This window comes from Peromyscus californicus, unplaced genomic scaffold (assembly GCF_007827085.1).
Source record: "Peromyscus californicus insignis strain IS unplaced genomic scaffold, ASM782708v3 Scaffold_8__1_contigs__length_139910024, whole genome shotgun sequence".
NCBI classification, from domain to species: Eukaryota; Metazoa; Chordata; class Mammalia; order Rodentia; family Cricetidae; genus Peromyscus; species Peromyscus californicus.
The window spans coordinates 41,049,662-41,192,238 of NW_026294606.1; the positions used below are offsets into that span (position 1 = coordinate 41,049,662).

The 142,577-nt window shown below is 43.5% G+C and overlaps 2 protein-coding genes, 19 non-coding genes and 1 pseudogene across 24 annotated transcripts; 12 read left to right on the forward strand and 10 right to left on the reverse strand.

Annotated features, from left to right (window-relative positions):
- The first annotated feature begins 8,880 nt into the window (after positions 1–8,880).
- On the forward strand, positions 8,881–8,952 carry Trnaq-cug (transfer RNA glutamine (anticodon CUG)). Its single transcript has one exon. It is a non-coding gene; the product is annotated as a tRNA-Gln (tRNA).
- Positions 8,953–11,340: 2,388 nt separating this feature from the next.
- Positions 11,341–11,422, forward strand: Trnas-gcu (transfer RNA serine (anticodon GCU)). The gene has a single exon. It is a non-coding gene; the product is annotated as a tRNA-Ser (tRNA).
- Positions 11,423–20,581: 9,159 nt separating this feature from the next.
- Pom121l2 (POM121 transmembrane nucleoporin like 2) lies at positions 20,582–23,948 on the reverse strand. The gene is given in 3 exon segments (XM_052727341.1): positions 20,582–20,752; positions 20,755–22,408; positions 22,410–23,948. Coding segments are annotated over 3 exon segments (2,763 nt in total). The 5' UTR covers positions 23,466–23,948; the 3' UTR covers positions 20,582–20,699.
- Positions 23,949–30,265: 6,317 nt separating this feature from the next.
- Trnam-cau (transfer RNA methionine (anticodon CAU)) lies at positions 30,266–30,337 on the reverse strand. The gene has a single exon. It is a non-coding gene; the product is annotated as a tRNA-Met (tRNA).
- A 4,576-nt stretch (positions 30,338–34,913) lies between these two features.
- On the reverse strand, positions 34,914–34,986 carry Trnak-uuu (transfer RNA lysine (anticodon UUU)). The gene has a single exon. It is a non-coding gene; the product is annotated as a tRNA-Lys (tRNA).
- A 9,667-nt stretch (positions 34,987–44,653) lies between these two features.
- On the reverse strand, positions 44,654–70,371 carry Znf184 (zinc finger protein 184). 4 transcript variants are annotated; one of them, XM_052727343.1, is made up of 6 exons: positions 70,267–70,371; positions 69,616–69,820; positions 68,372–68,439; positions 64,983–65,109; positions 64,383–64,478; positions 44,654–53,843 (listed from the first exon to the last, which is right to left on the reverse strand). In XM_052727343.1, exons 2-6 carry the CDS (start codon positions 69,620–69,622, stop codon positions 51,892–51,894), a joined length of 2,250 nt encoding a protein of 749 aa, XP_052583303.1. In that variant the 5' UTR covers positions 69,623–69,820; positions 70,267–70,371; the 3' UTR covers positions 44,654–51,891. The 4 variants fall into 4 exon arrangements, with proteins under 4 accessions (XP_052583303.1, XP_052583302.1, XP_052583304.1 ...); XM_052727342.1 differs by lacking the exon at positions 70,267–70,371 and adding an exon at positions 70,162–70,265; XM_052727344.1 differs by lacking the exon at positions 70,267–70,371 and adding an exon at positions 69,963–70,143.
- On the forward strand, positions 54,047–57,349 carry LOC128103654 (elongation factor Tu, mitochondrial-like; annotated as a pseudogene).
- Positions 70,372–75,357: 4,986 nt separating the features above from the next.
- Positions 75,358–75,439, forward strand: Trnas-aga (transfer RNA serine (anticodon AGA)). Its single transcript has one exon. It is a non-coding gene; the product is annotated as a tRNA-Ser (tRNA).
- A 501-nt stretch (positions 75,440–75,940) lies between these two features.
- Trnad-guc (transfer RNA aspartic acid (anticodon GUC)) lies at positions 75,941–76,012 on the forward strand. Its single transcript has one exon. It is a non-coding gene; the product is annotated as a tRNA-Asp (tRNA).
- Positions 76,013–80,438: 4,426 nt separating this feature from the next.
- Positions 80,439–80,520, forward strand: Trnas-aga (transfer RNA serine (anticodon AGA)). Its single transcript has one exon. It is a non-coding gene; the product is annotated as a tRNA-Ser (tRNA).
- A 1,727-nt stretch (positions 80,521–82,247) lies between these two features.
- Trnad-guc (transfer RNA aspartic acid (anticodon GUC)) lies at positions 82,248–82,319 on the forward strand. Its single transcript has one exon. It is a non-coding gene; the product is annotated as a tRNA-Asp (tRNA).
- Positions 82,320–83,774: 1,455 nt separating this feature from the next.
- Trnaq-cug (transfer RNA glutamine (anticodon CUG)) lies at positions 83,775–83,846 on the forward strand. Its single transcript has one exon. It is a non-coding gene; the product is annotated as a tRNA-Gln (tRNA).
- Positions 83,847–85,839: 1,993 nt separating this feature from the next.
- Positions 85,840–85,911, forward strand: Trnam-cau (transfer RNA methionine (anticodon CAU)). Its single transcript has one exon. It is a non-coding gene; the product is annotated as a tRNA-Met (tRNA).
- A 4,615-nt stretch (positions 85,912–90,526) lies between these two features.
- On the reverse strand, positions 90,527–90,608 carry Trnas-aga (transfer RNA serine (anticodon AGA)). The gene has a single exon. It is a non-coding gene; the product is annotated as a tRNA-Ser (tRNA).
- Positions 90,609–92,908: 2,300 nt separating this feature from the next.
- On the forward strand, positions 92,909–92,990 carry Trnas-uga (transfer RNA serine (anticodon UGA)). The gene has a single exon. It is a non-coding gene; the product is annotated as a tRNA-Ser (tRNA).
- Positions 92,991–98,208: 5,218 nt separating this feature from the next.
- On the reverse strand, positions 98,209–98,280 carry Trnaq-cug (transfer RNA glutamine (anticodon CUG)). Its single transcript has one exon. It is a non-coding gene; the product is annotated as a tRNA-Gln (tRNA).
- Positions 98,281–98,950: 670 nt separating this feature from the next.
- On the reverse strand, positions 98,951–99,032 carry Trnas-aga (transfer RNA serine (anticodon AGA)). Its single transcript has one exon. It is a non-coding gene; the product is annotated as a tRNA-Ser (tRNA).
- A 1,821-nt stretch (positions 99,033–100,853) lies between these two features.
- On the forward strand, positions 100,854–100,939 carry Trnar-ucu (transfer RNA arginine (anticodon UCU)). Its single transcript is given in 2 exon segments — positions 100,854–100,890; positions 100,904–100,939. It is a non-coding gene; the product is annotated as a tRNA-Arg (tRNA).
- A 10,461-nt stretch (positions 100,940–111,400) lies between these two features.
- Positions 111,401–111,506, reverse strand: Trnal-caa (transfer RNA leucine (anticodon CAA)). The gene is made up of 2 exons: positions 111,469–111,506; positions 111,401–111,446 (listed from the first exon to the last, which is right to left on the reverse strand). It is a non-coding gene; the product is annotated as a tRNA-Leu (tRNA).
- Positions 111,507–116,002: 4,496 nt separating this feature from the next.
- On the reverse strand, positions 116,003–116,074 carry Trnad-guc (transfer RNA aspartic acid (anticodon GUC)). The gene has a single exon. It is a non-coding gene; the product is annotated as a tRNA-Asp (tRNA).
- Positions 116,075–119,118: 3,044 nt separating this feature from the next.
- Positions 119,119–119,191, reverse strand: Trnak-uuu (transfer RNA lysine (anticodon UUU)). Its single transcript has one exon. It is a non-coding gene; the product is annotated as a tRNA-Lys (tRNA).
- Positions 119,192–131,888: 12,697 nt separating this feature from the next.
- Trnai-uau (transfer RNA isoleucine (anticodon UAU)) lies at positions 131,889–131,982 on the forward strand. Its single transcript has 2 exons — positions 131,889–131,926; positions 131,947–131,982. It is a non-coding gene; the product is annotated as a tRNA-Ile (tRNA).
- The last annotated feature ends 10,595 nt before the right edge of the window (positions 131,983–142,577 follow it).

Sequence of the window (142,577 nt, forward strand, 5' to 3'; positions counted from 1 at the left end):
GGTTTGGGGGTTAGTCCCAAAGCTAACCTCTTAGGCTGTGCCACAGCTCACTCCACTAAGCAGCGGCCACCAAGTAGGAAGGAGCAAGTCCAGGAGAGTGACAACCGCTAAGGAGCAGGTCGAGAAAGGAGGGAGGGCTAGACAGAAAAGTGTAACCAGAGGACAAGTGCTGTCACTTAGGGCTAACCTTAGTTCTGCTCACAGGAGCTACCCTGGATCCTGCATTGGCCCCTAACCACAGTTCCTCACCAGATCCAACCACCACACGTCCATTTAGATACTTAGCGTGTGTGCTGGCCTTGCACATGGTGGTCTGCTCAGGGAATCATGCCCTTCCTACAGAGTCCGAATGCTTGGGTTGTCCCTCCTGCTCTGCTAGATGAGCCCTGGGATATCTTCTGCAGTCTTCCTTTCAGTTTGACACCTGGATGGCTTTGGTGTTGGTCTGTCCTCTCCCCTCAAGCGTTCGCAGAGATTCTGGAGAGAACTCACCCTGGAGGGTGTTAAAGGAGCAGTCTCTTAGCAGTGATGTCATGGATAGCATCAAAAGCTTAAAGAAAAAAAAAAAACAAAAACAAAACTCAAGCATGTCCTCTCCTCCTTTCCCGACTTGCTCCATAGAGGCTGTCGCTCTCCCAGATTTGCAAAGATAAAAATTAAATGAAACCACATCAACTAAAAAAAGTCTGCATAGTGAAGGGAACAGCAAAATGAGAAGGCTGCCCAGGGCTTGGGAGAAAGCATACACTAGTCCTGAGTCAAATAGGGGGCTAATATAAAAACATCAGGACTCCCACAGCTCAATAACAAAAATAACCGTTTAAGAAAGGCCAAGCTGGGTGTGTGTGGTGATGCACGTCTGTAATTCCAGCACTCAGGAAGCTGAGGCAGAAGAACGGCGAGTTGACCACCAGCCTGGGCTGTACAGTGGTGGTCTCCATTGATTGCCAGCTGGTTTGGGAGGAGGAAGTTGTTATTATTCTCAAAATTCCTTAATTTTTCTCCTTGTTATTCTAAAAAAAAAAAAATAATTTGCAATCATAAACAGAAACCCGACTAAACAGGTACATGAGGCCATTCTCACTGTCATTAGTCAGAAAAGGCAAAGCAAAACTAGAGGGGGCAGCACTCCCAGCCGTTGGGGGGCCATTGTGACCAAAGGTACAAGAGCAAGCAAGCGTTGGTGAGGCTGTGGAGAAGAGGGAGCCTTACTCCCTGCTGTGGGGATTGTGAAGTACTACAGATGTAACAGGAAACACTGCGGACAAGCCCCCCAAATCACACGATCGGCAACCCCTTTATTGTGTATATTTACAAAGGAGATGAAATTCAAAATTTAAAAGCTGGCAGAAGAAGCGATCCCAACAGGCATCCTTCCTCCCTCCTCGGCTGTGGGACTTAGCTCCTCCCAGTGTCTGGGACAAGAACCTCCCACCCCACCCACACCCACAAGGTCTTCTAGCTCATGGGACAGCGATGGGAGAGGCTGTACTCCTCAGAAGGCCACCAACTATTGACCTCTTTTATCTCAGTGGTGGGGAGGGTAAAACAGGGAGAGTTTTATCGCTTAGACTTTATGGATTTTCCTAGAGAAATTTGGAAGGATGCCATTTGTTAATGGTGTCCTGGTGTGTACTTTCTGTAGACTAGGGTAACTGGGGTAACTCAGCCAGAATACAATGGCAATGCTGTGGATCCTAACAGATAACTATATTGGTGAATGTTGCCAATTTGCCTAGCCAAAGACAAAATGTAGATGCCCAAGTCATAGCTTAATCATCAAAAAGCTTCTAATGAAGAGCTGGCGTAAGGCTGGGGATGGAGCCCCTTGCCACAATGCCAGCTTAGTCTTTGAGAGATCCTGGGTCCTATCACCAGCACCACAAAAAAAGAACATGGTAGAGTTGAGGAGAAGGGTGTGTGGTATGGACTGCATGGGGACCATTGATGCTTGACCATGTTCCAGCATTTTGAAATCTCAGACTGCAATTCTCCAGCACCCTTTTAGTTTCATTTCTTAGTGATTCTTACTATGTATTATGGGACTTCCTTATGCCTTTTCCTTTGGGGAATTTTGTGCAGGCTTTAAAGGATGAAAATGTATAAAACGGCAGCCTCTTTAAACAAAATAATTCTTTGGGAAAATCCGTATAGCGCGATGACTCTACACACAAGAATCCCATTGTGCTGTCCTACTTAGACCAAGAATGGGAAAATTAGAGATTTACTAACTGGCACACTTGACCCCAAGGATGAAAAGTGTACAATCCAGATCCAGAGCCTGAGGCCATTAGGGACAAGAGTTCAGTTAATAAGTATAGAGTAATCAGAATGGTACCGTATAATGGGAAAGAGTAAGACACCAGGACATTCTCTTTGGGGAGTGTATGAGGGGAACAGGCCCATAGAGAAGACACAAAGGAACACAATTAGGGAACAGCTCAGTGGTATGCTGTATCATGCCCCTTGAGGAATGAAAATTGCTCTTAGATTGTAGTGGAGAGTCTGGACCCCAGACGTCCTTTTCCCAAGGTCAGGCATTTGGATAAGGGCCTCCATTCCCTCAGGGCCTTGTGGAAAGTTCCTGCTTGCTAAAAGTAGCCATTCTCCTTATCTCTGGCAGGAGGAACTGTGGTCCTTCCATTGATATAAGAGGGCTCCTGGTAGTTACTGAACCTTTGAGAACAATAGGCACTCAAAATCCTCCTGAGTCCACACAGACTCCCATGTTTGGCTGTTAAAAATTTTAATATAATGTGTTTTCTTTTCTCATAAAAAGTTATTTGGGGTGGGCAAGGTGGCTCAGAGGTTAAGGGCATTTTCTGCCAGGCCTGAAAACCTGAGTTTGATCCCTAGGACACATGTGGTAGAAAGAGAGCCCACCCCTAGCTTTCCTCTGACCCTGATTTGTGCGCCATAGCATGTACACACACATAGGCAAACACAGACACATACAATAAACAGATGCATGTACTTCCTGACAAGACAATGCCCATGCACCCATGAGCTTACTGCAGGTATGGTTATCCATCCACACAAAGTCACCTCAGTGAGATGGTCAGTCAGCATCCCAATAGGCAGCGATAACTGGATTATGTTACTAACACACACACACACACACACACACACACACACACACACACACAAGAACAGGAGGGAATTTGAAAGGGGAGATTACATGTTCCAGGTGCTTGGGAAGAGTGCGAGAGGGAAGTTAAGATAGTTAAGATTTGTTGTTTACATGTATGAAATTGTTAACAACAAATAAAACTATTTTATTAAAATAATTGAATTTAGGATTCTTTCTTGCTATTTAGGAAGGTTTTGATTGTGAGATTCCCCCATTTCTAATTCACTTGTACATAATATGGGATCCTTATATTTTCAGTGGTGACCCCAGACTTAGTTATATCTACAATACAGCCCACTAATCTGTTTCAATCCTTCCCCTTCTTTCCAGTTACATGTCTTTATTTTTTATCAGAATAAAAATGTTTTGTTATTCTTTTAGCTTTGTCTTTATGTTTTAGTCTCAGATATACAATTAATTTAAAACATTAAATGCCCACTAAAGGGCTTTTGATGAAGGCTCATCTCTGGGTTGGATGGAGCCCATATTATTGGAAGTGCTCTATTTGCATTAAATATACAGGACTGGCGGAGATAACACAAAAAGACCAGAAGGAGCACCGTTGGCCTTTTGAATTAGACACAAATGCACTGTTCATGTCTCTATTAATCACTAAGATCCATACCTGACTCCTGTTAGGAAGAAAAAACAGTGTTTGCTGTGAGTGGGTGGCACCAGTTTCCCCACAGTGAATAAGATCAGACAGCCTCCAGCTCCTCAGAGAAATCCACGGAACAAAGGCTCACGAAGAAATGTGTTTTCTTGACCTTGCAGGTCTGTACAACTTGAGAAGGGAGGTTGGTTTCAGGACTGATTTGGAAAGATTTAAGATCAATGAGCCTTCCTAATCCCCTTCCCCGGGTTTTTCATTAGGTGGGGAATGCTCCCTCCACTTGGGGATCTCTGCCTTGCAGAGCTGTCCCTCACCAGCTCTTGTTCCAGAAGGAGGAACATTACCTGAGAGAACAGTTGAACTCTGGGGACTCTGAAACACAGTTGGGTTGAGGGGGCAAAGAAAAATAGGAAAAACAAATCTGGAATTCTGTGGCACTATATCCTAACAATCACAAGAGGTGTTCACATTGCACAGGACTATTGACCCACAGAGGGAGCCCATCCTGAACTTGGCACTGTTAGCACCAATTGAGCTAACAGACCAGTGAGTGGTCTTTCATCTCTCCCTGTGGTGTACATGGAGACAAAACTCCCATTCATATAAAAATGCTACATTTAGCAACATAATGACAGGGAAGGAAGAGAGTGGGGGACCTTCCCCCACTTTTTCCTGGGTACTCTTGAGGAGAGAAGGATAAGAAAATATCAGGTAGAAAAAGAGACCAAGTTGACGAGAGGAAAGACAGAAACAGAAGATAGCTTCCGGAGGACCGGGACCAAAACCCACCCGCCCAGAACTTTATTCAAAAGGGCTTTTTATAGCAATGCCAAGCGGTGAGGGTCTGCCAGATGCAGACCCTTCCAAACACCTGGCAACCACGCCCACCGTGGTCAAATCATCCTTTTATGCAACCCTACTGAGTAAAGCAAGCTCACATCGAGTAATCTGGGCCTCTACATTAGAGGTTTTAGATACTTAAGAAAAAGAATGGTCTTATTATTTCCTCAGTATATCTTTGAAGAGTCTTAAGCAAAAGCTTAGGATGGTCACATTTTAAGTGGTTTTAGCATGAGGAATTACATAAAATGTTACCCCATTTGGCTCCTTAAGTCTTAACCAGTTTTCGACAGCCCTTCACTCTCAGGTCAGGGATGGTGCAAAACGTGAAGATGTGAAGGAACGATGATTTTGAGGGGTAGTTGGTTAGCACTCCTCACCTAACTCAGGTTTTAATCGTTTGATTTTGTGTTTCCCCACGCCTGTTTTATCTTGCTTAGTCCTGGCCAGAGGATCCCAAAGGTAAAATACAATGAAAGGCTGAGCTTCTGTGTAGAGGCACCATCCCGTGCCTCGTGCCTCGCTCTTCTTCCCAGTCTTTGGCTCACCAGAACAGCAATTCCGACCTCTTCAGAGATTGCCACTGGGGGCGGGAAGTGGGAGGCTGTCCTGGTCGGACCGCAGAGCACAGAAACTGGGGAAGGGGAGGCGGCGGGGGGGGGGGGGAGGTTAGGGGGGACAGGGACCTCCAACCACCCCTCAGCTCTCATTTCCTCACTTCCCAATAAGAATCACACACAGGATCTTCGCCTATGAAGAAAGCGTTTTAGACACCCACAGAGCCACATTATTTCCTTTCCCCTTTTTATTTTCTTCAAAACACCTTTTGTTTAAAACTAAAATCATCTATGGGTATAAAATCCTCTTCCTAGATGTCTTAGATTGCCTTTAAAGTCTCATCCAGTTAAGTGACAACATATTTGTCGGGGGGAGGGGAGAAGGGAGCTACGTAGAGGGTCCGTTTCATAGTAACTGAAAGACCTCAGAATTCTCATCGGTATCCATTAAAGCAAGGGTCAAATTCGAGCGAAGATGTTCTGGTGGCTGGGTTAAAAACACACCTGAGGCAGCCAGGAGCTAACCTAGAACCTTCTGATCCATAGTCAGATATGTTCCCATTGTACCACTGACGATGTCTACAAGTCTCTTTACTGAGCTATTTTAAAATAAGACTTTAGAATCGTTGCTTCTTTTAAAGCTACTAGATAACCATCCACTCTGACTCCCTTTCTCAACTCCCACAGCTTACCCTGCCTGGCAGATAGCCTCCCAGACTCCCAGTTTTTACCAAGCACTGCCAGTCACAGAGTAGACCATTTATTGGAGTTCCTAAGGCCAGGGCCAGAGCCTGAGTCGTGGAAGCCCTAACAAGTCAGCCCGGATCAATTAAACAAGAATGGTGAAAAGTAAAAAGGAGATTTATTCAGCTTGACCATGTTTATAAGAGTAAAAGTTTCAGTGAACCGATCCCCTCCTCTCCCAGCCCCAGGTCCATATTGCAGGTGCTGATGTGAGGTTCAGGTTCATTTATTTTTTTTAGTTCCATTCATTTATGTATTAAAGGTGTTAGAGGACAGCTTTCATCAGTCAGTTCTCTTCCACCTTGTGGGGACCCAGGGTTTGAGCTAAGCACGTTTAACCCTGAGCCACAGTCTCCTGGTCCTGATAGATATTCAGAACTGTGTGAAATCTCTTTCTGGGAAGATAAGTTTCCTACCTGGATGGTACCAGGCACCCAACATTTCTTTCCCTGCTCAACAAGAGATTCACGTGCATCATCTCAGTTGTCTGATAAGCAAAGAGAGAGGCACAGCATCTGTTTAGTAGAGTCATTCCTGCAGAGGTGGCTACTGATAGTTTCTGTTTCTAAAGTCCAGCTTACCCATCATTTCCTGCTTCCTACAAGATGGAGACATCCAGAATGTCCTATGATCAGATAACTAGAACAGGAAAAGATAGAGGAAATGTTTAATACCTCCTGGAAAGCAGACCCAAAGTTCTGGACAGCTGTTGGGAAAGACAATCTCTCCCAGATGTGTCCTCTAATCTCACCTACAGACTTCCCTGTTGCTGGTCTTAGTGAGCAAAAAGGTCTCAGTCATTTTCATCATTTTCTAGTTAAAAAAACAAATAGTGCTGGAGAATCTGGGACATACAGAACATTTTCTCTTTGTGAGCAAAGAAAGAACAGGCAGGGTGTGCTGTTTCTATGGCATAGCAGTTATCATGTTCCCCTGACTCAATTCAAAAGCAGGCAGACAATGGCATCTTTTCCACAAATATGTCCCGTCTGGAAGTTTTTAATTTGAGCAAAATAATGGTGTACCCTATGAGCCTTGGGAACGAAACATAAAAACACTTTGTTTCATTTTAAGGGGGATTTTCTTGTCTCTCCCCAAGAGGAATGAGAATATGACGACTCTAAACTTTTTAAAACAACTCTGAAATTTTCCTTTTTTGCAGCAAGGAAGCCAGCTGCCTACTCCCCCAAGACATTCTCAGGGACTCTCTAGCAGAGGGCTGGTGGTTGCTGAGAGCCCTGGTCCAGTGTGAATCGTTTAAAACTCTCCTGCTTTTTCCCTTCGTTAAAATTATTACTGTTTTCCTATTATTTATTTGTTATTTTGAGACTCATTCTGCAGCCTTAAACTGACCTGGAACTCCTGTTTCACCTCCTCAGTCCTGGGATTATGGACGTGTACCATCATGCCTGAAGTAATAGTGAAATTTAAAAAACAAGTTTTATTTATCTGTATGTGTAGGTGTGAGTGTATGCCCTGTGTGTTTGGAGAAACCAGAGTAGGACATCATATCCCCTGGAAATGCAGTTACTGAGCTGACCTTAACTGCTGAGCCATCTCCCAATCCCAGCAATGACATTTTTGACAGGATCTAAAACATGCTCACTTCTCTGAGCTTACACTTAGAAGTATTTATTTCCAACAGCATATCCTACAGCAGAATGAGGGAGACGTTTCTAGCATGATGTTCCTAGTCCTCTCAAAACCAGACAGCCCAGGTGCCCTCCCTCTGTAGTTTATTATCGCTGGCAAATGTTCCGTCATCTGTAGTATCTGTACGATGATGCCATGCCCTGTAGTATCTGTACGATGATGCCATGCCCTTTACTACATAGGGTTTAGAATTCACAGTATTGCTCTCAGAAAGGTATCTGGGAGTGTTTGCGCTTCACCGGCGATACTCCGTGGCGTGCCCTTCTAGAATTTCTCTTTAACTCTCTTGTGAGGCACTTAAAATCAGGTCTTGGCTCGCTGGCGGATTCTCACGGAGGAAAATCGAGCCCAGGTGAACCATTCGGAGAGTATCTTTGGACTCCAGTGAACAACAAAATTGCTCAAGATTATTTATTAAAATTGTGTGTGTGTGTGTGTGTGTGTGTGTGTGTGTGTGTGTTTTCACTCAGGATGTTTAACGTTGACAGGAGCATACAAAGAGAAAGGGGGCGTGATACACACTGCAACCCATCAGAGAAACCTAGTGTGTGTGAATGCATGATCACGTTCAGAGCATGGAGTCCTGGGTGAGCCTGCGAGGATTCCCGAGGCAGGAGCGGTCTCTGGGCGAGTCTGGGGTCTCCCCGGTTCAGTTCCCTTGTGCAGGACCGCGCTCGGTCCCCTCTTAAGCCTGTCCTTCACAGGGCTACATGGATCCTTCTGGAGCCTGGTAATTTCAGCACGTCTGTTTCAACGTTTGTAGACTCCAACGCCTGGGTCCATCCTGAGAACCTGACAAAACAGTCTCCCCCATAATGTGTCCTTAAGTATGTCAGATCTGGCCACGAAACTGAGAGATGGACCTTAGGCTCACCACGCTCCTCCTCTGTGATAGAGACACTCACGCCCATTTCACCCGGTGGCTGAGTCTTGGGTGAGTCAACCACTGAGGAAATCACCAAACTCCACACGCCAGGAGAGCTCTGTCTTGTTTAATAACTTCGCCTCTTTTCCTGGCGCTCTGCTTCCTGAACCACCTGGTAGGAACCTTGGGTATGGGTGGGTGTAGGGGAGGGTTCCTGGCCTTTGAGTTCAGTGTGTTCTGTTGAAATAGGAGGTGTTGGGTGCAGGCATGAGATGAGAAGCCCCACACACATGGCTGAGGCAGGAGGATTATCTCGAGTTTGAAGCTACCCTAGGGTACAGACCTGGATCCTGTCTGAATAAAGAGATAAAAGAAAAAAACATAAGAGTAAATAAGAAAAAGGAAGTTTATTTTATTTTTATTTTTCTGTTCAAATAGAACCCCTGGAGGGAACTGAACAGCATCGTGTTTTGTGTGTGGTTCCATGGTGTAATGGTTAGCACTCTGGACTCTGAATCCAGCGATCCGAGTTCAAATCTCGGTGGGACCTACACTTTTATTCAATTTTCTTCTCACTTAAATGGATACTCTTAATTCCCGATAATCACACCTTAATAGAGTTAAATACCTTTATTCACCAACTAAGTGACTCAATTCTTGCTTACAGTTTGTTTTCTGGAGGGAGGGGAAAAAAAGGAAGAAACCTCAGGAAGGAATTGCAGTGGGAAGCGAGAACTCTGCTCACACCTGGCGGGGGTGGGGTGGGGAGGAAGGACTAGTAAAGACCCAGAGGAAACAGTCCCAAGCTGTAAGAGAAACCAGAAATAAAATTTATCTAGTCTGCAGAGCAATAGTCGCTATTTTGGTGTGTGTCGGGGGGAGGGTGCTTTGTTTTTGTTTTTTGAATCAAAGTCTCACTCTATCCCTGAGTACCTCAAACTCGAGACAATCCTGCTTCTGTCTCCTGAAAGCTGGAACTTCAACTTTTTCGTTTGGTTTGGAGTTTTTTTGTGTGCTTTATTTTTCCTTTTTAACATTTTCTTTTCGGGAGGGTCTCATGTAGCCGAGGATGGCCTGGAATTTCTAATGCTCCTGTCTCCGCCTCTTGAGAGCAGGAATTACAGATGACTCAGGCAGACGCGCTTGGCCACAGTCTCCAGTGAGTAGGGAGAAATCCAGGCTTGACCAGTTGGCACGAGCCCACGTCACGGGAACCGAGACTGGGAACGACTCCACACCAAGGGTGGTGACGTCGTGTGAGCGGGGGTTGGGTGGGGGACTGGTGTATCTTCTGGCACTGTCAGCTGGGTGAAAGTGTCGGCGTGAGCAAGTGCCCAAGGGGCTGGCAAGGGAAGGGAGGCTGGAGCCAGGGAACCGCAACCAGAGTCTGCCCCCGCGGCCTCCAAAGTCACGCTCGCTCTTCCTGCCACATCTTTCTCTAAAGTTTTTTGTTTTTCCCATGCCGTACTTGTACACAGTGTGCTGTGAGCGGATTCCCTTCCCATCGCCCCTCTTTGTCCCTTCTGCTCCTGCTGACCTCCTTCACAACCGGTCCACCCGGGTGTGAGCTCACAAGCAGGTCTCACTCAGGGAGCCACACACAGATGCTGTGTGTTCGTGACTGCAAGGTCACTTCATGTCAGTTTCCCAGCGCACAGGCCACACCTTTTTGAAACAGAAAATAACAGCGGGGAAGAGTGCGTCTGCAGTCTCCAGTGTCACAGGCTGTTTGACAAGATTTCGCCGTGGAGGAAGGAGGCTGATTTATTTTCAATAAAGAACATCCCACATTCAACGACAGGGAGCGCACATATATATATATATATATATATATATATATATATATATATATATATATATATATATATATTTATTTATTTATTTATTTATTTATTTATTTTTTTTTTCTTTCTTTTTTAAGGAATTTGGCGTCTTGATTTTTCACTTACTTAGATTTGTAAGAAGTTTGATTTTTGTTTAAAATATTGGTTATCTCTATCTTGTTTTATATAACCGCAAATCTGCCTGAGATCGTTTACTAAATTTAGGGGACCGTCATAATAAATTCACCTCTTGTAAAATCGGGATTTACTCATAACCACATATGACCACACCGTTTGCTGTTAGTTCCCATAGAGTTTTCAATACATTTTCATACATATACACATGAGTTGGTGATGAAAAAAATTACCCTCAATCCTTCTAGTAAAGGATGTGTTTTGAATGCAAGTTTCCTTTTCATACATAATAAATTACTTATCAAATTCTCTAGTTATGTCTTTTAGTGTCCGCTCTCCTTAAAATATAAAGACAATTCAAGCCAGAAGAAGCAGGCCTAAAACACGGTTTTATAATTACTGGAAATACTTTTAAAAATCAGAACAGTTTACAGAAGTATCTTCTAGTGCAATAGGTCATGGCAGGGTCTTTGAGCATTCAAAAATACAAAGAGTTTGGCATAAAACTTTTCGGCAGATGTAGACTGCGTTGTGCAAGAAGAAAAGGGTTGGTGGAAAATAAATCAATGTTTATCCTCCGCAAAACATAGCTATGAGGCCTCCGGAGATCCCAGTAGTCAGTCGAGAACTAAGGCAGAAAGTAGAGCCCTAGGGGAAGGCTAGCACATATATTGCGGGTCGAGGGAAGAGAACACGGAGTTTGAGGATGGCGGGACCATTTTCACTGTAGGGTGGAAAGCAAGTGTGGGACGGAGAAACGAAGACAATTAAGGATGGAGATGTGCAGGTGCTACGAAGGGATCATCAAAATGTGAAAGGGTCCTTTTAGGAAGAAGGAAATTGGTTACATATGAGAATTCCTTAAGGAGTCTTGCAGGTTGAAGGCTGTTATCACCATATAGAGATCACAAAATCAAAGTTTAGGACCGACACCAAAGTCAGACTTAAAGATAGAGGCAAAGTGCCATCTTTACGTAGGGGACGAGGTGGCCGAGTGGTTAAGGCGATGGACTGCTAATCCATTGTGCTCTGCACGCGTGGGTTCGAATCCCACCCTCGTCGTCGGTCTTGAACAGGCCTCAACTTTATGCTTTTCCAAATCTTAAACTCTCCCAGTGCTTGAGTAATTCCACTAGAGTGTGTACTCTTGCTCTCAGCACACAAACTGCAAGAATTTCCTGCCGTAGTAGTGTGTATACCTCAGCACTCCTTCAAGTCGCAGCTCACATCTTCTTCTGGAGTGCTTTGGTTTGTGATTTGTACCTCAGAAGACCACCTCCACACAGTTGCCTTTCATCTCCTTAGCCTCGATGTCACAGTGAGGCGTTTTTGGAATCACCCGGTTTTTTCCTTGTTTTCTTCCCAATGCCCGATGACTGGGTATTAACCACAGAAACGACACAGATGAAACATTGCAGCTTCTTTAAAAGTACTTCACAGGAGCTTCAATATCCCTTATTTTCAAAGTCCTACTAAACGTTTCTTTTTAAACTTTATGCTCAGAAGTAATTTCAAATTTATGGAAGATGTAAAAATAAGAATGGTAAGAAAGCCACACATACTTTTACTAGAATTTACTTACTCCCTCTCTCTCCCCTGTCCCCACAGGCCCTTGCTTTCTGGCCTTTCTCGCCCTCCGTCTCTCTTTGAACCACTCCCACCACTGCAGCCAAAAAGCAAACAAACAACAACAAAACAATTAAGAGGCAAGTTATATATATCAGCACGGTCCTTGCTCTTGAGGGCATTTTTTTCTTTTGTTTTTGTTTGTTTGTTTAGTTTGGTTTGGTTTTTTTTGTTTCTTTGTTTGTTTCTGTTTCTGTTTTTTGAGACAGGGTTTCCGGGTTTCCTGTATAACAGCCCTGGCTCTTGTGGAACTCACCCTGTAGACCAGGCAGTCCAGGAACTCAGAGATCTGCCTACCTCTGCCTCATGAGTGCTGGGATTAAAGGTGTGCCTCACCACTGCCCGGTGAAGACATATTTTCTAAAAGACATTTTGTTTATAACCATGGTATAATTAGCACTTTAATATATTTCCTTTTATATGATGGGGTTGTCTGTTTTAATCTTTCACAAGTCTGTCGGTTGGTGCAGGTGCGGCATTTATAGTATTTCTCTCTTCAGCCCAGGATGCAGGATACAGGATTTCGGCTTGAATAGGAGCTGTGTGTGTAGTGCTTTAGCAGCCTTCAATCTGCAGCGTTTCCAAAGCATCCCTTTGCATATCTCATGAAAGTCATAGTTTGAAGGTCAGAGTTATTGCTCACTTAAGAAAATGGAAGGTCTGGGAATTTGGCTCAGTGGTTAAGAGCACTGGCTGCTCTTCTAGAAGCCCGGGTTAGTCATCTGCACCTCCAGATCCAGGGGAGCCAATGCCACCCACGTAATCATACACATAGTGCACACACATGAAGGCAAAAACATTCATTCACATAAAAACAAAATGTGTTGGTGCCTTTGAATCCACGGGGAGAAACCAGAGACTTAGACTCAACTCAAATTTAGATTAAATATATTTATTCTTTCTGCTAGCAGGACAGCAGCCTTAGAGCCAAAGAGCACGCCAAACAGACGTGGGGTTAAGGTAAGGCTTTAAAGAGGACATCGGAAAGGTGTGCATTACAACTCTCCATGGACTCCAGAGCTGGTCGGGAAAACTGTTTTACTTCCCTCAATTGTTTCTTACTTTCCTGCTATATAGTCATAAAAAGAGCATTTCATCCCTTTCCCACAGCTATGAGCAAGTTTTACAGACGCAAAGGTATTAACAGTTGTTAATACCTCCCAGCCCATTATCCTATTCTTCTCTCACCGGCAGGCCACTGGGATCTCCAGGCATTCCAGAGTGAAAGGTCAACGGTCCTTAAGGGATGCCTGGCTCCATATTAAGTTTCTTTAGTCATCACAGGGGACCTGTGTAAATTATTACTCAGGTCTGAGCCCGCTAATGGCAGGGGTAGAGCAGCTCATTTCTGTGCAGGCAAAAACACAGTGCTATCAGGTTAGGGCTGGCTGTCACGTCCCTACAAATAACACAAATTTAAAAGACAAGGAAATGGACCAATACTAATTTGGGCTTTGTGTGATTTTTTCCCCCTTCAAAATTAGGTTCATATTCTTCATCTTCTGAAGAACACCATGTAAAACATATTCTTCTTTAGCACAAACTTCATTATTATCATACATCAGCAAAATGGTTGTAATGATATATCACAACCATGATGGAATGAATTTATGAAGCCAGTCTGCACTTGGCCTCCCATTGGAAGCAAGAGGCGTGCTTTTTTTTTTTTGTTTTTTTTTTTTTGTTTCTTTTCAACACAGGGTTTCTCTGTGTAGTTTTGGTGCCTGTCCTGGATGTTGCTCTGTACACCAGGCTGGCCTCTGCCTCCCGAGTGCTGGGATTAAAGGCGTGCGCCACCACCACCCCGCCAAAGAGGCATCTTTCTTAATTTATGTAGTTGTGCATTATCAAAAAAAAAAAAAAAGCTCAGAAAATCCTATTTTTTTTTTTTCAGTTTTACATACAATTCATTACGTCCTTTAATGACTTTGGTACTCAGATGAACTGACCTGGGCAGTGAAAGCCTCTTCAGGCTGACAAATAAGTCCTAGTGATATTCTGACATTACATCATTTGATGATATGAATTTTACCATAAGTTCTTCCAGGCTCAGCTGGCATCTTGTTGCTCCTTGAACGGATGGCTAGCATCTCTTCTGACTCGACCCTTCATCTCGTCTTCAGTTTGAATGTACCGCCTAACCTTATTCTGTCTCGCCATTGGCCAAACAGCTTTATTTATCAACCAATGAGAGCAACACATACAGCGTACAGAAAGATATCCCCCAGCACATACGTCTGTGTACCATGTACATGCCTGGTGCCTCTGTAGGCCAGAAGAAGGCAGCCAATCCTCTCGAAGTGGACTCCATGGACGTTTCTGAAACATTATGTGGGTGCTGAGAATCAAATCTGGGTCCTCTGGAAGAGCAGCCAGTGCTCTTAAATGCTGAGCCATCTCTCCAGACCCCAAATTTCCCTTTTTAAAGCGGGTTATCAGTCAGGCTGCCTAAATTAGGAAAGCTATGTTATAATTTACCACATGCAGTCTTGGATTAAGTACCTGTAATCTAAGGAATACTGAACACAGAAAATAATAAAACTCAAATGAACCTGGAAAGGGATGGCATCCCATGTTCTTTTCCTTAGCCGGTCTAAGTCCCTGTAACTGGAAAGCAAACAAAGCAGGTCTTCGTGGCGGCAGAAAGAAAAACAGACGTGGAGACGGGATAGGCAGAAGAAGCAGGCACTGAGACCCAGCACAGCCTGCACCTCCTCTAGCTCCGCCCCCCGCCCCGCCCCCAAGCAGGCTGAATCCTCTTTGCCCCCAGTTGTTAGGAATGCCTATGGCAGCAGTGTGTCTAGCACCCCCCCCCACCCCCACCCCCCCACCCCCCTTTGAAAAGACACCTGAATTGTTAGCTTGTGGGCCCCAAATAGTAAAGAAACATGATGGAATTCCACGGTCTCAACACCAGAAGGACGAGTCCCTATGTCTTACCGCACACATATTGTACTGTGGATGCCAAGAGATGTCATCTGGAGCTAGATTTGACTTGCTCCAGCTCCTACGCACGGGTTGTTGCTAGAAAAGGAGTCCACTATGCTATTTTGTCTCACTTGAGCATAACCTAGGCTTCTGCTGTTTCTTGCTGAGTTTAATAAACTCACTCATTCAAAACCAAAAGTACTGCTATCATGGATCATTCCTGGCTCTGTACAAGAGCAGGAGCCCGTGATTTTCATGGATAATTCATGCTCCAGGGGTGGAAGTTACTCCAGCTCTCCTTTTCTCCTCAATAGTGGGTGCTTCGTAAATTAGGCCAAAGACCAGAAACAGATTTTTCAAAAGTAAAATTAGTGCTATATTACTCAGTGGCATTAGCAGTGAACTCATTGATAAAATGTATACTAAACAAGATGGGATTTGACACAACCATGCATATTTCAACAAAATATTACATAAGCCACAAATATGTGCTGTGAGCTATGTGTAATGTCAAATAGTGTAAAGACATATTAATGAGTAAAAGCAAACAGAAACTTGTTTTTAATAATATTTTTAATCCAACATATCCAAAATATTAGCATTTCAACATTAATTAACTCGTCATATTTCCTGGGCTCAACAATCAGTACAATTAATGGACACACTGATGGTGTAAGTCTAAAATGTTCCAGTTACTTCCTGCTGCTGCTTCCACACACCCCAAAACAGTAAAGTTCATAGTCTGCTCCCTTCACTGTACACCAGGTTCAGTCTCCAAAAAGTCTGTGTGCAGCAATTGTGTTAGAAGTATTCTTCTAATATCCATTATAACAGAACAAACTAATTTCCTTGGAATGTTTCTCTCTACATTAAAATGAGCCTTTCACCTTGTGACTAGATCTTCTAAAAGAAAGAAAAGTGCTAAACTATAATGGTTTTTTTTTGTTTGGTTGTTTTATTTTTGAAATAGGGTCTTTCTATGTAGTTCTGGATGTCCTGGAACTCTCTATGAAGATCCAGGTTGGCCTTGAACTCACAGATATCTATTTGCCTCTGTCTACAGAGTGCTAGGATGAAAGCTGTGTAACACCACACCCAGCTCAAAAATATCGAATTTTAATGAAAGTTAAAGAATAAAGTAACTATAAAGCACTTACTATCATTCTTAAGTTTTGAGTTTAATACTTAGCAACACACACACACACACACACACACACACAGAGAGAGAGAGAGAGAGAGAGAGAGAGAGAGAGAGAGAGAGAGAGAGAGATTGTTTGATGCCTTTTTATGTTTCTTCATATTTGTGTATTTAGACATCATTTACCTTGAATATGTTAAGAGCCTTCACTACCCTCCCTATCGAATTAACACCCCAGAAACCGTCTGGCTCTTTTTATTCATCATCCAGGGACTCCGGGATGTTGTCTCTGCTCCACTCCTGGACTCTGTTAGTGCTGGACTTGTCCACCTACTCCAGATAATACATAAGAGGAAGTTGAATAGATCGATAATAGAAAGGCGTGTTCTGCTGAAGTCACTGCAGAGTCACAGAAGAGACTTGTCCCCACTCAGGACATCTTTCTTGGCCTCTGAAGTCCAGCTCCATCTTCCAAAAAGACACTTTTTCCTAAATGGATTAAGACCTCAGTTAAACAACAACATTTCTTAGTTTTCTGGAGCTCAATTTAATTTCTACTTTTAGAAATTAGGAAAGTCAAATCACATATTCTTCAAGGGCAATGTTAGTAATCAAGAAACTGAACTTTACCCTTTAGGACTACAAGTAGTGTTTAATAGATCTCTGAAGACACTGCACTGGGTGTCAGAATTTCTCAGGGGCTGGTTCGGGTCCCTCACACCCTGATTTCTGTCTTAAGGGCTTGCTGATTCCTTGGGGTCCATTTCCTTTTCTTTCTTCTTTTGAAAAAAATATTTTAAACTTTTTATTGCATTTCATTTATCTTATAAGTGCTAATGTGGGCCTGTGGAGGACAATTATTGGGAGGAAGGTGTTTTGTTTTGAGACAGGGTCTGATTAGTAGTTCTGAATGTCCTGGAACTCACTATGTAGATCAGGCTGGCCTCAAGCTTGCAGAGATCAGCCCACCTCTCTGTGTGCTAGGATTAAAGGCATACGACACTATACTCAGTAGTTTTCTCCTTTTAACATGTGGGCCTTGTGGACTGGATTCTTGGCAGCAAGTGCCTTTACCCACTGAGTCATTTTGCCAGCCCCTGCGCTCTTCTTCCAGAAGAATCTTTCTAGTTTTCTAGTGATCTCATTATCTCCAAATGCTATGCCTTTCTGAAACTCAATTGAAGCCTTTGGGAAATCAAGTCCAGAAGATTCAAGAGCCAATTCTTTTTCGTCTCCCACCACCTTTGGTTCGTCCCCCCGCCCCCAGACAGGGTTTCTTTGTGCAGCAGCTCCAGCTGTCCTGGAAGGAACTCGCTTTGTAGATCAGGCTGGAGATCTGCCTGTCTCTGCCTCCCAAGTGCTGGGATTAAAGGCGTGCGCCACCACAGCCCAGCTGAGCCAATTCTTTTTACCTTATTCTATGTTTTCCTGAGGGAACCCAGTATGCTCCAGCTGAATGAAAGAAATGAAGAAATAATGTATGATATATGGTATCAGTCTGTACTTCTAACTCATGGCTACAGGCATTGTCATGTAAGAGGGTGGGTTGGACTCTGAGAGATGGGAATGAGCTTGGAGCCTAGTATCAGAGTGTTTCCAGCTGCTGGAGGTTCATGCTTTGCCCTGGAGGCATCTAAAAAGCCCAAGCACTCGAAAGAAAACAATCAGTACTCTAAAGGACCAAGGAGGAAATCCCAATTAGAGCCTTTCCCCAAATTCTGCTCCATAACCTTTCCTCAAAGTGGACTTTTTCTTTCTTTCTTTTTTCTTTTTTTTTTTCTTTTTTTTCTTGAGACAGGGTTTCAAATATCCCAGGCCCAGGAGGATGACCTTGAACTTCTGATCCACTAGGCAGTGCTGGGGATAAAACCCAGGGCTTCACACATGCTGGGAAAACACTCTACTGACTCTTACACCCCCAGTCCTCCATCTCACATTGTTAATGTGTTTCTGTTACTCGGAAAGTCTCTTACACAACCCCAGGTCCCCAGTCTTTTCCTATTTTAGTCTCTCTTCACATGACAGCCAGAGTAATCTAAACGCCAAGTCTAGACCTGCTTCTATGCTGCTCAGTCTAGTCACAACGACCCGGTGTATTCAAGATGCTATCCACATTGTGTTGCGTGGCTTGCAGTCGTGTCCACCACCTGCTTCTGCTCACCATAGTTATACCTGACTTTTTGGAAGTGACACCAGTACGTCTTGGTGACCTTCCTTTCATGCCTGAACATGTGGTTTGAGGTTGGCCTGCAATAAGATTGTCCATTTGATGACAACATGCACTGTCAGGCAGAATTCAAGTCTGAAATTCTGGTCAAAGTATTCCTCTGTTCACTCCCATTTCTAGGCTCTTGTCGCTGTGTTAGGATCATTGGCTAGTTAACAAGTCCCCACTAAATGGTGATTTTCTTAAATAGGAATTGTTCTTGACCACTGAATGACCAGTAAAAATGACAACTATCCCTAGACACTGCAAAGAACAGTAGCTCGTCTAATGCTTTCCTTCTGTCGCCATTCAATTAGATAGCCATCTTGGGAATTGTCTTTGAAAGTTGAAACTGGGCCATTGAGATGATTCAGTGGATCAAGGTACTTGTAGCACAGCCTGGTAATGGGAGCTCAGTCCCTGAAACCTGGAACCCCTGTGGTGGAGGGAGGGAAGAAGCTCCCCTGACCTTGACACACATGCCGTGGCACACATGCCCAGGCACACATCATGCAGTAATAATATTAAAAAAACCTATTAAAGTTGAAACAGGACTGAGGATGTAACTAAATGGCAGGGCACTAGCCTAACATTTGTAAAGTCCTGGTTCAAACCCCAATCTCACATATACATAAATAAGTAAACAAACAAACAAATAAATAAATGCCAACCAGCACAGATATTTAGAGCCAGGTGTTTCTAACTTGGGTGATTGGAGGGTGAGAAATAAGCACACTCTACAGTCACGAGGGCTTAAATCTAGTCTTTGCTGAGGGACTTCAGGCAAATTTGCTAACGGTTTTCTGTTCTGGGAGCTTACACGAGTTTGACAGTAATTCCTGTGTCATAGACTTTTTTTCAACAATGTATTTTTATTTTATCGTTCAATTTAAGATTATTTTTTTCCAATTAGACTTTCTCCGAGGTATCTGTAAAATAGGAAATATGTAATGAATGTACCCAAAGAGTCATGTATGCCTCAGTGTGTGAGGTTGCTGTTGTTAAGAGGCACTAAGGAAGACGCCCAGCTCCTGCACACCCTTGCTGCTGTTTGCGGCTGGAGTCGGTGTGGGTACCTACTGTTCTCCCTTCCGGATGCCTTGTTGTTTGGCCTAAGGGCTTCATGTCCTGATGGTCCCCTCTGACAAAGATGTGAATACAGAAAGGGTTGATTTGATGAGGCACAAATAAAAAGAAATAGAAATGAAATGTAAGCTTTGGTTTCCCTACTTGGGCATTTTGCAGTTCCTATCATGGTCTATGATGTAGAGACAAGAAAAGGGCTTCAGCATCCTGGCCATCTCCTCTGCCTTTCCACTTCCGGAGATACCATCCTTCAAGGTCAAACAGATGCTGTGCATTTAGGGTGAGTCTGCCCTTGTAGCCCTGAAGCAGTGCTGCTTGACTGGTCGCATCAGCCAAGCTGCGATGGATCTATGCAATTGAAATTTGGTTTTGCCAACTTCCCACCACTCATACAGAAACCAACAGAGTAAGAAGAGCAAGTCTCCATGAACCCCAAGTGGAGGCAGCAGGTGGAGAAGCTGGTAGATAGGAAAGAGGAATGGCCTACTTTGATCCTGGAGGGAACCAGCCAAGAACCTCCCTGAGGATGACCTTTCAGGTCTGATAGGCTGAATCTTCACTAGTTAGTCTTGTACATTACATTGACCAAAAGAAGGATGAGGCTAAGCCATTGCCAATTTGGGGGAGGACTGGGGCAACTTTAAAAAGAAAGTGGTGCAAATAGCACCACACAAGAGGATCTTCAGAGATGACCTTCACTCCCAAGAGTAGACTGAACGCAGATCAGATTACACACAAACACCCCCAAGAAACCAGAGAAACAAGCAGTAAGAACTGAAAACTTACTGTCTCTATGGGATTAGACAGCCAAGCTCTTCTTAGAGCCCTAATAAAGGAAGGCTGAGGTGTAAGATCAACCTATCTCCTCCGGAAGATGCTTGTTACCTTCCTGCCATGGCCATTCCCAGAATGGGAGGCTGTGCCCTTGTGGAGCTCACAGTTATACAGGGAGGTGTGGGTGGGAAACGGAATCAGAGTTTCTACTCTGTTCCAGGAGCTGTAGTCCCATGCAGCCCCGTTCCCTACCAACACTAGACGACACATTAGTGGCCTACCTTCTTGGAAGATTTAGATGAGGACACACAGAGGGGACACCTACAGCTTTCACTTTTGATCTGGGATATGTTTGGTATAGAGAATTGGAAGAGATTGAGGCTCTTCATTGCAATCGGACAGGGAGCGTGGACTATTTCTTGTAAGTGTGATATCTTCGGGGGCGCCCTGGCTCCCGATTCCTTGGAGTTTTTGATTTTGTACCAATACAGAATGAAGGTGCCCATGGTCTGACAGGATCTCTCCCCACAGAACCCTGCACAGTTGGAGAGGACATCCCAAAGCCAAGACCACTACCTGCCTTAGTGGCTCCAAGTATAGGGGTACTCTGAGCGAAGGGGACCAGAGAGGGGGCCCCAGCCACAGTCTTTCTTGCAGTGACACTGACCAGAGGTGTGGTCTGGCTAGGAAGGCTCTGCATGCTCTGGTTCCAGCACTGTACAAAGGGAGCTAGGGTGCTTGGGGTCTCACTCTGTCTTACACAAGACGTGCTCCCTTGTGGGGCAGCCGTAATGACATCAGGCTCCCCACAGTCCATCGGGGTCACCAGTCCTCCAAAAGCAAAAGGTCTCGGGGCTGTGCTACCAAATACTGAGCTGTAGGCCCCGCTCTGGTGGTTCTGTCTGACAACCCCAAGGGTGGTTGAGCTAGCTTCACTGAATGGCAAACCAGCTAGAGTGCTGCCCAAACCTGGCTGGATGCTGGCGGAAGTGTGGATAACGGAGGCTGAAGACGTCAACCCCCCAGAAGCTGGCAGTGTAGGCTTACTGAGGGCCATCTGAGCAGGAGGCAGCGTCTGGGTTGGGGACACAACCGAGTTCCCTGGAAGGAAAGAGGTACTGAAGCTTGGGACGGGAGCTAGTGGAGGAGAACGTTGCTTCTGCCTCTCTGTGGCCCCGGGTGAAGCCTGGGAAGGACTTCCTTGGGATGGTGGCAAAGGTGACTTTGGGCTTGACCCTAAAGATGTTGTGAGTGCTGAAGTCACACTGGAGACGCTCGAGGTCACGGTACGCTTGTTTGCGGACGGTAAGCCTGAAGCTGGCGGAGGTCTGCTCGCCCCCTTCAGTTTAGCAGTGCTTCTGAGAGGGGCTATCTGGATGGCACTAGTGAGGACCTGGCTGAAGATGGTGACTGTGTGTACAGTGGGGGCTGTAGGGTGCTGGCATGGGAAAACTAAATCGGTGGCTGAGGAAAAACCCTGGGAAGTGCTAAGCAGCAAAGTGTGGCAAGAAGGGACAGAGTAAGAGTTGCCCACGGTGCTAGTCACTATGTTCAAGTCCACACCAGGATCTTTGGATGTGCTGGCTGAAATGGCAGATGTAACCATACAGGGGGCTGTGGCTAGGCCATGGAAGAGATGGGTAGAAGCAGAAATCAGTGGAGGAGGAGAGGCCTGCTGGGTGGACACAGGAGCTGTCACGGGCATAGTTTTAAGTGGTTCTATACTGCCAAAGATAGGCTTGCAGGTGGGCCTTAAGATGCTCGGGGTTGTGGAAAGAGAAGAGCTTGATGATGCTCCAGCAGCCATGACAGAAATTCTGGAATATGAGGAGTCTCTCACCTCACTATTGTGTACAGGCCCCAGAACAGGTCTTAATGCTGGGTGAGCAGACGTCTCCACAGGAAGTACAGACACAGGAAGATGGAGAATTGGGCTACTCACCACCCTAAGCAGAGTGTTTTGTGTGGTAGGTGCGGTGGGGATAATGACAGACGAGTGTGGGGGTGCTGCAGACCTGTGAGGCTGAGGGACTGAAGACAGCCCGTTGGAATCAGTGACTGGCGATGTGGGAGAACTTGGAGACACCTGGATGGAAGCAGTTGAGGGTTTTGAGTCTGAGGAGATGCCTTGAAGGTGCTCTAACTGTGAGCACCCATGTGGAACAGGCATGTTCTCTGAGCTTCTCAGCTGAGGACTCATGTGCGTACTGACTACTGTCTCAGAAGAAGGCGGACTGAGAGACAAGGGAGGCTGGACACTAGCCCTGGTCTCAGGAATGGAGTCTGTGGCGGGTCCCAGTTGTAGCGTCTGTGGTTTGGTTGCACGGCCCAGTTTGGCTCTCTAAGGTCAGGTCCTCTTCAGTGACAACACAGCCTTGCTGGCAAGGTGTGGTCAGCAGGTCCCTAGGAGCAGATTGCAGTGGGGGAATCACCCAGTTCGGCTGCCCGGAGCTGCTGGGAGTGACTAAGGGGTGAGGATTAGGACTTTCCCCTGACTTCTTCAGTGGCCATTCTGGAGTCTGGACTGATGTCCTGGAAAAATGTCTCTTCCAAGACTCTGAGAGATATCTGGAAGAACTGTAAGAGCTGGTAATAGCGTTTCTTGTAGTGCTGGGGGGGCCGCGTGTGCATATGCTAGCCAAGAGGGCCACGGAGGAACAACTGGGCCTCTTGCGTTTGTGATCTGAGCTCTGGGCGTGGAGGCTCCGTTTCAGAGACCCGGGCCTGGCCACAAACGAAACGGTGGCTCCGCTTTTCAACAGGGGCTTAAAGGCGGACCACGGGCTGGCCGAATTCCTTTTGCTGTCCGAGCCGTCGGGGGACAGCGGCTCTTGCCACCTGGCTCTGCCCTTCCTGCACTCGAGGAGGGCCTGCAGCACCGGGTCCCTTCCACACCCGCCTGGTGGCTCCTCCGAGGGCCCCGCAGAGTTCACCACCTTCGAGGAGGCCGAGAACGAGGGCCGCGGCCTCCGCTCCGGCGGCGAGATCTTGACCGTCACCGGACTCCAGGTGGCCCTCGGGTGCCGAAGGGACCAAATATTCCGCTGGAGGTAGCTTTCCCACCAGTCCGAAGGAAGCGAGCCCATGATGGGGTTCTGCGGCCTCTTCATGGGAAAGCGCCTCCAGGCCTCGCTGACGAAGGCGGCGGGATTGGCGGGGTCCCAGTCGGGCGGCTTCCGGGCGGGCCTGTGCCGCCGGGCGGGCTGGGCGCGGTGGATGTGCTGCACCCGGTGGACCTGGTAGAGGGGCCTGGCCGGGCGGCGGGTGGCGGGCTTCTCCCGGGCGTCTGCGCGCCCCTGGGCCGGGGACCGCGGCGACGACCCCGCTTTGCCCAGGTAGCTGCCCATGCGGAGAGGCGCGGGTGGGCCGTCGCTTCCAGGCCGCTTTCGGCTTCTGGGGTTTCGGAGGTCGGCGGAGACGGCCGAATCCAAGCATCCGCGGCTCGAGTGACGGTTGGGCCACGGGTGCAAGAAAAGCGCGAGGGTGCCAGGGAGCTGGCGACACGCGAGCCTCGGCAACCGTGTCAGCCCGCCCTGGCATCTGCGGTCTGAGCGCGGTACCGGCTTTTTCCAGGGCGACGCGGGCAGAGCTCAACCGGGCTCGGCGTCCAGCATCCAGCCAGGACCCGGCCCTGGACCTGGAAGCGCATCCGTCCGCGTGCCAGTTCCCCACACTCGGAGCTGGCAGCGACTCTGCGCGATTTGAATCCTCCAGAGTGTTTGGGGAGGGCAGGGGCGGGTGGGCTCGAGAGTGCACACGACACAATAGCACGGATGGAACTGTGCAGGCAGGCCACAGGGCATTGTGAGCTGTCAGTGGGAAAGGCAGCAGCCGACCTTGCAGACCGAGGTGATATCTCTCGGTTCCATCAGTGCCTCCGGGCGGCCAAACCCAGGTTTGTAACCTTGATGTTAAGCTGAATCCTGGCAGGAAAGGGACTGTTAGAAGACACTTAGTGCTCCTCTTCACTATCAAACCTTTTTATCACTTTCAGAATTAGTGTGTTGAACAGGGAAAAGCTAGAGAATGTTTCACTCTACACTCCAATACTAGTCAATGGCATGGATTTGCCATCAAAGAACTCTGCCAGGCCAGGTATGAGCTGGAACCTTACTTTTCACCAAATACAAAACAAGTAAACACGCCAAAAACCCAGCTAACCAACCCCCCCCACCTACACACACACACACAAAACAAACAAACAAACAAAAAAACAGTACGACAAGCAAGATGTCCAAGCCTGAGGATCACTTGGTGGAAGGCACAAGCTGACTCCCACAAGTTGTCCTCTGACCTCCAAATACACAATAGCATGCTCCCACACAGACCCCAAACAAAACGTAATTTTAAAATATAGTTGTAATTTTTGTTTGTTTGTTTTGGTTTTTCAAGACAGAGTTTCTCCGTGTAACAGCCCTGGCTGTCCTGGAACTCGCTTTGTAGACCAGGCCGGCCTAGAACTCGGAGATCTGCCTGCCTCTGCCTCTCGAGTGCTGGAATTAAAGGTGTGCACCACCACTGCCAGGCAATATAATTGTAATTTTTAAAATTTTAACTGAAGTGGAGAGACTCTACATGTACACACATGTGTGCACACACATTCAATCATACAGTGCACTACACACACAAAGTTACTAGAGGATATTCAGAAAATATAGAAATTATAAACATCTGTATACCTAACAATAGAGCATCGACAAATATTACACAGTTCTAGATCACACTGAGATGCCACTAGTCATGTAAACAGGGCAAGAATAAAGAGGGGTGAGTCCAACCATGACGTGTCTCCAAGAAGAGGTTTCGTAGAGGAACTGGGTGAGGGTAACTGAGGCGCAGGTTGTATTTACGATGAATCCTGGCTACGCACAATTGTCAGAGCTCGCTACAACCACAATTGTGGGATTCTGTTTCTATGAAAGAGAGTGGGTAAATCCACAGAAATGATTGCTGGTTGCTTAAGGCTAGGGCAAAACCAAAGTGAATTAATAGAAAGGCCAGAGATGTATCAGCTAACTGGGGTGGGTTTTGTGGTGGTGGTGTTTTTGTTGTTATTTTTTAAGTAGTAAAATTTGACTGATGGGATTTTTGTTTTTCTTTCGAAACATGACATTGCTATGTAGCTCAGACTGGCCTGGAACTTGTGATGATCTTGCCTCAAGCTCACAAATGGTGGGATAATAAGTGTGCACCATTACACTCAGCTGCACCAAAACTTCTTTAACCCCTTATAATGGGAGTTAGAATTACATTGTTTAACTTGAAAATGTGGGAATTTTATGGTTTTCATTTTGTTATCAATTTCTAATCCCGTTCTGGTTAAAAATCAGTAACTAAGAGAATGTGCAGCGTGAATAAAAATATATATAAGAAAAATCAACCAGTGTAATCAAACTGAGTGCCCAAAAAAAGAATCAAATATTTGTGGGAAAAGATGGTACCAGGCAGTAGTGGGAACCCAGGCGATCTTTCCAATAAATACTATTGTATCCTTTGAACACTTCCCAGGGGAAAAATAAAGCAAGTAGGTCCTTTATTTTACATAAACAAAAATTAGTGTGTAAAAGATGAAACAAATCTTGCAGAAATTAACACGAAAGAATATCTTCCTGTCACAGAGCAGGCAACAGTTCCTTAAACAGGATACTGAATATGCTAACCAAAAAGGAAAATACTGAGACTTTGAAAACAGTTCTATGTTAGGTTATATTTAAAAATAATATTCTGTTTCACAAGACATTAAAGAAGGTTGAAAGTGAAACTAGAGAGCGGGTGAGTTTTAGCTGAAACCAGTTTCTTGTTAACGATCTATGCAGGGCACTTAGAAATGGTCCTCAGTAGAGGGGAACCTATAGGAAAAGCACAGCACTTGGGAGAAAACTGTCCAGACCATCAGCACAAGCAAAGACCCTCAGCTTCGCTGTTAATCAAGGACATGCATATTAAACACACTGCATCACCACCATATACCTGGGAAAACGGCCAAATTAAAACAAGTGTAAGTTAAACTAGGCTTAGTGGCACATGCCTGTAATCTTAGAACAGGCAGAAAGGTCAGACATTTAAGACCATCCTCCTGGCTTATCGTCTAGAAATCCAATGTTAACAAATATTTATAACTCCAGTTTCCAGGGGATCTGATATCCTCTTCTGGCTTCTGCAGGCCCATCTGAGGTGGTAGACACACAGACACAAAATCATCCAGGCAAGATACCCATACACAGAATAGTAAATTTTTTGAAAGATCATTCTTGGTGCACTAGCCTGGGCTACATGAGACCTGTCTTAAAAGAACCGAAAGCAAAGTAACAATACAACGAAAAAGTTGAAGTTGTGAGAGACACTTGGAAATCTGTGTAGTATCTCTTAATGCTGAGCCTATTTCCAGCAGTGGCAGAGGCAGAGAGACACAACCAAGTCCACAGTTCCCTCTCAGAGGCCTCCATTAGGGCAAAGCTGGATCTGTGGCTTTACCATAGAAAAGAATTTCAGAATAGGCCAGTATGAAGCAGAATTAGAGCTGAAAGGTCTTGGAAGTAGGGACACTGAGGCAGATTGTTGGGGCTAAAAAGTTTAATGGAAGAGCTATTAATTCTATGGACAGAGAACAGCATAGCAGGGGTTCTGGGGAGAAGCAATCCCATTGGGGAGAGTCAGGGTCCCTTATAAACTAAAAGGCTAGTAATGTAATGTTAGGTCAGACTGCTGCTCAAGCTTCAATGTCTGTATGAGTTCTCCTCTTACAGATACCAATAGGCACCCCATTGACAGGTAGATCTCTATGAGTCACAACCCAGCCTGGTCTCCATAGTGAGTCACAACCCAGCCTGGTCTCCATAGTGAGTCACAACCCAGCCTGGTCTCCATAGTGAGTCACAACCCAGCCTGCTCTCCATAGTGAGTCACAACCCAGCCTGCTCTCCATAGTGAGTCACAACCCAGCCTGGTCTCCATAGTGAGTTACAACCCAGCCTGGTCTACATAATGAGTTCCAGGCCACTGTCTGTTAGATGTTGTCTTTGAATCTCTAGCTAACAGACCTCTAGGTACCTGGAAGGGGTGTTAGTTGCAACACATTCTTGCTCCCCTTCTCCTTCCCTGCCTCCGACTGGGGAATCCAGTCTGGCTGCACACTCCCTGGAGAGCTGTAAGATCCAACCCCAGGCTCAGCCGCTGGAGTCTGATTCTCTTCAGAGCCTTGCCATGCTGTCTTTGTGATGCTCAGGCCTGAACTCCCCCAGAGCCCCCTCTATGCTGTGGTCTGTCTGTCTGTCCATGGAGTTAATAACTCCTGAACTCCCCCAGAGCCCCCTCTATGCTGTGGTCTGTCTGTCTGTCCATGGAGTTAATAACTCCTGAACTCCTTCAGAGTCCACACTATGCTGTGGTCTGTCTGTCTGTCCATGGAGTTAATAACTCCTGAACTCCCCCAGAGTCCACACTATGCTGTGGTCTGTCTGTCTGTCCATGGAGTTAATAACTCCTGAACTACTTCAGAGTCCACACTATGCTGTGGTCTGTCTGTCTGTCCATGGAGTTAATAACTCCTGAACTCCTTCAGAGTCCACACTATGCTGTGGTCTGTCTGTCTGTCCATGGAGTTAATAACTCCTGAACTCCCCCAGAGCCCACTCTATGCTGTGGTCTGTCTGTCTGTCCACAGTATTAATAACTCCTGAATTTCTTACCAACAATCCATCTCAGTGTCTCTTTGAACCCTACATATGAGACCCGTCAGGAGTTTATTGAAAAACAATTTTAGCATTGATTTTTAGACAAAGGGATTAGATAGTGAGAGATGCTGGGGGTGTGGTGGGGGCTAGAGCTCAGACTGGGAGTGTGGTGGGGGGTTAGAGCTCAGACTGGGGGTGTGGTGGGGGCCTAGAGCTCAGACTGGAGGTGTGGTGGGGGGTTAGAGCTCAGACTGGGGGTGTGGTGGGGCCTAGAGCTCAGACTGGGGGTGTGGTGGGGGCCTAGAGCTCAGGCTGGGGATGTGGTGGGGGCTGGCAAGACAGCTGAGAACTATGAGCTCAAAAGCGGCACCTCATTGTCTTTATGAACAGCCATATACATGATTCAGGTGAGTTATGAAATTATTATCTTTAACCATTTATTTAAATGGTTGCTAAGGAATTTAAATGAAATCACAAGGTAGTTCCTGGGTGGCAACTAACAGGATTACCATTGAGAAGGAACAACTACAGACCACAGGAATCCAGGAAATTAGGTTATCACTTCTGTAGACTTAATGGTTTTATTTGTAAAATTCCCAGAAACTGTCTGGGAGAGGGAGGAGCCCCTACCCAAGTCACATATATTCAAGCCTTAACTCTGTTTATTGCTATTTAAATTTTTATTTTTTTGTTGTTTTTTGTTTGTTTGTTTTGTTTCGTGGGGGGGGTTGTTGTGTTATTTTTTGTTTTTGTTTTTGTTTTTTTTTGAGACAGAGTGTCACTGTGCAATCCTGGCTGGGCTGGAACTTGCTGTGGAGACCAGTCTTGCCTCAAGTCAGAGGAGATCCACCTGCCTCCATCTCCCAATAGCTAGGATAAATGGCTTATGCTAGGCAGCATGCTTGGCTATTTCCACATTTTTATTTGAAAATATTTCTGTATAAAAGTAATTGTGTGGTGGTGGCACACGCCTTTAACCCCAGCACTCAAAAGGCAGATGCAGGCAGATCTCTGAATTCAAGGCCAGCCTGATCTACAGGGTGAGTTCTAGGACAGCCAGGGCTACAAAGAAAAACCCTGTCTCAGAACAAAAACAAAAAGACAAAGAACAACAACAGCAGGAAATAAGGAAGAGAGGGAGGGAGGGAGGGAGGGAGGGAGGGAGGAAGGAAGGAAGGAAGGAAGGAAGGAAGGAAGGAAGGAAGGAAGGAGGGAAGGAAGGAAGGAAGGAAAGTAATTCTATCTCTGTGTTGGCAACCTTCACAGCAAATGTTCCTTTTGCTGGAAAGCATGATTCTCAGCTGGTAGAGGCTTCAGACTCCAGAGAGGGACTCCTTTGTCACCCCACCTCATCATTTTCCCTTAAGTTATTAGAGAGCTCAGCTTCCCCACGGGAAGTAGGAAAGTATACAAGGGCAGGAACACCAGCAGGTACCAATCGTCATTCCACTTTGCTTTAAAGGGTATCTTCCAGATCTGGCCCCTGGCCACCAATGTTCCACGTGTCTTTCATACACAAAACACACCATCTTCCAGGAATGCTAAAGGTTTCAGAAACAACCTTTTAAATCACATTCAGGTGTTCACAGGGCACTTAAATGTACAATTCCTTCAATATTCGTTGTCAGAAGTAGAAACATTGCATAAGGAAGGAATCCAGGACACCTGGGCATGAGTTTGAACCTCTGAATACCAAAGTCAGTTTGCAGCCCTACCAAGGAAACCACATGGTTCCTATAAGGGACCTGGAAATATGTGCAGCAAATACCATGATGGCTGGGTAATACAGCAAATGCATTCTTGGATTCAGGAAAAACAGCTAAGGAGGTAACTGAAATTCCACAGGATTTGGTATTCATTTTGTGGGCTATTACTCTGTTTACTGGAAGCCCAAGAAACCATGTTCACAAGAACTGTAAATGTCATCAAAATGCTTTGTATTTACCTACAGTTTTGTAAGTGGTCATGTTCACAAGAAGGAGCCATGTGATTGTCTTCAGTATATCCTTATAAGATCCTCAATATGTGCCTGTCCACGGAGCACCCAAAAAGGACATTTTTGATGACAACAAAAAACAACGATGAAAAATGGAAAGCATCTAGTTGAGAACAATAAAGATGTTTTTGTTTGTTGTTTTCAGATACAATTTAAAAAAAAAAAGCAAGCCGTTAAAAAGAAAGGTATCACAAAAATACATGGAATGTGCTATCTCTTTCTGGGTGAACATTGGTTGAGTGAATGTTTGGGATTTATTTTGCTGGACACTAGAAAGGAAAGAAACTACACACACAGTATGTGGGAGCAGCTCAGATGACTTCTGAAACTTTCCTGTGGAACGTTGCTGTTGCCAAGAGACAGGGAGGAACGACACCATGAAACCGGAAGGGCTAAAAAAAGGGATTTTTAGGGCTGGTTGGTTACAAGTCTGACTTTCCCTGGTCCTTCTGTAAGAGGGCTTTGTGCTAAAAGGTCATAGCAGAGGATGGTTTCGATCCATCGACCTCTGGGTTATGGGCCCAGCACGCTTCCGCTGCGCCACTCTGCTGACACGCTGTGAAGGGTTCTATTTCACTCTCTAATGGCCAACATCACTTTTCTCGTTTTCTGGCGTTCTAGTTTCTTTTCTTTTGTTGTGATGGTTTCTTCCGAGTCTCCACCGCACAGATTCGAAACCCACCGTTGCTAACTCGGCCCCAGACGGAGCCACGCGGCCTTCTCACTAGTTTCTGCTCACGTCTTATAGGCGATCGTTGTGCTAAAAAAGTTTACATTTGGTTTCACGGGCACAGGGCTTCCAAAACAAACAAACAAACAAACAAACAAACAAACAAACAAACGGATTCCCGATTCAAATGCGAACGTGGCTAGGGCAATTTCAATCGTATTCCGGGTGGGGTAGTTTCGACACAGACAAAGAAATAAGGTAACCAGCTTCCTCTTGCTTTGGCTTCTGTCGGGGTCCAGGGCTTTCAGGAAGGCTGTGATCACAGGTCTTTCTTGGATCCAGTCACGCGTTTCCAGAGCCGTGCAAACCTTGGTCTCTAGCGATGGGAGGCAGCCTGTTGCCATTAAGCTGTTTTATCTTTTATTTCATTTTATTTTTTATGTATTGTTTTAGTTTATTCTGCGGTGCTTCTCCAGGCTCACAATAAAATCGGCATCTGCTCCGCCGGTAGTGGAAGCCCCAGGAACTCCGACTCCGCCCCGTCCGGCCGCCCCACTGCGGTGAGCGAGCGCCCCCTGGCGGACCCACATAAACGCACTGGTCTGTTTGTAGCCCCTGGAGGTTCTCTTTCACGGGCAGTCAGTCTCTCCTGGAAGTCTGGGCCTTCTTGTTAGGATGTCTCATCTTCCTCTCCGGGGAGATTTCCTCAAGCCAACACTAGACAGCATGAGCTTGAATTCTGACATGTCTGTCAAACTTGGGAGGGAGAGGCCAGAGACAGGGACTCAGGCAGACAGGAAGGCAGTCTGGGTCTCTGGAGTTGTTCTGAACACCAGGACAGACGTTATCCTCTTCCATCCTCTCATCTCTGACATCTTAAGAGAATTCTTCAAATTTAGTCACACAGAGGCAAATCTCGGGATTGGAGAGATGGTTCAGTGGGTAACAGCACTAGTTCCTCTGCTCTTCTAGAGGTCAAGGTTCAGTTTCCAGCAACCACGTGGTGGCTTACAACCATTTGTAATGGGTCTGATGCCCTCTTGAGGTGTGCAGGTGCGCAGGCGGTCCAAGGACTCAAATACATAAACGGACCTATTGTCAAACTTTCCTGACTGCAACCTGGAGTCAGAAAGACGTTAAATCACACCAAACAAATATTTATCTCCATGTATATTTGTGAGACCGAGATGCCAAACCCAGCAAGTAATATTTGCCTTTAAATAGTTACGATTTCTTTATGTGTATGAGTGCTGCCCTGCATGTGGGTATGTGCCTGGTGCCAGGAAGGACCGAAGAGAGCTTTTGATCTCCTGGAGTTTCAGGCGGTTGTGAGCCACCATGTGGGTGCTGGGAACCAAAAGCTATTGTGGCCAATGAGCCGTGTTCCCAGTCTTCCAAGTAATATCTTACCTGTGGAGTTTACTCTCGTCCCTGTTATTATTCTGTTCCGTTTCAGTCATTTCATCAGCACACCAGTCCTGAAGGGGGGAGAGAGAGCCCTGTAATTAAGGCTGCTCTTGCAGGAAACCCTGCTTGGGTTCCCAGCGCCAATATCCACACAGGCTCACAGTCACTTTGCAGTTCCATACTCTGGACTCCACGGTTATCCACACATGTGTAGACACAAACACATACACATAATTTTAAATTATTTTTCAAAAACTGAGATAGGATCTCACCATGTAATTTCAGGTAGTCTAGAACTCACTATATACACTGAGCTGGTCTCCAATTCACAGAGATTCACATGCCTCTGCCTTCTCAGTGCTGGGATTAAAGGTGTGTACCATCACTGCCCCGCAAAAAAAAAAAAAAAAAAAAAAAAAAAAAAAAAGAGAGAGAGAGAGAAAAGAAAAAGTGGGCTTTTTGTTTTTGTTTTTTTAAAGATACCAGTTATGACCATTTTAATATTGGTTTTATGTCATTCGCTTTGGAGCTACAAGCTGGTTAGATGATTCGTGAAACATGCTAACTTCCCCCAAATGGAAGGGCCAGTCATTAGGGTTAGGGGTGTGTTCATACCAACAAGCTTTGTTAGTTCCCTCAGAGACTTATAAGATGTTTTTAACTTTTAAAAAATATTTTTATTACTTTCTATTTTGTGTGTATGGATGTTTCGCCTGCATGTATGGATGTGAACCTTGTGTAAGCCTGCTGCCCTCAGAGCTCAGAAGATGGCGTCAGATCTCCTAAAACAGGAGCTTCCTATGGTTCTGAGCCATGGTATAGGTAGCTCCAGTTCCATGGGAACTGACATTCTTTTATAGATTCCATGGCACCAGGCAAACATGTGGTAGACAGGCAAACACTCATACACACAAAATTAAAATAAATACCTTTTTAAAAAAGAAACGATCAATATTTTTCAAAATGCCTATACCACTTTATGTTTTTATCAGAACATATGAGAGATCTGAGTAGTCTCTGCATTTTTGCCAGCCCAGCATTTATTATTTTATTCTTACCTGATTAGTGTGTAAAGACAAAACCCCAAGATCTTATGGACATTTCCCAAACTGTTCATGATGCTGGGCCTCTTCTGATTTCCCCGGGTATATCCTCATCAATGGGTCTTTTGCCCATTTTCTAACGGATCATTGTTGTTTCAACAGTGAGAGTTCTTGGTGTGCGCTCAGTTTGAGGATATTGTCACATATGTGGCTGGCCATTCTTTCTAAGTCTGTGGCCTGTCTTTTGAACTACCTAACAGAGTCTTTCTAGAACAAGTTTTTAATTTTGATGAACTACAATCAATCATTTTTTCATTTATGGGTTGTGCTTTTGATGCCAAGCCTAAGAATTCTTTACATTGTAGAACTACTCTGTTTTTGTTTTTGTTTTCCTAAAATTTTTATCATTTTGTGTTTTGCTTTAAACCTATGATCCATTTTGAGTTTGTTATTACACAACAGTCTAAAATTTAGGTAAATAGTCACTTTCTTACCTATGGTGATTTAAGTTTTTCAGTATCATTATTTTTTAAATTTCTTTTTCCTTTAAATTAACTAAGTTACCACACAAAGTAATGAGTTTCATTATGGTATTTTCTCGTGTGTGTGTGTGTGTGTGTGTGTGTGTGTGTGTGTGTACACTTTCCTATCCACTGTGAAGAAACACCATAATTAAGGCAACTTATAAAGAAAGCATTTGATTGGGGGCTTGCTTACAGTTTCAGAAGGAGAGTCCATGAGCATCCCGGCAAAGAGCAGGCAGGCAGCGGCAGGCAGGCAGGTAGGCAGGCAGGCAGGCACTGGAGTCCTGTCTAACAGCTTACATCCTGATCCTCAAGTTGAAGGAAACAGAGAGAGTCAGGGCCTGGTGTGGGCTTTCGGAAACCTCACCGCCCACCCCTAGTGACACACCTCATCTAAACAAGGGCCACATTTTCTAATCCTTCCCAAAATAGCTACGCCAACTAGGGACCAAATAAATGAACCTATGGAGGCCATTCATATCCAAACCACCACACTATGTGTCATTGTATTTTTTTTTAACTCATTCCTCACCCCATTTCCACACGCTGCCTTTGAAATGTCCCGGAACTACTCTTGTGCAGCATCATTTAAACAAACGAAGACACCAACAAACAAGGGCTGGAGAAGTGGCCCAGTAGTGAAGAGCACTTGTTGCTCTCACAGAGCATCCAAGCTTGGTTTCCTTGGACCCACATGGTGACTCACAACCATCCATAACTACAGGGAATCCAATATCCTCTTCTGACCTCTGTAGGCACCAGGCATACATGCAGTACACATACATACATGTAGACAAAGACATACACATAAATAAATTTTAAAAATTTAAAAAACAAGACAAAATTTGTCCTTGATCCTTGATTTGGCTGAACATATTCATCCTATGAGGTTGTTTTTGTTTTATTTGCTCCTTAGAATTGTTCACAGAGACTTTATTACCTTCAAGTTACAGTCCTCTAGTAGGTAGAGAAAATACATATTTTTTTTAATCAAAAACAGACAAAAAAAAAAAAAAAAAAACCCACAATCTATTCTTCTGTCAGCCACACTGTTAACACTCAGTTGACCTAAACTACAAAGGTAAATAGTAAAGAGGCACACTATTGCTAGGAGGTTGGGTATTTTTGTCACACCACAGGGCTTGCTAATAACCTCCTGATGCTTGTGCTTATCATTACAATACAACATGACCATAATTTAGCAGAGAGCTCCCCATCTACCAAGGATCTCAGCTGCGAGAGGGAAGAACGAAAATCCAAGCCTTGTATTTTAACATAGCAGGTATGTAAATGTTTTTCAAAACAGCTTACTCTAGAAGTGAAGCTCTTCCACGATCTGTAAGCTTTCCATACTGTGTGCGTGTTCCTCATGAAGGGCGCATAATTTAAAAACTGATATTATACTTATCTCCTTGGCAGAGAATGAAATGCTCACTATTTTGGTTATTGATTGCCTTTTCTTAGAAAGAGAAGAGTTGTAAGTGCCTGAACAGGGACTTGAACCCTGAACCCTCAGATTAAAAGTCTGATGCTCTACCAATTGAGCTATCCAGGCCCTTATAGAAGAAGCTTCTTCACATATAGAAATGGAATCAACAACTACCATCTTCATTGGTAGAATAATTCTTATACTGGAAAAACGATGGAGTCAATCTGTAACTGTGAGGGGTGGTTCGCTAAGCATTTGTTCACAGGTTCTGTAGGTAAGCCTGCGGAGCAGGAATGAGGGCGCCACGAAAAAACTAACCCTTCATTGTAAACCATTTGTGGAAGAGGGAAAGAAACAGAAGAAAACAATGGACTGCTTCGATAAGTATCTGTAGTTAAATCTGCCACCATTGAACCTGATTACTGGACACCAAGAAGCAAACAGAATGACACAAAGGAAAGCAAGAAAAAACTAAGAGAAGCAAGAAGCAACCAGGGACAACATGGAGTCTGAGGGGCCTGAGAAAGACTCTTGAACAAGAATGTTACAGTGAGTGTGCGGGGCCCTACCTGCCCTCTCCACTGCTCTGGGTGCCCCTCTCCTGAATGAACGTGGGCACACACACACACACACACACACACACACACACACACACAGCTAAATAAATAAACAAATAAATAAAAATATGCTAGTCCAAACTGAGTGGTACAATGTGAAACATAACCAGATTTTGAATATTTTGAAAAACATATGAAGTATCTAACTAACAAATACTGCTTATCCATGGAAATGGTATTTTGAGTATGTGAGGTTAAATAAATGATACCAAGATTATTTCCTTCTATTTTCATTAATTTTTAATTTTTATAACCTGTTTACTGGAAAACTGAAAGTTACAGAAGTGTTTGCTTTATACTTTTATTGCTCAGGACTGGTGTGAAAAAGAAAATTATTGAAGGCTACAGGGCAGGGATTAGCAGACTGGAAGCAGTCAGCTGGGTCCCAAACTACCTTCCTCAGCACGGCCCCTACTGCCCCCACTCCCCACTGCCCCAATGTCCCCACTGCCCCACTGCCCCACTGCCCCACTGCCCCCACTCCCCACTGCCCCACTGTCCCCACTGCCCCCACTCCCCACTGCCCCACTGTCCCCACTGCCCCACTGCCCCACTGCCCCACTGCCCCCACTCCCCACTGCCCCACTGTACCCACTGCCCCCACTCCCCACTGCCCCCACTGTCCCCACTGCCCCACTGCCCCACTGCCCCACTGCCCCCACTCCCCACTGCCCCACTGTCCCCACTGCCCCACTGTCCCCACTGCCCCACTGTCCCACTGTCCCCACTGTCCCACTGTCCCCACTGCCCCACTGTCCCACTGCCCCCACTCCCCACTGCCCTACTGCCCCCACTGCCCCACTGTCCCCACTGCCCACTGCCCCCACTGTCCCCACTGTCCCCACTGCCCCACTGCCCCACTGTCCCCACTGCCCTACTACCCAACTGTCCCCAGTGCCCCCACTGTCCCACTGCCCCACTGCCCAACTGTCCCACTGCCCCCACTGTCCCACTGTCCCCACTGTCCCACTGCCCCCACTCCCCACTGCCCTACTGCCCCCACTGCCCCACTGTCTCCACTGCCCCCACTGCCCCCACTGTCCCCACTGCCCCACTGTCCCCACTGCCCCACTGTCCCCACTGCCCCCACTGCCCCTACTGTCCCACTGTCCCCACTGTCCCCACTGCCCCCACTCCCCACTCCCCACTGCCCCACTGTCCCACTATCCCACTGCCCCCACTGCCCCCACTGCCCCCACTGTCCCCACTGTCCCCACTGCCCCACTGCCCAACTGTCCCCACTGCCCCACTACCCCACTGCCCCACTACCCCACTGCCCCACTGTCCCCACTGTCCCAACTGCCCCCACTGTCCCCACTGCCCCACTGCCCCACTACCCCACTGCCCCCACTGCCCCCACTGCCCCACTGTCCCACTGCCCCCACTGTCCCACTGTCCCCACTGCCCCACTGTCCCCACTGCCCCACTGCCCAACTGTCCCCACTGCCCCACTACCCCACTGCCCCACTGTCCCCACTGTCCCAACTGCCCCCACTGTCCCCACTGCCCCACTGCCCCACTACCCCACTGCCCCCACTGCCCCCACTGCCCCACTGTCCCACTGCCCCCACTGCCCCCACTGTCGCACTGCCCCCACTGTCCCCACTATCCCCACTGCCCCACTGCCCCCACTGTCCCACTGCCCCCCTGCTCCACTGTCCCACTGCCCCCACTGCCCCACTGCCCCACTGTACCCACTGCCCCCACTGCCCCACTGTCCCCACTGTCCCACTGCCCCACTGTCCCCACTGCCCCCACTGTCCCACTGCCCCACTGTCCCACTGCCCCCACTGTCCCACTGCCCCACTGTCCCACTGCCCCACTGCCCCCACTGCCCCCTGCCCCACTGTCCCCACTGCCCCACTGCCCCCACTGTCCCACTGCCCCACTGCCCCACTGCCCCCACTGTCCCACTGCCCCACTACCCCACTGCCCCACTGCCCCCACTGTCCCACTCTCCCCACTGTCCCACTGTCCCACTGTACCCACTGCCCCCACTGCCCCACTGCCCCACTGCCCCACTGTCCCCACTGCCCCACTCCCCCCACTATCCCACTGCCCCACTGCCCCCACTGTCCCACTGCCCACTGCCCCCACTGTCCCCACTGTCCCCACTGTCCCCACTTCCCCCACTGTCCCCACTGCCCCCACTATCCCACTGCCCCCACTACCCCACTGTCCCACTGCCCCACTGCCCCCACTGTCCCCACTGCCCCCACTGTCCCACTGCCCCCACTGTCCCACTGCCCCCACTGTCCCCACTGCCCTACTACCCAACTGTCCCCAGTGTCCCCACTGTCCCACTGCCCCACTGTCCCCACTGCCCCACTCCCCCCACTATCCCACTGCCCCACTGCCCCCACTGTCCCCACTGTCCCACTGCCCCACTGCCCCCACTGTCCCCACTGTCCCACTGTCCCCATTGCCCCACTGCCCCCACTGTCCCACTGCCCCACTGCCCCCACTGTCCCACTGCCCCACTGCCCCCACTGTCCCATCATGCCACTGGTCAGTTTTCTATGCTACCCCACGAAGTCTGGGAGAGCATAGCCCTTAGTATTTGACATGATATCGGGCACACTCATCAAGTGATGAAGGGCAAACCAGGGCAGGCTTCTCTACGGAAATCCTGTAATGACATACCTTCCTGACTACATGCTTTCTCTGCTCTCAAGGTATGTCTGAAGATAAAAATACAAGTATGATCAGGAGCTGAAAAGTGGTTGTTAAAGCAGAGTCATTTTATTAGGGAGTCACCTGTATATTACAATGATATTTCTGTAGACTTTTCCAAATTTAAGGTTAGTGGGGACAGACTATCCTCCCAGGAACAGTCTAAAGAAAAAAATGAGGTGGAGAAAGAGAAAAGGAAGGACCAGGAGAAGGCAAGCTGGTGCACAGTGTTCCTATAATCCTGTTACTGGGAAGGTGAAGGTAGGAGCACTGTCAGTCTGAGACTGTCCTCTACATAACTGGTTCCAGGACAGCCTGGGCTACATGGTGGGAGCCTGTGACAGAAACTGAAAGAGAAGGGCTGGATGAGGTAATGCATGTCTTTAATCCCAGCACTCAGGAAGCAGAAGCAAGCGGATCTCTGAGTTTGAGGCCAGTCTGGTCTACACAGCAAGTTCCAGGCCAGCCAAGTTACATAGTGAGGTAGGAGTTATTAGCCTAAATTTCCTGGCCTACATGTAATTGAAGGCCCAATTTTGTGTGCATATGCAATTTGTACAAAGAGTGTGACCACCGCCACAATGGGTTGAGAACCAGGGTTATAAGAGAAGCACCTATTTGCTAAGTTGTAACAGCCGAACATAATTTTAGTAAATTAAAGAGAGGGAACGAATAGCCGCTGTTAAATCCGGAAACTTGGATGTTTGGATAATAGTCGAGTTAACTCCTGGAGAGAAGGAAGAGGAATTTCACCTGTTCACACTTTCTTTAGTTAGCTGTTGCATGTGTGTGTGCATCTGTTAGCATCGCTAGTACTGTGAATGCCTTGAGTATTTGCTAAATAACTTTGCTGTGGAATAATCCATCTGTACACTGTGAATATGTATTACTCTCATTGGTTAATAAAGGAGTTGATTGGCCTATAGCAAGGTAGGATATAGTTAGGTGGGACAATCAAACTGAGGCTACTGGGATGAAGAGCGGTAGAAAGAGACACACACCAGGCAGCCGCCGAGGGAGCAAGATGTGTAAAAATGAGGTAACAAGCCATGAGCCACATGAGATTGATAGAAATGGGCTAATTTAAGTTTTAATAGCTAGCTAGAGACAAGCCTAAGCTATTGGCCGAGGATTTATAATTCATATTCAGCATCTGAGTCAGCTATTTGGGAACTGTCAGGCGGGAAAGAAACATCCGCCCACATGTGGTGTTCCCACGTGGCACAACTACGTCCACATAACACCTGAGAGAGCTTGGGAAAGGATTCTAAACACACAAAAAAGGAGTCAGACGTAGCTTCTTGGTAACCACTTTTTCTTCAGTGGGCTCTGTTTGCTGGTGGTGAGCAGCGGCACTGTTGCTTTAAGAGATGGCTTCCTGGCTCCATGCTAGCAACAGAAATGGTCAGCTCTTTTGAGAGGCCCAGCTGCCAAACACTTGCATGGTGTTCATGATCGCAGGAAACGTGCTGCTCGGGACGCTGCTAAGTGACAGTTTAGGCACAGAAACTTCTTGGAGATGGGGTAGTAAACATGGCTCCCAGAGCAGGCAGTGAACATTCCTCTGCACCTCCACCAAGAAACTAGACTCTCAGGGAGCCAAGAGGGAGGAGCCAGCACCAGCATGCCGTGATCTAAGTTACACAGCAGTTTTTTGTGTTTTTGTTTTTGTTTTTTGGTTTTTTTTTTTTTGTTGTTGTTGTTGTTTTTGCTCATGCAGATAGAAAAGGCTACAGATGCTCAGTAAAGAGATTCAGATGGAAAAAAAAAACCCTCAAAATGGGTTACAATGTGATTAAAAATGTACAAAGGCTTGGGAGAGAAAAGAAAAAGAGAATAGAGCCATAGAAAAAGAAAAATATAGTTTTAAGATAAAGCCCTTAAAATGAGAGTAAAGTAATATAAAAGAAAATAGCCACGTAAAGATGAGAAATACACAGTCTGGATACTGTATGTTACTCTGTTGTCTTTGAATTGTTCGCCTGCTGGGGAAGGAGCAACAGCTGCCAAGAGACATTTGATTATAGATGCTGCTGGATTAAATCAACCTACGTATTTTAAAAATACCTTGACTTCAAAATGGAAGTCAAACGGTATGTTACATTGGGAAAGAGATTCTGCTTTTATTTCCCCAGAAAATAAAAGGCTATGGACTCATTCCAGGTTAAAGATGATCAGGTTTGATTGATTAAGAGCCCCTGAAATCTTGACTATAGACATAAAAAATAAACCTAAAAGAACTACAAGACAGAGCTGGAGAGATGGCTCAGTGGTTAAGAGCACTGACTGCTCTTCCAGATGGACCTGAGTTCAGTTCCCAGCACCCACATGGCAGCTTAAAAAACTGTCTGTAATGTCAGTTCCAGGGAACCTAAAACCCATGGCAAAACACTAATGCACATTAAAAAAATATAAAAATTTAAAAAAAAAACTACAAGACACATGATGTATATTTTACCTGCTCAAACATATAACAAAAAATCATCTTTGGCTGACTTGTGTACAATGAAGAGTCTGTACTTTTATTAATACAGATATGAATGTTACCTTTAAATGTTACATATTTTCAGAGCAAGGGGACCAGACACCAATAAAAATGGCTCAGGTGATCCAGCATCCAAAACAGCTTCAAGGCTGCTGACTGAGATGATCCAGCCACACAGAATACTCTAATCAGGACTTGACCATAAACCTAAATTTTCTCAGAGTCCCCCAAAGATCAGCACCCCCAACCAACAGGAAGTAGTCTAGAGAACTACACCCACATTCCCCCCCCCAAAAAAAATGGGTTATGGATGTATATTATCATTTAAGGGGGATTGCTTACAAGTTGTTACTGGTAATGGTGAGGAAAAGAGCTGAACAAAGGAGATTAGATTCTGTGATCTTTCTGAAAAGAAAAGAGGGGAGATAGAAATGATACGATAAATGATAAAAGGGTAGAATACTGAATCTACTTTAATGCAAAAAACAATTATTAATCTTAAGTGTTTTACATTGGTATGGATTTTGGTTTCTTGATACAAATATAAAGTTAATTTTGTTATACCGTATGTATATTTCTACTCTTGTTTAAGATATTGTGTTTATGCAGCTCATTTAAAATGTAATGTATAATTTAAAATACAGATTAATAGTCATCCATAATAGTCAAACTTATAGTCACGTTAGGTATATTTTCAAAGTCATACACAGATATATTTAGATAGATAAATGGTCCTCAAACACGTCAAAGATTTATAGAATATAGAATTTAATATGTTTAATGACCTAAGGCTTTTCATGACAGTGAGACATGTCTGCTCCTGGCAGCACCAATCTACTTCAGAGAAGATGGTGGGAATTGAAGAAACTCTGTATGGAGTTTATTTTCTTTATGGCAAAAGCTATCAATGTGGGCAAAGAAACTGCCCTTGCCTCAATTGCTGACAGTTAATGTTTAAACTGGACCAGCAGGATACAAGAAAGGTGACTGCTGAACTTTGCCAAGACAAGGTAAGACAGTCCTTCAAAATTCCCTCTTCACAGAAAGTTTGTCAGATATGCTAGGCCTGTAGGCCAGAGTTGGATGCTCCAACATTACAGAGAAACTTTGGGTGACTATCTAGGAAGTCTGATGTGCCTATCATTTGGTAACATTTTACCCTTCTGGGGTCTTTGATGGAGTTGAAGACTAAACAGTTATAATTATAGTTTTTCTTAGTTATGATGAAAAGGTAAATTAGATATAAAACTTTAGATTCACTAAGGTAAGATAAATAATTATTTTCTCTAATTTTTCCAAATAAAAATGGACTGGATATTATAATTTTAATTCTTACTTGATAACTATTTTTGTTATATACAGTTTTACTATGTTAAGGTTAAAACCTTCCTTTTTAATTAGACAAAAGGGGGGGAAAGGTGTGGGATGATCCTTCTGTACACTGTGAACATGTATAACTGTCATTGGTTAATAAAGAAGCTATTGCTGTCTGGGGGCCAGGCTCCAACAGCACAGTGCTCAAAGGGAAATCCACAGTGTTGGCGGGTACTAGGCTTTCCTATCTGAGGGAGTTAGGGAAAAAGACACTCACACTCTCTTGATGGTGAATTTCCTTCAGACCTTTTCTTAATTCTTCTTTTGCATTTTCTATTCTTTATTTTCCTAGTGATTTCCTTTTCTCATTCTTGATGTTTTCCTTCTTTTTTTAAAAAATTTTCTCTCTTTCTGACATGTTTTTCTTTTCTTTTCTTTTTTTTTTTTTTTTTTTTTTTTTTTTTTTGCTTTTTTTTTTTTTTTTTTTTTTTTTTTTTGGTTTTTCGAGACAGGGTTTCTCTGTGTAGCTTTGCGCCTTTCCTGGAATTCACTTGGTAGCCCAGGCTGGCCTCGAACTCACAGAGATCCGCCTGGCTCTGCCTCCCGAGTGCTGGGATTAAAGGCGTGCGCCACCACCGCCCGGCTTTTTTTTTTTTGCTTTTTGAGACAGGGTTTCTCTGTGTAGTTTTGGTGCCTGTCCTGGATCTTGCTCTGTAGACCAGGCTGGCCTCAAACTCACAGAGATCCTCCTGGCTCTGCCTCCTGAGTGCTGGGATTAAAGGCATCCGCCACCACAGCCCAGCTGATGTTTTCCTTCTAATTCTCATTCTTGATGTTTTCCTTCTATCCCATTTTACCTCTATTCTTTTCTTAAAATTTATATACCCCAGCAAAATCTTTCTGGCAATATAAAAATTACAATGTGGTTACATTCTGTTTTTCAAGTGAATGATTACAATGAATACAAAACAAACAGTAAAAACAGCATATTTTCCATATTCCTTACCTGATTAAACATTTTACATATTACAGGTGAAAAACAAATTATCCCAAGAACCCACATACATTCATACCCAAGCAACTTGTTATAGATTAACTGTGTGAGCAAGCAAAGTATTCTTCTCAGTCAGGTCTTTTACTGTCAGGCTGCATTTTGCAGTTACAAAGTCAATTACTTTATTACTTATCTTGGAAGATAATCTTATAAGGAATTTTAAAGGAATCACAAACCTAGACTTTTATATATGAAAAAGAATCAGTCAGCTCTACTTTAAATCTTTAGGTTGCATACCCACTCATCAATGGTTTCTTATATCAGGAGGTTGAGGGCGGAAATGAGTATAAGGAATTAATCATCACCTTTGGTCATCAACCAATCCTAGCAAGAAATGTGCATTAGCTAGTAATAATTAGGCCACTTTGTTCTTGTTCCCTGACCTCAATGAGTTCCGCATTCAACTATGGGCCTTTCTAAAACTTTAGATTATCTTCTTGGGTTTTTTTACCTCAAAGCTATTTGACAAAAACATCTTAGTTTAGCTTAAGTTATTTTCAAAGCTTTGTTTCAGCTATGATGCACTCTGAAACACCTCCCAACATTAAAGTTAAAAGAATTTAAGTTAGCTGTGCTAACTGGGACTCAATTGTTTTTCTTAATCATTAACCTAAGCCACAGTCTATATGGCTCCTCAACAGAAACTCATGTGTTCTAGCTGTGTGACACACTTCCTTGTATTTATTTTTATTCATCAAGACTCTGTACAAACTAACATTATTATTACTATCAATTAGGCAGTACAGCTTAGGAAGAAATTATCTTCATAATAATCCACAGGTAAAATGCCCAGCAGAACAGGATGTTTCCATGAGATAAACACACTACATTATAAGCAGTGATGATCTCCCCACACCCATTCACACCATGCCAAAAGTGCCAGAGGACAATGGCAGGGGCAAACATGTAAAGGCACAGCAGAAGCAAAAGACACTCTGAGGTCTGTGGTCTCGGGGCCTTGCCTAATCTGAGAGTCACCACCCATCAAGGAGTTACCTCCTGGTGAGCTTTCACCCTGAAGTCAACTGCCACCTGCTGCTCCTCTGACATGGCCACCAACACTGCTGCCATGCTGATGTCTGACTGGGACTTTTAATAATCTCTTATCCAAATGACAGTCTTCCACTCTGTTTTCAGCTTGTCTGATGTAGTATTTGTGTCTGACAGATCCATTGCACAGTAAATGTTTATGGAGCCCGTGTCCATGTCGACATAGCATTCAGCCTTTTATCTGGAACCTTGGGATCTGGGGGCAGGAATTCCCACACCTGTGGATGATGCAGCATCTGGTGCCTGGGTTTATCCTATTTGGAAAAGCTCATCCATCCATTTTAAATTCTTGTTCCAAAAGTTCTCTCCCTCCTCTTCCTGTGAAATATGCTACCATCTGCTCTCCATCTACAATCTTCTGTCCTTCACACTTTCACACCCACTAGTAATGCCTATGAATCCCACATATGCAGAGATGCCCTATCTTTCTGTCTCCTGACTAACTCTATTCCTTTTGGGATTTTGTTCTGTTTCTTCTTCTTCTTCTTCTTCTTCTTCTTCTTCTTCTTCTTCTTCTTCTTCTTCTTCTTCTTCTTCTTCTTCTTTTCTTTTTTTTTTTTTTTTTTTTTTTTTTGAGATAAGGTTTCTGTGTAGCCCTGATTATCCTGGAACTCACTCTGTAGACCAAGATCTCAGCTTCTAACGCTGAGATCCACCTGTCTCTGCCTCCTTGGTGCTGGGGGATTAAAGGCGTGCACCTGGCTTCCTTTTGGTTTTTAGTTTCCTAGTGATGTATTTTATTGCTTAAATGAGTGTAGCTAATTATTTACTATGAAGAGGGAAACAAACAAACAAACATATTCATGGGCTGGAGAGATGGCTCAGTGGTTAAGAACATTTTTTGCCCCTACAGAGGACCTGAGTTCAGTTCCCAGAACCCACATGGTGGCTCACAATACTCTGCAACTCCAGTTTCATGGGATCCAACATCTTCAAATTTCTGTTCATATCAAGCAGACACAGGTGCACATACATACATGCAGAAGTGCTGTGGAATAATGCTTTTGTACACTGGTTTAATAAAATGCTGATTGGCCAGTAGCTAGGCAGGAAGTATAGGCAGGATAAGCAGACAAGGAGAATTCTGGGAAGAGGAAGGCTGAGTCAGGAGACGCCAGCCTGCTGTCCAGGGAGCAGCATGTAATGGTACACAGGTAAAGCCACAGAAAATGTGGTGACATATAGAGTAACAAAAATGGGCTGAGTTTAAGGGTAAGAGCTAGTCAGTAGGAAGCCTGAGCTAATGGCTGAGCAATTTTAGTTAATATAAGCCTCTGTGTGTTTACTTGGGTCTGAGCGGCTGTGGACCAGGTGGGACACAGGAAAACTTCTGGCTACACAGACAAAATACTCATACACATAAAATGAATCTTTTGAGCTGGGTGTGGTGGTACACATATTTAACCCCAGCACTCAAGAGTCAGAGGCAAGAATGGAGTTTGAGGCCAGTCTTGTCTACAGAGTAAGTCCCAGGACAACCAGGGCTACATAGAGAGAATCTGTCTCGAAAAAAAAAAAATTATAAATCTTAAACAAAAAGCACTTCATTAAATGCACATGCTGCCTTTGTCACCAGGCTAGGTTCCTCTAACATTTTGACCCCTTTAGACTATTTTCTCTGTTCTTTTTCCTGCCATCTTCACTCTGAGCCCCTTAAACTTAACCTGTCTCCCTAAAACCCAGTTATATAGTCTGTGAAAGGGAAAACAAAGCTATACAGCATCTTTGTCACTTAGTGTGGTGGAATGAATGTCCCCCGTAGCCTTAGGCATTTCAATATTTGGTTCCCAGTTGGGGGTTCTGTTTGGATAGTTTAGAAGGTGTGGCCTTGTTGGAGGAAGTATCTCACTGGGGGTGGGCTTTGAGGTTTCAAATCCATGTGCCATTCTCAGTTCACCCTCCCTGCTTCCTGCTTGAGATTGAAGATGCGAGCTCTGAGCTGCTGTTCCAGTGGCTAGGCCTGCCGCATCCCTGCCATGACGGCCTCTTATGCTCTGGAACCAAGAGCCCAAATAACCCCTTTCAAATTTGCCTTGATCATGGTGTTTTATCACTTTAAAAAAAAAGTAATACAATCAGGGGGAAAAAATTCCAACCCTGACAGCATAGGGGTCACCAAAAGCACACTTAAAATATAGTGAAAGACTTGTCACTCCCATACATGTGTTCCATCTGTCTAGAAGCCCCAGTCATCACCATCTTTGATATGAATTTTTCTAGAGTTTCATACACACACACACACACACACACAGACTGTTACACCTTTCATTTTTCTTAAACAGGGTCTTGCTATGTAACTCAGGCTGGTTAACAGCAGTCTTCCTACTTCATCCCAGGCCCCACTCCAAGTGCTGATATCACAGGAGTAGGCCACCATAGCTGGTGGCCTCTCTCCTCCTCCTTCCTCTCTCTCTCTCTCTCTCTCTCTCTCTCTCTCTCTGTCTCTGTCTCTCTGTCTCTCTCTGTCTCTCTCTCTCTCTCTGGCTGTATTAGTAACTTTTTCACTCAGTAGATTCTGGACCTCTTTCCACATCATTCTTAATTCTTCTCCATAATTGTATACTATAGATCTCTAGGAAAAAACATGTACTTTTTGTGACTTTCAACCACGTGACTATACCTATTTAAAAACTTCAATGTTCTGAGAACTTGTGGAACAATCTTTATATACAGTATTGTATTGCTCTCATTGTTAATAAAAAGGTGATTGGCCAACGGCTAGTCGGGATTTTCTGGGCAGAGAAAATCCTGAGAAGCAGCAGCACAGAGTCAGAGAGTCTCCAGCCAGACAGAAAGGAAGCAGGACATGCAGGAGAGATAAAAGATACGAGCCTTGAGGCAGCACATAGATGAATAGAAATGGGTTAATTTAAGTTGTATGAGTTAGTTAGTAATAAACCTGAGCTATTGGCCAAGCATTTATAATTAATAAGTCTCTGAGTGGTTATTTGGGAAGTGGCTGGTGGAACAGAGCTGATCATGGTCTGGATGAAAGACTCCACCTACAAGGACTCTATTGGCAGATTATATCTATCCTTCCTGGAGCAAATGCCCAGTCAGTGCAGGCTGAATACATCCCAGACCTTCCTTGGGATTTCTTCACTCAACTCACAGCTGTAGTCTCCTATTTTCTGACTTACCTCTTCTTTGACTCTTCTCTGTGGTTCTTGAATTCCCCAAAAGTTCTGTCTCCAACACCTCTCCTCCTGCTCTCTAGACTCTCCTGCTGAGACTTAAACCCTTGCCTCTGTGTAGTCCCACATCTCCACATAGACCTTTCTCAGTCAGTTAATGTTCCTTCCTAGGGGTCCCGATCCAGTGCAATATTCTGTTGGCACCACTACCAACATGCTTAAAAGGGAACTCATCTTTAATCCAGCCTTTTCTACTGACTGCAGTGATACAGTTACCACCTATGGAGCTTGATCAGGTTCCTCTTCTCAGCCAGTTAAAGAATTAAAAGGCAGGGAAAAAAATCTGTAGCCCAACAGGCAGCAGAGGGGTAGATCCCAGACACAGCAGACATAATCTGCTGGTAAAGAAAGGCTTTTATTAGGGTTGGAGAAACACATGCAGTAAGCATGAACAAAGACCCTCTGCAAAGCCAAGGGGTGACGTGATGCAGGAACTGGAATTCTGGTCTCTCCTTGAGGGCTGGGCATGTTAAGGGTCTTTTAGATGGTCTTCCTACCCCTAATTTAGGGTTGGTCAATTTGAATAAACACAGGGAGGCTGATTGGTCCACAAGTTTGGGCTAAACTCATCCTGGTCTGACCTTAAACTTGTCCAGGACACAGGCAGAGGGGCCCTATTGGCTGGGGGGAAACATTCTCGAAGTCTGTTTTAAACTGTCAGGCTTTTGTCTTAGGTCCAGAGGGTGAGGAAGAAGCCAGCCACTTTGGAATTTTACCATTTTTATTATCTGGTCATGGCCCTTCTCTCTGTCTATCAGGGGATCTAACACAGTATCGCTTACACTAGACTGTATGTTACTAGTCACAGTGACTGGTGCATTAGCTACTTTTCTTATTGTGACAAAGTACTTGACTGAAACAGCCTGGGAGGGTTCATTAGGCCCCACACAGCAATGAAGGCATGGCAGTGTCAGCTGAGGTAAGGCATTAGGCAGCTTTGTCTGAGGTCAGGAAACAGACAGAGAGGAATGCTGGCTGATCTATCTAGGTCACTTCTGTTGCTGTGAAGAGACACCATGACCATGGCAACTCTTATAAAGGAAAGCATTTACCTGGGGCCTACTCACAGTTCAGAGGTTTGGTCCATTATAAGAATGACAGGAAGCAGGCATGGTACTGGAGGAACTGAGAGTTCTCCTTCTGAATCCATAGGGAGCAGGAAGAGAGAGACATTGGGCCTGGCTTGGGCTTCTCAAACCCCAAAGCTCACCCACAGTGACACAGTTTCTTCAACAAAGACACACCTACTCCTATTCTCCCTATGAGCCTATGGGAGCCATTGTCATTCAAGCCACCACACTCTGCTCATACTGTGCACCAGACCCTAGCCCCTGTGATGTTGCCACACAGAGTGGTCTTCCTTCCTCAGTTAATCCTCTCTGGAAACCTTCACAGGCAACACCTAGAGGTTTGGTTCCTGGTGGTTTTAAATCCAACCAAGGTGGCAGTAAATATTAACCATCCCAACTGGGAAGTGCTATTCAAATTCAGGGGCACAGTCAGCAATGATAAACGCTCAAGCATCTGGTGAAGTCTGGCATAGCAGGAACCTGCCTGCCCGAAATCCAAGGGGGCAAGGAGCAAACCACACATACCTTTATCCCAGTGGAATCTGATGTTATTTGCAGCAACTCATTTCCTTGCCACACAGATGGCTATCAAGCACTGCTGGTCCCACTTCTGAAATGTCCTTTTTTCCTCAGTGACTGTCACTGGCTTGGTTCATATATGAGCTTTTAGCTATATCAGCAAAGCCATAATATGGCTTTTGCTGTTTCCTGTTCCTCACATCTCTATGGGAACATTGGAGAGCGACTACTTTTCAGTAAATAACACAAGCCACACCTGCTATGGAATAATCCTGTACACTGTAAAGATCTGTCACTCAAATTGGTTTAATAAAAAGCTGACAGGCCGGTAGTTGGGCAGGAAGTTAGGCAGGAAAGCCAAACTGAGAATGCTGGGAAGAGGAAGGGCAGAGTCGGGAATCATCAGCCAGATGCAGATGAGAATGCTGTACTGAGAAAAGGTACCAAGCCACGTGGCTAAACACAGATAAGGATTATGGCTTAATTTAAGTATAAGAGCTAGTTAGCAATAAGCCTGAGCTACCAGCTGAGCATTTATAAGTAATATTAAGCCTCTGGCTACTGGGTATTTGGGAATTGGTGGGGCAGAAACAAATATTCTTAACCACTAAGAAACCCCTAATTACAGTTTAAAAAGGGGACAGTTAATGGACCTTCTTTAAACATTAACTTGTTCTGCCATATTTCTTAAATAATTATTGACTGCCAACATCTTCCAGCACTAACAGACTAGAGGACAGAATAGGAACTATGTGCGGGTTTAATAGTGAGTATTCATCTACACCAGCAGGTATCCATGCTCATTTATAGTAGGCTTTGTAGCAAAGCCAGAATTTCCATAAGAAAACAATCTGTACAACACACTGGCCTCCAACTCAGTTATCCACCTGCCTCTGCCTCCCAAGTGCTGGGACTAAAGATGTGTAACCATCACCACCCAGCTAACAATCTTGGTTTCTAATAGCTACACATGATTTCCAATTGAAAACCTGAGCTGGGCTCATAAAATAACTCAGACTGGTTGGTGGATGGTCACAGCAGAGGATGTCCTTACCCAATCATCTTAAGTGTAGTCCAGGGCTGGAGATGGCTCAGTGGTTAGGAGTGCTTACTGCTCCTGAAGAGGGCAGGAATTCAGCACTCAGCATTCACTGTGGGCAGCTCACAGCTGCCTGTCCCAGGCCCTTTTCTTACCTTCTAGGTAACCCACACACATACGCCATTCACTCACACAGATACACACATATATACATAAGTAAAAATAAATCTTAAAAAAAAAACTTCACTTTGGTGACAAATAGACTAAATTTGGAACAATACACAGAGGACTGTTGTGGTCCCTTGTACACCTTTTGCTTGCTGTGTACTTCATGAAGTCACTCATTCAAAACTGAAAGCACGGTTAATGTAGATCATGCTCTAGGATGTATAAAATATTGTTCTGATTCTGATACAAGGAAACCAAGTGTAAATGAATAACTTTACACTGTAGCTTAGTTTTTGTACTTTGGGGAAGAAGCAAGTCAACCTGCCTCCCAGAGCTTGAGAAAAATCTATATAAACCAGATGACACTCAACAGCTACATCATGTGGGCTGAATAAACTAAGCTGTGAACAGCCAAGGGGAAGAACAACTGGCCGGTGGTGGTGGCGCACGCCTTTAATCCCAGCCCTCGGGAGGCAGAGGTAGGTGGATCTCTGTGAGTTCAAGGACAACCTAGTCTACAGAGTGTGTTCCAGGGCAGCCAGGGATGTTACACAGAGAAACCCTGTCTTGAAAATCTGCCCCCCTCCAAAAAAAGAGAGAGAGAAAGAGAAGAGCAACTAACTAAAGGAGCTTAGGTCAATTGTTCTTTCCAGGGCTCAAATTAGAAGTTTAATAGCTAGACACGGTAGCACATGCTGTTAATCCCAGCACTCAAGAGGCAAAGATAGGCAGATGTGAGTTCAAGGCCAGCCTGGTCTACACTATAAGTTCTAGGACAGCCAGGGCTACACAACAGAGATTATGTCTCAAAAAGTGAGCACTAGGGCTGCAGATTTTCTGAAGCCTTGGTTCCATACCCTGGGCCAACTGACATGAGTCTTAAGGGCAGCCTTGGCACTAAATCTTGTTCTCAGTTGTTAGGACTAAATTATCTCCAAATTCATAAACTGAAAACTTACTCCCCAATATGGTGTTATTACGAATGAGTGTCTGGAAGGTTCAACCATAGAACACTCAAGAACAGGATTTCTGTTTTCTGCCATGTAAGCACCTAAGGACATAGCAGACTATACCAGACAGTGGACCTTTCCAGACTCCAACCTTCAGAACTGTGAGAAATAAAATTCTCTTGTTTAAACCATAACTATTTGTTATTGCAACCCCAACCAAGACACCATGGGCAACCAGGTGCACCACACATTGTAGGAGCAGACCTCTCTAGCTGTGACTCCTAGTACAAATTATTTTAAAGCTGAAAGAGGAAATATTGGTTTTTGTGATGAGAATTCATTGTACTGTCCAGTCTACTTTAGACTCCAGGGCCTGTGACCCTCCACTTCAGCCTAAGCAGCTGGAAATACAGGTACACACCAATGAACCTGCTGACAAATTTTAATAGTCACAGGCAATTGAGTTTGATTGTATTTTGTAATTATTTTTATTTAAGGACCAGTTACCTGAATAACGTAAGTGCATTAGAACAGGAGCAAAACAAATTCTTAGTTACTGAAATACAAATTTCTCCTAGTAAAACATGCAAAAACCCACACACATTGTAGATTCAAGACAAAATGTGGATGAATAGTGCAACTATTTAAGAATATATTGTAAATATACAAAACTGAGTATAAAACTCCAAACTACCTTTCAAATCATCTTTCAATCTTTTGTTTCACCTCATTCACAAAAGAAACTTAAAGTAGCTTGTCACAATGCTAATAACATATTTGGCCTAGTTCAGCCCAATGGACTATCTCATCATGAGATAGGAAAAATTTAAAATACCTTAAGGAGTTCCTCACCCCGCTCTGATTCATCACTAAAAAACGAAGAATACAGCAGCTATATTTATGATGTTCCCAGAGCAGCTGTGCCAGGGTGCAGTCTCTGGTGTTTGGTGAGAGCAGAGCGATACCTGAAGGCTTTTCCACAGTCACCACACCCAAAGAGCTTCTCTCCTGAGTGACTCTTCTGATGCTGAATAAGGTATGTGTCCTGGCTAAAAGTCTTTGGGCATTCATTACAGTTGTAACGTTTCTCTCCAGTGTGAGTACTCTGATGTTCACTTAGGTGCATGCTCTGGGTAAAGGATTTGTCACATTCACTGTACTTATAGGGCTTCTCTCCCGAGTGAATTCGCTGATGCTGAGTCAGATGGGAGTTCTGGCTAAAGGATTTTTCACATTTGTTACACTGGTAGGGTTTTTCTTCTGTGTGAGTTTTTTGATGTTGTGCAAGAGATGAACAGTGTCGAAAGGTCTTACCACACTTGGGACATGCATACGGCTTTGCTCCTGTATGAATTCTTTTGTGTTGTGTAAGGTGTATTTTCTGGCTAAAGGCTCTCCCACATTCATTACACTTGTAAGGTCTTTCACCAGTATGGATTTTCTTATGCTGAATAAGTGATGAGCCATAGCTGAAGGTTTTCCCACATTCATGACATTGATAAGGCTTCTCTCCAGTATGAATTCTTTCATGCTTAGCAAGAGATGAACTTCGAATAAAGGCTTTCCCACATTCCTTACATTCATAGGCTTTCTCCTGGGTGTGAGTTTTCTGATGCTGATTAAGGTTTGACAGATAACTGAAAGCCTTTCCACACTCACTGCACTCAAAGGGTTTTTCTCGAGTGTGAATTCTCCGATGCTGAGTAAGGGATGAGCAGTAAATGAAGGCCTTTCCACAATCACCACATTTGTAGGGCTTTTCTCCTGTATGAATTTTCAGATGTTGAGCAAGGGATGACCAGTAACTAAAGGATTTTCCACATTCGGCACAATCATAGGGTTTTTCACCGGTGTGTGTTTTTTGATGTTGAGTCAGGTTTGAGTGCTGACTGAAGGCTTTTCCACATTCATTGCATTCATAAGGCTTTTCTCCTGTATGAATCATATGGTGACGGATAAATGTTGAAGGCCCATTGAAGGCCTTCCCACACTCATTACACTTATAGGTTTTCTCTCCAGTATGAATTTTTTGATGTTGAGTAAGGTGTGTACTCCTGGTGAAGGTTTTTTCACATTCTTCACATTTGAAAGGTTTTTCTCCTGTATGAATTTTCTGGTGTTCCATAAAGTGACCTCTCTGGCTAAAGGATTTTCCACAGTCATTACAAGTATATGGTTTCTCACCAGTGTGAATTCTCTGATGCTGAACAAGATGGGTCCTCTGACTAAAGGCTTTCCCACATTCATCACATTTATAGGGCTTTTCTCCAGTATGAATTCTTTGATGTTGAGTGAGAGATGGACCCTCAATGAAACCCTTTCCACACTGGTCACATTTGTATGGTTTATCTCCTGTATGAATTCTCTGATGATTTATAAGGTTTTCACTTCGACTGAAAGCTTTGTTACATTCATTACATTTATAGGGTTTTTCTCCAGTATGTGTTCTTTGATGACGAATGAGAGCGGAACAGTAAGTAAAAGCTTTTCCACATTCATTGCACTTACACAGCTTCTCTTTTTTGACGGGGTGTGAATTCTGCTTGGCTCTTGTTTTGAGTGAAGTTTGTTCTAGAACTACTTCTGTTTGTGTTACAAGGCTTGAACTCACACCAAGACTGTTCTCACAAGTGAGTGCTGTTTTCTCAGTTACTTTTACTTTCCTTGACCGAGTTTGTTGGTTTGCCTGAAGGTTCTTTAAACTCCTATCAGATTTCCACGTTTCTAAGACACTGGAGCTGTAAGAATCATCCCTTTTGCAGCTGTTTACTACTGCCTCTGAAGACAGATGTTCTTTAGAGATGTCAAGTTCTAGGAGTGAAACACTATTCTCAGGTCTTATCTTCCAGTCTGAAAGAAAATAAAATGCCAGTATTTTCCGGACAGAGCAAAAGGAAACTGTCCTTGTTGGAGATTATCTAATCTTTTCAGGGTTCTCAAATATATAACCTTATTATTTGGTGAGAAAGTGGAAAGAGCTAAGGAAAATAAACCGAAATTGGAAAAAGATTGTTTACTTCAATTTTATAGATGATCTCTAAGGACCAATAAAAATGACATTTAAGGTGATAGTTAAATTTAAGAGGTGAGCTGGTTGTGGTGTTACACACTTTTAATCTCAGTACCTGGAAGATTGATGCAGTACTACCACACTGGTGGCCCCCTCCTTCTTGCAAGTGACACCCTGCTCCAGTGGCCTAAGTGTCAGCCTGACCCCACTGCTACAAGGTTGGCTGCAGTCACTGAAGGCTCTGAAGACCTTCATGCATGACAAACCCCATGTGAATGTGAGTAGCACTGGCCACATGGAATCCCAGGTAAGACTACCCTGACCACAATCATCACAAAAATTCCAGCTGAAGGAGGTAGAGCTAAGTTCAAGAAGATGAGGACACAGACAGTGTCTCAGAGGAGAGTTTCAGGTATCACTATCAGTGCAGCCCATGTGGAGTCCAGCAGTCCTGCCTGCTCCTCTGCCCACAAAGACTTCCCCAAGCATGGAGGATCACTTAAAGCATATGACTCTGGTGGTGACGGCAGATGATGGTCCCATACCCCAGATGCAAGAGCACAATGGCTAAACAGATTGGGGCCAAGCATGCCGTGGTGTATATGAACAAGGCAGACACTATGCAGAACTCAGAGATGCTGGGAGATAACATAGGTGGAGATCCAGAAGCTGTTCACCTAGTTTGGCTATGAAGGAGCAGGGACTCCAGTCATTACAGGCTCTGTGCTCTCTGTGCCCTTGTGGAATGTGATTCTGAGCTAGGTGTGAAGTCAGTGTAAAAGTTGCTGGATGCTGTGGATGCTTACATCCTGGTGCTCACCTGGGACCTGGAGAAACACTTTCTGCTACCCACAGAGTCAGTCTACTCTATTCCTGGCTGGGATACAGTGGTGACAGGTACATTAGAGCATGGTATTTTGAAGAAGGGAGATGTGTGTGAGTTGTTGGGATATAACAAGGACATTCGCACTGTGATGATGGGTATTGAGACATTCCACAAGAGCTTGGAGAGGACTGAGGCAGGGGATAACATGGGTGCTCTGGTCTAAGGTAGAGGCAGGAGGATCTGAACATGGTTTGGTCATAGTTCAGCCAGGCTCTTCTACCCAAAGCCACCAAAGGGTGGAGGCCCATGTTTACATCCTCAGTAAGGGGGAGGGTGACCACCACAAACCTTTTGTGTCTCATTTTATGCCTGTCATGTTCTCCCTGACTTGGGGCATGGCCTATCATGTTATCTTGCCTCCAGAGAAGGAACCTCCCATGCCTGGAGAGGACCTATGCTCAGCCTATGCTTGTGGCAGCCCACGTTCTTAGAGAAAGGCCAGCACTGCACCTTGCAGGATCGCAACTAGGCTACTACCACTGTCCCCATCACTGAAACACCTTCCATGACAAAGGAGAACAGAATCTCAAATGGAAATGAGCTGAATTTCTGCTCAGGTTCTTGAGTTCAGGGCTGCCCTGGTCAGTGTTCCTTCCTGTGGACACAAGCTTCGTCCAAGAATGAGTACAATGAACACATCTGCTCACAAGAAGTGGACTGCCACTTGTAATGTAGGCAAATAAACCATTCCATGAACTTAGGGGGGAAAAGGTAACCAGAGACCACTAAGGGTACAAAGAAAAGGACTGACTCTGAAAGACGCAGTATGAATTGAAATTCCTCATTAATGAGCAACAAAGCAAAATTTTAAGAATGCTGATGTAAACTCCAAACAAACAGGAGAGACTTAACAAAGATTTATGACTGTTAGCCTGGAAATCAGAAGTAAGAATTCCATCTTTGCTAAAAATTAAGAGTTGTAAATAGGAGAGGAAATAATTTATGGTAGGAAAGATAACAAATTCAAGTCTACCATTTTGGAATTTGACAAAAAGAAATGGAGGATTATATGGGTATAGGAGTGGAAGATGCCAGAAGCAGCATTATAACAGGATGTTTATGTGTAAGATACAAAATTTCAGCTTAAGAGGAAAGAAAACACTTGAAGCCACAGGAATATATATAAGAACAGGACCGGTGAGGAAGACCCTCAAGGATGATAGGATAAAAGAAAACATCCTCCAGTTCCACTGGCAACAGGACAACGGTAAGAAAAGACAGTGTATTGTAAGTCCAGTCACAACCACCACAAGCATGAACAGAATGGCAGACCTCATGCTGCCCACTATCTCCTCCCCATATCTCCATAGATGATGGACAGTGGGCAGCAGTGTAGGCAGAACTATCTCCTCCCCATATCTCCATAGATGATGGACAGTGGGCAGCAGTGTAGGCAGCTCCACAGTGGCAGAACTATCTCCTCCCCATAGCTCCATAGATAATGGACAGTGGGCAGCAGTGTAGGCAGCTCCACAGTGGCAGAACTATCTCCTCCCCATAGCTCCATAGATAATGGACAGTGGGCAGCAGTGCAGGCAGCTTCACAGTGGCAGAACTTGAGCAATTACAGTCACTGCAGCACAGCTTTAGCAATGTGTTTCAGATGCATGTGTTCACCAAGAGGAATGGTACCCAGGGAAGTAGGTTTGTATAGCAAATAATCACAAAGAATATCTTCTGAGGCTGCTGAAATGGCTTCGTCAGTGAAGGTGCCTGCTGCTGCTGGGCCTAACAATGAGTCAATCCCCATGACCCACACAGAATGAGAGAACGGACTATTGCAAGTTGGCCTCTGACCTCCACACAAACACATGCACTCCTGGCCAACACACACATAAAAGAAATGCAACAAAGAATATCTTCTGGATGTACTGTAGGGTGAAGCACAGAGTCTTGTGCTGTTAAGAAAAAGAACACAGAGTCTTGTGCTGTTAAGAAAGAGAAAAGTGCTTGATAACCAATCACAAGTATGAAACATATGAAGGCAAAGTGACATCGACCACAACCAATGTCCACACAATGTCACATACTCTATTCAATGATCAAGAGAATTATCTAGGAAAAGAATGAAGGATTAGAGAAAGTTCTAGAACAGCATGCTGATTACTACCACACCTCTCACAAAAGCAATCTATACTTTTCTACATACAAAAATCTATGGGCACTGACCAACATATTCCTATACCCAGTATGTGGAGAAGTAATTGAGGACGTTGATAACCAAGCTGCAAAAAAAACAAGCAGACCAGTGAGATAAAACACACATCAGGATTACAGGTCTCCAAGACATCCTCAAGAAGGAGGCAACTGGGGGCTGGAGAAGCAGCTCAGTTAAGACCACTTACTGTTCTCGCAGTGGACCTGGGTTTGCTTCCAACACCCACAGAGTGGCTCACAAGTGCCTGAAACTCCTGTTCCAGAGGATCTAACACCCTCTTCTGACCTCTGTGGGCACCAGGCCTGCATGTGGTAAAGAAACATACATGTAGGCAAAACAGTCACACACACACACACACACACACACACACACACACACACCACAAATGAATAAATAGTATTTCTAAAAACTAAAGTAGAAAGTATATTAATAGGTAATACCAAGCAGAGTAATAAATTTCAGAGATGAAGGTCAAGGCTGAGACAATTATACATTCAGACAAAGATAAAAAGGAAAATTAATGAGCATAAACAAATCTGCCAAGAACTCTGGGATAAGTTCCATAGACAAAATCTAAGAATCTGGAAAAGGAACTGAGATAAATTCTAAAGGCACAATTTAATGGAATTATAGCATAAAATTATGCAAACCTACAAGGGGGAGAAAAAAGAGCATCCATACACAACAAGCATATAGAACCACAGACAGACATAAGCAACATGAGATAGTCAAGACGTCAAAATTACAAAATACATACATACATATTAAAACTGTATTATGTGGGGAAAATACCAACTCACATACATCAGAGAATTATCAGAATAACATCAGATCTCTCATTGACAACCCAAAAAGCCAGAAAAGTAAGTTGATATTTCAAACCCTGGAAGTAAATTAACCACTAAGATTGTTACCTTGGGGCTGGAGAGGTGAGTCAGTGGTTAAAAAAACTTGTTGCTCTTGCAAAGGACCCAGGTTCAGTTCCTAACAGCCACATGGTGGCTCACAACCATCAGTAACTCCAGTTCCAAGGTTTTGACACTCTCTTCTGAGCTTCAGGCCGTGTGGGCACCAGACACACAAATAATGCACATACATACATGCTGGCAAAACAATCATACACATTAAAAAAAAAAGAGAGATTGTTGAGGCTGGAGATAGCTCAATGGTTACAAACACTGGCTGTTCTTCCAGAGTGCTGGGTTTGATTCCCAGAACCCACATGGAGGCTCACAACTGTCTTAAACTCCAGTTCTGAAGATCCAATGCTTTCATCTGAATTCCAGGGGCAGTGCATGAATGTGGTGACAGATATACATGTATACATGGAGGCAAACACCCATACACACAAAATAATAAAATTAAAAATTAAAAAATTGTTATCCTCAGAAAAGTTATCTTTTCAAACATTTCAAGACAAGCATGTGGTAGTTTGAATGCAATTGGCCCCCATCAGCTCATAGGGGGTGGGCACTATTAGGAGGTGTGACTTTGTTGAAGTAGGTGTGGCTTTGTTGGAAGAAGTGTGTCACTGTGGAGGTGGGCTCTGAGGTCTCCTATGCTCAAACTACGCCTAGTTCAGTTTACTTCCTGTTGCCTGATGATCAAGACTAGGACTCTCAGCTCTTTCACCATGTCTTCCTGCACACCACCATGTTCTTCCAGGATAATAATGGACTAGACCTCTGAAACTGTAAGTCAGCCCCAATTAAATGTTTCCTTTATGAGAGCTGCCCTGGTCATGGTGTCTCTTCACGCAATGGAACCCTGACTAAGACAAAGTGCAACCTAAGGCAATTATGACACTGCAGAGCACACTTCAAGGGATACAATATGCAAGAAAAGGGGAAACAGCCCAAGAAAAGTATATGAGAGAATACATTTTTTTCATGACAAGAATAGACGCATAAATGGGAGCCAGGAACAAATCTAGCATGCCTAACACAGTAAACCAGAAAACTCCTACCACTGGTAAGGAACAAAGAAAAGAACTATAGCAATAATCTACTCAACCAAAACAACCAACAAAACCATAGGACACTGCAAACTCTTCAATAATAACTTCAGATGCAAATGGCCTCAACTCACCAATATAAAAACACAACTGACTGGATTACAAAACAAGATCCAACTACTTGTTGTCTATTAGAAACACACTTTCCCTTCAAAGGCACTCAAACAGATTCTAAAGAATGGAAATCAACCTACCAGACAAATGCAAACTTTTAACTTGCTCTGTAGATCAGGTTGGCCTTAAACTCAGAGATCAACCTGCCTCTGCCCCAGTGCTGGGATTCAAGGCATGCACCATCACCACCACCACTGGCTAAGCAAATGCAAACTTACATTAAGCTAGCATAACTATTCTGATATTGGATAAAGTAGATCCCAAACTGAAACTAGTCAGAATAGATAAAGAAGGCCACTGCATATTAACAAAGGGGACAATTTATTAAGGAGATATAACAAATGTTTGGGTTCCCAATTTAATGTAACAAATACTGAAAGGCATGAAAGGCCAGAAAGGTCTTCATATAGAAATACTGAAACACTTCAATAATCCATACTCACCTTTAGATGTCTTCCAAATTAAAAATCACCAAAGAAACTTCAGAGCTAAATTATACCATGTATCAGTTGGAATTAGATATCTGCACAACATTCTACCCATCAGATATAGAACGTACACTCTTCTCAGCAGCCCTTGAAATCATCTTAGAGACCACAAGCAAGCCTTAATAAATACAAAAGGATCAAAATTAATTCATTGTATCTCATCAGGTCATAATGGAATAAAATTGGAAACCATCAACAAGAGAAGCCACAGAAACAATACAAATTCTTGGAGACTGAACAAGATACATGTGAATGAACAGTGGGGTCATTGAAGAAATCAGGGAGGAAATAAAGAACTTCCTAGACTCAAAAGAAAATGATAGCACAATTTACCAGAAGCTAAGGTAATTCTTAAGTTTATAGCTGTATGTGCATACATTAACCACTGGCCCCTAAAAAAAAAAGAACCAGAGGTGTGGGTTTCGCATGTGCATACCCACATGCTGACATTCACACCTACACATAATTAAAAAAGAAAAAATAAGACAAACAGCAAACAATCTAATGATATATCTCAGTGTTAAACACACACAGACATTAATTTTAATGTGTGTGTGAACATATGTACATGGGTGCCTGTGCCCAGAGGACAGAGATAGCAAATTCCTTGGACCTGGAGTCAAGGTGATTGTGAGCTACCCTACGAAGCTATTGGGAACTGAACTTGGGTAGACTGGAGGAGCATCAAGCTCTCTTAAACCCTAAGCCATCTCTCCTGCTCCCAACTTCAAGGTTCTAGAAAAAAATAATAAGATTAAATTAAAAAATAAACAAACAAAAAACAACAAGCTGGAGTAGTTTTTTGTCAGCTTGATATAAGCTAGAATAATCTGGGAAGTGAAACTTCATCTGAGGAACTGCCTGGATCAGATTGGCCTGTAGGCAGGTCTGTGGGGGCATTTTCTTGATTAACATTAACTGGGAGGGCCCAGCCCACTGTGGATGGTGCCACCTTTGGGCAGGTGGTCCTAGGTTGTAGTAACAAGCAAGCAGCGTGAGCTATGGCGAGCAAGGCAATAAGCAGTGTTCCTCTATGGTCTCTGCTTCAGTTTCTGTCTCCAGGTTCCTATATGGTTTTGAGTCCTGGCCTTGGCTTTTCAATAATGGACTATGACCAGGAAGTTTAAGCCAAAAAACCTTTTTCCTTCCCAAGTTGTTTTTGGTCATGATGTTTATCACAGGAATAGAAAGCAAACTGGACATAAGCCAAACCCAAAAGCACATGACTAGAAATAATGAATAGGGCTGAAAATAATGAAACAGGGACTTAAAAGGACAATGCATAAAGTCAAAGAGTTAGTTCCTTGAAGAGATAAATAGATTGACAATCTTAGGCCAAACCAACAAAAGGAACAGAAGATGCACCTTTGCAAAATTAGAGATTCAAAAGGAACTGCTTACAAAAGACACCAATGACATCCAGAGGATAATTAGGGAATACATTGAAAATATATTCAAAAGAGCTAGAAAATCTTGGCGAAAGGATAGATTCCTAAATACATGTGAGTTAGCAAAATTAAACCAAGATGTAAGCAATGTTTGCAGACCCATAACAGTAACAATATTGAAACAGTAATTAAAAGTCTCCCCACAAAGAGAAGTCCAGGGCCAAATGAGTTTATTGCTGAATTCTTCCAAACTTTGAAGGAAGAGCTAATACCTATACTTCTCAAACTGTTTCACAAAAAAAGAAAAGGAGGGGTGATGTGGGATGGTCTATATGTCAAATGTGTTGCTGATTGGTCAATGAATAAATCACTGATTGGCAGTGGCTAGGCAGGAAGTATAGGCGGGACTAAGAGAGGAGAAGAGAGAGGACAAGAAGCTGGGTGAGGGAGACACTGCCAGCCGCCATCAGGACAAGGAAGATGTAAAGTACCGGTAAGCCACAAGCCACGTGGCAAGGTATAGATTAATAGAAATGGATTAATTTAAGCTGTAAGAACAGTTAGCAAGAAGCCTGCCACGGCCATACAGTTTGTAACCAAAATAAGTCTCTATGTTTACTTGATCGGGTTTGAACGGCTTGGGACTGGCGGGTGTCAGAGATTTGTCCTGACTGTGGGCCAGGCAGAAAAACTCCAGCTACAAATGGCGTCCAACGTGGTGGCAAGAGTTTCCACCTAAAAACTGAGAAAAAGGATTCTAAAACGGAGCTAAAAACAGTTCCTAATTGTCTCTCTCAAATGGGCGGCAGCTGCCGGTTTGAGCTACTGGCGGGTTCCTAGTGTGCGCGCTCGACCTGCCGCCATATGGCGGGAATGAGGCCTCTGCAAGTGGCACATTAAGCTGCATTGTGGATTTAGCCTTTGCTAGTACAAAACAAAAAAAAAAAGAGGTTTCTGGGCTACATGCTGCTTGGATAAAAGCATAGACCCACGATGGCTCCCAGAGCTGGCGGTAAGCATACTGCCGCCATGTTGGGAAACTGAGGTGGGCGGAGCCAGCAGCCACAGATGCTGCAGCTTAAAGCAACAGATTCACAATAAGACAGATTCAGATGTAATAGTTTAAAATGTGTGTAAAATATACGTAGGCTTGAAAGAGACAAAAAAAGGTGATATATACAGTATAAAAACAAATACATGGTTTTAAAAAATAAAGTCTTTAAAGAGACAGTAAAATTAATATAAAAAATAAGCCACGTAGAGATGACTATTACACAGAGAGTCTGGATTGTGTTGTCTTTGGGATTCTTAACTACAGAGAGATGTTTGATTGTAAAGGAAGCTGAGTTAAACCAGTATGTATATTTTAAAGATACTTTGACTTCAAAATTTGGATGTAAGGATATGTTGCTTTGGAAAAGAGTCTCTTTTGTTTCCACAGAAAGCAAGAGGCTATGGATTTGTTCCAGATTAAGACACATCAGGTTTGACCAGCCAAGACCACCTGAAAGGTCTCCGATGACACCATGGCCCAGATGATCCAACATCCAAAACCGTTTCAAGGCAACTGGCTCAGATGATACAGCCTCACGGACTACTCCATGATCCTAAAATTTTCTTTGTTTCCCCAGAAGATACAGCGCCCCCCTCCAGCAGGAAGTAGTAAGAGAAGCTACGCCCAAATTCCCAAATATACCAAGCTGACTTTGGAGATGTGTAAAGGTTAAAACCTTCCTTTTTAAGAAAAGAAAAGGGGAAGTGATGTGGGATGGTCTATATGTCAAATGTGTTGCTGATTGGTCAATGAATAAATCACTGATTGGCAGTGGCTAGGCAGGAAGTATAGGCGGGACTAAGAGAGGAGAAGAGAGAGGACAAGAAGCTGGGTGAGGGAGACACTGCCAGCCGCCATCAGGACAAGGAAGATGTAAAGTACCGGTAAGCCACAAGCCACGTGGCAAGGTATAGATTAATAGAAATGGATTAATTTAAGCTGTAAGAACAGTTAGCAAGAAGCCTGCCACGGCCATACAGTTTGTAACCAAAATAAGTCTCTATGTTTACTTGATCGGGTTTGAACGGCTTGGGACTGGCGGGTGTCAGAGATTTGTCCTGACTGTGGGCCAGGCAGAAAAACTCCAGCTACAGAGGGGAATACACCAAACTCATTTTATAAAGCTAGTATTACTCTGATATCAAAACCTGATAAAGACAAAACAACAACAAAGTACAGACTGATACAGGAACAAAAACTTGCACCAAAATACCTGGTCGCCAAATTCAAGAACACATTAAGATCATACATAACAACCACAGTTTTTTTACCCTAGGGATGCAAGGCTGATTCAATAGATACATATCTGTAAATAAGACGTAAATAGACTAAGGACAAAAATCACATGATCACCTCAATAAATGCAGAAAAGGCATTAGACAAAGCTCAACATCCCTTTGCCATGAGAGTCCTGAAAAAACTTAGGATACAAAGAACATAACGGTACTGCAAATGTCAATTTCATTTTTTTTTCTTCTTTTTAGTTTTTCTAGACAGGATTTCTCTGTGTAAAAGCTTTGGTTGTCCCAGAACTTGCTCTAGACCAGGCTGGCCTCGAACTCACAGAAATCTGCCTGCCTCTGCCTCCCGAATGCTGGGATTAAAGGCTACCACTACTTCCTGGCTATGATTTCATTTTTCTCTATGGCTGAATAAAATTCCAGTGTAGATGTATCACATTTTCTTCATCTATTCCTGGGTTCATGGGCATCTAGGCTATTGTGAATAGTACAGCAATAAACAGAGTGACTAGGTTATTCCAGAGTCAGGACCTTGAAGAAATTCCTTGTGCAGTTTGGAAACTGATGACTTAGAAGATTATTATTCAGAACTATTCAGAATCTCAAGGACAGAATGATAAAGTGACAGAATATGAAACTATGCATTAGAGTAAGAAGGGAGTATGTGCTTTAAAAAAAAAAAGCTGCAGGTGTGGAACTCACTTTTATTTTAGTTTGGTTGGAGACAAAGAAAAGAGACTGGATGATGGCCAGTGTTGAGTGAAAGCATCTGGGGATATCATGTGTTTCCATTTGAAACCCGAAAACAGAGAGTGAGGGGACAATCCTGGATCAAAAGAAAGTGGGAAGAGGGAGTGCAGAGCTCTGTTTGAGAGTCTGCTTTACAACAATCAGGAAGGATGCCTCCTCTAAAGAGAATGTGAAAGAGAATCTCATCTCTCCACAGGTGATGCTCTGAGTGCACATCTACACAGAGTCACTTCTCACCAGGCTGGCACCTGCAGAGAGCAGTCCTCTGTTGTCACACACTACTTACCTTCCATGGAAGCAATAGGAATGCATGACTCCTCAATCCATGGCTCTGTCCCTTGTTCTAGCTGGGAAATCACATCAGGTTTGGAAACCTGCAGTCCTGCTCAGAGGAGAAAAAAAGGAATCTGTCTGCAATAAGGAAAAAGCACTGGATCAGAATGTAATCTCACCACTCTATTTCTAAGATATTCCACATGGGAAAAATCTGGTGCGATGAATAGCATGTCAACTGTCATAAACAATGGGGCAACTGAGAGGCTGATCTCAAGAGAGATAGATTAGTCTGCTGTTCCACTTAATAATGAGGAGAAACTCCCAAAATTTAAAATTGTTGGTTTCTAAACTTAGATGTCAATCACATCTAAGCACAAGAGATAATGGGCTTCCCACATCTCATCTAAATTTGGGGTCACCCTCACTACAGAGACCAGGTATGTACCCTCCTCCCCACACTCCATCAAAACTTCGGGCTACCCTTACCTACAGAGATGAGGTGTGCATTTGCCTCCCACACCATATAAATTTAGGGTTACCCTTACCTACAGAGACCAGGTATACACCCTCACCCCACATCCTCATCTTAACTTGGGGGCATCACCCTCACCTATAGAGACCAGGTGTGTATAATTTTCCAACGTCACATCTCTGAACAAATCTCTCTGTGTAGGATCCAGGTGTTTCCATTCTTCCTGGGTGAAGTTCACAACCACATCCTTAAAGGTCACTGATTCCTAAAACATCAAGTATTCTATTGCTTAGCCTTAGGAAATTGGTAAAATTAACAATATCCATAGAAGCAAGACAGGTGATAAACTAAAGTGATACTAGCATGTCACTAGGATGTCCACTTTTGGAAAAATTTAAAATAGTTTGCTGTGTGATATTTGCACACTGTGTGAAAATTAATTGTTGTGATGGTGTAATAAGAAGCTGAATGGCGGATAGCTAGGCAGGAGGCACAGGCAGGACTTGCAGGCAGAATCGCCAGCCAGATACCAAGGAAGCAGCATGGGCAGGATGGAGAGATGAGGTGATGAGGCACGTGACAGAACAATAGATGAACACAAATGGGTTAATTTAAGTTATAAGAGCTATGGGACAGGCCAAAGCTAAGGCCAAGTCTTCATAATTAATAAGTCTCCATGTCATTATTTGTGAGCTGGCGGCCCAAAGAAAAATCCATCTACATAATACCCATAGGATTGTTATTAAGAATAAAATAAATGTTCTATGTGGAGGGTGGTAATGTAGCTCACATTGGCAGAGCATGGGCAAGGCCGTAGGTTCAATCCTCAGCACCAAAAACCAAAAGCAAACCTTTTTTCCCTGTGAAGTGCTTAATTCAGGCATCCAAGTAAGTGCTCAGGCATTACTGGCCAATACTGTCCTTGTTCTTCCTTACCTCTGAGTTCTAAGAAGCGAATATTAATAACTGCTATCATCAATAACATTTTTACTATCTATAATGTGCAGGAATATCCAACAACTTTATGACAACATGGGATGGAGGAGGAGACTTGTCCTATTACAGCTTGTTGTTGTTGGGGGCTGTTGAGACAGAGTTTCTTTCTCTGTGTGACAACCTTGGCTGTCCTGGAACTCGTTTTGTAGGCCAGACTGGCCTCAAGCTCAGAGGTCAGCCTGCCTCTGCCTCCGCAGTGCTGGGACTAAATGCATGTGCCATCACACCCAGCTGCCCTGTTACATTGCAAAGGACACCAAAGTATAAAGCAACTGAAACAGTGTCATGTTACAGAATAAAGTCCAGTAAGAAAACAACAGCTCAAAATAGGCCTATGTGTTTAAGAGCTGCATAGGATTAAGCATTGTTCAAATTAAGATACAATCGATCTTAAGATCACTACATCATACCATTACAATTAACTCGGCAAAAAAAAAAAATTTTAAGTGAGATCTTTACATCTTTAAAATATACCCAAATATTCCTGTTGGCTTAAAGACTATATTGTGGAGTCGCTAGTTTGAGAGATGGCCCTGCTATATAATCCTGGCTGGCTTCTGTCTCCCAAGTGCTGGGAGATTAAAGGCCTGTGCCACTAATCCCAGCTTCATTTTGGATTTTTTGCTTCTATGGTTTTGAGCAAACTAAGCTTCTATAATTAATTATAGTAACAATAGGAAACTAACATATGTATTGAACACTTCACCCAATATGAGCTACTTTACCTTCCTTTACAGTACTCTCTGATCATTCATAAGATGGCTCATATTCTAAGCAAAAGAAAAGTCAAATGAATCACTAAATTTAAAAGTATTCAAGCCACACAAAGTATATCTTCTGACTATGGATATGTTCACTAACTACTTAGAACATGATGATGGTTTTATGAACTTCCATGTATGTTAAAACTTATCCAATTACAGTTGGCCTCTGCATCTGTAGATTCAACCAACTGTAGGTTAAACATATTCAAAGAACATGCACAGATATTGTTCTTGTCACTACTCCCTAAATACAGTAAAACAACTGCATATACTGTATTTGCACAGTATTTACAGTTTATTAGATAAGTATCTAGGATGACTAACGTACACAGGAGGATGTGGACAGGTTATATGCAAATATTGTGCCGTCTAAGTGAGGGATTTGAGGATCTACATGCTTTGGAATCTGTTAGGGGTCCTAGAACCAATTCCTCTAGAATATAGAAGAATGACAATATACTTTAAATGCATACAGTTTATTGTCACAATATTCCTCAATAGAAAAAAGTGATGCTAAAAGTCCTTAAGTTGAAATTGGGCAGAACTAGGATGTGTGGCCTGAGTGAGCATAGGAAACCCGATGAAGGAAGGCTCTGAGGTTCATTAAGGCCTGTGGAAAAATTCTTTCTCTCTCACTCATTCTTTCTTTTGTCTAAGTTCTCAAGAAGATACATTTTCCCAACAACTTTATCAGGTCATTTTTCCTACATTAAAATCTAATATGGCTCAAAGATGACCTAGAGAATAAAGCCTCACATTTCTCATTAGATATTCGAGATCTTTCATATTCTGACTGAATTCAATTTTCCAAAATAAGCCAGCTCCTCCAAATCTTTCTGAATCTGTGGCTGTTAGCAGTGCTTACCTGCACACCTCTACTCATAACCCTCTCCATACCTGTACTCGGTTTTTCACTCCAATATTCAAATGTCACTTGTCCCTCAGAGAGTACAATTCCACATCGTCCATGTAACTCTCTGTCCCTTGCAAACCACACATTCCCTCAGATCTACAGCACTCATTTCGCCTTCCATAAACTTGCCTGTTTTGATTTTTATTGGCCATTTTACTCTATTCAAGTGAATTAAATGTTGTGCTACTTTTCCCCCCAACCCAGTAGTGTTACAAGATACTAGGTAAGAGGTAAATGGTGCATGAATCCTTGAAACTGGAGAGGCAGAGCAGGATCCAGATGAGATCACAAGACAGATGAGAGCCCAGAAAGACTTGCCAATGATGATTTGGGGGTAAACAGACCTCACAATAAAAGACACATTATTCTGAGAAGTGACATGGTGTTGTTGTTTTTTGGCTCTTTTGGGGGGCCCACCACCCAATTCCCAAATAAATCACACATGGAGGCTTATTCTTAATTATGAATGCCTGACCTTAGCTTGGCTTGTTTCTTGCCAGCTTTTCTTAAATTATCTATCTTCCCTTTGCCTCTGGGCTTTTCCCATTCTCTTACTTCTGTAAATCTTACTCTTACTCTTTGGCTTGCTGTGTAGCTGGCCCCTGAGTCCTCCTCCTCCTCTGGCTACTGCTTCTCTTTTCCCAGATCTCTCCTCTCCTTATCCTCTCTGCTTGCCAGCCCCGCCTTTTTCTCTCTCCTGACTCACTATTGGCCGTTCAGCTCTGTATTAGACCATCAGGTGTTTTAGACAAAGTAACACAGCTTCACAGAGTTAAACAAATGCAACATAAACAAAAGTAACACACCTTAAAATAATATTCTACAACAAGGCACTTAAGAAAATCTCAACTTACCCGAAACCTAGTTGATGGAAGTAGAGGATGTCCCTCATGGAGACTGGCAGAGTCGGCAAAGGACAGGCCTAAGGAGGAAGAGGCCAGAGTGAATCTGACTAGTCTGTTGTTCCCAGCAATACAGAAAAACTCATTTTTCTTCCTGGAAATAACAACCATGTCTCTCCTTCCTTTATGTCTGAATCCCTCAGTCCCCCAGAAAGATTCAGCTGAGGTCTCTGTACTGTCCTGAGTAGGCTCAGGGGGAAAAAACAAAACAAAACACTGCTTTAAGATTCAGCTTTGTCTTTTGACACTTAACTACTCACAGGGCTCATACAGCTAAATCTGAGGTCCTCATTAAGTGAGGCAAGACATTCCTGCTGTCTTTTCTCCGCTACCCATAAAATGTCAGTCAACAGCAGGGGACGAAGGTGCGTGCCTTTAACCCCGACACTAAGGAAGCAAGGACTTGTGGAACTCTGGGAGTTTAGTGGCACACACAATATGCACACCTGTGCAACCATGCATACCTAATGAAAAGTAAGCATTCGTACACATAAAATAAAAATCAATCTAAAAAAATTTTAACAAAATATTTTGAGGGAAAAATAGTAACATATTATACTCTCAGGTATTTTTTAAATAACATGTAAAGAACTATATTTATTTTTAGGCACTATAATGTAAGAAACGTGCTAACTAGGAAAAAGACTTCTCAGAAGTCTAGAGTTCTCACATGGACCTATCAAAAGAAATGAGGCCAGGCTACTCGAACGAGAACTGGGGAGTTCTAACAGCTGAATTCACAGGTCAGAGTAGCACTGTGAAAGGACGGACAGTCGCTAGTGCTTTTAAGATCACAAGAACAGGCACTTTTGGTAAAAAGGAACAAAACAACAACTATGTTGTTTGCACCCAAAATGGCGAGTTTAAGGCCACACTCGCACCGCCACAAGCTTGAAAAATTGCTATCTGCAAGATATTTCAAAACTTATCTTTGCATTGAAGAGATAGAATACTACTTTTTTTCCTGACTACAACAATTTATTATTCTAAAATGAAATAAAGAAAAATAGCAAGAGGATCAGATATTCTGAACTGTTGTTCCTTTTCAAATTCTCACGTCCAGGAGACAGAATTAACTCTCCCCGTCTCTTTGGATGATGTAATTAGGTTTCTTTTACCCCTAGCCACATTGCTTCCTCCTCCCACCTCTCAGTTCGGCCCCCACCAGCCGGCTCTGCCCCGGTAGTCCCCATTACCTGCCATCTCAGGAGCTCGACTGTGTTCCGCTAGAACTTGGACACGTGGATACCCAGGCAGCTTCAGTCTGGGGCTTGAATGTCCCGCTCCCCTTCCAGGGTGGGTGCCTTATGCCCTCCGAGGTTGGCTTACAGGGCACAGGATGCAGTCTGCAGCACACGTCTTGCAGTGCACCTCAGACACGTGCCGAGTGGCCAGGAGGTCCTGCCCAAGAGCGGAGAGCACAGGAGAGGATTGGATTACTGCACCGAAACACACAGTGGAAAGGGAGGGCGCAGCTCTGCTAGGCAAAGCTCTAGCTCGAGTCTGACCAGGCGCTCTCCACCGGGTCCGCGGCCAGACACACCTGTTGCGGGGCACACCAGAGGGCAGGCTGCCCGGCAGCTCAGTTGGCCCGGCCCAGAACAAAGGAACAAAGCCTTGGGGAACGGGCGGCCCCGCCATCACCGAGGGGAGGCGCGCCCCCTTCCCTAGCTCCCCGGCTTCCTCCCGGCCTGCAAGGTGACGTCACACTCCCTGGGGCCTGGCGGTTGCCATGGTGATACCTGGACTCCTGTCTAGTGACGCACTCGTTAGGATCCTGGATCGCGTGGGCTGGTCAACAAACCTAAGGGTTGGAGCCTACGCCGGGGAACTGGCCAGATACCCACCTCTTTCCACGCCCACAGTCGGTTTAGCGGTCACTTCCGGTCGGGCAGACGCTCCCCTTTCTTTCCTCCTCCCTCCAACACACGCGCGCGCCACATGCCGGGGAGCACGAAGGACCACACTTCCCAGAATGCAACACGCGGCGTTTCTGAATTACTTTTCCCAGGGTTCCACAAATGTTTCGGTCCCACTTGGTGGGTCCGGAGGTTGCGCCTATCTACTATTTGTGTCTGATTGCTTGGATTGTGAGCAGAGGTAGTCATATACTAGTCTTTGGAACAAAGACAGATACACACACCTGCAGAGTTTTGGTTCGGAGATCTTGGGGCAGGGTATCATGCTCCTCAGGATGGCCTCAAACTTGCTATATAGATGTAGCTGGCCTTGAATTCCTGATCCACTTTCTCCACCTCCCAAGGGTCAGGACCTCCCACACTGAGAATTTCAAAACACAAGCGTACATTTCACCATTCAGCCCTACTTTTATTACCTGACCTGCATTATTCTTTATATGATTTTTGTCATTTTGAAAATATCTGTCATTACCCATTGAATTGTTTTTATGTCTTCGAAAAACGTCCCACATTTTTTTAAATGCTAAAGAAAACGGAAGGAGGTGGTGGTACAGTATTTTAATGCTCTCTGTTCATTCTTCTCTCAGAGATCAGGCCTCAATTTCAGTTTCCCGAGACTGAACAAGCAGTTTCTGAAAGAGCCACAAAGGACAATCAATCTCTAACACCCCCAACAACAAGGACAAGGAGGCTGAAACTACACGGGCCAGGCCGGGCCAGACCAGGCCAGGCCAGACCTGTGCCAGTCAGCAAATAACCAAATAAGGACAAACCCTACGACTAGTCCAGACTTGCCCCAAAATGGAAAACTGTAGCCCTGACCAGCCCTAACTAGCCCTGGCCAATCAGAACATACTAATATGATTGCCACTTGCTTAAGCCAATCATATCTAAAATGACCTAACAGCCCTAGGAACTCCCCTTATCTGTGCTTAAAAGGAGCTTATGTACTTCTCTGGGGGTCGTTGCCATTTTGCCTTTTTGTAGGATGGTCCGCCCCAGCATGCTGAAATAAAGAACGTTCTTGTTGATTGCATATTTGGATGGTGGTCTTTTGTAGAGCTTCTCCAGAACCCTAACACTGGACATGGTTACTAGAAACTTCTGAACGGTCTCTCCAGCCCCCAAAAGGCATATTTTAAAATGTGGCAACTATTGGAGGCATATTTGAGAAAATTGAACTGCTGCTGGTGAGAAACAGTAGAGGATACTCTTTAGAAGTATCTCTATGATTTCAAAGAAAATTGAAATTGAGTAAAAGAAAGGAATAGACACGAAGGACAGAAGACAGAAAGTCAACGTGTTCATAATAGTCAGGAAGCAGGGATCAGATTAAAACCAGCTGTCAACACTTCCTGTGTGCCAAGCAAGGTCCCAAGTGCCTTGCATCTAGTAAGTTAATTCTTAAAGCAATTAAGTGGATATACTTTTCTCTAATTGTTCCTACTTTACGTCAATGGAAATTAAGTAACAAATAGATTGAGTAACTTGCTTGAGGTCACATGGACAACAAAAAGGACTGCTGGATTATCATGAATAGTTGGTGGGCAAGTGAAGAAATTGGAAGGAGTTTACCTAAGGCCTTTTCAGGAATAAATGTTTTTTTTTTATTATTATTTCTGAGGCTTTAAATATGGGAGACAACTTGGGTAACATGAAATTCGTGGGTCACGAATTTTCACTAAAAACTTCATGTTTTCATTGTTTCTCTAGTGTAATGTAAGAAAGATTAAAAAAAACCCCAAAAACCCTGGCTGCTCATAGTCTCTAAGTTTTGGGTTATTGGACTTTTCCTCTCTTGTCACCTTAAACTTTTTTCAACAGCAACAATCTAGTTGTCTATGAAGTGTTTTAATATGAAGGTCACGTTTTGTTCTGCTCGCACTAGGGTGGAACCTAGTGCCTCGAGCATGCCAGGGAGGCGCTCTACCAAGGAGCCACACACATAGCCAGTGTTCTTAAACTCAGGATACACTTCATCTCCACAAGGGAGACTACAGTCATGGGTGAAGAGTGCTTCAGACCAGACTTCTAACATTAGCTTCCTTGTTTGCTGGCTAGGAACACCACCACACAGATTTTAGTCCTGGAAATGGGGTTCTGCTGAAATAAAAACCTGGAAATATGAAAGTGACTTTGGAATTTGATGATGAGTAGGAGCTAGAAGGATTCTTGAGTTGTATAATTTAAACTAAATTGTTTTGAAAAGGTGGATGCTGTGTCCATTAAGGTCTAGTGCTGGCTCGGATGGAAGTGGGGAGCATGACAGAGAGCTACAGCCATCTAAGAGATTACATATTGTCACCAATAGAACAAGAGTCAAAGGCGAAGACTAGAATGAAAAACCCACAGACTGGGAGATGGTATTTGAAAACACTTGCCTATTAAAGTATTTGTTGTTGTATATCAGGGGAGGGTTCACGCGGGTCCATGCAATCAAGACACAGAGGCACCTTAAAGATGAAATTAGCCTTTCAAGCGGCAGGGGAACCAGTCTCTCCAGACTGACTCACTGTAGCTTAGCAAAGGGCCCTTTTGTTAAACAATTCACACCTTTAGCAAGTCAATTCTGTATACCAAAACCTCTTATCTAAGTTAGCCCTACTGTGGGAGCCCGTTTTCAGGTTCCTCGTGGCTTTACCCAGCAGGTCCGCATAGAGGATGAATAGGACCACGGGCCTGAGTGCAGGTGTCTGAGATGGTCTGCACTTGGCTGTGCTGGGGGAGGAGGTCTTTTGCTCCACCCCTTGGCGTCTCTATAAATACCCTGGGGCAGAGATAGTCAGAGCCGGTTGAAATAGGTTCCAGGCCCTCTCGAGGCTATCCTTTATTTTCTATCTGTTTATCTCCGCAAGATTCTCCGCAATATAAATCCTTCTATCTAATATTTCCTGCTGCTCACACTCAAGAAAACTCTGGGAAGCTGTGGGGTTGGTGGGTAAACGCCCCACACCCCACAAAGGGACAACGCCAAATGCACATTCTCAGTTAAGGAATACCACAGTTGTCTGGGTTGTCTCTCAACCAAGTTTGCATAGGCTTTGAACCCCTAGGAAATTCTCAGATGGGACTTAAGACAGAAGCAATCACAAAAGGCAGACCAAAGCTAGATGCTAACACTCCAGAAACAAACCAGCTGCAGCTCTGCAGGAATTCTCCCAACAATTTGCACCAGAGGGACAGTGGTAGTTTTTGTGTAGTCTAGAACCAAAATAAAAATAGGTTTATTCTTAACAATGCTCAATAACAAACCCCAAAACTTTAAACACCTCAGCAAAGATATTTACAGAAGACAGAGATGTGAAAAGAACTCTACATCTTAGTTTCAGGGAAATGCGTATTAAAACAAGGGTATACCATGACCAGAATGCTCAAGATCTAGGACATTGACAAGAAAGTGGGACAAGAGGACCTCCCTCTCCTTCCCTGACAGCAGGAATGCAAACTGATACATCCATTTTGGAGGACAGTTTGGCAATTTCTTATAAAAACTATTCATACTATTAACTTCTCTCCAATAATTCTGCTCCTTAGTATTTCCTCAAAGGAATAGAAAACTGACATCGAAAGACTTCTGTGTATGTTTGTAGTAACAGGACAAGAATGAACAAACTGTTGGATATATGGTTCGTGGAATATTATTCAGCAATTAACAGAAATAAGTTACCAAGCTACCGGGGGTGTGGGGGGGGCATCAGATGGATGCTACTGAGTAAAATGAGTCACTCTGAAAAAGGCTGCATACAGTATGATTCCATCTATATAACATTAAAAATAAAAAAGCAAAGAGCAAGTAAAAACCACTGACTGCCAGGGATTTGGGGAGAAGGTTGAGCAAGGGGAGGAGGTTGAAACATAATAGTTTTTGACAAATACTAATGCCAAAGAATGTACATACAGCATTGAGCAAGCCCTAATGTAAACTGCAGTGTTAATAGTAATTTGCTGTTACTGGCTTATCAATGATAACAAATGTGCCATAGGAAAACAAGATGTTAACAATAAGGAAACTGGGGGAAGAGGAGAAATGGAGTATACTGGAACTGTATTTTCCACTGATTTTTTTTCTATAAATCTAAAACTGTGCTCCTCTCCCCAAGTCTGTTCGTGTAGAAATATATGAATGTTAAAGGTGCTTCCTGTAAGGTCAGAAACGGAGGACAGGTGATTAGAAGCCGAGGGGATGGTGATCCTTTTGATGAAGGAACAGGCATTTGGTTGGCTGTGTTACACTGTTGGGTGGAAAATAGAATTTAAATATTTAGCCGAGAATTCCAAGTGAGACAGTTGGGAGACCCAACTGTCCCCCAGGGCACTGTTGAGCTTTTTTTTTTCTTTCCTTTTTTTAAAGCCAGGGTTTCTTCTGTCCTGGAACGAACTCTGTAGACCAGGCTGGCCTTTGAACTCAGATAGCCTCCTGTTTCTGCCTCCGAAGTGCTGGGATTAAAGGCAGGCACCCCCATCGCCCACCTGTTTAGCATTCTCTAAAGAATGGAGAATGTTATTTTTTTAATTGGGCTTAAGTCTTTTTTAATACCCTTTTTAATGCTTTCTGTAAATTATTAAAATCGGATGTTTGATTAAGGGGTCAGAAAAATAGCAGTACCTAGCCCTGGGTTAACGAAGTCTGATTGCACTTGATTTTTGTTTAGACAAAACATGTATGTACACCATATAGCCAGGTTGACCCCAAACTGACGACAGTCGTCTTGCCTCAATACCAGTCCTGGGACACAGGAATGAGCCACCACACTTGGCCTAACAGGGCTTTGTGAGGTCACCTGGGTTCTGGTGAGGGAAGTGAAACCTCCAGTTGTCCGAAGACGCTGCTAGGGCTCCTCTTGGCACCCTCTCCTTTCCGAGGATATAAAGAGATTCCAGCCTTTAGTATCTCCCTTACGCTTTGGAGGGTTCTCTTCCTCTTTTTCAAATCTGGCAAACTGCTTTTTCTTTCAATCTTGCTTCATAGAGGGCACGAGGATTTACCTTTATGGATTTCAAGTACAGGAACTCGTTCATGTAGTCGTGGCCGAGTGGTTAAGGCGATGGACTAGAAATCCATTGGGGTCTCCCCGCGCAGGTTCGAATCCTGCCGACTACGGGACATTTTAAATCCGAATTTAATTTCCCTATTTACTCCAGCACGAGGATTTTCCCATCTAGCACTTCGCTCTTCTGTCTCCTCCATGAGTTCAGCGACAGGTTCTCCAGTACTCGGTTTTCTATTTTTTTAGGTGGCACATTCTCCGCTGACTCTTCCTCCTCAGGGAAGCACGGATCCGGGTCCAGTCCTCATTTCCGATCTCACAACATGCTTAGTTTGAAGCTTCGGGGACTCGGTTGTTTGTAATTCCACAGGAACTAGTGCACAACAAAGGCAGTGAAACAGGACTTTGTTTTTCTTTTTTCTATTTAAGGCTCTTGGCGCCTGCCGTCCCATCACGCAGGCGCAGCTCAGGTAGCGTGCGCAGCGAACAAGCTACACTAGGCACCCGGGCCGAGTCCGTGGTGTGTGGTAAGTACCAGAAACACAAGCGCGCACGTAGGATGCAGGAACCTCAGAAACTTCCTGTACAGTCCCTGAGAGCCAGCTCCCATCTCTTCCTCGTTAGTATAGTGGTGAGTATCCCCGCCTGTCACGCGGGAGACCGGGGTTCGATTCCCCGACGGGGAGAGCATGTCAATTTTTAAGTAAAAGGCCCTTTCCAAAACTTTGACCTTCTCATAGTTAACTATTTTTCTTTCTCTCTTTCTTCCTTCCTTCCTTCCTTTCTTTCTTCCTCTCTCTCTCTCTCTCTCTCTCTCTCTCTCTCTCTCTCTCTCTTTCTTTCTTTCATAGAATTCTTCAAAACTAAAGAAGTACTACAAAACAGTAAGCTGTAGAAATCACAAGGATTAGCTACACATATAAACTCTACCAAGAGATAGATAAATACAGTAACCAAGAGATTAGTCTGTGTTGGACCAGTAAATGGCATGTACCAGTAAATGGCATGTACCTCCTGAGCATATGTACTAACAGAGCCCAATGCCATAATCTTGATATTCCTGGCAAAAATGTGTAGCCTAGTTATAGGAAACATCAGACAAACTAAGAAACATTCTACAAAATAGCTGAGTCGTATTCTTTTAACAGTGGCAATATAACAAAACACAAAAACTGCATGTTACACAGCTGAAAGCCATACATGACCTGGACCTTTTTCTCTCGATATACAGGTCATCTGGGGGACAATTGGTGAAATCTGGATAAAGTCTGCTGATTATTATGTCATTGTTAGTTCCTACTTGTATTCATTGTTCAATGCCTATATATCAATGTTTTAAGGCAATGCATGCATATAAAAAAATACATATGCATTAAAGGGTAAGTATCTTCAAACTACCTCAAATAGTTCAGAAAATATATACGTGTCTATCAGAGCATGAGAGAGAAAAGAAAATATGATAATATGCTAAGTATGTTGACAAGAGGGATGTTATGAACGATATCAGGAATTCTCTGCATTGAAACATTTCTGTCTGAATTTTTATAACTAATGAGTTACAACAAACCTTTGTTAATTTTTAAAATCCATTCCATGTTACAGTGTGCATGTGGAGGCCAGAGGACAGTTTGAGAAGGGTATGTTGTCTTCTGGGGATCGAACTCAGATCTTTCGGCTTAGGTGGCAGGTGCCCTTGCTCTGTAAGTTATCTTGCCAGTTCTTAAGAACTTTAAGTGCTGAGGGTGGTAGTGCACACCTTCAATGCCTTCAACCCTGGGCAGAGACAAGAGTATCTATGAGTTCCAGATCAGCCTGGTCTACAGAGCACAAACTGCGAACCAGCCAAGAATACATTGTGAACAAGAAACCGACTATACACAATAAGAAGCCTAGCAGACAGAGAACCTCCTGGAGGAAACGACTGATAAACTGGTGTCACAGTAGAGTCTCTTCCAATCATGGTGTTGCTCCGCCTACACTCTGGGCAACACTGACATTTGGAAATATTTGAGAAGAGGCCCTTTTGGAAGGACATTTTAGCCTCAGTGTCTGCACAGTATATAGACTGGCATGAATCATCCATTTCCACCTTCAAGTGAGTCCTCCTGGACTAGAAATTTGAAACACTTTGCTGACACCTTTGCTGTTAGGGTTCTAGGTGTGACCTACCTAAAGTTTCCCAATGTGCAAATAAGGTGTTTCCCATTGTGTTATTGTGTTCAAAAGCATTGTCATGGATACGGTGGGATTTTCTGAGAATATACGGGAACAAAGACTGTTTGGCTAATTTCACATCTAGAAGGTATAGTATGCCGTGGAACACTGGTTCTCAAGGTGTACCAGTCCAACAGCAGCAAGTTCTGAAACCTGCTTAAGAAATGTGAATTGCTGTTGGAGCATTCTGTGTTTTATTCTGTTCTGTATCTGTTTGGCACCCATTAGTCATAGGACCAAACTGTCCAAAGTTGTCCACAATTCTTGCTATTCGGAGTCTGCACTCTGAGTCATCTATTTTCAACATACATCAAATGAATATTTCTCTCAATCAACCACAGGCCGGACACTAAAGAGCACCAAACTGGTCTGCTGGACTCACTCAAACTTGTCAGTCCCAAGGTGTTTACCGTGACCTGTGCTGCTTTAGAAAGTTCACTAAAATGTTATGTGCTTGTCAAGACTGTAGGTCACAGAAGTGAGACACGCTATGACTAACGACTACAGCACCCATACGTAGTTCACCTTAAATGTCATGACCAGATGGGAGAAGACAGAATGTCCTTAAGGGCAAAGGCTTTCATTTCAAGAGTGCTGGATGCTCAGGGTCACACAAAACATTGACTCAGCCAGTGGCTGCACTCAGGGTTCTTCTGTCTCAAAGATGGAAGGGTGAGCTTAAAAAGCAGTGTTTATTGTAGAAAGAAAACTGACAAGACGAAGATTAAAGCCTTATTGCAGGGATAGGTGGTGTGAACCACATGGCAATCACTGCTGCTTGACAAAGTGCCAGCATTTCCACACTGCAGACCACGCTTCTCCAGCACCTTTTGACTTTCTTTTTTTTTTTTTTTTTTTTTTTTTTTTGGTTTTTCGAGACAGGGTTTCTCTGTGTAGCTTTGCGCCGTTCCTGGATCTCGCTCTGTAGACCAGGCTGGCCTCGAACTCACAAAGATCCGCCTGCCTCTGCCTCCCGAGTGCTGGGATTAAAGGCGTGCGCCACCACCGCCCGGCTTGACTTTCATTTTTAATGATGCTCAATATTAATGCCTTTCCCTTTGGGAACTTTTGTGTGGGCTTTGGTAAAGGATAAAAATGTGAACAATGGTAGCCTCTCTAAGCAAAATAATTCTTTGGAAAAAAAATCCCCACCACTATGGAACCAGGAATTCCATTGTGTCCTCCTAATTACACCAAGAACAGGAAAGTTAGAGATTTACTAGACACACCTGATCCCAAGGATGAAATGCCTACGATTCAGATCCAGAGCCTGAGGCCATTAAAGGCAAGAGTTCAGTTAATAAATACAGAGAAATCAGAGTGGTACTGTATAATGGGAAAAGAGTAAGACACCAGGACCTTCCCTTTTGGGAACCTTATGCGGGGAACAGGCCCATGTAGTAAGACAAGAAATGGTATACTGTCTGCTCTCTGGAAGTTCTTTTCCCAAGGTCCGGCATTTGGATAAGGATCTCCATACCCTTGAGGGCTTGAGGAAAGCTCCTGCTAGGTAAGGCAGTCATTCTTATCTCTAACTAGAGGAATCTGTGGCCCTTCCATTAACATATGGCTGGTGCCTATTGTCAAGGTCAATGCTCAACTCCTAATCTCAAACCACACCCCAGCTCACAAACCCCTTGTTTAATCCTGTGTGCAACTATACAGTATAAAAGGTATAATCTTTCCTCAGTTAAAGGCTGCTGGCAGCCACCTGATTCACTCTCAGTTTGTGTCCATCTCCTCCCTCTATCTCCCTGCCGACTCCACACGTCGTCTACAGGACCTGAACCTCCCTGCGGAAGTAGGTCTCTGGCAGTTAGACACGGTAGCGCATGCCATTAATCCTAGAATTGGGGAGGCAGAGGCAGTTTGAGGCCAGCCAGAGCTACATCATGAGACCATCTCAAAACCAAAAACAAGCAACCAACAAAAGACCTCTTGCAGAAAGAGGAGCTTTGGAAAGCAAGCCAAGCCTCCAAGAGAATGGGAGAAAAAAAAAAAGTTGAGCTAATTGTCTAGGGGCTTTTTATAGGACACAGCAGAAACTGTCCAAAGACTGAGGTCATTTCGATTAAGATTAGTTCATTCTCTGGGCGTATCACAAGTTGAGCCAATGCCGGCCGCACACGTTCTGTGCACGTCTCCAAAGCTAAAACGGGGAGATGAGACCGTCCACCTGTTGCTCCTTCAGGAAAGCAGCCATGCTCTGTCTTTCACCTGCTTTGTCATCTGTTAACGTTGACTGTTGGCCATCGGCCCTACCGGCCCTGCAGGTGTTGCTGGTCTTAGCCCAGTGGTTCTCCACCTTCCTCATGTTCCGACCCTTGAATACAGTTCTTCATGTTATGGTGACCCCCCCCGCCACAAAATTATTTTCGTTGCTCCTTCGTTACTGTAATCATCGTGAGTTCAAGGCCATCCTGGGCTACAGAGTAAGATTCAATCTTGGCTGAACTCACAGAGATCCACCTACCTCTGCCTCCCAGTGCTGGGATTAAAGGCGTGCACCACCACCGCCGGGCTCAATCTTTTAAAAAGTGGGTGGAAAAAGAAGCTTTGGCGGAGTTGGTTAAACTAGGAGTGTGGGATGGGGGTGGGTCGGCCGGTGGAATGAACACCTAGAAGTGCCGGAAGTGGGCTGCGCGGAAACACACCTGCATCTGACTAAAACATCAAAGTAAAGCGTAAGAGCAGCACGAAAACGAGGAGGCTTTCCATGCCTTTCCTTGCCCTGAGTCTGGAACAGAAACCCACGGAAGCAATTCTCCTCACGGCTTCCACAGGCCGTGGACTCCGACGCGCAGCAGAAGACCCTGCCCTACTACTTACCACGAGGACACCAGGTTTCAACAAATCACTTGCCACGAATTTCTATCAACCAGCCGTCTGTCATTGTTTGTAGTCGTGGCCGAGTGGTTAAGGCGATGGACTAGAAATCCATTGGGGTCTCCCCGCGCAGGTTCGAATCCTGCCGACTACGGGTGTTTTCTTTGGCTCCCTCCTGTGCGTTTTAAGGGTTGAAAGTGTATCTCAATTGCTGAACTAGATTCCATATGTGCCTCTACGGTGCAAGGTGCAAGATGCAAGATGCAGGGCTAATTTAGGGGGTAGTTCTTGGATTGCCAGTGTGGAGAGATTTTTGTCCAATTTGTTGTTGATGTTTTGTTTTGCCTAAAACCAGACAGACCATCTTTTCTCTGACGGAAGCGTCTCCTTTCCAGCCTTTGAAATCCCATCTTCAGGTAACCCGGTAAAAGCGAGTCCTTAGGTTCAATCCAGCAACAGAAGGAAAGGAAAGAGAAGAAAGGAGAGGAAAAGCGGCCTCTCTACCTACTTTGAGAGGTCACAAAGATAGTTCAGAAAACTAAAGTCCCGTGCGATGCTTTCCCTCAATGCCATGCTTGCAATGACTCCGCCCTAAAACGCCCTGCTTGTAGGTCTTGTCTAAGCAGGAAGTCAAAGCTAACCAAACCAGCCAGCCACTACTCAGCAGAGCTGAGAGAAGAGCCTCCCGCCGACGCTGCTTCAGAAAGTACAAGGAGTGTATCCGACACCTCATCTGGGAATCGGACCCTTCTTTCCCAGTTATAGGGGAACACATACTAATATATTAAAAAACATAGTGCCTGGTTGGGTTAAAAAAACAAAACCAAACCAGATGGCCGAAATGCTATGCAGACTGCTTGGCACTCACAGAGATCCGCCTCCCTTTGCCTCCCAAGAGCTGGGCTTAAAGATATGTGCCCCCATGCTCAGCAACATTTTTTTTTTTTTAAAGCAGATATTAAGGGCTGGAGAGAGGACCTGGTTTCAGTTTCCAGAACTCCCATCGGACGGCTCACAACACCCTGAAACTCCAGTTCTTGGGGAATCCAATGTCCTATTCTGAACACTGTGGGCAATTGTACTCATGTGCACGCCTCCTCCCTGGCACACCTATGCATAAACATAATTAAAAATAAAAACTTTAAAAGCAGGTATTAAGTTTAATTACAGCACTTAAGAGGTCGAAAAAAGACTGTGGTGAGCTTTTAAGCACTGAGCCATCTCTCTAGCCTCTATTACAGTTTTTTGAGAGCCTCACTGTGCAGCCCAGGCTGGCCTTGTACTCCACATAATCCTCCTGCCTCAGCCTCAGGAGTGCTGGCATTTACAGGTATGAGCACCACGCCAGGCTTCTCATACTGTATTTGATTGTTCAGGTGGCGTGGAGGTCTTTGAGTCTTGGGGGCGGGGGTTGTTGTTTGTTTTTTAATCAAATCATCTTTTATCCTAAAAAATCGCATGCCACTAAAGAATCTGACTTTGTACATTAGACAGTCCTTGAACATGATTTTCGCTCCTTCATCTCTATCATGTAACAATAAAAATATTTGAAAATTTATGATTGTGGTTAAGATGATAGAATCTGGTTCATTGGAGTCTTCTAACGGCAAATTGCACAGTTACACTTTTTTTCCCCACCAATTCAGGGTAATTACAATATCTGGAATTACAGAGGAAAAAAGGTGTGGACAAAATCATCTGCGTGGAACTCTTGACCAAACTTACCAGCCTGTTTCCTAGGCTGGGATTCTACATTATAGGGATATTTTGAAATTTATCCTTGGCTTTGGTGTATTCTTTCCTAAAGGCATGAGCGCTGACAAATAGGGTCAAGTCATGCTTAACTTTATGTAATGTAGACAAGAAGCCCCTATACCGTCTTCCTTGTTAGTATAGTGGCGAGTATCCCCGCCTGTCACGCGGGAGACCGGGGTTCGATTCCCCGACAAGGAGGCTGGAGCTCTACTTTTAACAGAGCTGTAGAACAACGTACTACAGCTCCTTCTGTCCTTCAGTCCTTCTGCAGTGTTAAAGCCACGGCTACTCTAACAGAAGCAAAGAAGAATCTAAGTAGTGCAGACCTTAGAAAACCCTCTGCAAAGCACAGAGAACCTACAATACAGAAGGGTGAACGTGTGGCCCGGCTTCGCTGAAGTCACCAAAACCCACCGACAACCGTGTAGACCACTGTGCTCGATGCAGCAGTCTAGTCTGGGTTACCTGATCAAGTTCTCAAATACTTCAGAAATTTATGTGTTCGTTTATAAATGCCCATAAAACAATGAACAGAAAGAATAGCTTTTGGAGTGGAACACAACTACCATAAAGTCACAGCGAACAATGCGTGGCTCCTGCTTAGGGAAATTCACAGATCAGTGGAAAATAAACACATCCTAAGTGGATCTACTCATGCAGTCACTTGATTTAAAACAAATGTGGCTCTGCTTTGCACTAGGAATTCCAATGAGTGAAATTCAGAAATGAGTGTTTCAACTGGCTATCAGCATAGAAGTATATTAATCACATCAAAAACAAACCCAGGTAAAATGCACATGGAATGATGAAAAGTAGCATATTACCTCTGAAAGGCAACTCGGATACGACTCCATGGAGACTTTGTGTATACAACGATTTCCACAGCAGAAAAAAAAAAAAAAAAAAAAAAAAAAAGTCACTACCTCCCATGGAAAAGGAAAAGAGGCAAAATATTTCGATGGGTTTTCCAAAAGAGAATATCCCAACAAATATGATAGGAGGCTCCCTTAGTCCTTGTAGAACATGAAAATTAAAACAGTTGAAATACCAGAAGAGAAAGTCAAAGCTTTATCAGCGAGATATAGACACACAAACTTACACTCAAACTTTCTCTAGCCCTTGTTGATCTTGAACTAGCAACAATTCTCCTGCATGCAAGATTACAGGCCTGCGCCACCACACCCTGCATATTGGAACTCTTCATGTGTTTTACTCTTAGCTTGCCAAGAGGTGGAGCCTTCCCAAGACCTGGAACCTCTCAACCCCTAAGAAGTAAATTGAACACGATGGAAGTAAACTTCCACAATTGTCCCTTAAACTGGGGACAAGACAAATGCTCCGGAGTCCTCAAAGGCTACTGCACAGCCTCAGATTCGAGGGTGAAGCCATCCGTGCCCTGCTGGGTCCTCAGATCATGTTCGAAGGCTGGGGTCGTTGGAGATTGGGGACTCAGGTCAGCTTTACCTGTCTGGAGCGATTTCTGCTTCCACTTTGCAGGAAGAGCCCAGAGCACAGCTGAGAAGGAAGGTGGGCCTCAGCGAAGGATAGCAAAACCTAAAATGAAGATTTAAATTCTTTTTACTGTAGCAATCCGAATTCTTCAACGGAACAACTATACCTCATCAGATAGCAGTCCAGGGACTGCATACGTGAGGTTCCATGGTGTAATGGTTAGCACTCTGGACTCTGAATCCAGCGATCCGAGTTCAAATCTCGGTGGGACCTAGTTTATTTTTCCTTTGTAGAGCAAAGTCTTTAAATCCACAAAATAATCCTAGCTCTAAATCCTTATATATTCACAACAACAGACTATTTCTCCTACCTTCTGGTTCCTAGTACTTCTACCTGTTCTCCCCCGACGCACATACACAATTAGAGGGCCTCATTAATTCTTAAAGTTAGCATTCGAAATAATCAGTTTCATTATATCGTTTTTGTACAGACATCATTCTACTTTGTTCTTATTCATCCCTCTTCCTCATCCCTCCTGCCCTCCACTTACCTCAACCACCCCAAATACTGCTTCTTCCATGTCACGTATTCTGTTACCCACCCTCCAAGATCTCTACTTTCTCTGATGGTCCGCCTTTCTACTTTAATGACATAACACACACATATATCTATACATATAAACATGTGTGCATACTTAAAAAACAAAATTGTTTTTGTTTTGTCGTTCTGAGTCTGGCTTATTTCACTTAAAATATCTGCAGTTTCATACATTTCCCTGCAATAGGCATGGTTTCATATTTATTTATTATAGAAATTAAACTTCATAGTGTTTCTGCACCATATTTTCTTTGTCCATTCATCTTCTGATGAACCCATTGGTTGGTCCCATCCTAAGAGACAGTCTGAGACAGCATGCTTGGGCCGCCACTCTGGGCTAGCTGGTTTCATTTTAGCAGCTCATCAAGGCAAGGAGTAGTCTGTCTGGTCCTGAGGATACAAGGTAGCTGCTGGTTTCCTGCGTTAGCACCATAGTCAACTAAAGAACAAGAAGTAGAAAATGCCGCTGCAAGCATTCTATCTTCTGGTTAAACCTTGAAACGGAATCTACATTTAACGACAGCTATTTTATTTAAACACAAAAGTGCGTTGTGTAGCGAGTAATTAAAATGATGGACTAGTAATCCATTAGGGCCTGTGACTTTACAAAATCATACCTAACTAGACTCAAAACATTCTGAAGTTTGGAAAAATTCGGGGGGGGGGGAAGGGGGAGAGAACAGAAAGAAGGAAAGAAAGAAAGGAAGAAAGAAAGAAAGAAAGAAAGAAAGAAAGAAAGAAAGAAAGAAAGAAAGAAACGGGACCAATTCTAAACAAAAACCTCACCCTACGACTCTTCTTTACCAAATTTACCCTGTGTATGGTGCTGGGATTGAGTCCCTCCAAGGAAGAAGTTCAGGGAATCTGAAATCCTACCTAACCTGCTTATGACGTAAGGAAGGAAGTGTCAGACGTAAATTCTACTAGTCAACACTTTCTGCTTCCATATGACCGAAAAACTGAGACCCAAATTTCCAGAATGGCAAAAATAAATAATTAAATCACTCGTATAGAGATTGTTTTCTTTTGTATGTTAGGAATTTTAAGAATGTAATTTAAAACATTTAATGGTGACATAAATCTCATTATTCATTGTGTATTTATTTAGATATTTGTTTCTCTTTTACATCAGGGTCTTACTTTGTAGGCTGCTCTGGCTTGGGACTCAAGACAGTCCTCCTCCCTCAACCTCAGAGTGCTTAGATTACAGACCCGAGCCGCGAGCTCAGCTGAAGCTTGGACATGTAGTAATTTGTCCAGTTGATGGGAATAGGCGCCTGGAAGACGGAGAGAAATGGGTTTTGCAGGAAAAAGAGGAGACAGTCCAGAAGAGGCGACTTTGGTGGGAAGGATGCGACTGTTAAAAATTTGGAAAGCTTGGTAGGATTCTTTCCCTGGAGAGCTGACATTCGCCGGCAAAAACGAATGCTGGTAACGACTCCGAGAACGTCCAAACCCAGGGAAGTCGTTCTTGATCCAGTCTTTGAGCTCTTGGTTTCCGACACAGGAGAGTCCATTTGGCAGTCTCAGTCAGATCTGGAGCCACAAACCTTAAGTTTAAAAAGTGTGAAGATGGTGGAAAAGAGAGTACTAAGGCCAGAGAATAAATAACGAATTAAACCTAAGTTTGGTGAAGCTATATGCTACCTTCAAAACCATTAGGCTTGACAGCAGAGTGGCGCAGCGGAAGCGTGCTGGGCCCATAACCCAGAGGTCGATGGATCGAAACCATCCTCTGCTACGAGTGTTTTTCTTCCAACAATTACCAACTTCCAACGAGAACAGCATCCCAATTCTCATGGGTAAGATCTCTGAGTCTATTGATCTTCCAGACAAACAATTTGCATAACTACGGTAGAGATGCCAATGTTTGAAGAATACACGACACCTTTCTTTAACTGTTGAAACACCTTGCATCATCAAGTACCGAGTTGTTGTCTTTGGTGGTGATATTTGTTTTGAGGAAGCCATGCACTGCAATCCAGGCTGGCTTTGGCCATAAGACAATCCTGCCCTGGTCTCCTAGTTCTAGATTTTTAATAGTGCAAGACAACACGTGGAGAGAAAGCACTTCTAGAACACGACCTTGATCAGACATGTCTCCATGTGTGGACACGGTATAGACTTGGTAATGAGATTCTACCTTGCCTTTTAGAGGGAGAGAAGAGGAGGAGAAAGGGGTTCCGTGGGAAATTATAGGGGAGGAAGAGAGAAGACAGAAACCAAAGGATGGGGAGAGGGGGAGGATGGGAGGCCGTGTGCAGGGAAGGGAGAAAAATGAAGGAGCTGTGCAGAAGAGAGAGACAGAAGTGGGGTGCAGGGGCAACTGGATGGGAGTGTCGGAGGAGGGAGGAGACGTGTAAGGGACTTCGGTGGTCCATGTGAAGTAGAGGAAGACAGATTCTTCCACACTGAAACAATCTGTGAAAATAGCTCTGAGTCCTGTTCCCAAGAGGGAACTCAAGACTTGAGAATGCCTTCCCCATTTGAAATGACGTCATGAAAATGTATCTACAGGTCCTCTGATGACCTTCAGTCTTTGTCAACACCTCTAGTCTTACGAGTGACCACTGTGTTTTGTGGACTTGGAGATGGAACCTAAAGCCTTGTGCTTGCTGAGCAAATGCTCTGCCCATTGAACTATATCCCCAGCCCTGGTTTTACTTTTATCTTGAGACAAAACTCACTGAATTGCCTATGGTTGACTTCAACTCACTCTGTAGTCCAGACAAACCTTGAACTTGATATCTTCTCTGTCAGTCTCCCAAATAGCTGGAATTATAAGCCTGTAACACCGTTATCATATACATGTGGGTGTATGATTTATATAGTCCGTGGGTGACAGGAACCCACTGTTTTTCTCTTGACTCTGAGTGTCATCAATTCTATGTCATTCAAGCCTTTATTTTTTTAAAAAGGTCTCACAGGGTGGTGGTGGCTGATGCCTTTAATCCCAGTGCTTGGGGAGCAGAGACAGGCAGATTTCTGTGAGCTGAGGCCAGCCTGGTCTATAAAGTGAGTTCCAGGACAGGGAGAGCACAGAGAAACCTTGTCTCAGGAGGGAAAAAAGACATTCTCAGATAGCCCAAGCTGTCCTTAAGCTTGCTCTGTAGTGGTAGTGGAGGCTGACCTTGAACTTCTGATCCCATTTCCTGCCACCCTGTCATCATCCCCATCCCCTCTCCCCCAGTTGAAGTAATTGATTCTGGAAACTCTGATGTGACTCCGCAGTGTAAGCCCTTAACTACTGCATGCTGTCTAATGTTTCTAGACGGACAGAAAGAAAACCAATGCTCACCTTGTTTTTCCTACAAAGGGCTCCACCATATGCCACCAAGAACATGACATTTTCCATGCTCTGTAATCACAGCACTTGGGAAGCAGAAGCAGGAGGACTATAACAAGTCAATGAAGAAGGACCAAGAATTAAAGGTCATCATCGCTAATTATGGAGTTTGAGGGCTACAGAGATCCTATCCTGGGGCCGGAGAGTTGACTCAGAGGTTAAGAGCACTAGCTGCTTTTCCAGAGGACCTAAGTCAATTCCCAGCAACCTGACATGCAGGAGTACATGCAGAACACTGTATACATAATAAATAAGTAAACCTTTTTAAAAAATGTCTAAGAAGCCTTAGACATATCTCACAAAGCAAAGGAATAATTTTTGAGGAAAAAAATAACATGACATAGAAAACACTGGGTGCAAGAGTATCTTAATTTTTATTTCATATTGCATAATATAACTAAAGAGATTAAAAAGTATCAAAGTATAACTGAAGCATGAAGCTGCTTAAGAAATGGCTTTGAACTGTTAATGATTTATAACCTCAATGTGGTAAATTAGGAGGTCACAAGGGCACCCATGCCTACACCCATGGTTTGTCAAAACAGTGCTGTGAGTTCGCTTCCTTGGAAAGGGTTCCTGAATGTTTGTTCCTCACATTTTTGTTTTTTCTAGACAGGTTTTTCTCTGTGTAACCCTGGTTGTCCAGGAACTCTTTCTGTAGACCAAGCTGGCCTCGAACTCAGAGATCTTCCTGCCTCTCCAGTGCTGGGGTTGAAGGTGTACGTCCCCACTGCCCAGAGTTGTTCCTCACATTTGGAACACTCAGCTGAGACACCTGTAGGTCTAGTAGAAAAGAATAGAGCCCACGGTTAGAGGGCTGGCTATCTAGTTCATTTTCAAAGCATATTGTGAGAGCCCTGGTCTGAAAGTGCCCTCAGTTTCTGATATTTTCCTGTGTTGAGAAGAAGAAACATGAGAAAGTGTAGTGGAATTCTAGTAGAATCATTGTATCTAGGATAAACATTGAGATGAAATAGTTGTCTTCACTGTATCTAGAGTAAACATCAGAATGAATAGTGGTTTTCTAGAAGTACTTTGACCTTGAATAAATCATTGTAGAGAATTTCGATCGTTTTCTGTTGTCTACAGAGTTGTTTTTCTGAAAGAACTTTACAGCCTGACTTTGGTCACAAGATGGTCCTGGCACACCTGGAGTGTCTTGCATTATTGGTACTTCAAACAGTGCGCAATAAGGACTAAAGTTTCAGGGGTGGGATGATTTCCTTCACAAAACAGATCAAATCAGGGGCTCCACTGTTTGAAGTTCAGTCCGTCAAGACTGTTCCTCCCAGCTCCCACATAGCCTAAATTACATTCTGGAGAAAATCCTCTTTCTTTGATCATTAACACCAACAGGAAGTTGTGTAAGTAGAAACAGAATTTCCTTGTCTTGTTTTTTTCTGTGTGTCATCAGTTCTATGTAAGTGGACCATATATATATGCTAATATATAATTTATTAATATTTATAATTATATTAGAAATTATAACATTTTCTATATATAATTCAAGGTCTCAAAACAACCAAGGCTGGCCTCAAGCTTGCTCTGTAGTGGAGGACCTTGAACTTCTGACCCTTCCACCTCTACCTTCCAAGTGCTGGCATTAAAGGCATGCCCTGAAGACAGAAACAAATCTCTTAAAAAAAAAACAAAAACAAAAACAAAAAACAAGCTTCAGCCTTGATAATTGTACAGCAAATTGGCACTAATAGTTATGAAAGGTAATATTAATACCTATTGACAATACATTTGATTCTGAGTATAAATTCAAATTTGTAAACTGTCTAGAGAGATGGTTCAGCAGTTAAGATTCCTGGCTGCTCTTCCAATGGAACCAGGTTCAATTCCCCAGCACCCACGTGGCAGCTCACAATTGTAATTCCAGTTCCTGAGGGATCTGACACCCTCATATGGAAATACATATAGGCAAAATACGGATGCACATTAAATAAATAAAAATATTTAAACTGGTTGGGTGTAGTGATGCATGCCTTTAGTCCTAGCACTTGTGAGGCAGAGGCAAGTGGATATCTGTCAGTTCGAGGCCAACCTGATCTACAAATCGAGTTTCAGGACAGCCAAGGCACAGAGAAACCTTGTCTTGGGAAAGAAAAGAAAAATAAATAAATCTTTTAAAAAAATGACATTGATGCTAATGCTTCCAGAACTTTTTGTCCAGCCACACATAGCTGCATTGAAAGGGATGTGTTACTCGAAGTATGTAAATAAGAAAAAAGCTGAATGCAAATGACCTATGATCCACTAGAAGAAATTAAAAAAAACAATTAGCCAGGCAGATGGATCTCTTTGTTGGAGGCCAGCCTGGTCTACAGAGCGAATTCCAGAACAGCTGGATCTACACAGAGATACCCTGTCTCAAAAAAAAAAAAAAGAAAGAAGGAAGGAAGGAAGGAGTAAAGAAAGAAAAGGAAAAGAAAGAAAGAAAGAAAGGAAGGAAGGAAGAAAGGAAGGAAGGAAGGAAGGAAGGAAGAAAGAAAGGAAGGAAGGAAGGAAGGAAGGAAGGAAGGAAGGAAGGAAGGAAGGAAGAAAGAAAGAAAGAAAGAAAGAAAGAAAGAAAGAAAGAAAGAAAGAAAGAAAGAAAGAAAGAAAGAAAGAGAAAAATGAAAGAAAACAATTAGCCCAAGATAAAAACAGAAACAACAGCAAAACAGTAACAACAGTAGCTAATGCTGATAATCCCAGCATTTGGGACACAGAGGTGGAGGATCAAGCATTCAAGACCTCATAGTGAGTTGAAACCAACCTGAGAGCATGACGACCTGTCTCAAAACAAAATAAAAACAAAAACGACAGTCATCATCATCAACAGGAAAGAATACCTCTCCAGGTCTATGTTCTAATGGTTTTCAAAGCTTTATAATCCTTTCGAGCTGTTTGATGTTGTGAAAGATTTCAGAGATATAAAGCACGCAGAGGTATTTTTATTGGGCCCCATAAAGAGGTTGCCAACAGCATCACAAGTTTTACTTACAACCCTTTAACAAGAAATCGTAGTCGGCAGGATTCGAACCTGCGCGGGGAGACCCCAATGGATTTCTAGTCCATCGCCTTAACCACTCGGCCACGACTACATGGAAGTAGACTGGCTTGTTAGAATAAGGAACCTGGCTGAGCTTTAGTCTTCTAAAGTTCAACTTTTCTAGTAGTCATGTATTTATTATCTTTATATAATATATATAATTTTTTATTTTAATTGCTTGAGATCTTTGAGACAGAAGTAATGATTTGGTGGCAGACTGACATGCAATCCTTCATCTTCAGAACTGAGAAGACCTTTTATAATGATGCTCCGGTGAAAGATATTTTCAGAGACCAGCTTTCCTATTTTCTACAGTAGGAATTCCTGAGGTACATCCAACAACTGGGACATGATCTAAATTCTCTATGGGATTGCGAATTACGGGAACAATTCAAAAAAAACTTAATAGCTGCCCATTTTTAGCATTCTCAAGTAAGTTTTGAAACTCCATGAGATCCAAGTTCTGAAACTAATACAAATAAGTGAAATGCAGGTCTACGTTGCTGAGACGAGGTGGACAGTGGGATGCACTTTAACAAAAACAATGCTGGCTACTAAATTTACTTTGGATTTTGCAAAATAACTTCATTTATACACATGGCATCACTTAATCCTTATGTCCCACTTGAGGAAAAGGAGGCAGGGAGAAGGATCGTGTTCACATGGTACTTGGTTTTAGCTTTCTCCAATGACATGGACTGCATTTTGCTCTTGGATGCTGTCTGTGCCTTCAGCAATGCTCCTGGTTGCCTTATACAAGCCAAGTTTGCCAGATGGTTAAACGTGGATAATTGCACATTTCCCTCAAACACTTGTGAAACTAAACTGGTATGCAAGTCTTTAAACTGGTAAAGCAAGTCTTTGTCATACAACGTTAGTCACAAGCCAGATCTCCACTTCCCCTGGTACCAGATTTTTGCTTTTTATAATCCCAGTCATTTGCAAATATGGAATATGCTTCAGGGAAATACCAAATAGCAAGTCAAGACTCTAACTGGTTGTGTCCCCTACCTGCTTGCAAAAGATGCACAATTTGCAGTCTGTGAACAACAAATGCTTATGAAGTTACAGGTAGAATTGGAGGCAGTTGAGAAAACAGAAAAAATTAGCCTGAGTTTGTTCTGTAACAATTAATTGGAGCTACCAAAAGTGCCTTTTAAAGTAGTGTTCAGTTTTCATTAGATTTCAATCAAAAATCTTCTTGTATTTCTTCTGAAAATTGGAGAGATGGCTTAGTGGATAGCTGCTCTCTGTAGCCCAGGATGATCTACGAACTCACAGAGATCCGCCTGCCTCTGGCTCCCGAGTGATGGCCTTAGAGGCGTGTGCCACCACCGCCTAGCTACAGGCTACTCTTGTAGAGGATCTGATATTGGTTTCCAGTATTCAAGCACGTGGTTCCCACTAGCCAATAAACCTCAGCCGCAACTAATCCAACGACCTTTCCTGGCCTCCGAAGACACTGGCATACCGTTGAAGGGCATCCTCTGCTCCATAGCAAATTCCAGGCCAGATTGCGATAGCGGCTCTATTTCAAAAACAACACAGGAACAAAGACAGAGGGAAACAAGTCGAAAGAGCTTCCCTGTGGGTCAAGGAGGTCACGTATCCAAGGTCTATTATCTATATCATCTATATTTATATCTTGGATAAGTTCTCTGGAATACATATGCTTCGAGATGAAGCACACGATACAGAGTTCCTGGCATGCACGTGAAGAGAGGTAAAATAAATTATGCCAGTTCCTTTCATGATCCCACTCTAACAACCGACCAAATCTCCGACATAAGAAATCAGCTATGTTAATTTCATTTGATTTGTTGAAGTTTGCGCGTCTTTACTCACTTGTCCTTTTCTTAGGCAAGACAGAGAAGTGCGCTCACCAAGTCAAAATCCTTGGAAATTCTATTCGGAGTTGCTTCCTTTACGGGGCTCTGGGGTGTGGAGACAGAGTCTTAGCTACAGTGAGATCTGAGATCTGATATCTGAGAACACAAGTCGCCCCCTCTTGCCAGCACCCCATTCCCTCTGCAGTGTAAGGGCAACGGGGTTTGTAGGTTTAGATTTTAACTCTAAAATGACCCGTGTTTTCTCACTTTCCTCATTCTCGTTGCTGCTTGCGTTGGCACTTCTTGCTTAAGGCTATTTTGAACTGCAGACCCCTTTCCGTGGAATTCCAGAGAAGGAGTCAGCAGCGAGGGGTCGCCTCTGGGAGGCCTCTCTCGCAGCAGTATCTGTGGTTCTTTTGTTTCTCGGTATACGCTAGGAGATTCTTTATCCCTAGATTTCTGACTGTGAAAACTTCACCTATCCATTAGTTTATATTAGCACTTCAGAAGTCAGGAGGACCAGGTAGTCGTGGCCGAGTGGTTAAGGCGATGGACTTGAAATCCATTGGGGTTTCCCCGCGCAGGTTCGAATCCTGCCGACTACGGTTTTACCAAGAACCGGTTGAACGAACTGCAATCAACATTAGTCAGCTTGCATGTACTTGAAAATTATGCCGTTTGCTTGGTTAAATTCTTTGGCTCACTACAGCAAAAAGTATTCCAGTATGGCATGCTATGTGAACCCCTGCACTGTAACCTCTAACGATTTGAGTAGCAGTACATGTTCAGAGGAGTCGTGGCCATCAATTATTCCAGCACTAGGAAGGCTGAAGCCACTTGAGCTACACGTTAAAAGTGTTCGAAAATCTGAGTTGCAGATTTTCCTGGTACTGATAAAGGAACAGCTGAGAACATAAATTGATGTTATAAAGTAGCATCTACTAAACTTGCTTCTAAAAATATTAAATTACACAAAATAGAACTTAGCTAAGGAAGCCGGGGCGGTGGTGGCACACGCCTTTAATCCCAGCACTCGGGAGACAGGGGCAGGCGGATATCTTTGAGTTCGAGCCCAGCCTGGGCTATAGAGTGAGTTCCAGGAAAGGCACAAAGCAAAATAATTTAGCTAAAGGAGCACTCCCGGTTCTCTTAACAGCAGAATTTCACCAGGCAGACAGGATGACCACTGGTTAGCAGCTGCCTGGGAAAAGCAGCCCTGCTCGTCTATACTGTAAATCTCCCCATTTGTCCAAACAAGCCCTAGAATTTCTTTTGTCTTTGTGAAACATGTCTAATTACCCAAAGTGGAACTCGGGGCTATAAAACCATATAAACTGACAGAGATTTCCATGTAAGGCTGGCTCCCTTTCTGGATTAGCCAAAATCAGCTGTGCACAATTAATCTCTGCATGCTGGAGTGATTGGTCACTGAGAAGGCTTATTAATTCTATAATAGCATTAAGGATTGAACCTAGAGCCTTGAGCATGCTAGGCAAGTGATCAACCACTGAGCTCAATTGCTAAGCTAGCCTTGAGTTCAATCTGTAACCCAGATTGGCCTGAAACTCACTGAAAGCCTTCTGCCTCCGCTCACAGGAGCTAGGATTATAGGCCTGTACCACCATGCCTATTTTCTCCATTCTAGGTAAGCTGCTCAATGACACACAATGAAACAGTAGACTGAGGGTTTCTAGATAGGGTTATGAACCCAGATTTCACAGTTCCAAGGAGGACACTCCCGAGGTATCTTGTTACTAGAAGATTCTGAGTTAGATTTATTAGGCACATCAAATGCTGAAAGCCAATCTCATTTTTTCAAGCTCTTGCTATTGGTGAAATTATTAAGGCCACTCCACGTAGTTAAAAGGAGATTTATTTAATGGCGTAACTTACAAATTAAGGAATAGGTAGGTCGCGGAGTCTGGGGAAGGTGTATCACAGTCCAGCGGTGTTCTCTGGAGCTCTGCTTGGTCCACCTCTCTAGTCCAGGGTCCCGCAACAGAGAGAGCGCCCGCGGAGCCAGCTCTAGGGTCTCCCGGCGCCTCCCTTGGCCCCGCCTTGTAGGCGTGACAGTTGCCGAAGTCTCAATGGGGGTTGGAACTTCCAGATCAAAGCTGGAATGGCTACCCACTACATCTTGCCATTGTTGTGTGGCAGTTTCCTCAGAGAACTTCTCATAGGCAAGAACTCAAGACACAGGATAGTACCTAGAGGTAGGTGGGACATTCCATCCTGCAGGGAAGCTCATTAGGTCATTAGCTCAAAGACTTTAGGAAGTCCCTAGAACTGACCAGATATGCTAGGCCCTGCCCTCCTCAAGCATATTTATAAGCAGCAAGGCCTGCTGAGAGATTCTCTTAGGTAAGCGGAGTTGCCTAGAAGAGGCTCAGACAGCCTAGCTGCCTCAAGAACATGGACCAGCCAGGCTGAACCAGCCAAGCTGCCCCAAAGAAGCAGTCATGAGCTGAGCTGCCTAAAAAGAGGTCCAAGTCACTTGCACAGCCTGCAAGAGCTTCCCGTTTGATGACTTCCAGGTCATACAGCTAACTCCAGGTTCCCAGGTTCCCAGCTGTTGTGAGCTATCATCCATGCTGTGGTAAGTAGACTATGTCTCCCCTGGAACGGTATTTTACAGCAGCTATAGTCTAACCATTTCAAAGACTTCCCACACTTTGTAGATGATCTATCCAATATAACGAATTTCACAGGCCAGAAGGGCTGTAGAGGTGCAGGCATCCAGAAACAAAGCTGGAGGCCCTAGAACGTTCAGAAATTGATATCCGTTTAACTGGGCTCTAAGGTCCTTTGTGAGGAAAGCTGTCCTGGTCTTTTCCTCTCAGGCTGTAGACCAGCAGCCCTTACTCACTCCTGTTCAGATCTGGTTCTCTAGCCTTATCCTCTGGTGAGAGGCTGTAGAGTAGGGCTGTGCAGCTTGGTTCTCTAGCCTTATCCTCTGGTGGGAGGCTGTAGAGTAGTGCTGTGCAGCTCGGGGTTTAGGTGGAGCTTGGGAGAGAGGGTCATAGTGCTGCCCACCAGATCTTCGGAGGTGGTGGCACTTTTCTATAGGAAACATCAGTTGTTGACCCAGGTGTCCCCTACTTTCTTTCAAGACGGGTCTTAGTTCACGAAGAGTCCCCTGACATTAGGCTTTCTCAGCCTCTGGGTATCTGCCACTGGAAACAACTTACTCTTCCCACAACTGACGTAAAGGGGAAGTAAGGAAAGATCATCTTAGCCAGACAGATGGAGACGGTGAAGTTTTGTCATACGTGATAGAAAGAAGAAAAAGATCATGGAAGGAAAGAAGCCCAAGTGCTCTATACCTGTAATTACAGCACCACCAGGGCATGGGGTGGAGTTGAGGCAGAAGGATTGCCATGAGTTCAAGGCCAGCCTGGGCTACACAGTGAATTCTAGATTAGCCTAAACTAGAATGAGACCTTGTTGGAAAGGAAAGAAAAGGACAAGGAGTCACCAGTTTTCCCTAAATTTACGTTAGGAAAAAAGACCTCAATTCTCTGCCAGGGGCTTCAGAGCTGACCCAACCCTCCCTACTGGTCTGTCATATTCAGGCAACCACAGTGTCCTGGCTCCTCAGATGACAAGAAGAAACAAATGCATTCTGAAGCTTATGAGCTTAGCTCGCTCTTGTCCAGAAGAAATAAAGATGCTATCAGATTTCTGGGTGAGAGGGAAGAGGGAGCAAGCGTGGGGAGGAAGCAGGTCGTTGTCAGGGGAGAGACGAGAGCACAGCTCTAGAACGTGCCAGAGAACAGACCCACCGCAGCATCTGTAAGGAAAACGGATTGCAATTGGTCAATAGTAGAAGATTGCTTTTTATTTTCTTTTTAAGTTTTAAGAGGAGGTCTTACTGTGTGGCCCTGACTGACCTGGAACTCTTGAAAGCAGACCGGCCTTATGCTCCTCTTGCCTCTTTAAAATCCTGTGGCCCCTGGAAAAGTTTTATAAAATGTTTACAAAACTAATTCTAAGGTAAGTGGATCTGTGTGAGTTCAAGGCCAGCCTGGTCTCCAGAGCTAGTTCCAGGACAGCTAGGGCTGTTACACAGAGAAACCCTGTCTTGAAAAACCAAAAACAAACAAAAACCAAAAAGCAACCAAAACAAAAACGAAACAAAACAAAACAAAAAACTAGTTCTAAAGATGAAAGAACTAGTTAGTTAGGGAGCAAGTTATAATCCACGATCACGATCGATCACCCCAGTGCTGGGGAGGCATTCGGCACCGAGGGAGAGGAGACAGACCTATGAGACGCTTAGGAAACAGTGAGAGTCAAGGATTTTATGTGCAACTAGGTGCATTTTGTGCCAAACAAAGTATTAGGCAGTATTTAAAAGGATTGGATCTATATTTCACCCTACGGATGAATATGAAAAAAGGACAAAGGTAACTATTTCAGGAGCAGGATGAAATATATAACAAATTATCATTCATGTAAAAGAAAAGTCACATTAATATGCGCTCTGTAGGAGATAGTAAATTCTATTACAAATGTAAACATTAAGCATACTTCATACAGTCTTTGGAAAAGATTAGGGGTAGTCCATTATAAGAATAAAGGAGGACCAATTTATCCGGTACTTAGGAGCCAGAAGCAGGAGGATCTCTTTGATTCCAAGGCCAGCCTGGGATGCATAGTGAATGAGGCCGCTCAGGCATTTTTTTTTTTTTTTTTTTTGGTTTTTCGAGACAGGGTTTCTCTGTGTAGCTTTGCGCCTTTCTTGGATCTCGCGCTGTAGACCAGGCTGGCCTCGAACTCACAGAGATCCGCCTGCCTCTGCCTCCCGAGTGCTGGGATTAAAGGCGTGCGCCACCACCGCCCGGCCGCTCAGGCATTTTTACATCGACTGATAATGTACCTTGAACTGTGGAACATAGCAAACCCAAACACCTGCACCTGAATTCCAAAACAGAATATAACATCAAGATTTTGTGGGCAGTGTTGACGCCTTTAAAGCAGACTACTATTTATTCATAACAGCAAGGGTGGACCCATGCTAATGGAATAAAAAATTGTTTTGTGTAAGGGGGTTAGACATCACCGGATGCACATTTGTGCTTTATTTAGTGAAGTGACCTGGAGAGGGCTGCAAAGATGGAAAGTTCTGCTCTAAACTGAAAGACGTCAGAAATCAGTCTAACAGTTCATCTCATCCACAGAGAGGCAGATTAGATGACAAAGCTGAAGGTAATAATAGTCATCAGATAAACACTGAAGACAACATTATGGAATTCACCAAACTTTCCCAACCCTTCTGCCTCCAATCTGTAGATCACCCCAAATGTAACAAGTCCTCTGTGTCCTTTTACTTAGAGTCAGTTACTTTAAAATATTTTTGTTTCCTGCACCTGTGTATTTACCCTGCTGTGTTTTATACACACATATAAACTAGTTTTAGTGGATGTTGCAGAGAGAGGGAGAAACCATGCAGGGCGTTTGTAGAGGAGAAACTTGCTATGAACAGTATCGCCTCCAACACTACTTTTCAGTCTGTTTAACGTGCACAGAAATTAAGATTGCTGGACATATTTGACTGGTGGTTTTATTTATATATTTATTTGTTCATTTATTTATTTATTATTTATTTGTTTGTTTATTTATTATAGTGCTGAGCATGGAAGCCTTACATTGACTTACACCTCATTCATCTCATTCATTCATTCATTCGATTTCATTGGGAGTCTCTCTGTACTTGATCACCAGCGCAGTGGGGTAAGAAGTCTAGAGGACACACAAGGTCAGAATTAATGGTAAGTTCACCAACAAACACGAGGGTGACAAAAACAGCTTTCAAAAACAAGTAGGTCCCACCGAGATTTGAACTCGGATCGCTGGATTCAGAGTCCAGAGTGCTAACCATTACACCATGGAACCACATGGTAACTAGATTCCTCTCCTATATTCAATGATGGGTAGGAACGCTATTGTTCTTGTTTGTGACAGCGCCTGGCCCAGGCTGGCTTTCTACGACCTTGTAGCTCGTAGCTCCTCCTCCCGAGAGCTGGGATTATAGAAGTGTGCTGCTACACCCCGTTTTCAAAGTCAAAATTCTTAATATATGTCTACTGGTGACATCCTTTCGAAGAAAATCCTCGGAAATTTATTTGTGTCTGCTTCAATATTCTATTCAATACTCTAGAATTGGACCGAATGTTTTAAGTTTTTTCATATGATTTAATACCTGGAAACATTGAAGTGGGCATTTTTAGTAGCCATTTTGTTTTGGGTGTGTGCATTTGCGATTACAGCACAGTCTTACCTGCCTCAGGTTCTGGAAATTACATATCTGAGTGAGCTGCCTCTGCCATTGTCTGATATCATGCCCCCACCCCACCGTCCCTGAGAGATTTCATTTTTTCCTAAAGAATTTTTCTCCAGTTGCAGTTCATTCTCTCAGTTGCAGTTCATTGTCTCTAAGAAAGCAAAGGTTGGAAGAGAAATCCAGATGTTAAGGATTCTCAGTAAATATGCAGGAAGTGAATTCTAAGCATTTCTTGTGAGCATACTCTATAGAGTGTGTAGAACAGGCCAAAACAGACATGTACGTAGTCGGCAGGATTCGAACCTGCGCGGGGAGACCCCAATGGATTTCTAGTCCATCGCCTTAACCACTCGGCCACGACTACAGCTGTATACGCCTCTGCTCTCGATTGTAAAGGGCCATTATTCGTAAACGTGTCTACTCGTCATCTGGCGCCAGTGAGACAAGGACCATGGAACGAGATTTCGAAACTGAAAAAATTTCGTCTCAGCAGCAGCGTAGACTCAGGCCTTGTGAGTAGTTTCGAAGCCTGGACGGGATTATTCTTCTGCTAGAACTTTAAGGGGCATAGCGTCTTCTCTGACCAACACTGCTTAGCGGACTTCAGGAAGCAAACGCTTTCCCGTGGCTGTGCCCAAGGCTTCCAAGTGCCCCTCACCTGGGTCCTCGGTTCCCAAGTATGTACCGCAACCCTCCTCTCACTGTGTTTGGAAAAGCGTTAACGTGAACGCGCTTCACTTTGCAGAGGGTATCGAAATCGCCAGAAACCCAGGAGTTTCTCTCCCTAACTGAATTTTACTTAAAAAAAAAAAAAAAATAATAATGAGGAAGTCATCCCCCTGTGGCTTATTCGAAGCCTTAGGTCGCAAACAGCTCGATCTACGTGAAAGTACTGAACCCGAAGCAGGATTGATGTTGGGTAGAAAAGCAAGGAAATGTAAGGGGATACGGGTCCTCACCCAAGAGTCTAGAAACTGTTAAGCAAGATTAGCAACCTCATTTACAATAAAAGCATGCACCGCCTTGTAACCTAGTTCAGTAAGTATTCTTTGACCTGTTAAACTTGCTTTTGTCTTCCAAGTCTGTAATCAAAAGGCTTGAAAGTACCTAAGAGTTACTATGTTATGGATCCGGGAAGTAAAGAGTGCGGGAAGTGTAACCACTTACTGCCTAGGGACCACACACCACAATCTGGCTTCCTTCTGATTATTTCATATTCTATGCTGTATACTATAGTCCGCTTTCCAGTTACTTTCTATTCCTTTCCTTCCATCAGCTGGAAAATAAGGGGGAGTCAGAGGGAGCTGTAGGGAAGAAGAGTGGACGAAGCTGCCAGAGTGACGGGAGAGAGGGACACAGTGCGGAAAGTTTAGTCCGTCTGTGTTGGGGCCCCAACGTGGAGACACGAGGTCGTACACGGATCCTGAAGCCTCATCGTCTATCTTCATGCTTAAATTCGGGCGCCCGCCTCCACCTATCTTTATTCTACATTAACTTGTGAGAAGAACACCTGAACACGGCAGAGATGTGTCTGAAAAGGGGTTCTCGGTAGGAGCATCTCATCTCAGGCACCAAAGAAAACTCCCAGGCGAAAGCCTGGACAGTTCTAGAGTTTCCAGAACACAATGTGACATTTCATCCCGGTATCTGTCCGGAGCTGCTCGGTGAGCCCGTGCACTAAACCCAGTAAACCGCCGTCTGTAAAAGAACTCAGGCGCAACAGGAGAAAATCTCGAAGGGCGCCGGCGTGAGTTAAACTACTGTGTATCTCTCTGTAGCAAAACAGATGATCGCAGCTTGGAACTAGAGCGGCCAGACTAAATGAGATAAATGTTTTGTCTTTTAGGTGATTTTCTTTGTTTTACTTTGAGACAAGGTCTCACTAGTACAGCCCAGGATGGTCCGGAACACGCGGCAATCTTTCTGCCTCAGCCTCTCAAGTGCTGCGGTTACAAGCGTGCGCCATCAAGTCCAGAAAGTTGAGGTGGATCCCTGGTCAAACTTTTCCGGTATAATAGACTTGGGAAGGGGCAAAAAGTTGCGTCGAGGATCCTGTGTCCTTCTGTTTCTTGCACTTTTCCGTGTGAAGTACTACAGAAATGGGAACAATGTTGTTCATAAGAAACAGTGCATTAATAACCAAGTAAATACTCAGAAGTGTTAGGAAGAGGTTACCAACCAGGTGGGCTCTGTGGCGCAATGGATAGCGCATTGGACTTCTAGCGTGCTTGAGAGATTCAAAGGTTGCGGGTTCGAGTCCCGCCAGAGTCGGTGGTGTTTTGCCTGTGTGTTGTCTGACCATATCCGTCTGCACATGCACTGCCCTGGATTGTGTGTACCTGTCTCTGGGACTGCCATCAGCATTTCTCCCAAACACCGCCACTGAGTGATAAAAATATATAGGGGTCAAAAGTGTCCCCTTGGAAAGCTGTGTGTCTGGTTTTATTATATTTTATACTTACAATTTTTCTTCTCATTTTCCTTTATTATTTGTTTACAATATCTGCTCTCTACCTGCTCAAATTCCAGACCTCCACCCCTTCAACTGTAGGAAGTATTCCTTGGCGGCACAAAGATTTCATCTCAAAAACTTAATCAAAATTCAATTTGCTTTTATGCCTGTAATATTCTGTGATTTAAAACAAGGGTCTGTGAAAGTTCTCACATCACCCCAACTGAATACTACTTCTCTTTCATTCTAAAACACCATTTCCTTAATTCCCTTGGCTGGTGCCCTGTTTGAAGTGCTCTGTGCATCTTCCCTGAAAATGTACATATTATATACATATATATTTAATAAATATGTAACATAGACTATGTTAGATAATATTTCTAGGAATATGTATTATTATATAGATATTAAGTAGACCCATACATAAACACATTGTCATCTTTTGTGTTGTGATATGGTTTGACATGTGGTCACATCTCATTCTTTATATAAATCATATAATATCCCATAGATTGGTTGTACTATCCTATTATAAACACCTCGCATTTGGTTTTATGAAACAAAATTGGAATGTATTATGAAAAGATTTTGATATAGATTTAAGCACAGACATTTACGGAGAGAGGTGTTTAGAAAAAGGACAATACACACTTAAGTTGGGGGCGCTTCTTAAGAGAGTGGAATCTAAAAGTCTTGAAGAAAACTGTATATACGGTTTTAAACACATTACATTTTAAGGACAGACAGCCTGGCATTGAGGGATATGGCCCGTTGTTTCTAAAGGCTCCTCTGAAGGGACAGGAACAAGAAAAGAGTCATTTCCAACTCTCACTGGGTTTCTAGCAAGCCTCTGTGCTGCTGTGTGGCAGGAAGGGAAAACTGGCCAGTCTCTACCTTTGCTGAGCAAAAAACATCTTCCAAGCCCCCTGCCCTGAGAATATTACTGCTCATTACACACTTTTCATATCCTAATCAAAATCATATGTAGTCAGAAATGAACGGCTTCTCAGGTGCTGACTATGTCTGGGAAATAAGAAAATAATGTTTGAGAGTAAAAGGAGACTTACTTTTCAGCTCTCTGTACAATTGGGGATAGGGGACTATTTACAAATGTGTTAGTAAATAAATCATAATGTAGCCAGATGGTGGTGGCGCACACCTTTAATCCCAGCACTTGGGAGGCAGAGGCGGCAGATCTCAGTGAGTTCAAGACAGCCTGGTCTACAAAGCGAGTTCCAGGACAGCCAGGACTGTTACACAGAAAAACCCTGTCTCAAAAAAACAAACAAACAAACAATCAAAATGTATGCATTTACGTATATGTGTGGACCATTCTGACTTTGAATTTCATAATGTTTTGCTATCTTCGCACCAACAATGACCTCTGAATGTCTTGAGACTGCTAATGTCACAAAAGCTAGTGTTGTAAACGGTTTGCCTTTTCCTGAGTCAAAATTCTCTTTGCTGGTAAAAATCAATGTGACCCTTTTCTGTTTACTGTCTCTGAAAGGTCACAATCTGGCTTTGCCCATTTCCCAAAGTCTGTTTTTTAAGCATTATTTCATGTTTTTATCTTGTTTGTTTGTTCGTTTGTTTGTTTTTTGAGACAACATCTCACTATGTAGTGGTGGTTGACCTGGAATTCACTATATAGCCCAGGCTGGCCTCAAACTTGTGATGATCCTTCTGCCTCTGCTTCCTGAGTGATGCATTACAAGTGTTAGTCCCAAGCAGAATTTTCATTATTTAAAAAAAAAAAAAAAAAAAAAAAAAAAAAAAAGGTGGAGGGGGGCTGGAGAGATTGCTCAGCTGTTAAGAACATCAGCTGCTCTCCCAAAGGACCTGTGTTCGATTTCCAGCACCCACATGGCTACTCATAACCATTTGTAACTCTAGTTCCAGAGGATCCAAAGCCCTCTCTGGGTCTCTTTGGGCACCAGGCACACATGGTGTGCAGATACACATTCAGGCAAAACACCCAAACACATAAGAACAAAATTTCAAAAATGTACTATAGAGATTAGCAATTATTTTGGTGATTTCATAGTGCATTCATTTTTAGCTTAGCTCAGGAGATGGACTGTGTAAGGCTCTTAATTAGCCCATTTCTTTTCTTTCTTTCTTTCTTTCTTTCTTTCTTTCTTTCTTTCTTTCTTTTTCTTTCTTTCTTTCTTTTTTACTTAGTGAAGATTTAATTCTTTTTTAATATTTTAATTTTTTTATATTTATTGATTTAATTTATTTGTACGGGGGTGATGCATGCATGCCATAGGGGCATATGGAGATCAGAGGACAACTTTCAGAAACTGTTTCTCTCTACTGTGTGGAACTTGGAGATGGAGCTCAGATGATCAGACTCAGCAGAGTTACCCTTACCAGCTAAGCCATCTCACTGGCCTCAAGATCTCAATTCTTTTTTTTATGTTATGTTTATTTTATTTTATTTTATTTTCTATTATCAGCTTGATACAGTACAAATTCTTATCCTAATAGTGAAATGTTTCACTGAGGCTTGTCCAGTGATTGAGTAAAACCAAAACTTATAAGTCACAGTCATCCTAGGATCCCCCCTGCTATGTAGCCTCCCTGGATCTGTGGGTTTCAGTCTGATTGTTCTTTGCTTTATATCTAGTATCCACTTATGAGTGAGTACATACCATGTTTGTCCTTCTGGGTTTGGGTTACCTCACTCAGGATGATATTTTCTAGTTCCATCTATTTGCCTGCAAATTTCATGCTGTCATTGTTTTTCTCTGCTGAGTAGTACTCCACTGTGTATATGTACCACATTTTCTTAATCCATTCTTCAGTTGACAGGCATCTAGGTTGTTTCCAGGTTCTGGCTATTACGGATAATGCTGCTATGAACATAGTTGAACATGTATCTTTATGGTATGATTGAGCATTCTTTGGGTATATGCCCAAGAGTGGTATGGCTGGGTCTTGAGGTAGATCGATTCCCAATTTTCTGAGAAACCGCCATACTGATTTCCTCAGTGGTTGTACAAGTTTGCACTCCCACCAACAGTGGAGGAGTGTTTCCTTTGCTCCGCATCCTCTCCAACATAGACTGTCATTAGTGTTTTTGATCATAGCCATTCTGACAGGTGTAAGGTGGTATCTCAGAGACATTTTGATTTGCATTGCCCTGATGACTAAGGATGTTGAACATTTCCTTAAATGTCTTTCAGCCATTTGAGAATCTTCTTTTGAGAATTCCCTGTTTAGCTCTTTAGTCCATTTTTTAATTGGGTTGTTCAGTATTTTGATGTCTTTATATACTTTGGAGATCAGTCCTCTGTCAGATGGGGGGTTGGTGAAGGTCTTTTCCCATTCTGTAGGCTGTCTTTTTGTCATATTGACCGTGTCTTTTGCCCTACAAACCTTCTCAGTTTCAAGAGGTCCCATTTATTAATTGTCGCTCTCAGTGTCTGTGCTACTGGTGTTATATTTAGGAAGTGATCTCTGGTGCCAATGCGTTCAAGACTACTTCCTACTTTCTCTTCTATCAGGTTCAGAGTAACTGAATTTATGTTGAGGTCTTTGATGCACTTGGACTTAAGTTTTGTGCGTAGTGACAGATATGGATCTATTTGTAATCTTTTACATGTTGACATCCAGTTATGCCAGCACCATTTGTTGAAGATACTTTCTTTTTTCCATTGCATAGTTTTGGCTTCTTTGTCAAAAATCAGATGTTCATACGAGTGCGGATTAATGTCAGGGTCTTCAGTTCGGTTCCATTGGTCCGTATGTCAGTTTTTATGCCAGTACCAAGCTGTTTTTATTACTATAGCTCTATAGTAGAGCTTGAGGTCACGGATCATGATGCCTCCAGAGGTTGCTTTATTATACAGGATTCTTTTGTCTATCCTGGGTTTTTTGTTTTTCCATATGAAGTTGAGTATTGTTTCCAAGTCTGTAAAGAATTGTGTTGGGATTTTGATGGGGATTGCAGTGAATCTGTAGATTGCTTTTGGTAAGATTGCCATTTTTACGATGTTAATCCTGCCTATCCATGAGCATGGGAGATCCTTCTATTTTCTGGTATCTTCTTCAATTTCTTTCTTTAGAGACTTAAAGTTCTTACCAAACAGGTCCTTCACTTGTTTAGTTAGTGTTATCCCAAGGTATTTTATATTATTTATGGCTATTGTAAAGGGTGATTTTCTCTGATTTCTTTCTCATCCCTTTTATCATTTGTGTATAGGAGGGCAACTGATTTTTTTTTTTTTTGAGTTGATCTTGTATCCTGCCACTTTACTGAAGGAGTTTATCAGCTGTAGGAGTTCCCTGGTAGAATTTTTGGGGTCACTTATGTATACTATCATATCTGCAAATAGTGAAAGTTTGACTTCTTCCTTTCCATTTTGTATCTCCTTGATCTCCTTTTGTTGTCTTTTTGCTCTAGCTAGAACTTCAAGTACTATATTGAATAAATATTGAGAGAGTGGACAGCCTTGTCTTATTCCTGATTTTAGTGGAATCGCTTTGAGTTTCTCTCCATTTAATTTGATGGTGGCTGTTGGCTTGCTGTAAATTGCCTTTATTTTGTTTAGGAATGTTCCTTGTATTCCTGATCTCTCTAAGACCTTTATCATGGAGGGGTGTTGGATTTTGTCAAAGGCTTTTTCAGCATCTAATGAGATGATCACGTGGTTTTTTTTCTTTCAGTTTGTTTATATCGTGTATTACATTGACAGATTTTTGTATGTTGAACCATCCTTACATCCCTGGGATGAAACCTACTTGGTCATGGTGGATAATTTTTTTGATGTGTTCTTGAATTTGGTTTGCCAATATTTTGTTGAGTATTTTTGCATCAATGTTCATGAGGGAGATTGGTCTGTAATTCTCTTTCTTTGTTGCATCTTTGTGTGGTTTGGGTATCAGAGTAACTGTAGCCTCATAAAAAGGGTTTGGTAATGTTCCTTCTGTTTCTGTTGTGTGGAACAATTTGAAGAGTATTGGAATTAGTTCTTCTTTGAAAATCTGGTAGAATTCTTCACTGAAACCATCTGGTCCTGGGCTTTTTTTGGGGGGGGGATACTTTTAATGACTATTTCTATTTCTTTAGGGGTTATTGGTCTATTTAAACAGTTTATCTGGTCTTGATTTAACTTTGGTATGCGGTATCTATCCAGAAAATTGCCCATTTCTTTCAGATTTTCCTATTTTGTGGAGTACAGGTTTTTGAAATATGACCTGATGATTCTCTGGATTTCCTCGTTGTCTGTTGTTATGTCTCCCATTTCATTTCTGATTTTGTTAATTTGGGTGCTCTCTCTTTGCCTTTTGGTTAGTTTGGCTAGGGGTTTGTCTATCTTGTTGATTTTTTCAAAGAACCAACTCTTTGTTTCATTGATTCTTTGTATTGTTCTCTTGGTTTCTATTTCATTGATTTCAGCCCTTAATTTGATTATTTCCTGGTGTCTATTCCTCCTGGGTGAGTTTATTTCTTTTTGTTCTAGAGCTTTCAGTTGTGCTGTTAAGTCATTGGTATGAAATTTCTCCATCTTCTTTATGTGTGCATTTAGTGCTATGAATTTCCCTCTTAGCACTGCTTTCATAGTGTCCCATAAGTTTGGGTATGTTGTACTTTCATTTTCATTGAATTCTAGAAAATCTTTAATTTCTTTCTTTATTTCTTCCTTGACCCATTGGTGCTTCAGGTGGGCATTATTCAGTTTCCATGAGATTGTAGGCTTTCTATAATTTTTGTTGTTGTTGAAATCTAACTTTAAGGCATGGTGGTCCAATAAGATACAGGAGGTTATTCCAATGTTTTTGTATCTGTTGAGATTTGCTTTGTGACCAAGCATGTGGTCAATTTTTGAGAAGGTTCCATGGGGTGCTGAGAAGAAGGTATATTCTTTTGTGTTAGGATGGAATGTTCTGTAGATATCTATTAAGTCCATTTGAGTCATAACATCTGTTAAGTCCTTTATTTCTTTGTTAAGTTTCAGTCTGGTAGATCTGTCTTTTGGTGAGAGTGATGTGCTGAAATCTCCCACTACTAGTGTGTGGGGTTTGATGTGTAATTTAAGCTTTAGTAATTTTTCTTTTATAAATGTGGGTACCTTTGTATTTGGGGCATAAATGTTCAGAATCGAGACTTCATCTTGGTGGATTTTTCCTGTGATAAATATGTAATGTCCATCCCAATCTATTTCGATTGATTTTAGTTTGAAGTCTATTTTATTAGATATTAAGACAGTTACACCAGCTTGCTTCTTAAGTCCATTTGATTAGAAAGCCTTTTCCCAGCTCTTTACTCTGAGGTAGTGTCTGTCTTTGAAGTTTAGGTGTGTTTCTTGTATACAGCAGAAGGATAGATCCTGTTTTCTTATCCATTCAGTTAGCCTGTGTCTTTTTATAGGTAAGTTGAGACCATTGATATTGATGGATATTAATGACCAGTGATTATTAATTCCTGTTTTTTTTTTTTTTTGTGGTAGTGTTGTGTTTCCCTTCTTTGGTATTTGTTGGTGTGGGATTATCTATTGCCTGAGTTTTCATGGGTGTGTTTAACTTCCTTAGGTTGGATTTTTCCCTCTAGTACTTTCTGTAGGGCTGGATTTGTGGATAGGTATTGCTTGAATCTGGTTTTATCATGGAATATTTTGTTTACTCCATCTATGGTGATTGAGAGTTTTGCTGGGTATAATAATCTAGGGTTGGCATCCGTGGTCTTTCAGTGTCTCCATAACATTTGACCAGGACCTTCTAGCTTTCATAGTCTCTATTGAGAAGTCTGGTGTAATTCTGATGGGTCTGCCTTTACATGTTACTTGGTCTTTTTCCTTTTCAGCTCTTAATATTTTTTTTCTTTGTTCTGTATGTTTAGTGTTTTGATTATTATGTGGTGAGGGCATTTTTTTTTTTTTTTGGATCCAGTCTATGTGATGTTCTGTAAGCTTCTTGTATCTTCATAGGTATTTCTTTCTTTAGGTTAGGAAAGTTTTCCTCTATGTTTTTGTTGAATATATTTTCTGTGCCTTTGAGCTGGTATTCTTCTCCTTTTTCTATCCCTATTATTCTTCAGTTTGGTCTTTTCATGGTGTCCCAAATTTCTTGGATGTTTTGTGTTACGACTTTTTTGGCTTTAGTGTTTTCTTTGACTGACGAATCTATTTTCTCTATTGTGTCTTCAATGTCAGAGATTCTCTGTTCCATCTCTTGCATTTGGTTGGCTATGCTTGCATCTGTAGTTCCTGTTTGTTTACTCAGATTTTCTATTTCCAGCATTCCCTCAGTTTGTGTCTTCTTTATTGTCTCAATTTCAATTTTCAAATTTTGAACTATTTTCTTCATCTGTTTAATTACTTTTTCTTAGCTTTCTTTGATTTCTTCCAAATTTTTTGTTTGTTTTTTCTTCCATTTCTTTAAGGGAATTTTTTATTTCCTCTTTAAGGGAGTTTTTCATTTCCTCTTTAAGGGCCTCCATCATCTTTTAAAAGTCATTTTTATGATTGATTACTTCTGCTTCTTCTGCCTTGGTATGTTCAGGTCTTGCAGGTGTAGAATCACTAGGTTCTGATGGTGTCATATAGGTCTTTATGTTGTGGCCTGTATTTTTGCACTGGCGTCTACTCATCTCTTCCTCTGCTCGGTGCAGGCAGTGTCTGTGTCTGAAGGTGCCTCACTTGTTCTAATTGTTAGTCTTGGTCCACTAGGGGTTCTTGGTCGAGTTGGTATTGTTGGGCTCTGTTTCTCCGGGAGTAGCTTAGTCCAATCAGTGTTAGTGGGTTCTGTCTCAGGGAGCAGTTGTTCCCAATTGGTGCAGGGTGGGCCTATGGCTCCAATGATTGTTGGGTTTATTTATTTATTTATTTATTTATTTATTTATTTTGGTGGGGGAGCAGGGGAAGGTAGCTATCTGGTCCCTGGGACTCCGATGGCTGGGGCCTCGGGGCTAGAGACCTGGTCTGCTGGTCTGGAGATGTGGACTTACCTGTTCCCAGTCGGTGTAGGGTAGGCTTATGATTCTGGTGATCTGGTACGGTGGCTGGGCGGCGCCTTCTTTTGTGTTCTCAGGTCGAGTTTTGCTCATTCGTCAACTCCTCAGCTGATCTTGTTTCCTCAGACTGCAGACTGTAGACTGTAGGATTCTGAATCCTCTCCCTAATGGATCTCAGCTGAGCTGGTTGTTTAGTAGGGTAATCTCACCAACACCTCCAAGTTGTTGGGTTTCACAGGATCGGCAGCTGGGTCCTGGGTTGGCCTCAGGCAGAATCAAGATCTCAGTTCCGTTGTGGTGTAGTCCTTGATACAGCCCCTGCTCTCCTCAGTTCCATATGTCTGCCTTCCTCTGTGTCTGGCTGGTAATACTCCCAGCCCATTTCTTATCTGCATACTTTCCCCAGTATCATTCTTCCTCAGAAGGAATCATTATAATGTACTAAATCTTCACACACACACACATACACACACACACACACACACACACCCCTATCTCAAACAAACTCTACCCCCCCAAAGAAATAAAAATAAAAGGAGAAGAGGAAAGAGAAAATATGTGTTCTTTCCACCTCAAGTATTGACTCTTTTTTTATTTTATTTTAATTAATTAATTAATTAATTAGGTTTTTTGAGACGAGGTTTCTCTGTGTAACAGTCCTGGCTGTCCTGGAACTCACTTTGTAGACCAGGCTGGCCTCAAACTCACTAAGATCTGCCTACCTCTGCCTCCTCTAAGTGCTGTAATAAAAGGCTTGCAACACCACCTCCCGGCTTGACTCTACTTTTAATATTTTTCTCATTAATCTTAGTTTAGAGTGGTTCTCAACCTTCCTAATGCTGTGACCCTTTAATACAATTCCTCATGTTTTGGTGACCCCCAACCATAAAATTATTTTCATTGCTACGTCATAACTGTAATTTTGCTACTGTTATGAATAATAATGTAAATACTTTTGGAGATAGAGGTTTGCTGAAGGGGTTGCGACCCATAGGTTGAGAAGTAATGATTTAGACTGTATTCGGTTTGTGCCATAGTAACAAGACCACAGCTCTACCTCATACATTCTGTCTGTCCAAAGGGCCTCAGTACTGGCAAAAACAAAGGATGGGGGGCATCAACCATTGTGCGGTACCCATTTGTAAGGTATAGTCAAGGACTGCATGCACATAACAAATGAACAATAAGGACTAGGTAATGGATTTTGTAGAACTAACCTGATTTATACCAAAGAATCTTAAAAAGGCACAGGGACAAGATCAAAATGTCCTGGGAGCTGAAGAAAAACCTGAACTAAAGCAGATGACTTGAAGCTCAAGAAGAGTTAGACTCCTAAGTTCTCTGCAGATGTACACTGAGAGGAGCTTCTCCCCTCCCCACTCACCCCTGCTCCCAAGAGTCTTGCAGCACAATGTCCCAAAGGACCACAGCAGAGGTCAGCTGGAGGAGGACTGGCCCAGTGGAAGACAGAATTGTGCAAGGAAAACAGAAGCTTAGCATCCAAATGATACTATGTGGTAGGCTCTTCTCCCTCAGCTACCTCAGATCTTCATCAGGTACTCAAGGGGCAAACTCCTGGGATTATGACTGGTCCAAAATACAGACATAAAATACTCAGAGTGTTCTGTGTGCAGAAATCCATGCAAATCAGGAGAAAGCCATTAGCAAAGGAGGCTGCTGAAGATCACCTGCCACCCCATCAAGATTTGTTTTTTGTCCTGGGCATGGAACCCAGAGCCTCATGTATGCTAGGCAAGTGTTGTGCCCCTGAGTTACAGCCTAAACCCAGAATTTATTATAATCTAAAGGAACTTTAGAACAATCTTCACCGAAACGACACAACAACAGAAAATAAATGAGACTTAAGAAGAATAAACAGCGAGGTGGAACAAATTATAAACAAGAGAACAAAACCTCAGAAAACAGCTGGACAGCAGCCAGCCCCACCCATCAGCCAGACCTGCCTAAAACCAAATGGAGGTCAGCTGGAAAAATAAGACCCCCAAAACAAAAACAAAATGAGAGATGATGCGTTCTGTGATTGGATCGAGCACGTGCAAAACAAATTGCCACTAGGAATAATCAAAGATAAACACTAGGAAATCTAAGCATAGGGGTGTAGTGGCAGAGGCTGGATCAGTTTGGGTTCAAGGGCGCAACATAGAATAACAAAAGAATGAGCCAAAATAGGGTAAAAGAAGAAAACGGAGGGTGCAAAAGAGCGTGATGCTTGCTATCAAAGGAAGCCCTTCTTGCCAAGTTCAACCAACCAACTGCACGTTATGAAACGTCATGAATGCTGCAAGAAGCAAAAGAGCTGTGTCAGAAGTGGGATTCGAACCCACGCCTCCATTCGGAGACCAGAAGCCTCGACAGAGGAAGCGAACACTTGAGTCTGGCGCCTTAGACCACTCGGCCATCTTGACACACGTCCTACCATACAGAATAATCAATTGTTAAGAAAACCAGCCAGCTCCTGGCTCCATCCCTAATACTGCAACGAAAGTTCTGACCTCGCTGAAAGGATTAAGTGAAAAGAAAGGAACCAGACAGCTCCGCCCCAGGAGGCGGTGGCTGTGACTCAAAGTTCGGATGCCCCTGGACCGTAGTGCCCGGCGCTAAGCCCCGCCCCACCGACCAGCTAGCTCCTCCTCAGCGTCGGTTCTACGGTGTAAGGATGCTTGAATCCCAGGCAAGGGTTCTAAGGGAGGAGTCCTGCTGGTAGAGACCTGGGCCAGCTCCTGCAGCGCTCTCTCTGGCAATAAAATTGGCAACGCTAGTGCACCTTCTGGTTGGCGTTTCCCACCCTGACCCCGAGACTCCTTCCATTTTTCTTCTACGGGTTTTAATAGCCCTCACTTATTTTTATTTTTATTTCATTTTTTATTATCTGGGAAAGGGGATGTGAAGTGAAGGCCTGTGCTATGCGATTTGAATGAACTGAGTGAACTGAGTAAGGCGTAGTTCACAGTGTGGGAACTGTGCCCGTTTCGGTCTTCTCCCTACCCTCACCCACCTGGTCCCCGCTCCCCACTTCCTTTTCTCTCTGAGACGTTTGATCCGATGTTCCTGCTTGCTTTTCACACCAGGAGCATTGCAAAAACCAACGGTACAGGTTGCTCGCTACAGGCTTCTCTGAGGGCGGACAGAGGCCAAAGGAGTCTCAGTTGCTGCTCTTTCCTTCTGTGTAAGTCCTGATCTAACCCTAACTTAATTATCATTACAGCTCAAAGCAGGTTAGTATAAAGACTGAATTAAAGTCCGAGCAAGTAGGATGTGATTCACACTTCACCCTCTTAACATACTCTGGGCAGGGGTGGTGAGGGTGGCTTGGACAAAGCACTGGTATGAGGGACACCAGACGGGGAGGGGAGCCAACAGCTTAATCTGTAAAGAGTGAAAGGACGTCGTCCAAGGGCAGACACTGAGTGTAGTTATTTACACACAGCTGGCTTGGTTCTCCTCCAGACAAGGGCTATCATATGATACTGGATCACAGTGTGTCGCCCCCTGTGTTCCCCACGGCACAAGATAAACGGGTTAGAAACATGAGACAAAGTGGAAATCCTCACCAATGAAACAACCTTTGAGATATTTTTTTTTAAGTAGCATTTCCTCCCCAGCACAGGAAGCAGGCTTCCTTAAAAGATCTTTCAATGTTAACTCACTTTGTGTGTGTGTGTGTACACGAATGCAACAGCACACACGTGGGGATTGGAGAACATCTGCAGGGACTGACTGGTTCTTCCCTCCACCGTGTGAGTCCCAGAGACAGAACTCATGTTTTCAAGCTCGGTGGTAAGTACCTTTACCTACTAAGCCATCTCGAAAGTACTGAAAAAACTTCTGACAAGGTCTAACTACTAGAAAGTAGGAGACGCACAGAATGGTTCGAGCAAAATGATTGAAAAACATGTTTCATCTAGATTAATTGAAAGCGATGGTTCTTAATCTGTGGGTTGCTATCCTTTGGGTAGCGAATGACCCTTTCACAGAAGTCGCCATTCAGATATTTACATTACCATTCACAGTAGACAAATCACAGTTATGAAGTAGCAACAAAGTAGTTTTATGGTTGGAGTTACCACAGAATGAGGAACTGTACTAAAGAGTCGCAGCTTTAGGAGCCTTAGGAAGGTTGAGAACCACTGATTTAAAGGGTATTGTTCCTTTAAGTAAGAATACCCATAATCTATAACAAGACTTATTGATACTTGTGAAGACCAGAGGAAGGTGAATGGATCCTATCTCAAACGCAGCCAATCAAATGAACACCAAGAAAATAGAACCAGACCCCTCCCATGTCTTTTGCTATCGCCTTGGCCTACGTCTTTTGATGTATCTCTACAGGGATTGAAATTATGGCTCATGAATGAACGGCTGCTGAGTGACCTGTAAAAACTAGCTTGGATTAACTAGCCGCCTCCAGTCTCCGAGTAAGTTGGAGCGTGAGACTAAATGAAACAGACAAACAAAAAAACCAAAGCTCTAGAAAACATGACATTGATGTCTGTAAGTGCAGGAGAAACTCCAGGAGTGATAACAGCACCTTCTGTTCCCATCCTTCGATTCGTTTCTAAACACAAGCTCTCCCTCCTTCTTCTACCTAAAGCTGGCCAGGGAGCCTGCAACTGTGATCCCCAGGGGTCTCTGACCAAACTGAAGAACTCGCTCCTTCGTTCAGTGGTTCTTGGAATAATCTCCACTCTTTCTTAAATCACAGATATCATATTCGGCTCAGCCATTTAACATAAGTGTAGCACGGAGGTATTGAGATAACACAGGTAGCTGAGCCAGACTTTTGTAAGATCCTGGTAGTCCCTGAAGTCAACGGGTCTTTCAGCTCTTCTCAGCAACTTAAATCACTTAAGAATTAAACCGTTTACAGGGCAAACAGAAGCATGGTTCCAGAGCCCAGGAGTTGGCAGCGCGGTGAGCTTTTATCCCAAGGGTCCAGGCTTCCTGTTCAGGCAACAAATGTAAATTTTGACTTTGGACAGACTTGATCAGAATAAACTAAGTGCCATTATAAAAATTAAAACTTGATCTACCTTCACTCGATTATACAGTTCAATTTGAATGATCTGTGGGCTCTCTGAAGTTTAGAACTGTGGTCATGAAGAGGAAAAATAAACAAAAAACCCTTCGGTTTAATTACTTAGCATCGTGACTGTTTTTACATTCCTTTGTGTGGTATAGGAGCATTTCTTATTCTAGAGGTAAGAACAATCTGTCCCTGTTGACAGACCCTTGAGAGCTGTGATGTTTGTCTTTTGATCTCAGAATTCTTCGTGTCTCATAGAACCACACTTCAAGAAAACCTGTTGGTGAACCCAAATTCTAACAAGTTTGATGATTGTTAGAGCACACACAAGGGCTGTGCAAACTCAATCCTGTCAAAGTCCCAGGGTGGAGAATGGGAGGCGGGCACAAAGTCCCACCCTAACCCTGAAGCTATTTGCAATTCGTACCCGAGGGAAAATCAGGTTTCTCCAATGGAGTGACACTGGGTTTATCAACTACAATCCAGGGCACGCCTCATGCTCAAGACTAGTTGTTAACCAACACAAAATGAACTCCATGTACACTTATTTTGTTGTTATGGTTTGTAGTTTTTTGTCGTGTGTGTGTGTGTGTGTGTGTGTGTGTGTGTGTGTGTGTGTGACAAAGAACATGAAGTTGAGTGGATAGGGAGATGGGGAAGATCTGGGAAGAATTAGGGGAGGGGAAGAGAATATGATCAAAATATATTGTATGAAAAGTTAAAAAAACATTTTTTGAATGTAATAAATAAAAAAGATCATGTTAGCTATTGGTTTTGTGTTTTCCTAACAATGGCATTTTCCTTATGCCATGATTTAGATAATCTATAATGAATTTTTGTTTATTTGTTTATTTATTTATTTGTGTGTGTTTCCAGTACTATATGGTCTTTGAGACTTAAATGGGGTTTGGGCAAAGAGTCAAGTTTTTACCTGGTGGATGATGGATATTCAGATGTTACTGGGTTATTCTGCAGTCAAGTCGGGTGTTGTCTAAAGCCGCTCTGGAAATCACAACCTTTCTGAATATAAACTTTAGATGGAACTGGGAGGTGGTGGTCCACACTTTGAATCCCAGCACTCGGGAGGCAGATTTATGAGTTCGAGGCCGGCCTGATCTACAAAGTGAGTTCCAGGACAGCCAAGGCTGTACTGAAAAACTGCCTCTAAAGCAAATTTTGAAAAGACAGGTTTATAATCTTAGGGCCTGGATGCCGCCCGTGGAGGAGGATAATGGCCAGTTCTAGGCCAGCCTGGGCTGGTGTTGCAGCTCCGTGGTAGAGCTCTTGGACCGCATGTGTGAGACCCTGGATTTGATCTGAAACAGAAAAAAGGAAAAGGTGGTGGGGGTGGGGAACTGGGGGTGGTGAATATAGTTTTGGGGAGCAAAATAATCAAAGTTAATTTCCAGCAAAAAGATAACCTAAGATATTGCACTTTATTGTCCCATGCATTATAATCAGCTTTCCGCTCATCTCCTTAGGAATCTTGAGGTGGAAACTACTGTCTTAAAGTCACAGATGCAAGGAGAGTGGTCGCCCAGCTTGTGAGCCGGTGGCCCTGCGCCCTGCAGCCCAGCCCGGGCCACTACTGCCTTCGGCGGACACTAGCCTATCACCCTGCAGGAGGACTGGGCTTCACCTGCTAGCGAATCCTCGTACTATTTCTGAAACAACTGCACGCAGCTGAGATCCGAGGACGTTGGATAAACCTTCCTCTCGGAAGGAAGGCCATACAGGCTGTCCTAATCAGATAGTGTGTGATGATCTTATTCAAAACAATCGCAAAAATGCAGCCCTAGAAAAAGAGCTTACTTATTGGATGACCACAGAAGCACCAAGGTCACCTGTCTCAAAACAACAGACGCCCTCGTCTGTTCACTCCCCGTCGGGGAATCGAACCCCGGTCTCCCGCGTGACAGGCGGGGATACTCACCACTATACTAACGAGGAGGACAGGGAAGCGAGTGGCGACAAAATAGACAAGTCCAGATGAAGAGTAGTTTTTCTTCCCCTCTTCTTTTTCTTTCCGTTTATCTTTCCTTTTTCTCTACTCCTCTTCCCCTCCCCCTTCCTCTCCCTCCTCGCCCACCCCCTCTCTGCAAATACAAAGATCTCCACCTGACGGGTATGGCTAAGACATGAACCCTTGTCTCAAGAAATAAGGAATAAAAAATAAAGTGTTGTGTGCATAAGTTTAATTAACAGCATTAAATAAACATTAAGAGCCTTAAAAATTGATTTTAAAAACGTGTAGTGGCGCAAGCCTGTAATCCCAGCACTTCCGAGCCAGAGGCATGTGAACGTCTGAGTTCCGGGCGGCTCTAGTGTGCTCAGCAAGTTCCAGGCCAGCCAGGGCTGCGTAGACCCTAGCTCCAAAAGACAAAGCAAACAAGAAATGGGTTGTGAGTGAGGAGGAAGGGGCGTGCGGAGGAAGTGTGCTGTGTCCAGTTAAGAAAGCAGAGAGGAGCTGAAGAGATGGTTCGGCCAATCTAGGTCCACACCCCAAACATCAAGCAAGCTATTAATTAAAGGCTTGACTAAGGAAAGGACAAGAACGCGAACCCAGCTCTCCTGTGAAGAGGGACTAATCAGATGACTAACGCACAGACGTCACAACTTTCTAAAACGGTTACAGTAACAGGTTAGTCTCCTTCTAAAAAAGACACGCCCGGTGTAACAATGGGAGAACGATATTATCATGCTATGAATAAGAAAAATCAATATCTCAAAGACACCATTTCGTCCCAAATTACCATATCTATTCAGTATAATTCCAATCAGTTTTATTTTTCTCTCTCTTTTATTTTATTTTTGTTTTCATGAAGCAGGGTCTCTCTATGTAGCAAGTTCCTGGCTGTCCAGGAACTTGCTATAACCCCGGGATTAAAGGCATGCACCACCACACCCAGCTAGCTATCCAATTAATTTACGAACAATTTTTCCAAGAACTTAATAAACTGGTTGCAAATTGTTACTGCTTTATGTATTTACTGGATTGTATTTTTATCATTAAAGTACATCATTCCAAGGATTAAACAGTTTTCTGGAAGGACTTGGGAGCTGGGGGTGGCAGGGAGGAGCGATGGGGAGGGGAGTTCCTCTCCTTTCCCCAGAGTGGTCGCCTGGAACACATCTCCTTCACATTTCCATTTTTAGTAGCTCTTTTAATTGGCTCATTGAGAACAGGTGCATGGCAGTACCTTACTTGGCGCAGGTTATAACCCCCAAGTTCGATGGCAATTATGACCAGGAAGAGATAAAGACACATTTTTGGAGTGTCTGCTACTCCAAAAACACCAAACAACAACAACAACAACACAAAGCCCAAGAATAATGGATATAGTGAAAGTGGCAAGGACCAAATCCTTTTCTTTTCCTTCCTTTCTTCCTTCCTTCCTTCCTTCCTTTCTTTCTTCCTTCCTTCCTTCCTTCCTTCCTTCCCTCCCTCCCTCCCTCCCTCCCTCCCTCCCTCCTCCTCCTCCTCCTCCTCCTCCTCCTTCTTCTTCTCTCTCTCTCTCTCTCTCTCTCTCTCTCTCCTCTCTCTCTCTCTCTCTCTCTCTCTCTCTCCCTCTCTCCCTCTCTCTCTCCCCCTCTTTCTGGTTTTCTAGGCAGGGTTTCTCTGGGTAGCCCTGGCTATCCTGGAACACTTACTCTTTAGACCAGATCTGCCTCTGCCTCCCGAGTGCTGGGACATTCCTTTTCTTTTTAAAGACAGACATTCATGTCTGTAGCCCCAACTGGTCTCCAGCTTGTAATCTTCCTGCCTCAGTCTCCCCAATGCTGGGCTGACAAAGGCCTGGCTGGACCTAATTATTTCAAGTGAAAAAGAACAAGACTGAAAATGAACACAGTGAACTTGTGAACTGAGCATTTTGGTCTTTTACCGAGGAGCTCAAGGCGGTGAGATACACAGTGTTGAATCCCCAGCACCTTCGTTTCTAAGTGACTTGGTCTGTCACTTTGCAAAGAGAAATATAAACTGAAAGGCCAAGATGAGTCACTAGCCAACGTGCAGATTTCAGGGCAGAGACAGAAAAGACACAGACAGGGAAGGGACAGGTGACTTGAGGCCAGTCTGAACTCAGCAAGGCCCTGCCTGAGAGAAGCAAAAGGAAACAACAGGGAAAACCAGGAGGGAATTTCCCAACACGCTTGGATGTCTTTCTACCAGGGTTCCAGGTCTTGCCCCTCTCCCCACCTCTTCTCAAGGAGGCACACATTTTCAGCACAGGAAAGAGCTTGTTCTAAACTATAAGGACAGAGAGAGGCTCTGCAAATGTCTTAGATTGGAGTTACCAGCCCAGGGACAATAAATCATTTCCAATGAATATTTTGGGAACAGGTTACCACGCAGCTCATGGTAGCCGGGAACTCACTGGAGTTTTACTTTATCTGTATTAGTACATGTTAATTATACATAAAAGGTTCCCTCATGGTATTTTATATATGTATATAATATTCACTCCCCATAGCCTTCTCTTATCTCCTCCTAAATGAAATGCCTCATTCCAAAACCAGGGCCATAAAACAGAGCTAAGGCTTCAAGAAACCCGCTGCCTGTGGAATTACAGAAAGCAGCCCAGTATGCCCTGGAGCCCTCAGAGGTCTAAAGAACAAGTAATCTGCCACCCTGTAGTTAAGAAACAAAACCTGATCCTCTAGACCCTGCTCGAGGATCCTCCCTGTCATCCTGTGTTGGTTTGCCCTTGAGGTTTTGAGGTCCAACTGAATTTATTACATTTATTATTTCCTGCTGACACTACTCTCCCCCACCACCCTATTTACGTCTTCCTCCCCCTTGCTTTCTTTAAGGAGTTTACATTACGGGACAAAGCAATTTTAAAGTGGGGATCGCCCACTAGTTTCACAACTGGATATTTTCACTTGGTATCCTTTTATATAAAAGGTACTCCTTTCTAAGTAAGTGGTTTTTTTTGTTTTCATGGTGGCTTTTGCCTGGAATTACGAGTTCCTAACACAAAAGTCTAACTTTCCGCCTGAACAGGGACTTGAACCCTGGACCCTCAGATTAAAAGTCTGATGCTCTACCGACTGAGCTATCCAGGCTCTTACAAGATCCTTATTGCCTCATAATATAAAGCTATCATTGATCACTGAATTTTGGGAGTTAAGAATTGAGAATTTTTGTGTTTTGTTCCAAAGGTGCAGTTTTCACGTCACGATAACTAAGCCTTATTTTGTCTGGAGTTCCATTCAAAATGTGAATTTGTCGCACAATGATCAAGTCATGTAGTATTTATGGCAGGGAGGGATGAGAAATGCTAGGGTGACATCCCCTCAGCGGAGCACGTAGGTTATGACCCACGCCTGCTCATTTCCCAATTCTGCAGAGCGCGTCGAGGGCAGGTGGTTCCAGTCCCATCATCGCCTTCCGTGCTTTCCTAGCTCTTTCAGACTTGAAGCTTAACGCCGAAGCGATAACCAAGCTTCGGTGTGTTTGTTACATTTTTGATCTGGTTTTGGGTTTGGTTCTGGAGACTGAGCCCAGGGCTTAAGTGCAAGCTCTGGGAATGAGCCTGAGCCATATCCTCGCCCGCCCACAGCTCTGTAATTGTTCACACAGAGACGGTGATAGACCCTGCAATAAGGAAAATAAACACCATGGTTTACTGTTTCCCAATATGTTGTGCTTCTTTTAAAAAATTGGAGATTTTGATAACACCTCAGTTTCCTGTTTTTGTGGTCGTGTTTCCTATTCCTCAAGTTTTTTGGATATACAGATAGATAACGGAAAGGGAAGAAAACAGGAAGCTAGCAGAGGATGGTTTCGATCCGTCGACCTCTGGGTTATGGGCCCAGCACGCTTCCGCTGCGCCACTCTGCTGCACTTTCTGATGTGCTCCAGTAGATAGGTATTCAGAATACTTCTCTTTGTCCTTTTCCATTCTAGCAATGTCCAGGAACCTGTATCTTTCATCTGGGGCCAACCTCACGTTTCATTCCCCACAATGCTTAACGTGTCTTTGCAATGTAGTTAAGAAAGCCGAAACTCAAACTCCCCCCGCCCCTTAAGAACATGTACTTTATTTGTAATGATATCACACATTGATTTGGACTGATGAATTTAAAATGTAGATCCACAGGTTCCCGTCTCAGCCGGGTACTGGGCTTCCGGCGTGCTCTTGTTCTAGTCACGCTTTCAGAAATCCTGATTCTTAACTTCCTCTCACCCTTACGCACTGCTTTGCTCTGGGGAGTCAGTGATTTGCAATTGCTCTCATGAATTTTTTTATTTTTTCGTTGCTCTTTTTTTCTCTTTGTGTTGGAGGATTCAACTCAGGGCCAGGCAAATGCTCTACCACTGAATTATATTCATAGTATGTGTGCATACTCATATATATACTCATAGTGTTTCTTGTAGCCCGGCTTGACCTCAAACTTGGTAGGTAGCCAAAGACAACCTTTAACTCCTGGTCATCCAGCCACCTTCCCACTTCTAGTATTCTTAGAGGCTACGCCATCACGGCCTGTCCTTTTAAAATTTTTATATTGAGGCAGGGTCTAGCAAAATTGCCTGGGTCGGCCTTGAATTTGAGCTCCTCCTGCCTCTGGGATTATAGGTATATGCCTAGCCTCAACTGCAATTCTTAACTACTTTAATTCTTAATCACATTATCTTTTGTTTTGTTCTTTTTGTTTGTTTGAGGGTCACTCTGCAGCCTAGGCTTGAACTTTCAGGAATCCCCATGCTTCAGCCTACTGAATGATAAGACTGCAGACGTGACCCAATACAGTCAATTTGTTTTATTTTTAAACTAGTGTCTTGTAGGATAAATCGAAACAGTGGCATATGCACAGCCCGGTGGGTTAGTCCAAGCCTCAATCCCTTCGATGGGAGATGGGAGCTCAGGAGTCAGATTGCCCTGCATGCCTGCAGTGCGGGTTCCCCAGACTCTAGCCTAGAGGTCGGCGTCAGCACTTGTCAGCAAGGCACAGTGGCTTTTGCCCCTTGCCCCTGGCGGGTGTCGGGTATCCTGCCGGACAGTGGCGGGATAGGTCTCCTGATCCCCAGGCTTATGTTTACTGAAGCGAGAGGGTTACAGCTGTGCGTCGGCATGCCTGGGTTTACACTCAGAATTTCAACAGAGCTTTCGACCACTTTTCAACAAGGGCTGCCTACTTCATTTTTCTCTGGGGCTGGAGTCACACAGCTGCTCTGCTAAAACATTTCCTGCTTTTTAGTTCTTTTTCCTGAGCTTTCCACCTTTTTTTTTTTTTCTTTTTCTTTTTTTCTTACCCTTCAACAGACATGCTCTGGGCTCTCGGAGAGTGTGCTTAGGGGGTTCCTGGGAAGAATTTGGAGCTCTCGGTTTGACATCTCAATGCTACTTAAACTAATTACTCAGGAGTTTTCGTGGACACGGCCATAAGAATACATTGAAATGACCTGAAAGTGAATTTCCTTCCAGAGGGGAAATAAAATATAACTATTTAGAAGATACCAATGAAGAATGTCTATAATAAGAACTAAATATAGGAAAGCAATGTTGAGTGTGGGCCCTGGTGATGCGTGGGGAAACAGAGACGTCTTCTTTGTTCTTTAGTTAAGTGAGAAGCGCTTTTCCGTTAAATTTTAATCTGCAAAGCGAAGGGTTTCACCGCAGTATTTTCACACACACACACACACACACACACACACATTATGCTGTTTTATTTTGTTCCCTCCCACTCGTCCCTTCCTTCTGACTTGTCTTCCTCCGGAGGAGGAGTCCCTCTCACGTCTGTTCTCACGACACATTATCCATTATCTTCTGTAAGTGTGATTCCTTCTTCTCCTTCTCCTTCTTCTCCTTCTCCTCCTTCTCCTCCTCCTCCTCCTCCTCCTCCTCCTCCTCCTCCTCCTCCTCCTCTTCTTTTTGTTTTGTTTTTCAAGACAAAGTTTCTCTGCGTAGCCCTGGTTGTCCTGGAACTGGCTCTGTAGACCAAGTTAGCCTTCCGCTTCAAAGCCACACTGGAAACAGCCAGGCATGGTGACACACGCCTTTAATCCCAGGAAGTGATGACAGGAAGCAGAAAGGTATATAAGGTGTGAGGACCAGGAACTAGAGCTGGTTAAGCTTTAAGGCTTTGAGCAGCACTTCAGCTGAGATCCATTCGGATGAGGACACAGAGGCTTCCAGTTTGAGGAAAGGAGATTAACTGAGGAACTGGCGAGGTGAGGTTAGCTGTGTCTGGCTCTGTTTCTCTGATCTTTCAGCGTTCACCCCCAATACCTGGCTCTGGGTCTGTTTTTATTAATAAGACCTTCTAACAATTCATGCTACAGATTACAGATGTGGGTCATCTAAAATTGCCTCAAGTTTTTGAAAAACTGGTTCTTAAAAGGACAACTGAGTGGTGGTGGCTCACGCCTTTAATCCCAGCACTTGGGCACAGAAGCAGGTGGATTTCTGTGAGTTCGAGGCCAGCCTGGTCTACAAAGAGAGTTCTAGGACAGCCAGTGCTGTTACATAGAGAAACTCTGTCTCAAACAAAACAAAAACAAACAAAGAAAAAGCTATCGAACAGTCCTGGTTGTTTGCATTCATGCTGATTCCTTTATCAGGGCACAGATGGGATCCTAGGAACAGGAATACAAGAAATATTCCTGGGAGTCCTCCCGAGATCCTTTAAAAAACCAAAAAGCTTCTGTCAACAGCAAACGGTGCATGTCACACACTGCAGTTTCCAGATCTCCATTGATGGCTCCTTTTGGCCAGTGTTTTCTCTTCATTCTCACTGTTTTCAGAGTGTTGGCTTTCCTCATTGCTGAGAACAAATAAAACAGAAATACCTATGTCCTGAGATGTGTTTAGTTCAGACTTGCATAATTCGGAATCACGTTCAAGAACTACAGCACTTTGACTCTTCTTGTCTTCACACACACCTACTTGTAGGTTCATTTTTACTGTCACCACAAGCGCTGAAATGTCACACCACTTGTTTCTATACTGCCTCTCTCCATTTTTACAACCGCAAACATGTGAACTAATGGTTTCATTAGAGCTTCACAATTTGAACTTGAAGGATGTGATGTGGCTTTGTAATTTTGAGTGGTTTGAATGTGTCTGAAAAGCTGACTTCTAAAGGCTGGTGTCCTGAACTTGTGTTCAGTTGAGAACCTTGCTCATTAATTTCTTTTTCTTCTGTTATTTCAAAGTCCTCTTCATCTAACACTTCCAGTTCTCCTTTCTGGTTTCTGTAGGAGATACAACATTTGGCCCATTTTTCCTCTCCTACATGCAAATGTTGGTGGTTTTGTACTATTAGTATTTTTTTTCCTGAATTTCTATAGATGGAATCATCAATGTCTTAAGTGTCATTATTACAGAAATTGGTATATTTATCTAAGAAAGTAGTCTTGTTGGTCACTGAGAGGTCTGACTAGTATCTGAGCCTTCTGAATTCACAGATCTGCCATGATTTGCTTTTTATTTCCTGCTACAATCTTTATTGCATGAATTCTAAGTGGTCTTATAATAAAAACCCGGAGCCAGATATTGGGGTAAATGCTGAAAGATCAGAGAGACAAGCCATTAGAGAAACTTCTCACCACTACTGAATCCTCAGGCTGAATGGAAGGCGAGATCCTATCTCCACGAATCCTCTGACTGAAAGCCTCAGAGTCCTCAGCCGAAAAGCTCTAGTTCCTGTCTCCTCATGCCTTACATGCCTTTCTCCACCCAGCCTGGGTGCTGGGATTAATGACATGTGTGCTTACCAAATACTGGTAGCAAAGGCATGAGATCTCAAGTGCTGGGATTAAAGGTGTATGACTCCCAAGTAATGGGATTAAAGGTGTGTTCCACCACTGCCTGGCTCTGTTTCTCTCCTAGACTGTATAAATCTCATGTAGTCAAGGATGACTTTGAACTCACAGAGAAACAGACAGATATCTGCCTCTCTACTGTGTGGGGGGGGCCGGGGGGGGGGAGCGCTACCCACCACCCCCACGTTTCCCCAGAGTGCTCTTGAGTAGGAGCAACAGGAAATATTAGATAGAAGGATTAGATGGGGGAGAAACAGATAGAAAATAAAGGATAGCCTTGAGGAGGCCTGGATCCTATTCCATAGGTCTCTGCCCTGGGGTATTTATAAAAAACGCCAAGGGGTGGAGCAAAAGACCTCCCCCCAGCACAGCCAAGTGCAGACCATCTCTGACACCTGCACTCAGGCCCATGGTCTAATCATCCTCTCTATGCAGACCTGCTGGGTAAAGCCACTTAGGAAACCTGGAAATGGTCTCCCACACTAGTGCTAGGATTAAAGCTGTGTGCCACCACTGCCTGGCATCTATGTTTAATCTAGTGCCTGGCTCTGTCCTCTGATCCTCAGGCAAGCTTTATTTGATACACAATATATCACCACAAATCTTAGTGTCTTTCTTCTGTATGTTCCTGGCTGTTCTCCTAGATGCACTCCCAGACGATTGCATGTCTGAGCATGCAACGCAGCATCACATAGAGCTTCTGCATGCGATCTGTGGCTTGATTCTCTTTGCGATTGAACCTTATTTCTTCTGCCTCTTATTTCTGGAGGTACTAGCCCAGAAATCCCCAAAGCATGTGATTCTGCTTCAGAGACAATGGCTTCATCAACAGATTCATGGTGAGGGGTTATTTTCTGCCTTTTCCTAACACTGTAGCGAAGGGTGGGTGCAGTGAGGATCTGTCTTTCCCTAGTTATTCTTATAAGAGGCCCCTGAACCTCAAACACAGAGGAACAACTAACTGCTTCCGCGATTCCATCAACAGCCAGCTCGGTTACCTCAGGGTGAGCCTGCAGCTCTGCTTTTCCTCTTTCTAGAGAGGCCTGAACTTTGTTTCCCAGCCGACTGTGACTCAGATGTGTGTTGTCATCGGATCTTGATTCCTTCTTGCTTTCTTGATGTGTCCCAATTCCTAATCTACAGGAGTTTTCAGACTTGACTTGGAACCTGGTCTAGACCTGGTGACCATGATTTACTTTTACTAATTTAACTGTTGTCAGGTCCAAAGGAAACTCCAATTCCCCCAACCCCAAAAGACAGTCCAAATGAACAGAAATGAGCTCAGCCTGGACTATAGGAGGATTTCTATTGGTTAGATAAAAGCCGATATTCCTCAAGAACTTGTGAAGCCGGTTCCCCTCTGCCAAAAGGAGACATTTTCCTTACCTCTGGCAGAAGGGATTTATGGCCATCTATGGTGCCAGACTCCTTTATTATCCCAAGTACCTGTTACACATTATAAAGTCCCTGGTAGTGTCCTAGCCATCCTTCAAGCCCTCTTCTGCCCTAAACTCCCTCCAGCTCACAGACCTTCCCGGAACCCCGGCTGCTCTTCTCATAACCCTGTGTTCTTGATTTGTTTCTCTCTCTCTCTCTCTGTCTCTGTCTCTCTGTCTCTGTCTCTCTCTCTGTCTCTCCCCCTCTCTCTCTGTCTCTCCCCCCTCTCTCTGTCTCTGTCTCTCTGTCTCTGTCTCTCTCTCCCTGCTCTGTTCTTGCTTGTAGCTAGAGTTTTACATTTGCCATACAGAACATCCCACAGCACTTGCTTCTCTCACTGTCCCCTGCTATTCTCTGTCCCCTGCTATTCTTCTCTTTCTCACAGATCGCCCTGGCCACGTCCAGTCTGCTGGCTGTGTCCAGTCCACTTCTTACTTTCTCTGCTCTGGACTCTTCCAGATGCCTCTGGCTGTTCTCTCCCTCTTATCTACAATGAAAACATTCCCTTTAACCACACCATGGAGCAGCCATACCATCAGTTTATACAACTATATTCTTGGTCAGTTTTATTTTTTTTAGCATGATATCTCTACAAGAGACTAGGAGTTAGACTCTCTGGTAGGCGGACAGCTAGGGAGAAGGGACATGGTTAGGTAATAAAGGTGGAGAACTTCCAAAATGGCCAGCTTGTTTCTCACGCTCCAGACCTAACCGGCACAGAAGCCCGGCAGCTTCAAACAAAGGCCTTAAAGGCTTGTCTCCACCAGCAGGCCCCTGCTGGACTGGCTCAACAAGTTCGAGGCCTGATCAGGACAGGTTACACAACAGTTGTCAGCCAAACAACCTTCCGATCTTTTTTCAAACTGACCAGCTCTAAATTAGGGGAGGGAAACTATTGACTTTAAAACTCCAGTGCTGGAGAAGAGACTGGAATTTTTGGCTTTCCTAGTGTTCTGTCCCCCTTGCCCCACTTTGTAGAGGCTCTCTCTCTCTCTCCCTCTCCCCTTTCTGTGTGTGTGTGTGTGTGTGTATATGTCTGTCTGTCTGTCTCTGTCTCTTTGTCTCTCTGTCTCTCTCTCTCTGTGCATGTGCATGTGTGCATGTGTGTGTGTCTCTGTCTCTCTCTCTGTCTCTGTCTCTCTGTCTCTGTGTGTGTGTTTCTCTGTCTCTCTCTCTCTGTCTCTGTCTCTGTGTGTGTGTGTGTGTGTGTGTCTCTCTCTCTCTGTCTCTCTCTCTGTCTCTGTCTCTGTGTGTGTGTGTGTGTGTGTGTGTGTGTGTGTGTGTGTGTGTTTCCTCACTCCCGGTAAGTGCCTTTCTTCAGCTGCTGGTTCTGGTTCTGTCTGTTGCTGTTTGCTGCCGTGTTTGAGATTTCTCTGCCTGCTACCTGTTGTACTCAAGCTATTCCCTACCTTTTAATTCTTCAATCGGCAGAGAAAATGAACTTGATCAAGACCCCTAGAATGTGTCATCTAAGGCTAGACTTGAAGTTAAGACCCCCTGCTTCTGCAGTGATTGTAAGTATGGACATGTTCTTTTGTTTCGTTTTGTACTAATAGTGCAATTGTAACAGGATGCTGTAATGCTCTAGACAATTGATGAAGTTGACACATGTATTTTCTATACAAATGAAAACCTCTGAATTAATTACAAATACTTGGGACGAGGCTGGAGAGTTGGGCCGGCAGTTAAGAGCACTTGCTGCTCTTGCAGAGACCCAGGTTCAGTTTCTAGCATTCATGTCAGGTGGCTCACAAATGCCTGTAACTTGAGTTCCAAAGGATCTGATGTTCTCTTGTGACCTCTTCAGGTACTTGCACACACATGACATAAACACATACTCACACACACACATAAATAAAAATGAATTTTAAAAATGTCTGGGAGGGGCTGAAGAAATGGCTCTGGTTCCGAGCACTGGCCGCTCTTGCAGAGGACCTGGGTTTGGTTTCCAGCATTCACCTGACAGCTCACAGTCATCAGGAACTCCAGACCCAGGGGACTCCAACACCCTCTTCTGGCCTGTGCAGGCATCAAGCATACATGTGATACACACACACACATGCAGGCGAAATACTCATACACATAAAATAAAAATAACCAAATGGATTTGGGATAGCTAACCAGAGCTATTATCCAAGAGCAGTGAATACAGCACAAGAACTGAAGTAAGCTGCCACCCAATAGTCTTTCACTTGGTTCTTGGGGTTCAACACAGTCAATACCTCATGAGCCTCTGGGTCACATATCTCCCAGACATCTGCCACTGTAGTGATCCCTGAAGTTTTCCTCACAGGGATTATAAACCTGTCCTTAGTATTCATGGAAGACTGGTACCAGGAATTCCCTCTTAACCTTTTTAACTCTATAAACAATGAGTTCTTGGACAATGCAGCCTGGTTCCCACTGAGACAGTGATGGGGGACCCAAATCCACCTCTGAACCTTACTTTCTTTTTCTTTTTTTTTTTTTTTTTTTTTTTTTTTTCGAGACAGGGTTTCTCTGTGTAGCTTTGTGCCTTTCCTGGATCTCGCTCTGTAGACCAGGATGGCCTCGAACTCACAAAGATCCGCCTGTCTCCCCTCCCGAGTGCTGGGATTAAAGGCGTGCGTCACCACCGCCGGGCGCACCTTAATTGACCGGAGTGGTAAGAAGTGCTCCAGGATCAGGCCTACAGGAGCCTCAGGGCCTCTGCATTTATGATTTCACAGTGTAGGGACGTGGAGGTAGGAGGATCAGATTTTGAGACTAGTCTGGGCCATATGACCCCTCTCTCGACAACAAACAAACCAACAAACCAAAGGTGAAGACAAGGACCAGATAAAGACTATGAAATATCAATTAGGAGAAACTTCAGCGTACCACACATTTCTAATAATAGGTGGACAGCTCCCCTATTCTGGGACGTGACTTGGAAGCATAATGCGCTCATAAGCTCTTTCCAAATGGAAAGGGGATCTACCTCAGGAGATACAAAAACATCCAGTCATGCTCTATGTTTAAAGAGAAGGAATTTGTACCAACAAGATGGCTTAGAGGGTAAAGGCATCTAAGGACCTAATTTCCATTCCCAGGACCAGTATGTTAGAAGAAAGAACCAACAAGTTGTCTCTGATCTTCACACATGTCCCCTCCAAACAAAAAACAAACAAACAAACAAGTATACATAAAAGGCAAAAATAAAGTATATTTTTTATATTTATATATATATATTTTATATTAAAAATAAAGTATAAAAAATTTTAAGTTGGTGTATCTTCCAGCGTTTCTACTACTGGGTATTCTTCTTTGATGCCCTATACTAGCATACTGATAATTTTTAATGTGTTACCCCCTCCCATTTTTGACCAGTAGTGATAAAGTGGAAAAGCAAGTTTGAAATTTTTATAAGCTAATTTATTAGGGACTTGTTCTCCCTTTTTGACAATAATCACATTTATCCTTCCCTTTTTATGCGTAATTAAGTAGCTGCACGGGAAAGGTCCTAGAATGTAGGTGCCTCACGAAGCCTTCTGAAACACAACGAAAACCTAAAAGTTAAAAGTTAGTGGTGTGGCGCTTACAGTTTCTGTGGTGGTTTGAATGAGAATGGCCCCCATTGGCTCATTTATTTGAATGCCTGATTGCTAGTTGGTGGAATTGTTTAGGAAGGATTAGGAAGTGTGGCCTAGTTGGAGGAGATGTGCCAGTGGGGATGGGCTTTGAGGTTTCCAAAGCCCATGTCCTTCCCAGTTAGCGCTCTCCCTCTCCTCTCTCTCTCATGCTTATGCATTAGGTAAGCCCTTAGCTACTGTTCCAGCACCATGCCTGCCTGCTTGCTGCCATGGTCCCCACCAGGATGGCCATGGACTAATGCTCTACAATCATGATCCCCAAATTAAATATTTTCTTTTATAAGCTGCCTTAGTCATGGTGTATCATCTGACAACAGTACCACACACCAATAGGATATGCAGAAGAGATGGAGGAAGCAGGAGGCTTACAAGTTTGGGACCAGCCTGGGTTACACATTTTGCCAGGAATGGTGATGGATCTCTGAGTTCAAGGTCAGCAAGTGTACAAAGAGACTTCAAGCTTCTGGAGCTACACAGTAAGATCATCTCAAACAAGCAAGCAAACAAAAAACAACAACAAAATTTTAAAAAGGTGGGGAGGGAGGGGACGGCCAGGCATAAAATTTCAACACTAGGGAGGCAGAGGCAAGAGGATCAATGTGAGTTTGAGGCTACCCTGATCTACATATCAAGGTTCCATCCATCCAGGGCCAGAGTGAGATCTTGGCTCAAAAAGCAGGGAGAGGGGGCTAGAAGAAGGCTGGAGATGTAATTTAGTGGTAGAGTGCTTACTTAACATGTGTGTGGGACCCTAGGTTCAATCCGTAATATACATACTTATTATTAAATATGTTATAATATATATTACCTTAAAAACCCATGTTTCTGTATTAAATGAGTCTTTAAGGTAGCTCAAAGTACAGTTGTTGCAAACACACTAAACAATATTCAGATTTTGAAAGTGGGAAGTTGATGGGCAGTATTATAAAATGACCCTGTTGGAGTCCCACTACCCTTCTGATTATGAAGTAAAAAATAAGATTTGATTAACCTTATAAAACCTATACAATCCTTGTTTTTCAAAAGCCTGGCCTCTGTCACTAAAAATATTTAGTACATGGGGAAAGGACAATTTTGTTATAAAGAAATCAAAAACGCTATTATGTTAAAGGTTATCTATCTTTTGAGCCAGGGAGTGGTGATGCATGCTTTTAATCCCAGCACTTGGGAGGCAGAGGCAGGTGGATCTCTGAGTTCAGGATGGGGCCAGGGCTACACAGAGAAATCCTGTCTCAAAAAAACAAAAGAAGTTGTTTATTTTGTAAACAAGATTTATTTATGTATCTCATGTGGATGGGTGCTTTGTCTGCATGGACGGCTGCACACCCGAAGGCATCAAGCCCCACAGGATGACAGAGTTGGTTGTGAGCTGTCATGCGGGGTGCTGTGGATTGAACCTGGGTCCTCTAGAAGAGCAGCCAGTGCTCTTAACCACGGAACCATCTTTCCAGTCCCTAAATTTTTTTTTTTTTTGCATTTATTTACTTATTTGTGTGTGCCATGGCACACATGTGGAGGTGAACCTGGGAGTTGGTTCTTTCCTTCCCCCTTGTGGTTCCCAAGGACTGAACTCATGGCAAGAGCCATCTCTCTAGCCCTGTTCTTGATTATTCTAACTTTAGGTAAAATATGCCCCTCTGTTCAGGTGATCAGCCACAGTGTTGAGACTTGGGATGCCCGAGTCGTTGTTGTTATAATTCTTTGCATACTTTTCCCATTCTCTGGATGCCTGGGCTCCTCAGAATGCTGAGTCTAGTTAGTGTCTGTTATTAGCAACTCTCACTCCTCCAGGTGCCCCTGGGGCTGGAGAGTGAACTCAGAACAAGCCAGTAGCAGTGTGCATACACTATTAGTAAGATGCAGGTGCAGACTCCCTTCTACAATATGTAATACAAAAGGGCCTCTGCCCATCTCCCACACCCCATCAGAGACAGGAAGCCAGTAAGCTGGAGGCTAGCCTGGCTTCCATAGAATCCTCTTTCAAAAACTAAAGTAACAGCAACAATAATTAAAAAATTATGTAAATTTAAATAAACCCAACACACATAAGGTTGCCCAAACAGCAATGCAATAAGTATCAGCTGTGGAAGTGGCTCCTTTTTTGTTTCCTTCATTGTGTCTGCATGAAGAAATCTGGTCACAGCTCTATTTCTCTTGGTCCTGCTTTTCAGGTGTTAGGGGTCAGGAGTGGGCAGGCCATTCCTTTCCCTAGCAATTCCGATGTGTGAGAAGAGTCATGCAACAAAAAAACCAAGAAGAGCTGTTATGGCAGGTAGATGAGTACCTGGACAGCACGAGCAAATAAATTCGCCCTCGCTTCCATACTGGTTCTCGATTTCGTCGCAATTCTCCTGTTTGAGACTCTTGAGTGCTGAAATTTACAAGCATGAGCCACCACACCCAGCTAGTACATTTAACATCTACAGTTAGGGCCCCCAGAAATAAAAGAAAGCCGGCGTGTGTCACAGAGGCACACTCTGTTGATGATCCTCTAAAGAAGGTTAGGCAGGAGAAACTGCTGGTGTGCACACAACTCCCTCCTCCGTGCGCGCTGCACAAAAGAGGAATGGTGATACTCTGGGTTCTTTAAAGAGCCAGACCAGCGGGCTCTGCAACACAGAACTGGCTTTTCAGGCAAGATGATGGAGGTTAGGGGGAAATTCAGGGATCAGGGAAGCAAGCTCGGTAATTTCCAGAGACTGCGGGGCCAGGCGGGCTCTTCGACTTGTCCCAGATCTAGCAAGCAGCATCCAGCGCCTGCAGGTGCGCAGGAATGCTGTGTGTCTGTCCATTAGCTTGTGCCTTCCACGAAAACCTTTCGGGGGATGCTGGTTCCAGGTGAACCCGGGAAAGGTCACGTGGGCACTTCCAGATTCTTGGACGCACCGCCACGCGCGCTCCCGCACGTCCCTCTGTAGAGTGTGCACAGCCATCACAGAGAAAGCATGCTCCAGTGGCGCAATCGGTTAGCGCGCGGTACTTATACAGCAGTATATGTGCGGGTGATGCCGAGGTTGTGAGTTCGAGCCTCACCTGGAGCATGTTTTCTTCCCTTTCCGGTTCAAACATGTTTGAAAATGCATTTTTCCTTCCAAGAAAACAAGAAATCGTAAATATTTTCCATGGTGCGAACACTCAAATTCCTATGATAAAGAGCATCTAATCCAACTCAAACGTGAGAGGAAAACCACCAGTCGATAGGTTAATTTAATTAAACCTGTAAGCTAACTTTTAGACAGGCAGAAGCGCTTTCCCCTCCCCCACCCCACGCCAGGGCAGGATTCTTCAGCTTTTGGGGACTGAGTCAGTACCTAGTAACGCTAACACTGGTCTTATGTTCTGCTATTTCTACAAGTCTTGAAGTGAGGCCTAAATCTACAGTTGTGCTCAGTCCCGCCTCACCACCTATTTTAGAAAAGCCGTCCTGTATAACCCCTACGCTGGACAGACTGAAGCAGGAAGACTGCCGGGAGATGAAGGCCAATCTGGGATACATAACTGAGTTGCAGGCCAGCCTGGCATACAGAGTGAGATAAACTTAACCATCCCAGTTCCATCCTTGTCAGTTTGGCTCATATAACATCTCCGTAAAACATAATTTATCTTGTAATAAAGAAAATTACAAGACCACAATCCACCTGGCGTGAAAGAACTAGTCTACATACAATTGAAAATGTGCTAACCCTTGTAGACGCCGTTCTGGGACAGACGGCCATGCTCAGCTATTCACAATAAGAATGTTTCTGCCTCAGATCAAAGTCCCTGATGCTTCTGAGCTCAGAACCAAAGTGAGTTAACCTTAACAAACTCTTATCTGAAATCTGCCTTAGGGCATCCTGAGATTGTAGAAAATGCTATTGTTTATTGAGCATGCTCAGAGTTTCAAAAGTTTGACTCCCTGGTGAGCTATACCTGCTTGGCGCGGATAGCCAGTCCCCAAAAGAATCAAACTGTTGCTCGAATCTTAAGTCGGTCTTATAATAAAAACCCCGGAGCCAGATATTGGGGTAAATGCTGAAAGATTAGAGAGACAAAGGAACAAGCCGTTGCCAAGTCTCACCTCGACAGCTCCAGGAATCCTCTGACTTAAATGCCTCGGTGTCCTCAGCTGAAAAGCTCCAGCCAAAAAGGGCTCCTCAGCTGAAAAAGCTCTAGTTCCTGTCTCCTCACGCCTTATATACCCTTCTCTGCCCAGCCTTACCACTTCCTTCTTAGTCCTGGCATTAAAGGCCTGTGTGCTTCCCAAGCAAAGGCATGAGATCTCAAGTGCTGAAATTAAAGTCATGTAATTCGCTAGTACTGGGATTAAAGGTGTGTGCCACCACTGCCTGGCATCTATGTTTAATCTAGTGGCTTGTTCTGTCCCCTGATCTTCAGACAAACTTTATTTGGGTACACAATATGTCACCACAAGGAACCCATACAGGTGTCCCACTCTATGAGACCCACAACCAGGGCAACTTGATTTTGAAACACTGACATGCCTACTGCCAATGCCTCAGTGCAGACACTTGCTTTCCTGTCTTGAAGTATGTCTAATTAATTCTACTTATACCTTCTGTTTTTGGGGAACTCCCTCACAGCTTAAGCATCACCATCTGGTCAACCCTGTTCCCAGCATGATCACTCCTTCCCCAGAAGAGGAAGTAAAGTACCTATATGATGTTTATGGTTTGCCTGATGTCATGTAACTTAAATTTTATGGAGTAAAGTGAGCAATACTTTAAAAGTGAGAGAAAACTATTAATGTCTTGGGAGAGGGGAAAGGAAGGATATTTAATACATGTGTTTACACACACAAAAGTATTCCTAGCAAAACAGAGGGGGAAATGTTTATGAAAAGAATAGTCTTTTTTTGCGGGGAGGGAGTTGGTTTTTTGAGACAGGGTTTCTCTACATAGCCCAGGCTGTCCTAGAACTCACTATGTAGACCAGGATGGCATTGAACTCACAGAGATCTGCCTTCCTCTGCCTCCAAGTGCTGGGATTCAAGGTATGTGCCATCACACCTGGCACTTTAAAAAAAAATTCTTTAACATTTTTTAAATTTATATTTTATGTTAAATTTATATTTTATGTGTATGTATTTATATTTTCTGTGTACCACATGCTTGCCAGGTACTCTTGCAGGCTAGAAGAGGGTGTCAGATCAACTAGAACTGGGGTTTCAGAAATGTTGTAAGCCTCTGTGTGGTTCCTGGGAATCAAAACCATGTCCTCTGGAAGAGTACAGCCAATGCTCTTAACTGCTGTTCTTTACCTGTCTTCCTCCATTGCTCTCTGTGTTCCCTGGATTTTACTAAATGGTCTTTCTAATAACAGTTCTTTAACTTCGTTTTCCTGATGGATATGAGTATCAATCTTCATCACAAGGCACAGTAATACTAAGAGATAGCCCCGAGGATTTCTTGTGCTCCATACATATCCTTCTTTACCTTTCAGTGGAGTAATAGTCCAAGTTCTTTTTGGTGTCAGGGTAAATCACTCTAGTCAGACCAACTGCCTTCTTGGCCTGTTGACTCAGAGGTATGAGGAGGCCAAAGTGACTGGGTGGCAGTCTTTTCTTTCAGGTCAGTGTGCTCATTATTACATCTTTTAAGGGAAGCATCATCCCTTAAAAGCTAAGACTCCAAGCCAGAAGAAGATGCAGTTGTGGGAACAGGAACCACAGCTCTGCAAGTGGGTCACTAGGAGTCACAGTGAATGGTGCCACTTTTATTTTTATCTGGATCTTGAAATCCTGGTAGTGGACAAAATAGCACTATATACCAGATGCTGATCCAGAATACACATTGCCACCTAGAAAGTCTTGTCTCAGCCCTGCAAAGCACTTACTCCCAGCTGGTGTCACCCTGTTAAACCGCTGCTCCAGGATGGCAGGGAATGGATAAGGCCAGAGAATTAACAACTGTGGGCCAGTTGCCTGTAATTGGACATTTCCTGTTCCGACTGCCTGTTTCCAAATACCAGGCAGCTGCTTCCCAAATTACCACTGAGGCTTATATTAATTATAAATGCTCAGCCAATAGCTCAGGCTTGTAACTAAGTAGCTCTTACATTTTAAGTTGACCCATATTCCTTATTTATGCTCTGTCCCATGGCAGTACCTTTATTAGCAAGGCATGTTCATCTCCTGTTCCCTCTGCATCTAGCTGGCAACCCTCTGACTCTGCCCTTCTCCTTCCTGTCATCCTTAGATTGGTCACCCTTCCTACACTTCCTGCCTGGTGACTGGCCAATCAGTGTTTTATTAAACCAATTTGAGTGACAAATCTTCACAGTGCTCAAGAGGATTATTCCACAGCATTTCCCTTTTTTGTCTAATTAAAAAGGAAAGTTTTAACTTCAATGTAGTAAAACTATATAAAACAAGAACAGTTGTTAAGTAAGAATTACAGTAACACTAATTCATTTGCATTTGGCAAAATTAGAGAAAATACTTTATTATCTATCTTATCTTGGTCAGTCTAAAGCTTTGTATCTAATTTACTTTCTATTTCTATAACCAAGGAAAACTATAATTTTATCTATTTAGTTTTCAACTCCATCAAAGACCCCAGAAGGGTGAAATGTTGCATAATGGTAGGGACATCAGGCTTCCTGGACAGTTACCCAAAGTTCCTCTTTAATGTCTGGGCATCCAACTCTGGCCTACAGGCCCAGTATATCTGACAGACTTTCCTATGAAGAAGAGAAGTTTGAAGGACTGTCCTACCTTGTCTTGGCAAGTTTGGCAGTTACCTTTGTTGAGTCCTGCTGGTCCAGTTTGGACAGTAACTGTCAGCAATTGAGGCAAGGGCAGTTTCTTTGCCCATATGGCTAGGTTTTGCCATAAAGGAAACAAACTCCACATGGAGTTTCTTCGATGCCCATCATCTTCCTCTTTGAAGTAATTGGTGCTGCCAGGAGCAGACATGTCTCACTGTCATAAAAGTCTAAGTTCTTAAAATATTTTAAATGCCATATTCTGTAGGTCTTTGAAGTGTTTGAAGATTGCCTATCTAATTGAAATATATCTCTGTATGACCTTGAAAACCTAACTACTATGACTATAAGTTTGTTATTATAGATGACTATCCATCTAGTTATAGTTACAGCTTTCCTTGTTAACAAATTCAGAAAAGAAACTCACAGAAGAGGTATAAAGTGTGTAAGGTTGAGAGACCTAAAAAACTAGTTTTGGGTTGGTAATGTAAGTTAGGATAGAAAGTGAATTAGGTACAACACTTTGGACTTACCAAGATAGGATAGGTAATGGAGTGTTTTTGCTGAATTTGTCAAATGATAATGGACTAGACATTGTTAATGTAATTATTGCCTGTATATATTTATATATTATAAATTATAAATATATTATAGTTATTGTATAAAGTTTCTCTATGTTAGCTAAAACCTTTGTTCTTTATTTAGAAAAAAAGGGGGAAATGTGTGATATTTTGTTTGTGTTTTGATAAATAAAGCTTGCTTGGAGTCAGAGGGCAGAGCCAGCCACTAGTTAACCATAGAGGTTTGGAGGACTGTAGAGAGAGGGACAGGAAGTGATAAAGCAGGTCTGAGACAGGATCTTATCCCTTTTGGTTGGAGGAACTGAAGAGATAGGGAGTCATAGGTGGCTGCTTCCCTGCTTCTCTGATTTTTCAGGTTTTTACCCCAATATCTGGCTCCTGGTTTTTATTGATAAGATTAATTAGATTTATGCATCAGTTGCTGGACTATTTTAATGACAAAACAATTCTCTGGGCAGAAGCATGATGTCTGGAATATCAAGACAGCAAACAGGTGCTCTCTAAGTCCCATATGCTAACTTTGGCAGAGGAATTGCAGGCAATTGAAGGTAAGTAAGTTTGTATCCACATTTGTAGGTGGAAGTTTCTCTCCCACCTACCTGTGTTAAGACCAATTAGGATTTATATTCTACACATTTACTTCTATTTCAGGTGGGATAAAAGCCTTCCCTTCCCATGATTGAAGTGAACAAATGCAATCAAACTTGCCACTAGGTAGCTGTGACCCTCTAGGGAAGACCTCAGCATTGGTTCTACTGTGGGGAGACTGGACAATTAGAAATTGGAATTAGTGACTGAAAGTCACTGCTGCTGAACCCACGCAAAACCTGTATCTGGCTAGACATAGTGGCACACACCTCTAATCCCAGCACTCACTAGGCAGAGGCAGGCAGATCTCTGTGAGTTTGAAGCCGTCTTGGTCTACATTGTGAGTTCCAGGCTAGCCAGGGCTACACAGTGAGACCTTGTCTCAAACAGTGAACCTTGTATCTGTGTCACCATAGTAATTTTTTTCATAAACCCATGGACAATGACATGGGTGACAGAGGGAAGTTGCCTGGTGGTACTCACAGGACAGGGCGTCCTATGCATTGAGTTATTAAAATCTCCTACTGGATTTATCCTTTGGTGACTATTCAACATGAAACACAAATATCTGTTTCCCCCCCAATTCACAGAGGTCTAGCCACATATTTCCCCTACCCCCAAATGTTCTCATCACCATTGTCTTCTTCTTCTTCTTCTTCTTCTTCTTCTTCTTCTTCTTCTTCTTCTTCTTCTTCCTCCTCCTCCTCCTCCTCCTCCTCCTCCTCCTCCTCCTTCTCCTCCTCCTCCTCCTCCTCTTCATTTTCCTCCTCCTTCTTGTCCTTTTCCTCCTCCTCCTCCTTCTAAACCAATTTCCTAATCATGTTTCAAGTCCTTGGTCACCTAGTCAAACCACTAGCCACACCTCAGAAACTGGTACATAACTGACCTTCTAGCCATTTCTCTTGCCAAGTATAATGCTTCACCAGTTCACTGCTCACAGTTATGCCTAGTGAGATTTCTTATATTACTACATTGTAGAATGTCCAAGGTAGAGAGTAAGTGCTACAGCTACCTACTTTCTGTTGTTGCCTGCATACAATGTATAGTCATGTACAAATGCAGGCCTGAGTCTTCTCTTCCTCCATCAGCTTATTATAAATAACTGCCTGTGAAGTCACACTTCAGGTGGTAAGAGAAAAGGGCACTGCATGAGTGACACTGTGGATATTTTGCTTTCTTCTTTATTGAAATCACATGTGCGTTCAGGGCCTGATAACACCTAGAACACTTCCATTGGATGATGGAGTGTGGTTGTGAACATCTACCTTTGTGTCTTGATCAGTCAGATGACACCTACTTCAACAGGTTGCATGTTCACTTGGTAACCCACAGCTGAGCGGTCATTTTCCACTAAGACCTAATAGAAAGCTATAGTGTTTAATTTGATTATCAACTTTCAGGACCTAGAATCACCCGAGAAACAAGTCTTTGGAAATATCTGTGAGGAAATGTCTAGATTAGATTAATGGAAGAGGGTAGATCCACCCTAAATGTGGGCAGTATCAATTTATGAAATGGAGTCTCAGACTGCATTAAAAAAAGCTAGTTTAACATTCACATTCATTGCTCTCTGCTTTCTGACTGTGTAAATGATGTGACCAGCCACCTCCTATCACCATATCTTCCCTACATGATAGAGATGGGTTGTAGGTGGATTTTTTTTCTCTCCCACCAGCCAGCTCCCAAATATCCACATGGAGACTTCTTAATTATTATGAAAGCTTGGCCAATAGCTTAAGCTTGTTTCTAATTAGTTCTTATAACTTAAATTAACCCATATCTTTTAATCTACATTCTTTTATGTGGCTTGATTACCTTTACTTTTTAAATCCCATGCTGCTTGCTCTGAGTCCCTGGTGTCTTATCACAACTCTGCCGTTCTTTTTCCCAGCATCCTCTGTGCCTGGAAATCCTGTCTAGTTATTGGCCATTCAGCTCTTTATGAAACAAAATGAGTGACACATCTTCACAGTGTACAAAAAGATTGTTTCATAACATTTCCCCCTTTTGGTCTAAATAAAAATGAAAGGTTTTAACTCTCATAGTAAAACTATACACAATAAGAACAACTATCAGGTAAGAATTGCATTTACAATGTTTAGTCCATTTGTATATGGCATATTTGGGGAAATTACTCCATTTTTTATTCTATCTTGATGAGTCTAAAGCTATGTACTTAATTTGCCTTCTATCATAACTAAGGAAAACTGCAACTATAACTACCCAGTCTTTAACCCCACAGTCTGAAAACCACAGAAGGACATAATATTACCTGAGCAAACAGGAAGTACAGTGCAAGCCAATCCAAAACTAAAATATGACAGAGACATCTGTCTGCCTGGATAGTAACCCCAAGATTCTTCTGTAATGTTGGGGCATTCATCTTTGGCCTACAGGCTTGGAATATTGGATAGACTTTTCTGTGAAGTAGGAATTTTGAAGGACAATCCTGCCTTGTCTTGGCAAAGTTTGGCAATTGCTGTGGAATAATCCTCTTATACACTGTAAAGTTATGTCACTTGAATTGGTTTAATAAAACACTGATTTGCTGTGGGATGGTCTGTATGTCAAATATGTTGCTGATTGGTCAATAAATAAATCACTGATTGACCCGTGGCCAGGCAAGAAGTATAGGCGGGACAAGGAGGAAAATAGAGCTGGGAAGTGAAAGGCTGAGAGAGAGAGACACTGCCAGCCGCCATGATGAGAAACAGCATGTGAAGATGCCAGTAAGCCACGAACCATGTGGCAAGGTATAGATTAATAAAAATGGATTAATTTAAGCTGAAAGAACAGTTAGCAAGAAGCCTGCCATGGCCATACAGTTTGTAAGCAATATAAGTCTCTGTGTTTACTTGGTCGGGTCTGAAAGGCTGTGGGACTGGCGGGTGACAGAGATTTGTCCTGACTGTGGGCCAGGCAGGAAAACTCAAGTTACACTGATTGGCCAGTATCCAGACAGGAAGTATAGGTGGGGTAACCAAACTAAGAATGATAGGAAGGAGAAGGGCAGAGTCAGCAGTCTCCAGCCAGACCCAGAGGGAGCATGAGATGAATGTGTCATGCTAATAAAGGTGCGGCCATGTGGCAGAGCATAAATAAGGAATATGGGTTAACTTAAAATGTAACAGCTAGTTAGTGATAAGCCTGAGCTATTGGCCAAGCATTTATAGTTCATGTAAGCCTCTGTGTATTTATTTGGAACTGTGCAATTGGGACTGCAAGCATCCATTTACATATGGCATTCCAACATGTGGCCAAAATTTCCACATAAAACCCAAAAAAGCTTGAAAAAGGATTCTAGACACAACAAGAATGGAGTCAAGCACAGCTTCTTGGTAACCATTTTTTCTCTGGCAGGCTCTGTTTGCTGGTGATGAGCAGAGGCACAGCTCTTTTAAGAGACAGCTTCCTGACTCAGTGTTAGCAGCAGAAACCATAGTATGAACCCAAAAATTTCCCAGAGTTTTGGCTGGTAAACATGATTCCCAGAGCTGGTGGTAAACATACATCCTTCATAAGACTAGCCTCTCAAGGAACCAAGGAGTGGGGCAGAGCCAGCTGTGGAAATTGCTGCTTTGGTTCTAGCCATGCTGCTTAGAAGTTTAAAGACTCATGTGGTCAGAAAAAGATAGAGATATGCAGTAAAGACAGATTCAGGGGGAAAAAAACCCTCTCAACTGGTTACAGTATGTTTAAAAATATATGTAGGTTTGGGAGAGAAAAGAAAAAGGGTAGAGAAAGTCCTTAAAAAAAGGAATAGAATAATAAAAATATGATAAGCTTCATCAAGATGGAAAAATACACAGAGAGTCTGGATTATGTCTTTAAAATTTTTGGCTGCTGAGAGACCTTGGATTATGAAAACTGCTGTATTAGATCAACCTATATATTTTAAAATTATCTTAACTTCAAAATTTAAGTCAAAAGATATGTTATTTTGGGGGAGAGGTTATGCTTTTGTTTCCATGGGAAATGAGAGATTGTGGATTCATTCTGAATTAAGAAAAATCAGTTTTGATGGGGGAAGACTCCCTGAAAAATCCCTGATGGGAATGGATGGTCCAAATGATCCAACATTTTAGAATGCTTCTATTGCAGTTTCCTCTGAGTTCTGCATCCAGAATGATTACAAGGCTACTGGCTGAGATATCCAGCCTCACAGAATTCTCCAGTCAGAACTTGACCATAATCCTGAATTTTCTTAGGGTCCCCCAAAGATTACCAGTACCCCCAATCAACAGGAAGTAGTCTTGAAAACTGTGCCCACATTCCCCACCCCCCAAATGGGTTATGGATATTTATTTACATTTTAGGGAATTGGTTGCAAGTTGTTATGGATAATGGTCAAGAAAAAAGCTAAACAAAGGAGATTAGATTCAAGGATCTTGTTCTAAAAGAAAAGGGGGGTATAGAAATGATAGAATGAAAGGGTAGATTATTGAACCTACTTTAATCCAAAAAACAACTATTAATCAGATTTTACATTGGTATGGATTTCAGTTTATTGTTAAAAATTTAAAGTTAATTTTGTTATGTGTATATTTCTACTCTGAAGATATTTTGTTTATGGGACTCAATTAAAATGTAATGTATAATTAAGAAATACAGATTAATAGTCACCTACAATAATCAAACTTTCAGCCATGTTAGTTAGGTTTTCTAGGTATACAGAGATATATTTCAAATAGATAGGCAATCTTCAAAAACTTCAAAGACCTACAGAATATGTCATTTAAAATGTTTTAAGAACTTAAACTTTTCATGACAGTGAGACATGTCTGCTCCTGGCAGCACCAATGTACTCCAGAGAAGATGATGGGTATCAAAGAAACTCCATATGGAGTTTGCTTTCTTTATGGCAAAAGCTAGCCATGTGGGCAAAGAAACTTCCCTTGCCTCAATTGCTGACAGTTATTGTCCAAACTGGACCAGCAGGACACAAAAAAGGTGACTGCTGAACTTTGCCAAGACAAGGTAGGATAGTCCTTCAAAATTCCCTTCTTCATAGGAAAGTCTGTCAGATATGCTAGGCCTGTAGGCCAAAGTTGGACACCCCAATGTTGCAGAGAAACTTTGGGTAACTGTCCAGGTAGCCTGATGTCCCTGTTATTACATAACATTTCATCCTTCTGGAATTTTTGATGGAGTTGAAGACTAGATAGTTGTAGTTATAATTTTTCTTATTTATGATAAAAGGACAAATTAGATATAAAACTTTGGACTCGGGCCAGACGGTGGTGGCGCACGCCTTTGATCCCAGCACTCGGGAGGCAGAGCCAGGCGGATCTCTGTGAGTTCGAGGCCAGCCTGGGCTACCAAGTGAGTTCCAGGAAAGGCGCAAAGCTACACAGAGAAACCCTGTCTCGAAAAACCAAACAAACAAACAAACAAACAAAAACCTTTGGACTCACCATGATAGAATGGATAATTAAATGTTTTCTCTATTTTTGTCAAATACAAATAGACTGGATATTGTAACAGTAATTCTTATTTGATAACTGTTTTTGTTGTGTATAATCTTACTATGTTGAAGTTAAAATCGTGCTTTTAATTAGACAAAAAAGGGGGAAATGCTGTGGAATAATCATTTTATACACTGTAGAGATTTATCACTTGAATTGGTTTAATAAAACATTGATTGGCCAGTATCCAGGCAGGAAGTATAAGAATGATGGGAAGAAGAAGGGCAGAGTCAGGAGTCATCAGCCAGACCCAGAGGGAGCGGGAGATGAATGTGCCATGCTAATAAAGGTGCGGCC

What these genes read in the sequence shown, in the direction of transcription:
- Znf184 (XM_052727343.1), bottom strand. An exon ending in TACACACCTGGTCTCTATAG is followed by an intron (nt 64,479 to 64,982) that starts GTGAGGGTGATG and finishes TCCTCTGAGCAG; the next exon opens with GACTGCAGGTTTCCAAACCT. An exon ending in TCCTATTGCTTCCATGGAAG is followed by an intron (nt 53,844 to 64,382) that starts GTAAGTAGTGTG and finishes ATTTTCTTTCAG; the next exon opens with ACTGGAAGATAAGACCTGAG.